Genomic DNA, 144,179 nt, shown 5'->3' with positions numbered 1-144,179 from the left:
TAGATAAGAAACAGAACTTGATACGACTTTAAAGGCCACGACTGATCCTCCTGTACCTCCACTTGACAGAACCTGAGTTAAAAAGGAGAGTGGTGATTACCGGTGTGGTCGGTGTTGTTGACAGGCACCCCAGCTCTGAGCAGCTCCAACACCACCCGATCGAGGCCACTCCTCACAGCACGGATCAGAACCACAGAACCGTCAGGTCCACACCACTGCACTGGGGCTGACTGTGGTGAAAAACAGCAAAATGATAAGATCAGCTATGGGTTACTGATTACTTCCTGCTGAGGTCAAGCCTCCAAAATGAATGCATTATGAACGGAATGGTAGAATTAAACAAGTCCTTGTAAATATTCTGATCAGTATGTCATGTAAATCCCATGTCATACACGTTCTAATAGCTTGGTTCATCATTTGGCTGGGATGCCCTGTCAGAAATGATGTATTTTACAGAGTACAAGGTTCAATGTAAATATTCCTGCAAGGTACCTGCAAAGCAGTTGTCTTTAAGGTCTAATTGTGTATTAATGAGGGTCTTTGACAATTACGTGAAGGTAACAAAAAACCCACGGACAGTCCTTAGTATTATAACGCTCCAGGTACATTTTATTTCACATAAAGGTTAATGGCCATAAGTCAATTCTTGTAAAGCCTCATCAGTTCAACAAACACAATGAAATGCTTGGACCATTTCACCATCTATTCCCAATCTTTAATGCTCAATTAGGTGCGGTTTGCTTATGTACAAAGGAGAGATGTTTCCAGAAACAATTGTATGCGTCGTTCTTGATCCCACTTACACATCTATTGCCCATTTAAATCCATCTACTTCTCAGTAAGCTTTTCCTTTTCTGTTCGCACGATGAGCACTCACATTGCTTGGTGTCCTCTGCTGTGTAGGAATGGAGTTCCTGTCCCACCTTCTTGGTGGACCTGATAATTATAGCAAATTATCAAAGGAAGAATGTTATCACAAGGAAAGCTGGACCCAAATGAGAAACAATCTCAAGGTATCCATCTTACTTATGGGCACATGCTTGTGATTGATGTTGAAATGTTTCTGATCTGGAGATCTGTGGTCACAGATTGTCTTGCTGATGTCCTCCATGGAGCTCTGGGTCACGTCCGTGTCACTGCCAATGTCCAAGGACTTCTTAAGAGGCCTGCAGTCATAATGTGTCCAGAAGACATTAGCATAGTTTCCTCACGCAGCTTGACTGATAGATCAAAGGGGTTTTGTTGGCTAAATATATTATAGTTACAGATAAGCAGAGTAAATAGCAGTGTGTAAGGATGGGAACAGGAAGGATGGTGGAGAGGCTATTTTTGTCTTCGGTACACAAGGAGATGTTCTCATGACCTTTAGTACAAGCTCTACGCTGCATTTTCACAATTTTTGTTTGTACATCAGGACAAGCAAAGGGCCCAAGAAAATAGTTTGCATACCGTACCAGTCAAAAATACTGATAAAGGTACAAAGTAGCCTCACCTTATCCGAATGGCATCCTCTCCGAGTGGTTCCCTGCGCTTCTTTCTCAGGTCCTTCCCTTTCTTCTTCTTCTTCATGCCATTTCTGTCCTTCTCCCTTGCTATCCTTCCATTCCTTTTGTTCTGCTCAGTGGAGCACTGTGTCCAGTCTTTATTCCCACCATTGCTGTCAGTTGCAGTAGATCTGTGATGCACTCGTCTGTGATGGTCTCCTTGTTCTCTCCTCTGTCGTCTTCTCCAGAACCATACCAGCACTGCCGTCGCCACTACGGCCAGTGCCACCCCAATGCCCACTGCAATGCCAACCACGGGCCACAGCCATGCAGGAGAACCTGTATTATTAAGCATGGAAGAGACAGAAAGAAAGAAGGAATGGCTATGATGGCCCTGATGTATTCACACCATTTATAACAGTCTTATGTGGCTGTGTTGTAATATATAACAGTGAAAAAGGAAAGCGAGAGCATTAATTATCTCGTATGGTCGAACATACCATCAGGCTCCTTGACGGGAGTTTCTCTTACTGTGATTTCCTTATTGATGCCCCGGATGCCGATGAGTACTTGGATCTCGGGCTTGATGTGGGCTGGGGCAAGGTTCAACTCCAGCATGGCGTTCAGGAAATCTGCTGCCTCCGATGCATAGGGAAAACAAGAGAATGGTAGCTGGGAGCATGGCCTGTTATCCACTTGTAGGAACAATAAAGACCTGTATTAAAGCAGGATGGAAAAATGGATTGAAGTTACCAATTGACTGAATTACTTTATCATTCACTTGTTAATGCCCATGTTAATATGTTACACTGAATTGATAGTATTCCTTTCTGATGTCTTGATTATGTTAGCAAATAGTAGCTTAGCAATTAAGGTTCAGGACATTCAGAGAGTTACTGTTTGGACCTTAACCAAGAGCCTTCGTTCCAAAGCCCGCTTGAAATGGAAGCATAAATCATAAATGCTCAGACTGGATTGGATTTAGGTATGTCAACACCACATTTTGCTGTCTTCGCTGATCTACTATATTTGATATAAGGAAACTGAATGTTTTGCTGAATTATTGAAACACCATTACCAGAATTAATGGACCAAGCTATTTTTTTGTTCAATCCATGTTACAAGGGTGAGAGGTCAAGGCTCTAGAACAGTTGGGGGCCCAAGAACCTAAAAATAAATCTGAAAAATCTGACAGTTGAGGGATTTCAACAAACACTATCATAATATCTTAACTACAGAGCTACCACTATCTAGCCATAGATCTACACTCATAACATCAAATGCAAGACAGTCATGGTGTTACCTGTTGCTTTTGTAATTAGGCGCTTGCTGGTGCAGATCTATCAGCTGCTGTGCATCCATAGCGAAGAAATCAGCACTGGGCTGAAGTGGCACCACCCCTCTCAGTTTGACGCTGGTTTGGAGCAGGATGCTGAGAGCCCAAAGTAACGAACTGTTCTGCAATGGCGCTTTCTGGAAAGGAATTGCCGTATGCAGAATCAGCACTCCTTTGGCCCAATTGGGATGCTGGTTTTTATAGGTTTTTATACAGTCTGAACCATCCCACCCACAGGGGGCAGTGTTGCAACCCTTCTCACAGTGTGCGTTGTCGAAGTGGTCACGGCAGTACAGAATGTAGCCGGAACTGTAAGAAAAGACACATCACAAATTGAAGTTTCGCTAATCCTTTGTATGTGTGCGGTCGAGTTCAAAAGTCCACATCCAAGACCTTTTTCTTTTTTTAATTCTATGCAATTTCATTTTTGGCTGATTTGTTCTTTTATTCATTTGTTTATTTGCCCTACACTTCTCCTGGTGGCAACAAGCCGAGAAGGTCCGTCCAGACTGTCCAGACAGTATCTCTCCTTAGGCCAAACCCATCCATCCATCGATCCATCTTCTATACCGCTTTATCCGTTTCAGGGTCACGGGGAAACCTGGAGCCTATCCCAGGGAGCATCGGGGGAGCACGAGACGGGGTACACCCTGGACAGGGTGCCAATCCATCGCAGGGCACATAATCACATACACATTCACACACCCATTCATACACTACGGACACTTTGGACACGCCAATCAGCCTATCATGCATGTCTTTGGACCGGGGGAGGAAACCGGAGCACCCGGAGGAAACCCCCGAAACACAGGGAGAACATGCAAACTCTGCACACACAGGGCCACGGTGGGAATCGAACCCCCGACCCTGGAGGTGTCAGGCGAACGTGCTAACCACTTAGGCCAAACCTTTGCGTCGTATAACAGATGAAATAACAGCTCTTGGTCTTGGATCCAGACTTTTGGATCTAGCACACCAGTAAGAATATTTTTGACGTATAGACACAATCAGATTATTACTTGCAGGATTCTTTGGGCTTAAGGCAGTCGAAGCCGTCTTTCAGGCACTGCGACCCAGAGCATTCCATATCACACGCGCCATTCGCAAACTTGACTTTGCATATCTTATCTGCTGGACAGCTGCTCCATGGATCACCTGGTGATGCTTTCAAGAGAGCAAACCCAAGGGAAATCAACCAACCAAAATATATATACTTTACCAATGAATACTCCTAATTACTACACCTACGACTACAGTTAACATTACCATAACTACTATTCCTGCTACTAATACTGCTAATATTACTATAATTACTACTCTGCAACTACTGCTCATACTATTACTACTACTACTACTACTACTGATATTGTGGTTATTAGTACTATTAATAGTACTACTCTGCTACTATTTTACTTATAGCTACTTCTGCTACTACTACATCTAATACTAACACTATAATCACTGCTCCTGCTACAGCTACTACTACGATAACTACTACTCCTGATCCTACCACAGCTAACATTACTATACAACTACTACTCCTACTGGTCATACTACCACTGCTACTGTGGTTACTAGTACTATTAATATTAATTACTATCCTAATACGTCTACTTTATCTACTGGTACTCCTGCTATTACAACAGCGAATACTACTGTAGCTACTACTCCTGACACTACTACAACTAATACTACTAACTACTAGCTACTATGTCTGCTACACCTATAGCTAATATTACTATAATTATTACTAACGATCGTGCTACTATGACTACTACTTAGTAGAAACAGTAGTGTTTACTAGAACTGCTAACCCATAGGATGCTAGGGTTAATCTATCAGAAGCATTCGAAGTAATTTGCACATCTGGTGAAGGACGTTTGTGTCCTATGCTCAGATTATTATAATAATATAATAAATTCTATAACATTATTATTAAATGTCAAAGTAAAAATGAAAAGGGTGGTGCACTAAATGCTGAGTATTGTGTGATGTACTGTATTATTAACAGCTGGATTTTCAGCAGCCCAAAAAGAGGGTCAAACTCCACAAAGGCCCTAGGCGGAGGGGAAACAGGAAACGGGCTCTGACACAAACAGGAAAGAGGCGTACAGCAAGAGGAAATGGAGTGGAGTAGGAGTAGGTCAGGGTTGAAATGCAACATGGTGGTGATTGATGAATGTGATGGAGAGGAACAATAGGCTAACAGTTGGGGAGGACAATGAAGGCACAAGTCTTACAGATCACAACAAACGAAAAAACAGGACTGTTCCACTGTAAATAACAAATAAATAAATTTAAAAAAAACTAATTATTCAAAACCATTCAATTAAAGACGTAACTTCAAATCAAATAAATACATAAACAAATGGTCATATTTAAGAATACAGACTATTTGTCAGGGTATAGGGCGCATTTACTTTTTTTTCAAACTGAAAATGTATAGTAAGCACCTTGGACAAACCTTAGCTTGGTTGCGAATAATTAAAGAGTAGAATTCAGAGCTGATAAAGAAGGAAGCCACCGCATCATCTATCCATCCATCGATCAAGCCATCATTCCATCTATCCCTTCCTTGTTCATTTCTTGCATCCATCTATTCATCAGTACATTCATCCAATCATTTAATCTGTCCATCCATCCATGTATCTGTTGATTCATCCTTCTTTCTGTTCATGTGTCCTCTATCTATCACCCATCTTGTCATTCATCCATCCATAGAAGGATCTATACATTCATCCATCTGTCTGTTCATGCATCAGTCCATTACATAGTCCTCTACATCTGTCCATTTAACTGTTATATACTGTACATATATGTCATCCATGCATCTGCACTTTGTCCCATTCTTCTGTTCATCCATTCATATATCCATCTGTCTCGTTTATCCATCTATCCACTTGTTTATTCAGCCGTCCCTATTTTGATTATCCATCCATCCATCCATCCATCCATCCATACGTATACTTGTTCATTCATCCATCATATTCATCTGTATATTTATCCATCTATCTGTATCACTTCTATTCATTTGTTCTTCCATCCATCCATCCAGCCATCCATCTATACATGCATACATATATTTATTCATTCATCCATTCATCCATCATATTCATCTGTCTATTTATCCATCTATATGTATCACTTCTATTCATTTGTTCTTCCATCCATCCATCCATCCATAAACACATACATACATCCACCCGTCCATCCATCCATCCATCCATACATACATACATACATACATAAATCCATCCATCCATCCATCCATCCATCCATTCATCCATAAACACATACATACAGCCACCCGTCCGTCCATCCATCCATCCATAAACACATACATACATCCACCCGTCCGTCCATCCATCCATCCATCCATCCATCCATACATACATCCATCCATCCACCCATCCATCCACCCATCCATCCATCCATACATACATACATACATACATCCACCCATCCGTCCATCCATCCATCCATCCATCCATCCATAAACACATACATACATCCACCCGTCTGTCTATCCATCCATCCATCCATCCATACATACATACATCCACCCATCCATCCACCCACCTGTCTATCCATCCATCCATCCATCCATACATACATACATACATACATACATCCACCCATCCATCCACCCACCTGTCCATCCATCCATCCATCCATACATACATACATCCACCCATCCATCCATCCATACATCCATACATACATACATCTGTCCATCCACCTGTTCTTCAAGTTGATTTGTACTCACCATGACATAAACTGCTGAGGGGCCATAACATGAAGATCAGACCCTCCACCAGGACCATAGTAAATGTTCAGTCTCGAATTGCTCTTCTCCTTTTTCTTTCTCACTATTTTACACACACAGGCTCACTGAAATGCCAATCACAAGCAATCCCTCTCTCCGTACAGACCTTTCCCTCCAGTGACAAGTCTGTGTATCTTTTTGAATCCTCGGGTCGTCCCTCTTGCAAAACCCGATGCAAAAATACCCCGAGCCGTGTGAACGGTTATGTCTACGCCTCCTTGATTTTCTCTCTCATTCTTTTTCTGCGGATATCCGGACTACTTCCTGCCACTGTGTGGAAAAGAATAGGAGTGTGAGTGTATATGTGTGTATTATGGCTAGGTCTCAAACCTGAATGTGTGGAATCTGACTTAGTATAAAAGTGTTGTATTTCAGAAAGTCTAAAAAAAAAAAGTGTGTTATCCACACATCCAGACCAAACCACGTCCATATACAAATCGGCCAACATTTCTCAGCCTTAAAATGGACAAAAGACTACAAAACAAAATATGTTTCCTCGCATATTTTTATATACACATAAAAAAAGTACCATTTAAAAATATAAATCCTTTTGTGCAGTTTACATTATATAGATTTCTAAAGATTATATAGATTTGTTTTTGTGTAAAATTTGTTACTACTGCACAATTTTCTCATTTAAAACTGATTTTCACTATACTTCTGGATAAAACACCTTTAGCAAGCATTACACACACTCACTGCCCACTTTAATAGGAACACCTGTACGCCTGCTCTTCTCTTTTATGCAGTTATCCAATCATTCTGCATTGCATAAATAGGATATGAGCTTTACAATTCTGTGCTAAAGTTAGCGGCATTAGGCTACACTATAGGTCAAAAGTTTGTGGACACCTGAATATCACACCCATATGCTTTTTGAACATCACATTCAAGATTTGGTCCTTTGCTGTTACAATAACCTCCACTAGATTTTGGAGTGTGTCTGTGGGAATATGCGATCATTCAGCCACAGGAGCATTAGTGAGGTCAGGCTCCAGTTCCAGTTCATCCCAGAGGTGTTCAGTGGGGTTGAGTTCAGGACTCTGTGTGAACTATGCATGCGTCTCAATCAGCTCCCTTGTTCAGTAGTTAGGGCGCTGATCAGGGAGTCGGCCATTTTAAGGGCTGTCCTGTGCACAAAATCCTTCCAGTGAACTGCAACCTAAAAACTCCCACAATGCACCGCAAAAACCAGGGAACATCGATGCTCACTATGTTCCTTTACTAGAAATGACATCATATTTTTTTGAAGCCTCTCAGTTTTAAAAAAACAATCCAATTTTGGACACCCGCCCAAACTGGCAACCACGTGCGGAACACGAGAGGGCGCCATTTCTTTCCTGCGCCTTCTCTGATTGGTCGAGGATTTGATGCATTTCTTGTGGGGAACAGTTTACAACGTTACAGCCCATTTTAGAGTCGCTTTTTAATGCTTTTTTGCTTAGTAGACGACCATTTTGGAACATGTAATCTTCACGTAAGTCTTGTTACGTGTCTTTTTAATGTTCGGAGACGTTTTATGGACTGTGGGTTTTCCCCATTCCGGGTACTTTCGGTTTCACCTACAAAGGTTGGTTAAGGCTCGGTCCCGAATGGCTCTTCTACAGAATATGTAGTGCACTAGCGCGAGCGCAGAGTCCTTTATTGTCTATCAGAATGAAGTGACGTTATCTAGGAAGCAGGTGGCCATTTAGGATTCGGCCCGATCTTTAGTTTATAGCTTTTCTATTGTTCAGTTGTTGTTTGGTGTGTGCGTAGATGAGACTCCTTTATCTTTCTTCACTCACTCATCGCTTCTAAAACTATTTTATCTCTTTATTTGTATTATTTATTTGGTTATTTTTTTATTCTTGGCGGTCGAAGGCAGTACAAGAAGTTAAGCAGCGGGATTGTTAGCCATTATTAACGCCGTGTAACGCGTCACACAATGTAAGTATGATTGAAACGTTATTCTTACTTTAAGTATAACTTAAAAAAAAAAGTCAGTTAGATTATAAAGGAAAGTTTAAAGGCGGATTACAGTCATATATATTTCCTACAGGTAGTGTTAGAAGTGTGGTATACAATAATAAGTGCATAACCAGAGAAAGTGAAAGCACCTGTGCGTAGTAATTTATGCATTAATTATATAAGAATAAACAATTTACAAAAAATATACAGGTATGTTGTTGTATCCAGATATACAAAATCATTCAGCTTACTTCAGAGGTATTTGATTAGAGAAGAGATGCCTGGGGTCCAGGTTTTAGTTTATACACACTGGTGCTTATAAATAATAATACCTTATGGGGACCAGTTAACATCATGCAAAATGATAACATACTCATCTCAATATACTGGCATATTTATATACTTATTTACTTGCGTTTGTTGAGGTAAGTATGTTTCTACGTATTTTGACGTAAATATGTTAGTATGTAAGTATGTTGAAGTAACTATGTTAGTAAGTATGTTGAGGTAACTGTTAGTATGTAAGTATGTTGAGGTAACTATGTTAGTACATAAGTATATTTAGGTAACTTTTTTAGAAAGCATTTTGAGGTAAATATGTTAGTATGTTGAGGTAACTATGTTAGTATGTAAGTCTGTTGAGGTAAACATGTTAGTATGTAAGTATGTTGAGGTAACTATTTTAGTAAGCATTTTGAGGTAAATGTTAGAAAGTATGTTGAGGTAAATATGTTAGTATGTAAGTATGTTGAGGTAAACATGTTAGTATGTAAGTATGTTGAGGTAAATATGTTAGCATGTAAGTATGTTGAGGTAAATATGTTAGTATGGAAGTATGTTGAGGTAACTATGTTAGTAAATATGTTGAGGTAACTATTTTAGTAAGCATTTTGAGGTAAATATGTTAGAAAGTATGTTGAGGTAAATATGTTAGTATGTAAGTATGTTGAGGTAAACATGTTAGTATGTAAGTATGTTGAGGTAACTATGTTAGTACATAAGTATATTTAGGTAACTTTTTTAGAAAGCATTTTGAGGTAAATATGTTAGAAAGTATGTTGAGGTAACTATGTTAGTATGTAAGTATGTTGAGGTAAAAATGTTAGTATGTAAGTATGTTGAGGTAACTATGTTAGTATGTTGAGGTAACTGTTAGTATGTAAGTATGTTGAGGTAACTGTTAGTACATAAGTATATTTAGGTAACGATTTTAGAAAGCATTTTGAGGTAAATATGTTAGAAAGTATGTTGAGGTAATTATGTTCGTATGTAAGTGTGTTGAGGTAATTATGTTAGTAAATATGTTGAGGTAACTATCTTAGTATGTAAGTATATTTAGGTAACTATTTTAGTTAGCATTTTGAGGTAAATATGTTAGTACATAAGTATATTTAGGTAACTATGTTAGTAAGTATGTTGAGATAAATATGTTTCGTATGTGTGTGTTGAACTTAATTACCTAAACATACTTACATCCTATATGTTTATTTCTTTTTTATTAGCGACCTGTTCTTATCAATTCCCCTTTTATTTCTGCAGCGTGTTTGGGAATGAAGGAAAAGATGGCACTGTATCTGTTCATGTTCCTGCTTCTGTGCGTGGACGTGTGTGTGGTGAAGACGTTTGGGGTGACCCGGCTCTCGCCTCTACTCATTCCTCATTCATTTACCTCTCTCTGGGTCGGAGGACTGCTGAGGTTCACCGTCCTTCTCCTCATCACCTGTCTCTACCCATTGAGCCCGGCATGGATGAGGAGCGCTAATGGAGTCCAGACCTTAGCTGTGCACAGTTTGGTCTATCCGGTGTATGTCTCACTGCTGTGGGCATGCGGTTGGTCGACGATGGAGCTCACCTGGGGCTGGCACACCTGGCAAGCAGTGAGTGAGGGCTAATAATGTTCAAAACACTGACATTAGAGACTCCTTCCATAAATGCTAAATGAACATCTCACAGACAGCTAAGACTTAAAAAAAAAGAATTTTTGTATGGCGTGTCTGCCATACGAGTCATTGTGTAACTTGTTACCATAGAAACAATAACATATTATAAAGAGTGCATTAATAAAAACCTGCAATCAGACCTATCAACACCTTCTGACCGATCAGAATGGAGAATTCAACAGCGCTGTGGTATAACATGGTATAATCTTAATACTGTGACAGATTAATTCACAATTCACCTTTTCTAAACTAACGTTCTTAGTGGTTAGTGCATTTTCTTGATGAAAGTGCACTTTCTACATGAAGTAACAAGTGTATTTGTGATTGACCAGTTAGCAAATGTAAATAGGGTGACAATATTGTGAAGTATTGTAATATTTAATGCATATATAAGTATAAATACTGATATGTATCACATGATACAGATACCAAACTGTTTCTATTTCCTTTTCAGATGTTTCATTGCTATGCCGTTTCGGCTCTCTCGCTGCTGCTGTGGGAACGCTACGTGCCCTCCGTCCTCACAAAGACGAAGGTAAAACCCAAGGAGAAAGGCCAGGCCTCCCTGCAGAGGCTGCTGGGATACGTGAAGCCGTACCGGCACCGGTTCACAGCGGTCTTTATGTTCGTGATCGCTTCGTCACTCGGTAATAAACCGCAACCTTGTGTTTTATGTTGCTCTGCGTTATTGAGTTACAAACTTTGGTCTGTAATGAAACGGAAAACGAGGCAGATTGTAACTGCTGTAGCTTTCGGTTTCAGTTATTCACAGCGGTGGCGGTGGGGGTGGTGGTGTGGTGGTGTGGTGGTGTGGTGTTGAATGAGCGTTGGGAATTCCCTGGGATTTTATTAGCTCTTTGTGTTTTTTTTTATTCTTTCACTTTTTGTTTCTTTCAGCAAACCTTGAGTTTTTTTAACACCTTGAGGAACATTATTCTGAAATTGTTTAGCTCGGTGAACCTCTGCCCATCTATACTTCTGAAAGACTCTGTCTCTCTAAGATACTCTTTTTATACACAGTTATGTTACTGACCTATTTCCAATTAACCTCCAGCTGTTTCTTGTTACTAACACGTACTTTTCCAGCCTTTTGTTAACCCCCCCGTCCCAACTTTTTTGAGAAGTGTCGCGGCCATCAAATTCAAAATGACCTTATTTTTTTTCTTAACACGCTACATTTACTCAGTTTAAACATTTGATATGTTTTCTACGTTCTATCGTGAATAACATACGGGTTTATGAGATTTGCAAGTCATCGCATTCTGTTTTTATTCACGTTTTACTCAGCGTCCCAACATTTTTGGAATTGGGGTTGTAAAAAAAAAAAAATCCACATGTTTAAAAAAAATCTAAGAATTACTCACACATACATCTAAGAATTGATAATTGGATAATTTACCTGTAATATGCTAACTAAAGATCAGGTCATTTCTACGATTCTCAGGTGAGATGGCTATTCCGCATTACACGGGTAAAATCACTGACTGGATCATGAAGGAGGACGAACCGGACGCTTTTGCTAACGCCATCAAAATCATGACGATCCTGACCATCATGAGGTAATACTATGTTTGTATTAACAAAGACTAGTTTAGCCCAATGTTAGCAGTTTTTTACTACCTTTGATGTTATTTTTTAATCATTTCAGAGGACAGTTTTTCAAGAGATTCAAAAGCTAAAGTCTCACATTTTTGCCTCATCTAGCTATCTCTTTCATTTATAACGTGTGCGATTTGTTATTACACACTGACTCATTACTCGTTGCCTTCCCCCCCCTCACAGTGCCGTGTTTGAGTTTGTGTGCGATCTCATCTACAACATCACCATGAGCCTCATACACACCGCCATCCAGAGTCAGGTGTTCGAGTGTGTGCTGAAACAGGAAATCGCCTTCTTCGATAAAGCTTCCTCGGGTAACTATGAAAAGAATAGTTTAGCACAAGAAAATAATAATAATTCGCGTCATTGTATTTCACGCATACTGTTGTATGCAAAATCTGGGCACCCCTGGCCAAATCACATATTTTGTTGATTTTTGAAGTGAACACAACCTCTGCAACAAGCTATTTAAAAAAAAAATTACGTGTGATAAAATAAAAAAAAATAAAAAAAAATTATAATCATGGCACATGCAAAAGTTTGGACACCGTTCCAGTTGAATCTAAGTTAAGCTAATTAAGGGTAAATCTCAGAACTTAATGAATTTGGTAGATGTTAAGTGAGTCGTTAGGACTCGTTACTCAGGTCAAGAATCGTCATTAGGACGTGAGGTTGTGTTTTACTTCTTTTCACTTCAGATATCAATAAAATGTGTCATTTGGTGAGGGGTGCCTAAACTTTTGCTTACAACCGTAGGGGTAGGTGATATGACAAAAATATCACATCACGATTACTAAAGGCATGTCTATGATTTTCATGTATTAATTATTCATTTTAATATATCATTTTTAATATAAATAGAGCATTTTATTAAAAAATTTGTAAAAATAAAAAAAATGTAAAAATTTTTTACAAGTACAAAATTTTTACATCACACCAACTGCATCGAGACAGTTTGTAATTATTGAAATAACATTTTTAAAAAATGGAATAAAAAGATATCAGAATATCCGCGATATCTCAGAAAAGCATATCGTGATATCATTTATCACAATATCGATGTTTTATCGTCATATCACCCAGCCCTATCCACACACTATAATGTGAACAGTATAACTATTTCAGATATTTCAGATGCTCACGTCAGGTGTGATAGAGGTGTTTTTGCGTTGCTCCTCAGGTGAACTCGTGTCCCGAATCACCAAAGACACCAACGACATGAGCGAGTCCCTGAGCGAAGAGCTCAGCCTGCTCATGTGGTACACCATGCGTTTAGTCTTCCTCTACGGCTCCATGCTGCTCCTCTCCGTGCGCCTGTCCATCTTCACCATCCTCGGCCTTCCTGTCATTTGGATCGTCCCGGAGTTCTCCGGAAAGTTCTACCAGGTCGGTCTGAAAAAACTGCTCTACCTGACTGACGTGATTTGTTTTTGATTAGCAAACAATGTAGAGAGTAAAGATTGTGTGTTTTTTCTTGAGATAATGTCTGTTTTGCAAAACAAAACTAGTTCCAGCAGAGGTATTACAAATATTCAAATTCTTCTCTTAAGTAGAAGTACTGCTTTAAATACGTACTCCGGTCAAAGTCGGGCTTCGTGAGAAAATGAAGATCACGTCTGCAAGAATTTCAAACGATGCACTGGTTTTAGTTCATGATTGTAAATGCGTGCGTCTAACAACAACTTTATTACTCATTCCTCGAATGGTAGCTCTGATGATGCAAACTACATTAGAACCCGTCACAGTGACTTTATGAGTCACTTCATTCATCGCTGTTGATGGTTTTCTCTCAGACTCACGCAGTCAAAGTGCAGGAGTCTCTCGCCAAATCGAACAGCGTCGCCACCGAGACGTTCTCCTCCATCAAGACGGTGAAAAGCTTCGCCAACGAGGACGGAGAGTCGGAGAGATACAAGAAGTGCTTGGAGCACACCTACTCGCTCAACAAAGTGGAAGCGGCCGGTTATGCGGCATCAACCTGGACCAACAGCGTAAGACTTGTAGACAAATCTACACGGTTAATTATGAATGTTTTAAAGTTTACCTTTGACTGAAACGTTTCTCGTGATCTTAAAAACCTTTTGATCGAAAATATAATCGTCCCGACGTATTCGTGTCTTCCGTTATACACTGTATAAAACTGTTGTGTAATACACATAATGTTTATAACGTGTGTCTGAAAATCCGTCTTATCGCTCAGATGTCCAGTCTGGCCTTGAAAGTGAGCATCCTGTACTATGGAGGCCAGCTGGTGGCAGGAAATGATGTCAGCAGTGGCGACCTGGTGTCTTTCGTGCTGTACGAGCTTCAGTTCAGTCAGGCTGTCGAGGTAAAGCCGGTGTCCCGTTACATTTCGGGAGCGTTTTCTGATTTCACTTTAGTCTGATTGCGCTTTCAGCTCGTTATATCACCCTCTAACCGTTTTCACAGGCTCTGATGTCCTATTACCCTCGAGTGAAGAAAGCCGTCGGCGCCTCAGAGAAGATCTTCGAGTACGTGGACCGGAAGCCCGATGTTCCTCCTGAAGGTTCCTTAGCTCCCAAGACACTCAGGGGTCACGTGCGTTTCGACAACGTCACTTTCGCGTATCCGACGAGGCCGGCCGAGAACGTTCTGAAAGTGAGTACTGAAAACCGGCTTTCTGAGGGCCTTCGTCTGCGTTTAAACGTCTCATGACGTCGTGGAGGTGAAGGGGTGTGAAACAGGCAGGTGCTAGACTGTGCTGAATGTGAAAAGTGATAAGGGATATATTAGTTCCTCGCTGTTCAGTTTCAGTTGCTCCTGCTTCGCATACCGCCTCCTTTAATCCTCAGTACAATTCTCGATTCTGATTGGTCAGATTGGTGTCGATTCATTTTCTATAAGCTCTGACAGTAGTGCAATTGCAGACCACAGGTTTATATTAATGCACTCGTGCTAATATGTTATGCTACGTTTCACATATATACAGATTTAAAAACGCATAATCCGCATACACTTTAAAGACTTTAAATACATTTTCACACAGTGGAAAGACTATAGAAAATGAATAAATAAACACCTTCTGACCAATCAAAATCGAGAATCCGTTTGAAAAAACGGACTCTGCGTCTGATGTACGACCAAGCCGAGCCGTGGCCTTGTATCGGACTAGTGTTTTTTCAACCCGTCTAGGGCGTTTCCCTGGAGCTGAAGCCGGGAGAGATCACCGCTCTGGTAGGTCCAGCAGATGGTGGAAAAAGCACCATAGTCAGGCTTCTCGAGAGGTTTTACCAGCCTCAGGAGGGAGAGATCTTACTGGACGAGCAGCCGCTGCAGAACTACAAGGATCAATATCTGCACGAGAAGGTAATAGCACACGTGTTTGTTTTTTTTGGCGGCACATGATCGTACGCGTAAAGCCAGACTATGATGTATCTTGACATTCAGCTGAGTTTCTCTTGTCTCACTAGTAGATCTTCTTACATGAAATACCTCCTTATTGAAAGGACATGAAATTCAGTAACAATGTGATTTGAGCACCGGAGCCCGATGTTCCAGTCATTTGAGACGATTTCGGATGTATAACGTAACTGTTCTTCGTTTTCCAGCCTCTCTTCTTACTCTAGTTGTTTTGTCTCCTGCTCTTCAGATCAGCGTGGTCGCTCAGGAGCCCGTACTGTTTGGCCGCTCCATCAGAGAGAACATCAAATACGGGAAAGCAGACGCCACCGATGAAGACATGTACGACGCTGCTAAACTGGCCAACGCTCACCGATTCATCACCAACGACTTTCCAAACGGATACGACACCGGTGAGTGGAAGAGGACGAGATGCTTATCGGTTCAATCTGCTTCCTGTTTCCTCTCCACTGATGAAAAATTTCAGCCCTTAATTGTATTTTGATGGACTCGGTGGATCGATATTCATTTTTTTTTTCGATTATATACGTCACTATTGGTTCTCAGTGTCTTGGCTCTGTATTCGCTAGATGCCGGAGAAAAGGGAGGCAAAGTGTCCGGAGGTCAGAAGCAGAGAATCGCCATAGCGAGAGCCCTGATCCGGAAGCCGCAGATACTCGTTCTAGATGATTCCACGAGTGACCTGGATGCTGAGAGCGAGCATGTGGTAACATACATATGTTCCATATTCTACTTAAGCTTGCTGTGGGTTCATTGCTGTTTTTTTGTACTCGGTTGAACTCAGAAAGACTTTAATACAATGCCCCAGATGTCTCGAAGTGGTAAATCAAGGTGTCGGCCGCTGAAACTACAGCGATAAGTGTCAAAATGTCTTCAAAATAACACGAACAATTATTTAAATAAATAAATAAATAAATAAATAAATAAATAAAAAGTCTAGACACCATGAGTTAACATGGACGATTGCAGACTAATAATAATAATAATAATAATAATAATTTAATATTCATTTAAATTATAGTATTAATAGCTTATTATATTATATTATATTATATCAACATTTCTGGACTTTAACTTTATATTACATAGGGTTAAAACACAAAACAACACCATAAAATAAAAAGTTAACCAAAATAACAAATAAAATTAATTTATTAACTAAATATATATATATATATATATTAGATTAAGATGGCATGTTTATAAAAAGAATTAACACTTGACATAATGCAGGGTGGTGATTTTTTTTTAATCTAATCATAAATAAAAAAAAATAAATAGTGATAATAAAAATGAAACAGACAAAACTTAAAAGAATTGAGGCTGCAGAGGTTCTTGCACAAGTTTGGAAAGTCTGGAAAAGTATGAAAAAGTCGTTTCCAGGCTTATAATATTTTGGAAATTAAATCAAATATAAATATATTCAAAGGAATTTAAACTACAAATTGATATTTCTTCCTGAACGTTATTATTAAGCAAACTAACGATAGAAATCCGTATATTAACCGATAGTAATAACGAACCACAAACCTTCCGCAATCTTTCATCCTTTTATCCATCTGACTAAAAAATAATAAAGTGAACCGTTTGAACCTGCAGGTGCACCAGGCGCTGCTGAAGAACTTGAACGGTCGCTCCGTGCTGCTCATTACCAACAAGATGAGCGGCGTGGAGACGGCCAACAACGTGGTGTTCCTGCGGAAGGGAGAGGTGCTGGAGCAGGGCAGCCACGACGATCTGCAGAAGAAGAACGGCCCGTACGCCGAGTTTGTACGGCTGCAGAACACCGGCTTCCATCGTAACGCTCATGAAGACGGCGAAACCTCCGACTCGACGAAGCAATGATGTGCATTTAACACGCTGTATAATCCACCTACACCTCAGAATGCACAATTCGTTGCAAGCCTGTAGGGAAAGAACTATAGAATAAACATGCCAGTATTCACAAGATGACATCAGATTGTTTATGAAAGGTGTCTACATACTGTAGCACCTTCATAACATCTCATTAGGGTATTCGTGATGTTTAGATCAACATTTACAAAACAAATTAGTATGCAGATGATTATGTTATTAAACCAAATACAAAAAAATCGATAAATTATGAATGTTGATCTAAACAGTTGTATATATCTTGTGCAGTGTTTCTGTGAGCGGTTATAGAGCGAATCGCCTTATACTGAGGATTCATTCGAGTTCCACCGGAAATTAAGCGTTATAACAGTGTTAGAAACGCCCGTCGCTTTAGAATAAAGGTAAAGGAGATGAACATGCAGGTAACCACACTGAGCCAATAGATTTTTAGGGTTTATGAACGTGGTGTAAAAATACATCAAATATATGAGGAATAAAAGACTCCGGAGCGTTCTGCCATAGGGAAAATAATCAGCGACAGGGTGGTGGGATACGACCTGACGCAAAGAAGTTATATTTTCCTATAACAGCACACCCTGAAGTCTTTTAGTCCTCTCATACCGCAGCAACGTGCTAACCATGACGTTGTACATCGTACTTTTGATCCATTTATATTTACATTTATCGTAGAGGAACGACCACGAAACTTGTTCCGACACTGGAGACTCCTTCCATAAATGTTAAATAAATAAACGCCACCATATTAAAATGTTTTTAATCCGTTTACGTGTCGTTATGTGTACGTGTTAGATACATAACAGCGGGCAGGGCTATCTTATCGGACATGACGGAATAAAATGAATGGAGGCTTAGGATTTAGCTATCTGGTACGTACAGTAGCCGTTAAGTCTTTCATATATACGTAGACAGTGTGAAGACATGGTGACGAAATGATCTGGGAAATTAGGAAAATGCTTCGTACAACTGAAGTAACACTGTTATAACACTTAACGGCGACCACTACTCAAACTTCCACGTAACCGTTAAGTCATTTATACAGCGTAAAGGCACAGCGACAGCGGAAACGGAACAAAACCAGCTGGGAATACCAGCATTTTCCTTGGAATGTTAGAAAGACTCATTTCTTTCTGGTAATCTTGGGAATACTGGCATAAGATGCTCATAAACAAGTCAATCAGTGCATTATGAGCATGTTATACTTTGCTTATGAATCTGTTATTACGTCTCTTTTCTCCAACAACAATATAAATACTTTGTGCTTCCTTTGGGGGTTTTATAGTGCAGGGAAATGACTCAAGTGACTATTAAAGTTAATTGTACTTCAGATAACGGATAACTTATAATGTATAGAACCCGCGCCTTGTCGTCGTCGTGTCCTGATATTTTCTCTCCGTCTGCTTGAATCCCCCCCTGTGTTTTTATGTGTTTGTACTATGTAAATGCTAGGATTTTTTAAATTAGGTGTAAATATCACAACCATTAAGAAAATAGTACAAAAGATCGTTTTTCCTCACGACTCCAGCACGTAAATGAATGAAAATAAAAATTAAGCCAGTGAGACTGTAAAAATGCTCGTTATTTTTCTTGTAAATTATCAACAACAAAAAAAAGTTTCCGCTTACAACTTTTCTTCATTTTTAAGCCACTGAAATATCACTGTACATTGGGATTTATTTTTTTTTTGTGCTTTGTAGTCTCTAGCAATTAAAATATCACAGAAAAATATGAAGACCAATACTGACTGTGGTGTGAATTTCAGTTTCTTTTGCTCTTTCCTGTGTATATTTTTGCCCAGCTGTCATGGTGTCACTAAACACAGTGCATACAATAGACATAATGACTTATATACCGCTTAGAGTAGCTGCAAAGGTACTAAACATACTAGAGAGGTATGTTTTTTGTAGTTTTTAAAATTTTTTTTACTTGAACCTGTCCTGAATCTTTTGTTAAAACCCTGATCTTTGTTTGATTACGCATCTTTTATGTCCATGAAACAACTGTAAAGTAGTTTAGCCATTTTAAAAAGGTTTAATTATTAACTTATGGGAACTGCATGGCAAAAACGCACATACCTAATTAATTATTGGCTCCCAGAATATTTTGTTTGTTTTTAGTTCCTGATATGTTCTGAAAACAGACCTGAGTAGTTCTTGTTTGGATTTTCCAGGAAGGTTTTCTTCACAAAACTAGAATTTTCACATAACAGTTCAGAGAACATTTCTTTAACGTTCTGATAACTTTAAATCATTTGAACCTCATGGGAACCTTGGATTAACCCGGGATGGTTTAGAGAACGTTCCACTAACGTTAGAGGGAACAATCTTTGAACCATTCCTGTACAAACCTGTTAATATTTTCCTACAAGCCTGGTTGTTTGTCATAAGGTTCCTGTTACATTCGTATCTAATAAAACAGGATAAGGATGTTTAGTAACAGAACATTATGTAAATGTTTGTACTTCCAAATACACCTATTTGGATCACTTCCTGTTGTGCAATCGCGACAGAACGTTATGGGTACGTTTACGAAATATTACTTATTTGGCGAAAAACAAATATTTATTTGGTGAACTTCCTGTCAATAGACCATAAAAGAACATTACAGGAACGTTTACGGAACGTTAATTAGTTTGCAGTTACAAAAATACCTATCGGGCGAACTTCCTGTCATGAGAACACGAACAAACGTCACAGGAACGTTTACGGCACGTTAGTTTGTAGTTACAAAATATATATTTTTGGTGAACTTGCTGTCATTAGACCATGACATACTGTTAATGGAATATTTCTGGAACATTATTTTTTACTTTAAAAAAAACCTATTTGGCGAATATCCGGTATGAGACCATGAAAGAACGTTACGGGGACGTTTCCAGAACGTTAGCTTGTAGTTACAAAACAATTAACAGTGCCTAAAAGCAACCATTTTGGCAAATGTTCCTAGTCAGTCAGATAAACATAAGAGAATGTTGTTCTAAATTTCCCACGAGAACGTTGTGTTTTAAATGTTTTACAAAAGTAACGAAACGGGAACCGAGTGCAAACGTTAGCGAAGCATTCTGTGTTTGCTGTGTAATCTCTAGGTGGCAACCCTGAGTTGAGTGACGACTACTGACGAACTTCCGCCATTGTGTAAGCAGGCGTGATCATTGTTTGATTGGCACTCATGTCAGCCAATGGGATGTGAAGCTGGTGGGCGGGACTGTGAAGTGATAGGCCCAAATGCGGTTGCTATTTAAAACCTCCGAGGGCGGAAACCGAAAGGCGCCATTTGCTTCTTGGACTCTATCGGTGAATGACAATAAAACTGAGCTCGCGCACAAAAAAAAAAAAAAAACCCGAAAGCTCTCAAATAAAAACAAAATAAAAATAAAACCGGTTCATCTTCATGGACGCGGCGGTCAACCCGTCTATTGACAGGTAAATATTTTCTGTTTTTAATCAAACACTTAGCTGTAGTAATATATATTTTTTTCCGAGCACAAAAGGACGAAGCGGCTCGGGGTTGTTTAGTGGCTGAGTCTCAAATGGCTCCATGTGATCGTAGTGCACTACATAGGGCTGTAAAATAACACCTTATGAAGTCTTTAGGAACAGTATGGAGCAGTTTAATATTAACGTTAGGGCGGGTGGGTTTTTTTTCTTCCTTTTTTTTCTTCGACGTAACTATGGTGATTAAATCGGTTTAATTCGTCTGAATCGTGTGTAAACAAATTTTGTTTTTTAGCTTCTTGTAAAACCACATCGAGGGTTAATAATTAAATTTAGTATATTTATGAACAAGTTTAAATTTTAACCACGTCGGTTTTAAGTCGTTTTCTGCATGTTGTTTGCTTTTAGCCGCGTTATTGGTCCAATCCCAATCGACCGCGTACTCCCTTGGTACGTGCCCTACAAAGGGTGCGGAATGATCGCATTTGCATTCGTAGTGCACTTCACAACGGAGGGAGAGGTTTGGGATGCGGCCTCGATCTGAACATGCAGTACTGACCCAGCTGTTATGACTAAGTTAGATGCTTACATAAATATCTCCGTGGACCTCGTGTTAATCTGTGAATAGTTTGATAAGTTAAGATGCTGACTAGCTGGTTATTTTTTTTTTGTTATGTTAATGTGAGTTGAATATATTGTAGGCCAATGGAAAGCTAATGTTCTAAGGGTCTAACTGGTAAGATGGTGTCACGTGACGTACTGGTTTGATTTGTTTACATACATGTTCACAAATGTCTGGCATGTTTACATATAAGTGGTAGGCGTGGTCATCGAAGGAAGTGAATTTATTTTCTATTTTAGTCAAAGACAAGGATAAAGACAAACATCCTTTTATTTTATTTATTTATTTTTTAAAATCTTAACTAAGGGTGTATCCTAAATCAGAGGTGCCAATATTTCCAGTTTAGCTTTGGCATTTATGATGTTTTGACTTCTTTCTGTGACGATATGGGAGAAACCTGAACACTATATGGTGTGTGTGTGTGTGTGTATGTAATTTTCTTGGATAAATCAGCAGTCGGACCAAAACGCAAACACAATTTCCGCAACTGAGAAGCAAATTCACAGAAGGAGAAAGAACGGGTGGGATCCTTATCTGGTTGAACTTTGACCCGTGTATTCACAAGATTCGGTCTGATTTGCTGAACAACGTGTTTCTGAAATAAAAACGCACCACAGTTAACCATGGCATCCCACAAAGCACGAATAACGTTTATATCTTAAATCGAAGGTGCCAAAACTTACGCACCAGCCATGCCGTTTATGATTTATTTATTTGTTTTTTGACTTCTTTCGATGGTGATGTCGAATGTAGTTTTAACCAAGCGCAAATAAAATTCATTCCCGCTCACCGAAGGGGAAAGGGCGTTGCACGTGAAAGACACATTTCTGGCGGAGTTTGACGGATTTTAGTCTTGTGAGCCAATAGGAAACAAGTGGGCGGGAACTGTCGTCTCTTTGGCTAGTTATCGCGCAGCGCCCATGATGAAATTTTACATCGCGTCGCTGTTTTTGACTCTTTCTCGGAGCACATCTGGAGGAACCCCCCCCCCCAGCTCTCTTGTTTACTAACATTCACAAATTCTCGCGCTCTCTATCTCTCTAATACTACTACTCTATAATAGATAGCACAGAGTCTTGGAGAATGCTCTTTTTTTTCTTATGTTTACTTGCATATGTTTAGAGCGACAACTTTCTTCTCTAATTCTCACAGCTGACTCTTCTGGGTTTTTTTTTCTTCTTCATGATTTTGTTACCAAGTTATGCAAAACGTAGATGTCACGAAGTCTACACAGGATTTGTGTCCTGTGTTCCCATGCAAATTTCTCTGGTGTTGGTCAACTTCACTTCTTCAAACTGTATCATACATCCATGCACTTGGGCGGGGGGGGGGGGGGGAGTAAAATCCGATCTGGGTACCGATTCAGTGTACGGCTGTATGAATGTAAACTAGATTGGACAGATTTCGAAACGAAATCGGACACGGATCCGGTGTTTCAGACGACGCGCTAAGTCTGATTTTATGCTTTTACTCTTCTGTGGCTGTGGATTTCTCTGGAGGAAAAAAAAAAGAAAGTGTTCAATCATTCATGTGCTGGATGTAATAAAGAAGAACGCAGTTGTTTGCGCTGCCTTTCAGTATAATTAGCTGGAAACTACGCTGAAGCGTGTGCCGTATTGCCTTCGGTTTATTCGTTCATTTATTCATGTTATTGTAATGTGCATACTGGTTCATTTTCAGATTGTGGTATTGTTTGGTTTAATCAGTCAATACCGATACCGTAAAAAATGACGAGTCCATATTAAAATGTTTTCTTTTTAGGCATTTGGCGTTCTTGCGTCTGTCTGTTTCACCCCAGCTTTGCTAACGTTAGTTAGCATTTTTCAGTCAGATATGTCTCCGCGCAAACAGCGAGTACCCGGTATCAACGGAAAGCTCGTTTCCTCTAGCGTCACGACAGCTGGTCTAAACGCAGACGGCCTTTTCCTTTCTAGAACTCACCGATGGTGAGAAACTACACGCTGGTCTGAACCAGGAGACGGAATTTCATTGGCTAAGGAAGTGTAAAGTTCAGTTCGGGCGATGCGATTTGCTCCGATGGCGTACAAGAGAGACGTCAAAACAGTAAAAAGAGATGCGCAGAAATTTCACGCAAGGAGCATTTAAAACGAACGTATGCAGCTATCCATAACACGAATAAGTACGTGCAAACAAGCGTTAATGCATTGCGGCGTAAAATACATGAATAATGACAGGAAGATCTCCTCTGTCCGCCCTCCTCTCATCACGTCTCTGTAATATATCATTCGCACAAAGAAGTCATATATATAATAAAAACAAGGTCATTTTGAATTCGATGGCCATAACACGTCTTGAAAAAGCTGGGACGGGGGCAAGAACAGGCTGGAAAAGTAAGTGTTGCTAAAAAGAAACAGCTGGTGGAACTAATTAGGTTAATTGGCAACAGGTTAGTAACATGATGATGCAGATCATTGCTTTCTGTTTCTATTTACGTTTCACACAGCGTCCCATCTTTTTTGGAATTAGGGTTGTACTTCTAGATTGCTAAAAGAGAAGTCGTGGATACTTGAAATTGTTTGAAATCTGAGGAATCCATCTGTCATTATCGTGATATTTTTTTTTGGTGTTTTGTTTTCTGTTTTTAAACGCAAGACGCCGTGTTTTAGATCCAGCTCAATCCTCTGTGACCAGAACATCGTGCTTTAAGACATTTTCCATCTCCACTTTCATTTGCTGTTTTCTGCCCGGAAACTTTACCGCTCATGTTAAGACGTTTAACTGCTTCTTTGCGTTCTTTCTTTTTTCACTTGATGTACTGTATGAGGTGGTGGCACTGCTCACACTCCAGGCCTTGAATACTTTGGCCCGTGCACCAGAAACATATCGTCTCTCTCTGCAGCAGGTCTGTCATGACGGGCGCCATGGAGTCGAGCGCGGCCAATCCGGGCAAACGAATCCGCAAACCCTCTCTACTGTACGAGGGCTTCGAGGGCCCCGGCTTGCCGCTCGCACCCACACCTGTAGCGGGCTCTCTGCCCTCGCAGCACCTCCCGGTGAAGGACCCAAGCCGCCAGGGCCGCGTTACCAACCAGCTGCAGTACCTCCAGAAGGTGATGGCGAAGGCGCTGTGGCGTCACCACTTCGCCTGGCCTTTTCATGAGCCTGTGGATGCCGTCCGCCTCAACCTCCCCGTGAGTGTCTGCTTTTTACGGTCATTAACCTTAAATGGCAGGCAAAAAAAAAATTCTGGATGGAAAAACAACTCGCAAGAAAAGGGCTTGCTTAAGAAATGTAAGTGAAATAAGAAATACTGCATAATTAACCAAGGCTTGAAATAAACCAGGAAGCGGAGGTGCCAAAAACCGATGGTTTAGTCGTAACGGTTGCGATTTTGACCCCTTGCTACGGCGGTACGATTCACAGAAGGGGAAAGGACGTGCTACGTCAAAGACGCATTCGGTACGATAAACGATGCACGCGATTCATTTTGAGAGTGGGGCTGGCTCGTTCGCGTACCAAAGCGCTGAGTAACATCAGGCTTTTTATTTTTTTTAAAAAATTAATTGATTTATTTTTTTTTTAAAACCTCCCGACCAATCACGTCGCAAGTTGGAGAACAAATAAAGAAAAACAAACACGGAAGACATAAGTGCTGGTGAAAATTTCGCCTTCAGCGATGCTCCGGCTACAGTGTTTATCATGTCGGCCGGATAGTGGATCTTACCGATAACTAAGTCGGGCGGTACCTGATAACCGATTAATCAACCGATCAATTTAAAACCGATATCGAATGAAAACAACACTAAAAAAATGTAAATGTTCCTCTGTCCTAGGACTACCACAAGATCATCAAGCAGCCCATGGACATGGGCACCATCAAGAAACGGCTGGAGAACAACTACTACCGCAGCGCCAGCGAGTGCATCCAGGACTTCAACACCATGTTTACTAACTGCTACATCTACAACAAGGTGAGAGCACACACAAACAAACACAAACAAATGAGAAACCCTCCATGGTACCGGTCTTTGGTGGTTACTCATTGAGGGCAGAACAGGTTAATTGCTCAGACTTGTGTGTTTCCATGCATCTTCATTCTCTCCAAGCATGACCCGAGCAGAACAGAATAGTTTTTTATTTTATTATATTTTTTTAAGTATAAGAGGAAGTAATAAAGTGTGCTTTGTGACGTAGCCCACTGATGACATCGTGCTGATGGCCCAGTCTCTGGAGAAGGTCTTTCTGCAGAAGGTGGCTCAGATGCCCCAGGAGGAGATCGAGTTGCCCCCTCCTGCACCCAGGGGCCGAGCGATCAAGACCGCCAAATCCCGGCGGGGAAGAGGTGAGGGCATGAGCGCGTGCGTGTTTCTCAGGATCTGTGTGACACGTCCGTGAAGGAAACGTGACAAACGTTTGTTTAGAGGTTACTGTTGACTCGTAGGAGTGACCTGACCGTCCATGTGAGAACGGATATTCCGGAAAGGTTTTTCTTCTTTGTGCATCACTGAAAATGAATATTTCGAGGTATAAAAATCTTACGAGGCTGTATTTTATGTTTGTTTTTTGATTTTGTTTTTGGTGGGAAAAATAGCCAAAGAAAACGCCTTTTTAACACAGCTTGTTGCTAATAAAATTCAAATTTATTTTAATAAGCGTCCCATGACTCCGTTTATCATGGCTGTGTGTGGGCGGGGCCTGAGGGCTGCTGTTAGATGCTGAACTGAAGGTGCCGCGTTCGTTAAAAATGAAAACGTTACAGCCAACGACGGTCGTTCATTTCAGAACACACAAAAGAACGAACGAGATTGAGCGCTGAATGATGTGACGTCCTTTGTTTGAACCTCAGCGGTGATGACGGATCTGTTATTACGGCATCATCAGTGTATTATTAGTGTGTTTATCAGGGTGTTATATTGACTGTCTATCACACTTTTGTGTTTCTGCTGTTTGTGTCTCTTACACTGGTTGTGGTTGGGGGGGGCGTGTTTATGCCAACGGGGAGCTTTTACACGTCTTGCACCCATAAATTAGTGTGTTACTTAGGTAGTTATGAACATAATCTCTCCTCTGTCTCTTTCACACACACAGGAGGTGGTCTGGGTGCAGCTCAGCAGGTCCCGGCTGTGTCCCAATCCGCCTACTCGCCCTCTTCTCCCGACACCCCGGACTCCATGTTTTCCGGCTCTCCTCACATGATGCTCAGTAAACCCGGCCCTCCTCCTTCTCCTCTTCCTCTTCCTCCTCCTCCTCCTCCCCTCATGACTCTGCCCCCAACACAGCCCACCGCTAAGGTACGGACATACACACGCATGCTACGATATAAAATACACATACGCACACACAAATAATTTATCATCAGCCATCTAGTTATTCATAAATAGAAACGAACCCTTTTCTATTGTCTATAAAGAGTTGCATTATGTTCCCACCCTGATGGGTAAAATGTTTTGAGAAAAACCAGGCTTGATGCTTTCAGTAGGGAAGTGGATGTGGTGCACTTCTTTTATTTTCAGTTCATGTTATTTATTAGGCAGATCCCGATTGCCTAATAAATAACATGAGAGTCGTCCCACGCCTGGAGTTTTAGTTCCTACCCGGGTTTGTTTAGTTCACAAGCGATCGGCTTGGATTGAAGGAAAAATGGAAGTGAAATAGACACACGTCCTAGATGGGTCAAAAAGACTTTATTTATGAGGATGTTTTATTTATTTAACAGGAAACCCTTCTCGACTCTATTTTAGTAAGGAAGATCGTCCTTGTTCTGAGACTTAATGTCTTTTCTTCGCTTGCAGAAGAAAGGCGTGAAGCGTAAAGCGGACACCACCACCCCGAGCACCACGGGTTTCCCCGTGCCCCCTGCAGGCCGCGCTATAGGTATGGGTAAGGGTCGTGGCGCGCTCTCGCTCTCGCCCGTACCCAGCCTGACGTGTGGCATGGGCGTGAGCGAGCCCGTGCACCTGCAGCCCGTCATGGGCCGATCCGTGCCACGGCGTCCCATCAAACCCCCGCGCAAAGACCTGCCCGAGCTGGCGAGGCCGAAAAGCGCACCGCGGCACCGCACCAAGCTGAGCGGCCAGCTGCGCTACTGCAGCTCCATCCTGAAAGAGCTGCTGAGTAAGAAGCACGCGGCCTACGCCTGGCCCTTCTACAAACCCGTCGACGCGTCGCTGCTCGGCCTGCACGACTACCACCTCATCATCAAACACCCCATGGACCTCAGCACCATCAAGGTCAGTTCCGTACACCCGAAGAGTGGATATAATAATAACCAAAAGTTTCACTTTTCATACATGTGGTTGCTCAAAGTGCTGTACAAAACTGAAATGCTAAAAAGTAATATCAAAAGATGAAGGAAATATAAGTTATGAAAATACAGCTGCAGTGGGTTCAGTAACCGATAGTTCTTAAAACTGTTCTTAAAACATAAACACTCAAAGAAAAATATCGCTGAACTTTATTATGAAAATAGACAGTACTGACTGTACCATGAAAATGTGCTGTTTTTTTTTTTTTAATGAAATAAATATTAAAATATATGAACTATTAATAAATATTCAAGTAAATTAAAGATGTACATCCAAACTGAGCCAAAAAGTAACACTACAAATAACACACAAAAATCAAGACATCCAAAATGAATCGAAAAAACACTTCAAATAACACAACACAATTTTTTCGGTTAGTTTTTATTTCACCTCTAGAGGCTGCTCTCGTACTGTATAAGCGGTACGGCGGACCCTTCTCAGCCGAACCGGGAAAAAACTATCGGTGTGGATAACGGATAGTTCCAGCGATCGGTTATCTGTTTATCTATCAAATGTTTTAAAAATGAGAGTTTTCATGACAGTGTGATCTCTCCATCTCTCTAATCACAGAGGAAGATGGACGAGCGGGAGTACAGGGACGCTCAGGAGTTTAGTGCTGATGTGAGGCTCATGTTCTCCAACTGCTATAAGTACAATCCACCTGAGCACGACGTGGTAGCCATGGCACGCAGACTGCAGGTACACACACACACACGCACTGTTTACATGCCACTCCAAGTCTTGACCGTAATAATAAATTTTCCCCCTTTATTATTTATTCCCTGCTAAATACGTTTCCTTGTTTTGCTGTAAACTGTTACGCCAGTGGTTATAACACGGTTATTACACATCTCTGATTGGTCAGTAACAGATTACTCGACCACTAGAGTAATTATTTACACATTTATGGCAGTTCTTTTCATTAAAGATAAACGTGTTCCAACTTCTATTCTTTCAGGACGTGTTCGAGTTCCGTTTCGCGAAGATGCCTGATGAGGTCCTGGAGGAAGAGGAGGAGGAAGAAGGCTTGACGCCGACCTCTCTGGGTCGTAACGTGGGCATTATGGGATTGCAGCACTCCTCCTCGTCCTCGTCATCCTCTTCGTCTTCGTCATCCTCGTCGTCTCCGTCGTCTTCGTCCGAAAGCGAGCCGAGCAGCGACAGCGAGCCGAGCAGCGAGAGCAGCCCAAGCTCGGACAGCGAGGAGGAGAGAGCACAGCGCCTGGCCCAGCTACAGGACCAAGTGTGCACTCAGGTATGAACGCTCTCTCTCTCTCACTCTCTCTCTCTCACACACACACACGCATACGTTTCTCCACTCTATTATAAATGACTAATTACCCGTATCACACAAACCCCATGCCGTCTGTCCGTTTTGTAGCTGCGGGCGGTGCACGAGCAGTTAGCCGCGCTCTCGTCCGGCCCCATCATCAAACCCAAGAAGAAGCGCGAGAAGAAGAAGGACAAGAAGAAGAAGAAGAAGCCGGAGAAGCGCAAAGGCGGCCGGAGCAACGAGAGGGAGAGGGAGAAAGTCACCAAAGTGACCAAGAGCAAATCCAGCAAAATGGCGTCCATGTCCACTCAGAACAAGAAAGCTCCTGCCAAGAAGAACAGCAAGAGCAACAAGTAAGACAGCTCCTGTTCTTCTGTTCGCGCTTTGCTAAACCGAATCATGTCTAACGCTAACCAGACTGCAGTATTAGCATTCCATTTAAATGCTGCGAGGTGTATATATATATATATTATTTTCTAACACTTTCATTCTTTTATTTCAGCATTTTATTGTTTTAAATAACTGAGCTTCACACGACTTTATGTAATATTGCTGCATTATATATATTATATGTAAACGTACGTGTCTTTTGTAACTCTGAACTCTTATCAGGACGACCAAGAAGACGTCTTTGGCGGCTGCGGCGCGCTTCACGGCTCCTCCCCCGCCGATACCGCAGTACGACTCGGAGGAGGAAGAGGACGGTCTGCCTATGAGCTACGACGCCAAGCGCCAGCTCAGCCTCGACATCAACAAGCTGCCGGGAGACAAGCTGGGCCGCGTCGTGCACATCATCCAGTCCCGCGAGCCCTCGCTGCGCGACACCAACCCCGAGGAGATCGAGATCGACTTCGAGACGCTCAAACCGTCTACGCTGCGCGAGCTCGAGAGCTACGTCACCAGCTGCCTGCGCAAAAAGCCACGGAAACCTTACGGTGAGGTTTTAAACGCAACCCCGCGTTCACCGTGCCCGTGTCTACACCGCGATACGAATGAAATTGTACCCACGTTCACATTCTAATAAGAGTAATCGAATCGTGGTAAAACCCTCTGTGCTTTTAGAGCTGACTCCGCCCCCAGAGAGCAGAGCTGTTCTAAGAGAACGCTTATGTGTGAAGTTGCAAACGTGACCAAATGGAGGTTTTACTGTGAGACATGAGCTGTGATTGTAAGTGTGAGTTAGGATCTAAAATACTTTGACACTATATATATATATGTGTGTGTGTGTGCGTGTGTGTGTGTGTGTGTGTGTGTGTAGTGATGAAGCCGGCCGGTGGGAAGTCTCGTGAGGAACTGGCTTTGGAGAAAAGAAGGGAGCTGGAGAGAAGGCTGCAGGATGTTAGTGGCCAACTCAACTCTGTCAAAAAGCCCCAGAAACCCAAAGGTAAGAATCTTTTCATTCTTTGGTTTGAACAAAGTGTATGTTTGTTTTGCACTGGGCAAAAATCTGATTATAGTAATTAAAGTTCTGTGGTATGAGCATGTTTTGTTTTTTCTCCGATGAAAGCGATATAAGATTTGCCTCACAAGATGCTTTATCACATTACAAGTAGGAGGAGAGAAAATCGAACATTAAAGAGAATGTAATAATTAGTAATATGAGGAGTGATGTGTGTGTGTGTGTGTGTGTGTGTATATATATACATATATATATATATATATATATATATATATATATATATATATATATATATATATATATATATATACACACAAATTTTTTTTTTTTTTTTTTTTAAATAAATAAAGTTTGCGTAAGTCAACTCGAAACTGGAAACATTTTCCACCAGAGTTTCAGAAGTCCCCGTCCCCCCGCTTTCTTTCTTCTTCATACTCGCGAAACTTCCCGAAAGGTCAAGTGAACAGACGTCCGCTAGCACGAAATGACCACTCTAGGCTGGAAATTTTGACTCGCTTCCATACCAATAAAACTATTTTAAAACTGTGTAATATTAACGACGACGACGGTAATAATTGAGAGCTAAATCTTCCGTCAGCCGAGGAGTTTGTCGACGGTTTTACGGCTCTGCGCGGACAGACCCTTTCTTTGTTCGTAATTGAATGATTTTGTTTAATTTGTCTTAATTTTATGCCTTTCTATTGGCTCGCTTTTTAAGAAAAAGAATGATGTTTCGTTATATTAATTAACGCCAATAAAACAAACCGACTGGTTTCCCCAAAAATATTCTCGACGGTCCTCTTAATCCCTAGTGACCTAGCATGAGAATGTGCTTTTGATATAGAAGTGCTTTAGAGTCTCTTTAGAGTCAGCCTGGATAAAGCACATCTGCTTTAAAAAAAATATATATATATATATTTATTCGTTTTATTTACAGTATTTTCTTACGCTCGTATGAACTTTTTACCAATAAACTTGTTCGTGTCCAGCTTGATGGACGAAGCTCAAATGATCTTTTTAAGTCTTACAAAGAAGCTCAGCGCTAACAACCTCCTCGTCACCTGTTAAACCGATGAATCTGTAATCTAGTTAGTTAGCTGAGAAGTAGCTAGGAGGTGACATTCGGCAGACTTTCGGCTGGTTCATGGGCAGCTTGTGACAGGAAGTGCGGTCGTCTTTTAGTGACGGTGGAAATCTTTGTCGTTCGTGCACCACCGTGACTCTATGTAGTGAGCATATATAACGAAAAGGTGATCAGTAAACCGACTGTGTTTGTCCTCCACAGCGGAGAAGGCCAGCGTGAGCGCAGAGCCACACTCCATGCCCGCTCGCCTCAGCGCCAGCAGCTCCAGCTCCGACTCCTCTTCGTCCTCATCCGACTCCTCTTCCTCAGACACCAGTGACTCTGACTCCAGGTGATCGCGCGGGTCACGAGCGCACCGCGACACCACAGCGGCGTGTCCTGAAATCCCCGCAGGATGAATTCTGGGAGGACTGGTTCCTGTGTGGGGGTGATCCAGAAATCCATAGATGGAAAGACAGAAGGAGGGAGGGGGGAGGAAGAAGAAAGGAAAAAAAAATTATATAATTAAAAAAGAAAGAGGAAAAAAAAAAAAAAAGATTCAAACTGTATCATCCCTAGGACACACTTTCATGTGCAACGACAGATTCCCAAAAGCGTGTTTCGAGACGTGTTTGTTAACGATGTACAGACTGTGTTGGATTAATTTTTCTTTCATAAAGAAGACTTTTATAAACGTGCCCATAGTGGGAGGTCATGCGGACATAGAAAACTGCGCTGGAGTCGAGGCGAGTCGAGTCGGGGGTCATACACGTGTTTCTTTCGTTCGTTTAGAGCTCGGTTTCCAATTTGACGCCTACCTTCAACTTAAATCTTACATCTTTCTTAATTTGAAGCAAGCAAAGCAGTCGAACTCCATGTTCCATATAGAATATTAGCGCGGACGTTCCTTCGTGCTTGACGATTCAAACAGGAAGCGAGATTCCGACAAAACGCCTGCGGACGAAAGACGATTCGTGTTGAGCGTGCTGCTCGAGTTCGTTTTTTTCGTTTGTTTGTTTTGCGTGTAACGATTAGCCAAAGGGAGGAATATCCATCGTAAACTTGTATAACTAGTACTCTTTTACTCAGTGCGATTATTCGAGTGACCAGTAATGTCTTTACAAAAAAAAAAAAAATGAACTAGTTAAAGGTGTAGTCGGTGATTTTTAGGTCGACGTCTGAGGTCTTAAAACTCCCGAGTTTAGCCGTGGCTTCGGAGGGAACGTCGGAGGCTTTGTTAGTGTGCGTTTCGAGAGCTTGCTTCGGATTCCTAGCGCAAAAATCTTGCTCCTCGCATCTTTCTCACGTTTTCAAAGACAAAGTGATGAGAAAGTGTTTTGGACTTGAATCGCTCACCGCACCTTTTAATTTCCATATATATATATATATATATATATATATATAAAATATATTTTTTCCTTCTGTTTTGTTCATTTTAATGTTTTTACATCATCAAATACAGGTTTAGGACGTCTCAAGCTGAAGTTTGTTATATTTGTCCCGCTCTCTTACCCGGACTTGTGTAGCGAGGACGATACCGAGTGCACGCTAATAATAATAATAAGAAGAAGAATCATCATCCCAGGTTAGCCTGACCTCGGTTCTACAGCGCTAACTGTTTTCCTTCTAGCGTTCAGTCATCGCTAGCATTTATTTGTGCTGCTTTAAGTCACAGATTCAAAACCCAAATCCGGTTTTGAAAACGTGACGCCCGAAGTTTGAGCTTTCTTTCATTTGTCAGGTTTGAAATGGTGATTTTGTGAGGGGGGGTCAGGAAAGATGAGGAAAAAAAAGCAGGTGCATGAAAACAATGGAGCGAATATTGTATATAACCTCGGATCGTTATTCTACGCTTTCTTTCTGTTTTTTTTTTTTGTTTTGTTTTTGTTTTTTTGTATCCGATTTCATCGTTTTAACCAGTTTTTTTTTTTTTTTTTTTTTTTTTTTTTTTTTTTTTTTTTTTTTTGAATGTACGGAATACCACCCGATTGTTGTGAACCACGTAGCTGCACAGACGCAACATTCCGTTCCTGCGATATTTATATTTAAAAAAAAAAAAAAAAAAAAAAAAACAAAACAAAAAAAAAAAAGGTATTTGAACTGTATATTTAGTTTGGTTTTATTTGGGTGTGAATACATGTATGCGAACTGACTTCAGAAATATTGTCTTTTTTTATTATTATTATTTCATCCTTTTTAAAACAAGTTTCGGGGTGTGACGCGCGCTGTCTTTTTCTTTAGTCTGATATGGTCTGATCCTGCTCCGATCACAGACGACACACAAATATTGTGATCGGATATTGTCAATACAATATGAGGTATGTATCATGAGATATGAAAAAAAAAAAATCAAATGTATTTATTTTTAGTATAACAATAATATAGCAGAGGTGTTTGGCAGTAACACTGATTGGATCAGGTAGGTAAGTACCAGCGCTACTCCAAACACCGACTGCTAGGTGTAAGTTCTGCCAAAACTTACATTTGCAGAATTTCCCTCTTACCCCAAATATAGACAGTCTTTAGCTTTACGCTAAAATGTATGCAGTCAGGGATTTAAAAAACCTCCCAGATAGGATTAGATTGGATTTCACTGCTGTTTGAATAAAAAAAGCCTGAGATTAGAGGAGGATGAGTGTTAAACACGTCCATACTCAGAGTGTAATGTGCTTGTATGGACACAGTGTGGCGCAGTTGGACCACAGATGCATGTTAATAGAACATGTACGTTTTACTGTCTTTCAAAGCTGAAATCTTTAGGCTGAGGCAGATTTACATGTATAGTGTAGTCTGATGATACGTCAGTGCCGTCCTTTAAACAAAACCCCTCCATTTGTGTACACTTAACAGTATTTCGAATAATTAGTTCTAGGATCATTAAGCGTAATGTTTTTTCTGGGGGATTTTTTTGGTAGCGAATGGGGGAGTTTGTGTGATCAAGGCGCATGGAGAAAATACTCAATGTTAACAAGCCTTTACATAAAAAAAAAGTGAACAAACGAACAAAAAAGCTGCCAGTCTAGATGTAATTAACATTTATAACTAAAGCACAATGGAGTGTAGCCTAGCCTTGGGGTTCATTTCACCTTGTGCTGTAAATGTAAGTATATTCGTTCCATGTAAACAAGGCACACGGACACGCGTTAAAAATACGTGCTCTATCTCACCGCAGACACCGATTCAAAAATTCGTAATAAAATTAATTATATAGATCATACAGTTTCGTAATCCATGTTCATTTCCATTCAGGATGCACCATTAGTCCATCACACTTCCATCTGGTGAGTACACGGAAACGACACAAACTACTCGTGTCGCGTGAAGATTAACGAGAAATGACCGCGAAATCCAGCAAACTCCGCAGTATTCGGATTTTTCAGGATTACCGCGGGTTTTCCACGGGTTTGGGTCGAGACGTGCCGTGTGATGTCATGTCCTGAAGTTGAATTTCTCTCATTCTGCAGCAATACATAACACATTGTACTCTTTATCCATTTATTGTTACATTTAATGGTATGGGACATCCACATAACAAGTGACTTCCTGTTATCACTGATGTTAAGCAACGGTACAAAGATAAAATCCTCTCTCCTGAAGACTTTCCAGTCGCGGAAAACTTCCTGACTCTTACTGTCTTCGCCGGCACTGGAGACTCCTTCCAAACGTGCTAAGAAAACGACACCATGTCGACGTTTACGCACTTCTGTTTAAATGGTGCATCCCTGTGTGAGTTGTATGTAGTAGCGTGAGAGAATTCAACAGCGCTGTGGTATAAATAGTGTACAATCATGATGTAGTAGGCCTAAATCATTCATTCGAGACACTGTCATTGTAACATCCTCATTTCATGCAGCAAAAGTTACTTTTATTTTTTGGAAAAAAAAAACAAACAAACAACCTTTCCTTTTAAAGTAGACTATTACGGCTTTCCGTCGCCTTTATCCATGATTTATTAAATACACTGCTCTCATTACTGTTCCGCCGTAAGCAGCGGAGCCTACAGCAAGAGTGATCACGATGCCACTTATGTTAATTAGCGACATTTTTCACAGTAAAACACAATTATTTTTTCCAGTCATCCGTATCGGCAGTTGTGTACCGGATAACTACGTTTGCGGCGGCCGAGTGTATAGAGCGCGATTGTGCACTAAGCCCTTTTCTGTCTTTCTGTCTACTTTAATCTATGCATGTCCGTTTACTGCCGTGGTTTAGCGACGTCTAATTTGGCACACTGGAATGTAGAAACGTGGCGCAGAAATCGCTCAAGTGCTGTGATCGCCTTTATATCTCTCAAAAGATCAAGTTGTCCAAGAAGAACACTTAAAACGGGGGGAAAAAAATAAACATTTATGAAAAGCCGACACGTATTAATAATTCCCAGTGCTCACGCCCCTCAGGTAAGGAATAAAACACGCTGGCGGGTGTGCTGTGATGATGTGGAAACACGTAAGTTCGTCATCGCTTACGTTACAGCAGCTATACGTATAACCCACGTTTCCTCTTTGAAGTTAATAAGACAAAAAAAAAACAGCTTATGTTATCAAGAAAGCGCTAAGACATTTCCGTGTCAACATTTATTTATTTATTTATATTTTTTTAAGTGTTCACACTGGAGACTCCTTCCGTAAACGTTAAATAAACGTTTTAGAAAACGTCACCATATCAACAATTACACACATTTCCTATCTGTTTTTTTTTTTTTTTTTTTTTACTAGACCATCCACCAAACAAGTCCCCCGTGTAAGCCGTTACTATAGAAACAGCTAGCATATATATCGTACGGTATTAACCCGAGAACAGCTACACGACTGTCAGAGATGCTCGAGTGTGTTGTATTAGACAGAAACGACCCAAATTCATAGGGGTTCATCAGTTCATCGCGATCACTCCACTTCACCGGACCGTCACTCGTCAAGGATACAGCCATGATTAGGAAATGCTGAGCTAGAGCATGACCAGGCGTCTGAGCAATATGTGCTGCCTCTTTTTTTCTTCTTCTTCTTCTTCTTCTATTTTTTCAATTCTGTGCCGAATAGGTCACTTGTGGCCACGGTAACGTGGGAAAACCACATCTTGCTCGCTATTTTAAAACACCCTTCCTGATACGAGTGTGTCGCAGTGGAATATTAATCAGTATATATTAGAAGATAACACTTATTATGCATGTGTACCATATTAAAATGCATTAGCTTGAGTTTAACTGGCTTACTCTTTGTATATGAGCCCCAAACAACCTCCATACCAGCTATTTCACATAACAGATGTTTACATATAGTCCACATGAGACAATGATTACTGAATGTACACAACTGAACCGGTCCAGAAGTTTACACACGCTCCATGATTAATGCGTCTTTATTGGTCACATGTACAGTAGAGCAGAGTGAAATTGTTTTCTTCGCATACCCGCCCTGCCTGTCAGGAAGTTGGGGTCAGAGTGCAGGGTCAGCCATGATACGGCGCCCCCTGGAGCAGAGAGGGTTAAGGGCCTTGCTCAAGGGCCCAACAGTGGCAGCCTGGCAGTGCTGGGGTTTGGACCCCCGCCCTTCTGATCAGCAACCCAGAGCCTTAACTGCTAAACCACCACCACTGCCCTGATTAACACCGCGTGTCGTTACCTGGACGATCAGCGACTGTGTTTGTTTTGTGAGCGTCTTTCATGAGTCCCTTGTTTGTCCCGAGCAGTTAAACTGCCCACTGTCCTTCAGAAAAATCCTCCAGATCCTACACATTCTTCACTTTTCCAGCGTCTTCTGCATATTTGACTCCTTTCCAACAGCGGCAATACGACGTCGATCCATCTTTTCACACCGAGGACGACTGAGGGACTCGTACACGACTGTTACAAAAGGTGCACACGCTCACCGATGCTCAAGAAGGCAACATGCTACGTTAGCATTCAGTCTACATTAGCATTCAACCCTTTTCATTTAGTACTGCCCGTCAGAAGCAACATAAGGTGTTTATATGCTTTCCAGATGACAAAATAATCATTTACACTGACCATCCTGTTCAGAATTTTTTACACCCGCATAAATTTACACGCCATTACATGCTCTACAGTCACTTCCTCCTATCCGTATAGCGCTTTCAATCATAGACCTGTTCCCAGAAAATCCCGATAACTTCCTGAGATCGCTTCCTGTCCCTACGAGATTTAGGATCAAAGTTACGTTCACGTTTGAGTAGATGTCTCGCGGGTGTGTGTATGTATGTCCTTGTCATTTTGGGATGTTTTAGAACAAAAAAAACCAAAACACAAATTTCTAGAATGTACCTTTATTATTTTGCGCTTAAGGTTTTCACGCTGCAGTAAAGTACCTGTTTTTGCAATTGATCTGGAATTAAGTGTTACGATAACTTACTTGAAATGAGGAATAATTTAACATACAGGACACCATCAGTCACTTGGCTGTTAACAGCTATAACTGCTCATAAATATTACAGTACGGTACTCGGCATTGCTTCGCACTACGACGCAATGATTAGTCATCGAGGATTTATTAATAGTACAATACTAAAGGTTTACGAGGCGATGTTTTGGTGTGTAAACATGATTACAAGGAATCATTAACAACATCCATGCTGATTTATGAATATGGGCTTCGTAGAAAGCGTTCGACGTTGTTTCGTCGACCAGAAGGGAGCGTGAGACTCGATTTCCGTCGACAGAAATCTGATCAGCGCCTGATCCGATCTCACTGCTGGTTTTCGGTGCAGCAGTGTTCGGTGACGGGTTCATAAACAAGTATCCTATAAATAATCTCAATTTATGTTAATTATGAGCCTCATATTTGAAGAGTTGGGCTCTGTTTGGAGACGGTCTGTGGAATTTATTTTACTCTCACACGATCCGTCGTGACCCAGATGAGGACGGGTTCCCTTCTGAGTCTGGTTCCTCTCAAGGTTTCTTCCTCATATCATCTCAGGGAGTTTTTCCTCGCCACCGTCACCACCGGCTCGCTCAACGGGGATAAATTCACACACTTAAAATCCATATCCTGTGTTTATACGTTTCTGTAAAACTGCTTTGAGACAACGCCCGTTGTTTAAAACGCTCTACGAATAAAAATCGAATTGAATTGGAGAAGGCTAAAACTTACTTACTTATCCGAAACATGCTTCTGTATTCTATATACACGAGCTATCGGATGCTTCTGATTGGTTATCGATATGGGACCGTCGTTCTCACCTGGAAAGAAGTTGCACCACTTAGGAGTCCTACTAAATTTCTGAAATTCTGAAAACTGGAAGACTCGAGTGCTATAGGAGGTCATTTTCACCAAGTCTTGTGTCACATGAGTATCAGTGAAGAAGTCTAGACCTAATGTGCGCTACTGTCCAGTGTAATCTTAATAATCTCAGGGGAGGCTACACCAATCCGTGCCCCGTCCACTCCTCACCCGCCATGATTACCAGGCCCGGTCTCTCTGGATAACTGAAGGATCATTGGAGATGTTCAGTAATGGATGCAGAATTGATTAGATGTAGTCTACATGATTAAAGTGAGACTGGTGTTGGGATTATAGGCTTGTGTAGCTCTGGGCTTCCCATAAAATCCAATTTGAACGGGAGACTACTTCTTCTTCCACAGACACAACGGCAGTAACTAACCATGAACAGTCTGTATAAGTGAACTCTGTTCAACTCTATTGGACTGAAAGTAAAGTTTGGTTTTTTGTTCTCTACACTATATGACTGATCGGTTAAGATCAGGGTTTAGATGTTAAGCATCTAGGATTATGCCTGCTAAACTTGATTAAGCTTGTCATTTGAATCTTGTCCCAAAAACCGGTTCTAGACCAACATTTATTCCCACGGACGTCTTTCAAAGACACAATGCAAATCTTTTTGGGTTATTTATAGTAACTCGAACTACAGTAGGCGAGGAAGCTTTGGTTTTTTTTTCGAGCGTTTAATTGGACCTCAAGCACTCACTGGTCTTAAGGTGGGGCGGATCGGTTGCTCCCTGGGATAGGCTCCAGGTTCCCCGTGACCCTGAAAAGGATAAAGCGGTATAGAAGATGGATGGATGGATGATAATAATAATAATAATAATAATAAACATTCCTCAATTTACTTCATAACTATTCCTTGGTTGATGAAGTCATTTAAATATAAATACTAAAATATAGGGTGTTCAAAAACTTCACTGCCAGTGTACATTCTTTCTTCTTTCTTTTTTTTTTTCTTTCTTTCTTCCCTTGACCGAGATAATAAGGCTATGTTCTATGCTCAGATGTGTACGCTGCCAGGGAAAAGTGTTTGAACACCTGCTGGTTTTTTTTTTTATGTTTTAGTCCAATCACTATTATTCTTGCAGATTAAAAAAATAAATAAAATGAAAAAGCACAGAACGGAGTGAAATAAGAAAAAATAAATAAATAAAAATCCCATTAAAAAGCATATGTTTGTATTTAAGACCGATCTCTCAGACTCGAACAGGGCTCTAAATTATGCGTAATTTAAAGTGCATTGGAAGGGCAGCCCAGTGAATCCAGTAGATAAAAAAGAAATAAAGTCACAAACATTATTTAATCATCATTTCTTGAAGTTGAACCAAAAATGCAAAGGTACTTTATGACATTGTGTCATATTTTCTTTTACCGTATGGAAGAAAAGAATAAAGCGGCAAAAACACAAAGCACCTGTAATTTACTTCGTACAACTCAAATACTGTCCTGCGGCAGCTGTGTCTTCCCAAGCGCGTGTGAAATAAATGATTAACCCGCGATAAGCCGACGTCGTGACGTGAGCGTCACTAATAAAGACCCATCGTTTCCTGAGAGGGGACGTGTTCTTGAAACCACGACCATGGCTCTCGTTTCCATTTCCATTTTCTGCTTGCTGACTCTGGTGTCATCTGGTGACGTCGATGTTGAGGATCAGCCTCACGCCATTCGCGCCGGGACGACTTTCGCGTTGCGAAATTACACCTCGATCCTTACCGTGCCCAATGGAGAGAAATTCGGGATCTGGATGTGGTCAGAGCTGTGTCCTGACAACTTCTACGCTGTGGGATTCAGCCTGAGGGTAACGATTTCATCAACCTCATCACTGTTGTCATCTGTAGTGCACATCTGTGTATGCTAATAGGATCTTCTCTACAGGTCGAGCCTAACCAGTACGCAAATGATGACACGGCTCTGAACGGAATCCGTCTCTTCTGCGTCCAAAATGAAGACCGTCGCTTCCTCTACAGTGTGGAGTCCCATACCGGACAGTGAGTTCCTCCATAACCTCAGTGTACATTGGTGATTGTCAGAAAGTAAATACTACTATGTTTAAAGTAGGGAAGTGATATTTTATTTATTGTTCACCTTGTTGATTTGACGTTGTGTTGAACTTGGGGTTGAGGAGACCTTCCAGATATTCTGAGTAGGAATTCCGGTGTTTTCTCTGGTTTTTCCTTGTCAGAATTTGGAAGTTCTGAGTTACAGGCTTTACTTGAATGCAGAATTATTCCTTAAATACTGTATACGAACCAATGACCATCATCCAGTGTGTAAATTCAGGCCATACATCGCCAGAGAAAGTCAGTGTCGGCTTGGGTTAGTTTCCAAATTGCACCTGTATTATTTTTTTGCTATTGTCTAATCCTTTTTTTTTTTCTTTGTGTCGAACCAAACCGACACACTATTTATTATTTAACCCGTTAAACTCCCAGGAGCCGAAACCCGAGTCCAGACTTCCATTCTCACGCACCTTTCCCATTACTTTCAGTGCCGTTACTGAATAATTGGCTTTAAGATTAATAACTGAATCATAACCCAAGACTTCACAGGGTTATTATTTACTTAAAAAAAAAAAAAAAAAAATGATGGTCTTCGAGGCAAGTTCCAGGTGATTTCAGGAGCCGAACTAATGATGCCGTATAATGGTGCTCCACATATCCAGAAGTGCTGTCATATTCCCAGCTCTTTCATGATAAAGTGACTTTTTCTATAAATTATTGAACCCTCAGGATCCTGGCCTACTTTTGAGCTTTCTCACTTCCTTTATTATTCCAACTTCTCACATTATAATTATGAAAAGCAGCCATATACTGTATATGTGCTGTATATTGTTTTTTTTTTCTTTTTTCTAGGCTAATCATAAGTCATAAATTATACAATCATAATTCGATCTATAAATGCTACCAGGAGCTTTTAAACAGCCAACAAGCCAAATATATATATATATATATATATATATATATATATATATATATATATATAATATTGATATATGTATGTAGAATGTGTTGTTTTTAAATTAAATGAAGCTGAATGGAGAATGATTTAGTGAGGTTTTCACACAACAGTGAGAAAACAGTCGCAGAAGCTGTCCTAGTTCTACAGTGTATAGGGTGTAGACAGGGTGTTTTTCATGATTGGCAAGCTTAAGTAGTTACTATTTTTGGTCTCGCAATGTTTGCCAATTCCCACCTGATACCATCCTGTGACGGGGAAAAGGCTAACACAGTCTTCGTTATTCTTCTAGCGAGGAATAAAATATCAAATATGGCAAGACGTGCGTTTAAAGAAAAGATACCACAGCAATTTGGCAATGATTGTAATTTTTTTTTACATTTCTTAAAGAACAGCGTGAGTTTTATCCGTTTATAGTTACTGTACGTTTAATGTTGTCGAACGTCCATGAAACAAATGCCTTTTTTTAAATTTTTTTTTTTATCATTTATACCATTATAGCAGTTATAAACGGTTGTTTCCTTTCCAGGTGCTATTTTTTTTTCTCACTCACTTGAAGTCAATAAAATAAACAAACAAACAAACAAACAAACAAACAAACACAGCTTGCTATCTTAGAGAGATGTCGGAATTTACATCGGATGCTTTCAAAGCGCTGGAGACTCCTTTCATATATGCTGAATAAACATCTCCTCACGGAAACGTTCACCATATCAGCGATTACACTGCGTCCTATGTTGTTGCTATAGAAACGTATTAGAACGAGTGCATTAATTATAACCCTGTGATTTGCATCTGGAAGGACTGTCAGAGCTGCTGTTATAGGAAATGAATCTACACCATCTGACCAATCAGAATCAAGATTTCAACAGCGCTTTGGTATAATGTCTAATACTGTGCTATAATGCCCCGCTCAACCCAGTGCAATAATTACAGACGTGGCCATAAACTGTGTTCATGATGTTTGAAGGGGTTAAGGCTCGGTCTCTCTGGGTAATTGAAGGATCATTAGAGATGTCCAGTAATGGACACGGGATTGATTAGATGTAGTCTGCGTGATTAAAGTGCCACTGGTGTTGGGATTATAGCCTCGTGTCTCTCTGGGCGTCCTCTAAAACAGACTGGAGACTAGTTCTTCTGCCACAACCACAACAGCAGTAACTAGCCATGAACAATGCGTACGAGTGAACTCTCCTGAACTCTTTTGGACTGAAAGAAATGTTGACTTTTTGCTCTCTCTGCTGTATGGGTTAAGACCAGGGTTAACAAGGATTATGACTGCTAATCTAGATGAAGCCTTTCATGTAAATCTTATCACAAAACTAGATCTGGGTTTCATATAAACATGTCACGAAACTGGTTGAGCATTCCTTCTGCAAAAGAAGACGAAATGCAAATTTTTTTGTTTTGTTATTTGTAGGCGCTGAAAGTGAAGTCCATGAGGCTTTGGCGTGTTCATGATGTTGATCTAACCCTCGAGCACTCTGATGTCAGAGCGGGAAAGTGCGGTATATCCTAGTTTTAGCTGGCAAATGTAAAATACTTTCAGATTTCTTAACGACAACTTAAAGGAAATAAATTCACACCATTTTAAACTTGAATGTATTTGTAGTAGCCAAGTGTCTGATGTTTGTGTCTTGGACTTCTCTTGGAAAATCGCCTGAAACATTTTTCATAAACATCCACGTCGAACCACATCCAGTCCTTAGTACACAGTGTGACTTACTGTCATCTATAAAACATGAACTAAACTTAAGATGCAGGCTTCACCATAGGCATATAGAGTAGTGATGGGAACTCTGGCTCTTTTCAGTGAGCACGTTTCATTCTAATTCACAAGTAAGAACCGACTCGTTCGGCTCGTTTCCATTTTTATTTTAAACGGGTAAAGTTTCCAATATTTCAAGGAGCTTTGACAAATACAGTAAACATCCCAGAATTAATCGAACTGTCCCTGCTGTGTCTGTGATTCATTAAGAAGATTCATTTGCCTCGATCCTGATAATTCATCATCCTTAATACACTCGAAACACTTAATACAGTGTACAAATCTTCAACTAGCAGTTAAACAGATGTTGAAAAGAAGCATTTCGATTAAATATATTTACAACATCTTAAAAAATAATAATAATAACAACTTTTATACCTGTATGTGAGTTAGCTTTCCACGTTCACCTAAGAGAGTCGGCTCAAAGAGTCGACTCGTTTACGAATGACACATCTCTAGAGTCTATGTTAAATGACTAGCATTTTGATTAAATTGCACTGTAAGAGTAACTCTACTGGCTACATGTACAAAATAAAAACCCCACCCCTGACTCATACTGTACAGTATGCTAGCCGGCTCTTCACGTTCAATGCGCAAAGAACCGACTCATTCACAGACATCTCACTAGCATGAAATCTGTATGTCGTTTGATGCAAGTCGGTGATTCTAGCAAACGCCAAATCGACTACATTTGGATTTTTTATCTGCTGAGTTTAACCTCTTCTTCCTGCTCAGTTTTGGTGAGTGGACGGAACCTCGGTGGTGCCCTTCTGGTACATTGAGCTCGTTCCAGCTGCGTGTGGAGCCTCACCAGGGCATCTTCGGCGATGACACGACCGCCAACAACATCCGCTTCCGCTGCAGCAGCAACCCGACGATGGAGGGCCAGGGCATGGCCTGGGGAGAGTACGGAGAATGGAGTAATAACTGTCACAATGGGGGCATCTGTGGCATCCAGACCAAGATGGAGCTGTACCAGGGCATTCTAGACGACTCGTCTCTCAACGACGTGCGCTTCCACTGCTGCACCAAGAGCCAGCAGTGAGATCAGAACAAGCCTTAATCAGATTTCTATTGAGGAAAATGTAATTTTTTCATTTTTAAAAATTACACATGCAGGTCAATTCAATCTCAGAGTACTGAAGGGTGATGGAATGATATATGATGGCATCAATGTTCGGATAAAGGTCAGGATACGCTTTTCTAAGAGTTGCCATGGATACATCTACAACAATCCGAAATTATTAAAGAGCATATTAAAGAGTATTAAAGAGTATTAAAGAGCATATATATATATATATATATATATATATATATATATATATATATATATATATATATATAATTCACCTTTACAGTTGTATTGCTGTAAAATAAAACACATATATTGTTAAGTACTAAACAGAACAAGAGCATTTGTACAGATTCCTAAATTAAATATATGCAAATTTTAATTAAAAAAAAAAAAGAATGAAAGATGTTTAATGAGTATTCACATTCACATTCTGGTCCTTGAGAGATAATACAAAGAGATCAAGCTGAGATAAAAACGTGCTGTTTGTTGTTGTGATTGCAAACGCACTTCAATATTGTTGTCCTTATCTTACACACTGCTTCTGTTGATTTACGGATCAGGCAGTCAACAGGCCCAAAACACGACGCACAAACAATGGCAAAAATAAATGCGAACAATATCACCTTCATCTTCCTGGTGCCACTGATTTTTAAGGTGTGCATTAACACTAATCAATTAACTCTCATCAAATACATTAACGCTCAACTGTACCACCATTGAAAGATGGCGACTTTGTTAGTATATGAGCGGAAACGTGAGAATGGTGCTTCAGATTGTAATTCAGATTGTAATTATGAAAAGTAATGAGAAAGTAATGATTGGTTTCTGAAGAATAGAATAATAACAGACCACTTACAGGCATAAAGCGCGTTTATTACTTACACAACATAGGGAATTTTTTTATTTTTTAAACTATCAAATGACTAATCGGTTATTTTTTCTGGTGCAAGACTTCCATGAACAGCTGGTGTAATAAGGTGTTGATTAATCCTCAGTAGCTCTAACAGTAGTTCCTGCTGTAATTCAAATCAAAATTTCTACCAATGAAAAAAATAAATGTATTGCAAACAGAGAATTGTTGTATCATTTTTGGAAGGAGTCTCCAGCGTCAGTGCGTTTGCTTTTGCAACTTTTGCTTTTCCGACTCGAGAACGTCTTCAGGAACGGGGAGTTTATACTTCGTGGGTTTCTCAGTAAGTTTTGTCTTATTAATTAATTTAAAGTGCTAAAAAAAAAAAAAAAAAAGAGGCTGGTGATGGAACGACTGTGATGTTTATAGCTGCTATAGCGTAAGAGATAACAGGAAGTAGCTTGCTTCATGGATGTTACATGGCATTAAATGTAACTATAAAAGGTTGAAAAGTTTGAAGTGTCATTCTTTAATAACTATAAAAAGTGTAATATTTGGCATATTGCTGAGGTCTAAAAGGAATAAAACACTCCGGGACATGTTGTTATTGGAAAATAATCAGCTTCCAGGTGTGAACGGTAATTCCGCTTCATCACATCGCCCCAAGCGTTGATTATTTTCATATAACAGCACGCCCTGTTTTTTTAAAAATTGTTTTCATTACTTATATATTCAATTAGCAGCAGGACCAGTTAGCTAAATTAGCTAGCTAGTGTAATCATAAGGAATAGCTAAAATGGCATTTAAGTAGCTATGTCTTTGGAAATCATTTATTTATTTATTTATGTCATACCGGTAAGAAAAAATGGAAAGAAAAGTAGCTTAGCTACAAATTAGAGAGAAATTGAACTCGGTACAGGTAGTCAGATAGAAACTCAGTGGCCAGCTAATAGCAAGATTAGTTAACCACATTAACTTAGCTATATTAAAGCAACACTGTAAACTAAACTATATAAGTAAAATAAATAATTTCTTATGGCAGTTAGAACAGTTATACAGTATAAATTACAAGGCTAAGCTTGTTAGCTTGTTAGCTACCTCGCTAAAATACACCCACATACTAATGATTTTCTCCTCAGAATCAATACATAGCAGGAATGTTTGATGTTTTCAAACATGTTTTTTTTTCTCTCTCTCTCTCTTAAAAGAGTGATTTTTCAGAAACCCTAAAGTTTTATTGTTGTTTTTAGGGCAGTCAAACCCACTAAAACCTGCTTGTAATTCACACCCTGGACATTTCGCCCCACATCCTTTTAGCGGTGACCCTTTTTCGATCACGGCTAAAAGACTGACGCTAATTCTTATCAACTGTTAAAAACCTGAGTCGAGATAAATACCGAATATCCTCTAATAAGACCTGTTTATAAATGTACCACAGTTTTATAACAGGTAGGAAACTGCATTTGCAAATACTCAAGGTATTGAAGTACAACGTAATAAAATTATATGATACACCGGCCTGAAGGATGTCTAAAAATAAACCGGCATTCATCTTCGAAATGGGCTTTGTTCTAAACGAATTACCCAATTCAATTATTTATAAAATGCAGTAGAGAAGAGACATCCAAGCCAAACCTGTTCCTGTAAGCATCTATTTAAAAATGGTATATATATATATATAAAAAAAAACAACAACAACAAAAAAACCCCACGAAAAACAAAAACAAAAAAAACATTTTACACACTGCTGTGTAGTGCAGTGAGGGTAACTGACCACTAGAGGGCACTGTGACCTTCTAGAGATGGAGGAATCAAACACACTTTTACCATTTTGATTCTTATCTGACCTGAGCGTAGAGACGTTTGCATTATAAATACAATAGTTGATAAATCTAGGAATAGAAGGGAATCTTAACATGTTTGCTGAGCAAATAGTGTCTCAGCTACAAGAGCTAAAGCAGTGATCACTGTTAGAACAGTTTGTTTCCATCCTAAACGTATTAAATTTGCTAGTTACTGGCTTCAAAAGCTAGCATTTAGGATATACCCAGTATTTAGGTAATTCAGGATTGTTTATTCATTTAAGTCATGCTCATTTAGAAAGCTGCCGGACAAAAAAAATAGTCTCTAGAAAAAAAGTAATAGCTTCACACTCAACAAAGGGGTAGTATCTCGTAGCTAATGCTAATTAGCGGCTAAAATGTGTAGCATGAATCAGTGCTTTTTTGTGATTGTTCCAGCCAAAAAGGCTAGATTTTTCTGTGGCTTTTTAAAAAAAATTGTGCTGTGACTTGCAGATGTTTTTGTGGGTTTTTTTTTTGTGTGGAAAACTACTTGAATTGGCGCAACTGTGCGGAATTGTTTTGCACGCAGTGATGTTTGTTGGTTAATGAGATCTTTTAGCTGTACTCATGGTCGGCGCACGCGAATCGAAGAGCAGCGTGAACGCGTGTTGTGATGACGTCACGTGACGCGTCTTAGCACAGAACTGCGTACAATCTGTGGTGTTTTTGAAAAATTGCTAGGTCTTCTCATTAGTGTGGAATTTGCTTGACTTTGCGCTAATTTCTGTGATCGCAAAACCCGGGAGGGACTGATTAATCACTGCTCTCAACTAAACCTCATAGCGCACATGTTTTATGAATGCTAGCGATGTTACAGATAATGTAGCAAATGTTACACTTTATGTAGTTCATAACACAGTCATTTGAAAGTTACATTTCTAGATGCTATTAAGAGCAATTAATGCTGCCGTGCTTACAGTGCATTATGGATAATACGCAGAAGTCAAACTGTAAAAAAAAACAAAAAACAACATGTTACCATTAAAGGTAACAATATAGGTTACAATTTTACTAATTTTGGACTTTCTTTGATCGGTTAACTGATTGATTTCCCTCTTTCCTCAGCTTCATAATGGCTTGCTTTTCTCCCATAGAGAGCTCTCTGGTCTTCATGTTGGTTTATCCTTTTTAACAACAAATCCAGTCTTCACAGGTGAAACTTAAGGCTCAAACCAAGAGTAGACATTCAGAGCTATTAATTCTTTAAACAGTCAATTTAACAGGACACACTTGAGCAAGAAACACCTGTCAGTCACGTGTTTCTATCATTTTTAATCGGTTGAAACGATGGTGGGTTCAAACAAAAGGTGCCATGTTCTAAGTTGTTTAAGACATCTAGATGTAAATATGAGGAAATGAAAGCTGAAATCGTCTCATATTCGTCGTTTGGTCTCAAACCCAAATGGCTTCAGTGCATAACAACAACAAAAGAAAATGGGCCTTGTCGTTCCAATACTTTTGGAAGGGATGGTCATTTCATTTGTAATTTTTTTTAAAAAAAAACCCAGCATGGGTAGCATTAAGATTTTTTGCTATTTGTGCCATTTCCTAAAATGGCTGACGTCTTGAGCGTCTTTAAAGCTCTTTACTACTGAAAACGGATCAGATTTGTATGTAAACTTCGCAGGACTGCGGCTAAACAAATCTCTGACAAACTAATGATGCCTGAAGGTTCCACACATCCAGGAACGCTGTCATGTTTCTCAGCTTGTTGGTGATGAACTGACCGTGTTGTATACATTATTTAGAGATCCTAGGTAACTGAAGAGTCATTAGTGTCATCCGGTAATGGATGCAGCATTGATTGGATGTTGTGGTTGTGGTTAGTGCCGGTGGCGTTGAGGTTATAGACTCGTGTCCCTCTGAGATTCCCACATCTGCTGGAACGTTTCACTCGGCTGCGGAGTCTTTACAAAGTGCTCGTGGTTAAAGCTCGCTGAGCTCTGAAGAGTACTTCAAGGCTTAAAAAACCGTCGATGAACTTGACGTGTGCAGGTGGAGAGTGCTACGTGAGGAGATTAGGACAAAACCTAGCCTTAAAATTTCTTTAAGACATGTCCTTTTAGACAGGTTTCTTTTGAATGCACCTTTTCTGACACCTTTTCCCCTGTCATGGTTAGTATGCTTAGTATAGAAGGCATCATACCATGGCTTGGTTTGTTCTTAAGAACGTCAATTAACTTTTGATATTTGCACACCCACGAAGTAGGCTAGGCTAACGTCAGCTCCAGTTCTTGACCATTAACATTACATTCACTTGCATATCCTCCTGCCGAGTTCGTTGGACCCCCCCCCAATGTCCATACCATGGTTACGCCCTTGATTCACTGACTCCACCAGTGAGTTGTTGAACTAAATGAAAGCAAATTGCGGTCATGACGGAGAAGATTCAGTAACTCAAACACTGATTCGTTGAACACAATGGAATTGAATCTCAGTCATGACGGAGAAGATTCAGTAACTCAAACACTGATTCTCTGAAAGAGACAGAAGCAAATCTCAGTGACGACAGAAAGGATTCACTGTCTCAAACACCTATTCAAATACTGAATGAGGGACAACTGAATCTTGGTCATGACTGTGAAGATTCACCGAATCAAACACTGATTTGTTGAATGCAGTAGGAGCGAATCTCTATAGTGACCAAAAAGAATCATTGACTGAACACTGATTCACTGAATCAGTTAAGTGAATCACGGTCATGATCAAAATGAATCACTAACTCAAACACTGATTCGTTGAATGCAATATGAAAGAATCTCAGTCATGAGAAAGAAGATTCACTGATTAGCGGAATATGATCGGAGCAAATCTCGGCTATGACCGAAAGGATTCGCTGACTCAACACCGATTCACTGCACAATACAGGACCAATTGTTGGTCATTACTGACTCAAAAATCGATTTGCTGAATCAGAGAGGTCATAATACAACTTAAGCAATGCATAGATGTGTAAAACAATAGATATAGATATAACAGAAACATAGGATACTTACCAGCATTGTTTGATAATGGAAGTTGTTTGGAAATGCAGTGCTTTAGTTTATCTTAGTTCAGTCACAACTCAAAGAGCGGAATGATTCAGTGAACGAAACTGATTCACTCACCTTAGCGACTCGTATAAAAAGATGAATCACTCCTGAACTAAATATTACTTTTACTTACCTAGCTAGCAAGCGCATTTCACTTACAGAAAGCCAATTTTAATCATAAATGATCACACAACAACCGGGTACAATAAGCATATTTAGAATATTTATGTCAGAATTACTCAAACACAAACCAAAATAAATCATATTTATATTATACAAATTGTACAGAGGACATTAACACACAACGCAGACTGTAAATACTTGGACGCTGACGCTGTTTTTGTTATTTAGGTCCACAGCGGATGCAAAAAGAAGCTGACTAATTACCGGTCTCACACCTAATGTAGATAAAATTCCATTATTTTAATTAAAGCCGACTGTCTACACTTTAATCTCATAGTCGTTATTATTTTACAAATCCAGTGTCAGAAACAAAAAAAAAACAACAACAACGTCATCATGTCCAATTATTTACAGGCTGCTCTTATGGAGATAATGCTATACAAATGGCTGGACAACAATTATCGGACAACAATAATATTAATTATATATATATTTTTTAAAAAAGCGAACAACCTCCAAAATGCAACTTTTATTTATTTATTTATTTATTTATTTATTTATTTATTTATTTTTTAAAGACTAACGTCTTTTTTTTTTTTCCCATAAAGAGGCCAGAAGAAGCAGACAAAACCTCCCATGACCTTTCTGCCTTGGTCCCCTTTTAACACACCAGGAAACAAAGCAAACAGGAAATGGACTGAAGGAACCATGGGTTATTATGCGTAATGACCTCTCTCTGCACCGCTGCAGTTTTTGACACATGAAAAGGTTGTGTAAAAACGAGCAAAGTGCATATTAGCTCTGTCCACGAGGGGCAAGAACATTCCAGACGGGGGTCGAGTAGTCCATTAGCTGCAGCGGGGGTAAATGTCACTATGCTTCGTCTCCTACGCTTGTTTTTTTCATTCTTTCTGTCTTCATGCAGGCGGACGAATCGACCGAGACGGTAATGCGCCTTTACGGAAAGCAGCCGGCGGCGTCACGGCTGTATTCATGTACGCATAACAAATGACAAAACACTGGAGGCGGTATGTATGTTAAACACAGAGCAGACACAAACCATTTATCGTCTAAACACGTTCGTCCCGTTTGACGTCCAGCATCTACGAAGCAACGGCGGATTTTGGTTAAGGCCCTTTCAGGTAGTCACGATTCACAGAGCTCTCTAAACCTGACGGCTAATCGACATTAACGAATCTTATCTCAGCACTACAGACAAAGTGTATGACAGACAACCTGAATTACACACGCGGCAGACGAGACAGCAGCGGAACACAGAGAACAATTAACCACCTGTCAGAAGAGCGTAACAATTATCACTTCAGTATTAAAAAAAAAAGCTGAGGATGAGCAGATAAAACGACTAAGATGACTACAGAATGTTTTTCTTTTCTGTCTGGGAATAATAAACATTGTGAGAGACAATAACGGCATCACATAACGATGAGAAAACGTAGCCCATAGAGCTACGCTGCTCCATCACAAGACACAAGAAAAAAGGTCACTTAGCATCGTTTAAACGAAACGCGTGTCTTTGCTTTATTTGGGTTGATACGGAATGTATCAAACTTTATGTTTATTTATGGGTCAAAGACGAAATAGGGTTTTTAAAACTGTAAAAAAAAAAAAAAATCGCTTTATATTAGACATTGGGATGTTTCTTCTACAAATGTATTCTTTTTGAAACGCAAAAAAAAAAAAATCATAAGCAGAGATGGAGAAATCCCATAAGCCCATAAGATAAACTCCAATGTTGTCGTTGCCCAGAAACCAAATTGACTCGGATAAATAGTGGCAGCTAGCATAATATAACAACGTTATTTTTGTAAGACTTAGCTGAGTTTAGTGTATTTTAATGAAAAGGTTAAATGTACGTGATTATCACCCTCTTCTAGCAAATTTTCTAATGTCACACGTTGTGTTTGCTCACGCAACAAAATGTCAGCAAGTCATTAGTGGTTTAAAGATCTTGGGAAGATCTTATTCGCGTTTTCTAGCGTCTTTACTTTCTCTCAGTATGTTTAACCCTCTACTGAATGAATTATTACAAATTACAGAAAAAATATACTTTTTTTGTGTGGATTTGTATTACTTGAATTAGCTCAAGGAATAAAACTATGTTTTAATTTTTTTTTTTTTTTTTTTTAAATGTTGCTGTTTGTAGTTGGTAAATTGTTGCCGTATGGCAACAATGTGTAATGGTGGAAAGGATCATCTAGTCAAAAATAACACAAAATGTATGATAACAATTCCAATTACAGCATTTTCCAGACGATAAGGTGGCAGTGTTTGTTTCGCCAACTAGTAAATATGTAAAAGTGATATCTTCCAGAAAGGAATTACAGGTGTAAAATGTATGTGGATGGATGGTGACTTATTATTTTGTTGTGATGTCAAAGTTTAAGCCCACGTTTTCCAGCTACATAAGAAAAATAGTAGTTTTGTATTGTTGCCTGTCAAAAAAATTGTACATAAATGAATTGTTGCCGTACGGCAACACCGTGCAGTAAAGGGTTAACGTGACCAGATCGTGCCTCGGATGATGTGTGTAGCGCAGCAGGTGGTGGGATTCGGAAGGAGTAGTGCGGACTATACTTACAGCAGCTATAGTGATTATATTTCAACTTAGCTAGATAGCAAATAGAGACGTTTGTTTTAAGAAAGGCGATAAGAAATAGGATTTGTTTTCTTTTCGACGTACTTGCCCACGGGGGCAGGATGAATACAAAATAACAAAACCTGGGCTAGCAATTTGTCCATCTCTGTACTGTATAAGGCACATTTTTAGCTATACTTTAATACGTCGATGATGTATGGAACTAATGTAAGAGTTATAAACAACCAAAAAAGCATGATCACTGCTGGTATAATTCAAATTTTTTTTTTTCTCTAAAAATTCTTCTAAGCATGTTTTTTTTTTTTTTTAATCTTTTCCTCCGATTAAAGTATATTGTTTATCTTCAGTATTGAACACTGATATGATACTATATGACAGCGCAATTCCTTTTCGTCTTTAACCCTTGCGTATACGCTATACCTCATATCACTCCTCAGCTTATTCGAAAAGTCAGTGTGGAAAGTATAAAAATGAAACGCATCACATCTCAAGAGAAACGAAGCAAACGTGGAAAGGAACGCTGAACCGCGAGGACACAAGGAGCCAGGATAAATTACTGCGGGTAAACAGCACCAGCCCACAATCCACACGCATTTATCTGTTATTCGGTTCCCCTCACCACACCGAATTACTGGCATTAAAAACACTCGCTTGGCCAGTTTCCCGAGCACAGATTAAGTCTTGTGCTAATCGGTAGCGTCACTGGTGATTCTCCGTGGAAAATCGTTTCGACTCCCGAGCTTAATCTTTGTCCGGGAAGTTACAGTCAGCATCATGTGATCACTCAAATATTTCTCCCTGTCGTTTTTCATCATAATCCCCTCAGCCGCGACTGGCAGGAGCGCCGCGTCGGCTTCAAACGCCCTTGACGAGAGCTCTTCTTTTGAAATCGTAACATCTTTAAAACACGGACAGAAATTCACGCGCCGAGTCGTGTGACAGCATACATCTGCTGTCGGAGCGTTAAAATGAATTATGGACCGAGAGTTGGACGAAACTCCCGTCGCTCGTTACAAATAAATGAGCGGTCATGACATTCAGCTAATAGGTGCGTCCTTATCCTGTGATGCTCCAAAGGTCACAGACAGTGTAGATTAGGTGCCTGGAAATGGATGTTTCGCTGCTCGCGTGGTAACAGTTGCTTTGTGGTAGAGAGGCTTAGGACCTCATTTGTCTGTCATGCTCTTGAGAGCTGTTCGTTTTGGTTTCTGGAGATTGTGCAGACTTCGGGGGATTTTGACATTCATTACCTTGGTGAGCCAGAAATACACCAAACGGAAAAAAAAAAAAAAAGCCCCTCTGTTGCAGAGTCAGCGTAGATTGTCTCTAAATATGAAACACTTCTTTCAGCTGGCATCAAAATGTTCCTCTAATGCTGACAGCTCAAAACATTGTTCTGCTCAGTGTGCATTGTGGGAGTGTAACCGTATATACTGAGGTGCCAGTTTATCAGGTACATCTGCAGTTTAGCTACAACGAACATCCATTTGATCAGGTACAGCTACCACAGACGTGCCTAATACACTCATGGCAGCTCATTTACATATGAACTCATATCTACTGCTGAAAATGGACTATTTTTAAGTAATATCTGGTCAGAGGTGGTCCTGTGGTGATGTCTTTCCATTGAAAAATGGAGGAGAGTAGGACTGGCTAAATTCTGTTGGTCTCTGGTGGTTTGTAATACCACAAAATACTAAATTTTCCACAATGTAAATGGTCCTAGTTTTGAACCAAGGGACCAGTAACTGGTAGTAGGTGCATTTGATGGTTTTATGGTTTTCTAATACATTGCCCTACCCCGTTTATCAATTCAGTGGGATCACCAAAGAGGGGAACCTAAGTAATATCTGGTCAAAGATGGTCTTTTGGTGATCTCTTTCCGTTGATTAATGGGATGGAGTGAGGCTGGTTGGGTTGCTGTAGGTTTCTGGTGATTTGTAATGCTTTGCAATGGTTTGTAATACCACAAACCACCAACAGGGTAGACTGGGAGTGGTCAGGTTTCTGCTGGTTTCTGGTGCACCGTAATGGTTCATAATACCACAAAATACTAAATATCACAATGTAAATGGTTCTAGTATTGAGTCGGAGGGGCAGTGACTGGATCTGTGTGCATTTGATTGTTTTATGGTTTCCTAATGGATTTCTATAGCCGGTTTATCAATTCAGTGGGATCACCAAAAGACCACCTCAGTAATACTGTATCTGGAACTTTTGGTGGTCCATTGATAAACAGGGTAGAGTGTGGCTGGTCAAGATTCGGTTGGTTCCTCATAGTTTGTAATGGGACATAATGGTTTGAAATGGTTTTTAATGGTTCATCATACCAGATATCACAATATAAACAGTCCTTGGGGACACTGACTGGTCCTAGGTGCATTCGATGGGTTTATAGTTCTCTAATGGATGTCCTACAAAGTCTAATGGTTTCTGAGGGTTCAATAGAATATGGTTTACTGGTGATTTAATGGATGTCGGTAATATTTGGTTCTCGATTGGTGTCCCATACAGGGTGTATTCCCATGTACATACATACAAAGTGTCCTATAAGGTAAAGACCTGATAAACTGGTCACTGGTTGTGGCTAGAAAGTTGCCGAACTTTGTAAACTGTCAACTCAGCGTTCATATTCAGACATGTAAACAAAAGGAGGTGACGATATCTTCTTCAGAACAGATTGCCTTTCGCAAAAATGGTCTCGGCCATTCCTCATGTTATTTAAATCCACTGGATGCATCTGGAGCTTAGTCGATTTTGAACAAGTTGAGAGCAAGGTGAAGAAAAAAGTGTCCAGTCTGGAGCTCCTTATATACATCATACATATCCTCATGTGGTCTTAAAATCCAGTGCTTATACTGATAAAAAAAAAACAACCTCAGATGCAGCGATAAACGTTTATTTTCACCCCGGTTTAAAAGCGTTCAGCGCAGATTAATGAGAACAGACGAGGTTTTTATGTGACATTCACAGCTGCAGAGGTGGGATTAACAAAATCCTTACTCCTGATTGGCTGAATCGATGTCCACCACAGGAATGCTGTTTTCTTCTTGCACCTCATTGGTTGATGTCTCTTGCTCGTCGAAGCCATTATGCAGATGGTAGGTTTCCTCTCCGCTTTTCTTCACCTCTTCACCTTCCATCTCTCCATTTTTCACATCAGAAAGTGTCTCTATCTCATCGTCTCCCTCGTCTCGCTTCCCGTTCGTCGATTTCTTTCCATCCATCTCTCCCCTCACTTCCGCCTCCACCTGCTCCGCATTCTCATCCCTTTCCTCCAGGTCGGCTCGCTCTTTCTGCATCGCCTCTCCATCCGTCCCGTCGTCGTCTCCTCCTTCGTTTTCGCTGTTATTCTCATTAGCCGTCTCTGTGTTCTCTTTGCCCTCCTTCCCCACTCCATCCTGGATCTTCTGATTGTCCAGGTCCTTCTCCGTTGCGTTCTTCTTCTTCTTGTTTTTCAGCGTGTCTTTCACCGAGTTCTTGCTGGAGTTCTTTCGGGTTCTGAAGATGATTTTCTGGAAGATAACATGTCGCAATTAGGTCCAATACATTTAACGTTCAATCAGAAAAGGTGGTGAGAAGCTCTCGACTAAGGCGTTGATTAAGTCATAACAGGAGCTAACTTGTTTCAGACGTTCTACAGCATTAAATGTAACTACGAATGGATGAAAAGTATGACATGCCGTTCTATAAAAGCCATTGTAACACTTCATGACATGCTGTTAACTCAATAATAACATCCTGAAGTGTTTTATTCCTTACATAAAGAGATGTGAGCAGTCTATAGGCATGGTCATAGGTTCTGGGGTGAGTGGTGGAAATTTATGAGGGTTAAATCTATTCAACTCGGATTGCTATCTAGTGGCACAGGATTTACCCCTGGTGCTGTTGTACATTCACATGGACACAAGTCCACTGCCAATAGGGTTATAATAATATTGTATGTACTCAACCAGAACTAATTAACACTGAAACAAATGCCATTAATTAATTACTTTTGCACCCTGGTGTACGTTAGCCAGCGCTCCGAATGTTTGGGCAGCATTCGGATTATTCTGTAGAGGAAAGTTATTGGAGCCGAGTAAAAACCGTGTGTGTGCAAAACGACATGAACCAAGAAGTTTGGCACCTTGGAGTGTCTCCTCTTGAGGGGCAGTGTTGGTCTCTGGAAGAACACAATTTGCTTGGTGGACACACTTCCGTCACTTGAGAAAAGAAAAGAAAAAAACACACACACACACACACACACACAAAAGAAAGAAAGAGGAAAATGAACAAAGAAAAAGACATTAGCCGAGGTTCTGTGATTCACACGCTTCTAGGCTGAACGCTCGTTAGGAATATTTACATATAACGGCGTTCTCTTTCAGAAGTCTCTACGCCATTCCGATCCGTTTTCGTCTGCTACACCTTCAATAAGCGAAGACGTTTAAAGGTTTAATATTCCGAGACAAGGGTTCGGACGGGTTTCAACCAGTTTTTGCTCATCTGGATGATATGCGGTGTTATAAAATCAGTAGCACTCCACCCCAATAGGTAGTGTGTATGCTATATTATAGGTTAGTGGCTGTTTTGTTATTCAGTATTGCAGTAAGAATTCAATATGATCAACTGTCTAATGTGTAAACGTGTTCAAATGGATTGTAAACCAACAATTTCCTTGTTATCATCCTGTCTGTTTGCTGATTGGCAAAATAACAACAACAACACACTAATGCTACAACTTGTGTATACAGTATGTTATACGTATAATGTATATATACATACGTATACACTATATACCAGTGGTCACCAACCCTGTTCCTGGAGATCTACCTTCCTGAAGACTTTAGCTCCAACCATAATGGTGCCCATCTGACCGTCTAATCATTGCCTTAAGAAATTCTTGTAGCGCACACACTACAGCTCAGTTGCTTTGATTTTTTTTTTTTTTTTTACCGTGACATATTTTCAGTATTATTATTAAACGCTCAACAGCTTGCCATATGTTCAGATGTTTAAGTGTTGCAAAACAAGCCAGAATACAACAGTAGAAGCATGTGGATTTTCCTTATGAACCTAATGCGAAAGAAAACAAGCTGGTAGACATGCACAAGGAAAAGAGAGACACTTTCCCTGTGAGCAAGATTCCCTTTTCTCTCTTTCCATCATTATGAGATATTTGTGGGGGGAAAAAGAAGTAAAGATGAGCTAAGTTTGAGCCCTGAGCAGCGGGGTGCTCCGAGTTTCTCAACTCATATAAAAGTCATATAAACTCATATAAATCCTCAAGAGAAGTACAGTCCAAGAGTACACACACACGCACACACACACACACACACACACACACACACACACACACACACACACATTCGATCTGTGTGTATCTACACACACACTTCAAATAAGGTTTGGAATCCTCCGAGGAGGCCGACTTGTTTTTCTAAACATTCTTCATCTCCCTCACACTCCCTTTTTCCCACCTCTCCCTCCCCCATTTCCCCCCTTTCTCCTTCATTCCCTCCCAACATGCACTCCCACACTCTCTCTCCCTTCATTTGAACCTCCTCTCATTCACCCCCTGCCTCCTTGCTCGAACCCTGTGCAGTAAAGCACTTAGAGGGTCCCTAATGTGGTCAAGCCTTGAACAAAAAAAAAAATCCTCCACCTCACCTTCGCACAGCGGCATGCACACCCCACGGTGCGACTCAGCCTGTGAGATTTTGCCGACATCAAATAGGCCTCAGATCTGTGGCACGAGCTGGCAATCAACACCGAATGCCTCGTTTACCCCCCGTCCCCGTCCCCAACCACCCCCCCCCGCCCCCCGCCCCCCACACCCGTTCTGTCGCTTTTCCTTTTTCCTTCATGCCTGATGTTTAATCTTCCTGCTTCGAAATCAAAGAGGGAAAATAGGACTCTGGGTAAGAAAGGGCTCACCCTATTAAAATGTAAACGACTTCATCCTTTCTGTCCATGCTGCAAACTCATAATTCATACAGACGCCAAAATTAAAGAGATGGGCTATGCATCTCTCTTCACGAGATGATACTATACATTATCACTGGGTTACATATGAAAGACACATTTAAAGCTGCAGACTTAATATCATATGATTTAGAGCTGTTTCGATTTGATACGATACGATAACATAATTTAATATTTAATGCATTGTAAACAATACTCTAGTCCATTTCTTCTTGATAATGGGCAATGTTTCCATCACTCCAGGCCACACGTCTTTCACTCTAGGCCACACCTCTTTCACACTATGCTATGCATCCTTACTAAGCCATGCCTTCTTCATTCTAGACTATACCTCATTCACTATAAGCCACACCCCCTTTACTCTAGGCCACACCTCCTTCATTCTAGACTACACCTCATTCATTTGAGGCCACACCTCATTCATTCTAGACTACAACTCATTCACTCTAAGCCTCACCTCATTCACTGTAGGCCACACCTCCTTTATTCTAGACTACACCTCATTAAATCTAAGCCACACCTCCTTTACACCAGGCCACACCTCATTCACTCTAGGCCACACCTCATTCATTATAGACTACACCTCATATACTCTAAGCCACACCCCCTTCATTCTAGCCCATGCCTACATTGCTCTAGGCCACGTCTCCAATGCAGACACTGACAGCCACATAAACCGTACCTCCCTCTTTGAGATGCAGAGGCCACACCTCCTTCACTGGGATTGACAGAGGCCACACCTCCTTTTTTCAGACTGACAGGCACAGAAGGTGCCTCGTTTGATATGCGGAGAGAGACCGTGCCTCATTTGTTAACATACCAGAGGCACGCCTGCTTTACTCCTTTTACATGCATATAGGCCACACCTCCTTTACTCAGCCTGCCAGGCACATAGGCCACACCTCCTCCACACACCTCATCATTACACACTTATTAAGCACCTAATTAAAATTCCTCTAAAGCAGTTTTGAATATAATGAACTGATGTGTACAATCTTTGACACAAGGCATAACAATGAGTTCTTTATTATTTAGAAACGTGGACTGACGACAGAACAACGCTAAGGCATTAAAATCTTACGATGAGTCAAAGCAGACAATTAAACTTCCCTAATTAGTAAACAAGCATTATAGAGTATGCAACTACAAAGCATGAAACATCTCATGAATCTAGGACAGCTTTGATTAATTAGCCATATTGGCCGGTGTTGTGTCGTGGCGTATGGTAAGGTTTAAAATAGGCCCATAATTAATCAGATGAGACAGTGGAATGGTAGGAAAGCTTGACAGAGGTTGGATGATGGGGGTGGCGGGTGGGGTGGGTTGAGTGCTCCGGGATCAGTTGAACACGGGTGGCTTTATGACAGATGGAGGATCGTGCAGTGCACGCATACACCCAGAAGCTTCCAAGGACGTTTACACTGATCATCAATTTGCACCACAGACAATCTATTGCGTCAAACACATGCTAAAAGAGTCGCTACGTACTGTCCTGAATTCGGAGGGTCTGTGAATCCTGGGAGTGACGTTAACATTTACAGTATGTTCACTGTTCATTCAAAATGAGAATGAAAAAAAAAAAAAATCAACTGAATACGATGACTCTTAAATTTAGCACCGCACAAGCACTTGGCAAAAACAGAGCCCTAAATTTCACAGCTGTCAAATGTACTCATAGAGCGTTCATTCGAGTTTAGATCGCACTGGAGAGAACTCTATCTTGACACAACTGTTGGAAAATCTGGGATCCGTGTCAAAAAGTGGTTCCACTATGGTTCTTAACGGACCCATGTCAACTTCCCTCTTTACTCTGAAGTGTCATCACCTACATCACTTTCCTACTGAAGGACACTTCACCTTGGCAGCACGCACGATGTAGTCAAAGCACTTTCCTTGGTTATTTGTACAGTTTTCCACCCTTTTAAGTATGTACAGCAACACATTAGCTTGCTAACCAGGCAGCATGGTAATTAGCTTGTAAGTTATGCCTGGTAACATTTTGTTGGTGCTTTAACAAGGGCATTTAAAAAAAAAAATTAAAACAACAGTTCCTTCTAAGGTCACTTCTAAGGTTGACTTGACCCCTCGTCTCTCCAAGGACGTAAGTCATAAACTTGTCTTGAGCTGATAAACTATTGGAACAGCCCTTGGGGAGACAGGCGGGTTCGTGCAACAGGAAACGAGAAGACATTTACGACACTCAAAATAGTATTCTGGTTCTCATTCACACGCTATTACATGAAAGATATGAAGCCTTAAATGTTCCCCCCAATGTGTAACACACAATATTGTATATAAATCCCCAATTAAGTCTATTAACTAGGCCTGAGCTCCACACTAGCTCTCTTGAGCTGTTCGGCAGGAAGAGACGCCACTGCGGCAAATCGTCCATCACCCTGCAGCTCCAGATCTGTCGACGTGTCAAAACAACATGACTTATGGTTTAATCTTGAACTTCATCTGAAGGGCTTCAGCAGTTTGACTCGTACAATATATGGCTATGACACTATATACTGAAAAGCTAGTCGAAAATATCTACATCAGTAATGCAAACATAGCAGACTACATTTTTAAAATGAAACACGCCAAGTAAAAACCTGAGAAAATGGTATTTCTGGGCAATTCTCATATCACCGACGTCGACGTGGTACATGTCTTATCGACTGCACGAGCTTAAAACCTCTTCGTGACCTTTAGGAAAAAATGAGACGTTTATTTAAACATTTCTATCATTTAAAAAAAAAAAAAAGATATTAATTTGTATATTTCAGGTACAGCGCTAATTAGCGATGTTTCGGATGTGACGTAAGAACGACTGAGGTGTTTTAGGAGAGGGTCATAATAAAGAGCTTTGCAGAATTGATACAGTATGAAGGGTATAAAACATGGTTTTCTTGCTTAATATATTAATTACTGAGGAAAATCCGGCGTTAAGGAGGAGACATGTGGCAGTCCTGTACAAACTGTAGAAATCAAGCCGTACGAAACAACTGAAATAGGAATAAAAAAACCAACCAAGAAACAACCAACGTTAAATATAGACAATTTAAAACTCAATTATTTTTCCTATGCGTACAACTTTATTCTTGATTTGTAAAGGGTGACATTTGTATGAAAATTGCCCTGAAAAAGCAAAAACAAAAAAAGGAACCCAACCCTGCTCATCATCCTGAGAACAGCAGTTCTAGAGTGAAGCATGGTGGTGGTAGCGTCTTGTTTAGAATTAGCCTTGCGTCTCTGGCTAATCCGCTCTTGGACAGTTGATGGACAGGCTCGTCTAGACAGAGTCGTGGTTGTGCCATATTCTTTCTATTTTTAAATAATGAATGAATGGTTTTGATAGCTCGCTGGTTTTCATGACGCTCTTTGTTTAAGTATGTTAAGTACAATCGCAAGTGTATTTATATTGATGTCACATGACACTTTAATTGCACACCAGTTGACTCCATTGAACTAATTATGTGACTTCTAATTTAGGGGGTTGACAGCAATGGATTGTCGTTTTTCCCTATAGCATATCAATGCCTTGATTTGATCTTATAAGCAGCCTTCAAATTTGTAAACAGGAACTCAAGACATGAGCGACGTCAACTTCTTAATAAATATTTCAACGATCGGGATAATGGAAAACCTTCAGATATTCAACGAGACGTTTCAGCGTCCTCTGTCGTGGCAGAGCGTCTACGTTTGAAGCCAACAGTCTGTGACCTTTCTTTAAAGCGAGGCAGATGAGTTACTAATCGATCCAACCTCACTATGGTCTTTCTTTTAAGCCACGACGAGAGATTTTGTAAATTGTTTTTCAGATTTGCTGGTGAAAATGTCAGCGAGATGCTCTGGAAAGGAGAGTGACGGGGAGAGGGCACGATGCTCACATTATCGTATTATATAAGAATTACACTGTTTTCTGCACTGGGTGTATTCGTTTTTTTTAAAGTGCAACAGTGGAATTTGAACTTTTGCTTTTTAAACTCACACACACACACACACACACAGAGAGAGAGAGAGAGAGAGAGAGAGAGAGAGAGAAAAACAGTATTATACTATACAATGGAATACCTATTGTCAGGCTACAAAGAAGACAAAAACACACTCTGGCAGAATGTGCTGTTGAAAATGATAGTTTTTTTCAATTCACACGGCGCCTCATTTTCATCTGACTATTTCATTTCCTGCCTCTGGAACTGAGAATTCATTTCCAGTGTAATGTGTGAGGATTGCAAGTCATGCATTTTTTTTTTTCCGGGGAAATTTTTGGAGGGTTTGTAAAGGATGTGCATGTTGTTTTCTGAAAAACAGACTAAAAGGTGTGTTTGAAAAGAGAGCTACCTGTTGGTCTTGACGATGGGTGTGGGCAACACACAGGTGAGCCTCCATCCGAATGAAGCCAGAGACTGCAGCAAAGGGATGTAGTCCGTCTTCACCTGAACCCCCTGTACAAAATAGAGAGTCCGAGTCAGAATTCAGAAACCGGTTCGAGTCTGAACTAAATCAGCTAGAGTCAGAATCAAAATCGGAAATGAAGAGAGACACCGAATCAGAGTCGGAATCAATTGTATGATTCAGAGTCAGACTGGGAGTCAAATTCAGGCTCAGAGTCAGCGTCGGACTTACAACAAACAGACTTACAGTCTGGATGGGGATCAAAGCTGGAGTCAGAATCCAAATCCGAGTCAGATTGAGGGTCAAATACAGAAAAATCAGAGTCAGGTTCGTCTTCAGTATCAAAGTCACAGTCAGACTAATAATCAGAATCAGAGTAAGATTCAGAATCAGTATCAAAGTCAGAGTAATAATCAGAATAAACACAATAGTCAGACATCAGAATAATAGTCGGAATCAGAGTCAGACTTGGAATAAGAGTAAAAGATTCAGAATCGGAGAAACAGTCAGAATTGGAGTCAAAATCAGAGTCAGAATGGAAATCAAAGGAATAGAATAATGGTCATAATCAGGGTCAGATTTATAAAAATCAGATTCAGAATTCGAATCAAATTCAGATTAGAATCAAGTCGAAATTAGATTCGGACTGTGAATCAGAATTGCAATTAGAGGCAGAATCAATCTAAGAAACAAAATCAGAATCCGATTTAGAGTCCAGTTCAAACATGTGACTCAGAATGAGTACTAGAGTCCGGCTTAGGATCAGGCTCAGAGCCAGGCTCAGGATCAGATTCCGATTCAGAGTCAAACAGAATCCAGATAGCACAAGTTTGCTTCCCATACAGAAATAATTAGGTCACAATTATTGAGAAAAGTAAAACAACACCAATGATTCCTCTGTTGTTGACGAACTGAACCTTTTTTGTAATTATCAATACATATATATGTACATATAATATAATATGATATATATACACACACACACACTTATATATGTGTATATGTGTATGTGTGTATATATATATATATATATATATATATATATATATATATATATATATATACATACACATATACACATATATAAGTGTGTATATATATATATATATATATGTATGTATATGTATATATGTATGTATATGTATATATGTATGTATATGTATATGTATGTATATATGAAGTGTTTGTGTGTGTGTGTATGTGTATATGTGTCGTAGATTGAACTGTGTAGTAAGGATTCTTACAGTATGTGCTCATTTCACAGAACACACACACACACACACACACACACACACACACACACACACACACTTGATTACTTCTCCATGGATAATCCATTTCCATTTCAGGCGGTCATATTTCATAGGAATAAATTGCAAAATCCAGATAATTAAAAGCATTTGTGATGGTAATGAAATTCACCTCAATCCTGGTCTATGATTAATGATTTTAAATAAAACTATCTGGGTTTTAAGCTCCTCTGAAGTTTATTATAAAAGACTTTGAATTCCAAATAAGCCTGAAATAAAAGGATTGATTATCCTCCGGGTTTATAAGGACAGATGTTAAAGTTAATGCTAATTAGAGAGGAAATACTAGATGTAAGTTTTTAAAATAAATTCGTGTCTCAGGATTCACCAAATAAGGGTTGTTTTTGTGAAAGTGTGTGGTTTTAGTGAGCTCGCTGCTGCACTCGTCTTGATAACAGACAAGTCAACAAGTCACTGTGGTTTAACTGCAGCTGTCCTCAAAGGAAACCATGTCGCGTGTCAATCCGGCATTCGTTCGCACGTAGACACACCACACACTCAGACCTAACGCAAAGCACACACACACACACACACACACACACACACACACACACACACAGAGCTAAAGTTACAGCTTCACCTCCATGTGTTAACACTGGAGACTCCTTAAATAAACTTCTCCTTTCACCGTATCAAATATTACGTCCACCGCACAATTCCCTGTCTAAGCTGTCACTATAGAACGAGTTCATATGCTGCCTATTTGCTCAGTTATTACAGTCCACTAAGTGGAATGTTTTATGGTTCCTACAATAAGAGCGTAAAGTTTTAGGTTATATTTCGTGTAGGATGAAACAATGATTCATGAGTTTTTCATAACTGATCAAATGGGGCCACTCTTTAGGGAGCCACAGTTACATCGGTAGATTTGCCCTTTTGCCCAGACAGGAGTGTATTGCTGTATTGGACAGTGTGTGAAAACGCTGAGGCAGACTTCACAAGCTTAAACGCGGGTGTGTTTATTTACATTGGCCTGAGCAGCAGCAGCGGCTCCTGGAGGGACGGGAGATAAGGTGAGGATGTGTTTGTGTTGGAATTGGGCCTGGTGGTGCGTTTTGGGTTACACATCGGCACACATAAGCAGAAACCTTTAAAAAATAAAAAAAAAGAAAGAAAGAAATGATTTCTGTTGACTCAGCAGTATCTTACTCTCTAACCATGGCAGACTGAAGCCAAACCCAAACAACATTTAATATTCTGGGTCTTTTGAGGTCTCATATCTAAAACGACACATATTTCATTTTCCAAAACAACATAAGCACGATATTTAATACGTGTGCCTTCAGAACTGTAATGTATTTTGTGCATGATACTTTCTCATTTAGCATACAAAGCATCCCAGAAGAATGTAAACATTACATCTAGAAATGTTTAAAGGTTCTATGTAAAAACCCTAGAACAGAAGACTTCCCATTAGGAAATGTTCTGAGTAGAACTCATTTAGAAAGTTCATAAAGTAAATCATTCAATGAACCTTTCCTTCCTGTCCTCTTTCCTTCCTTCCTTCCTTCCTTCCATCCCTTCTTTCACAACATCATCACTCTCTCCCTTCCTTTACACCTTTTCTCCTTAATTCCTTCCTTCAATCTGTTCCTTCCTCAACTCCTTCCTTCTTCTGTCTTCCTTTCCTTCCATTACTCCCTTCCCTTACCTCCTTCTCCTTTCCATCCTTCCTTCCTTCCTTGCCTGCTTTACTTTCTTCCTTCCTCATTTCCTGCTTCCTCAATCTGTGTGGGGGAATGCTTAAAGGTCCTGAGTAAAAGCCTTCAACAGAAGACTTTAGTAAATAATTCAAAGAACCTTTCCTTCCTTCCTTCCTTTACTCTCTTCCTTCCTTCCTTCCTTCCTTCCTTTACTCTCTTCCATCCTTCCTTCCTTTACTCTCTTCCTTCCTTCCTTCCTTTACTCTCTTCCTTCCTTCCTTCCTTTACTCTCTTCCTTCCTTCCTTCCTTCTTTCATTTACTCTCTTCCTTCCTTCCCTCCTTTACTCTCTTCCTTCCTTCCTTCCTTCTTTCATTTACTCTCTTCCTTCCTTCCTTCCTTTACTCTCTTCCTTCCTTAATTCGTTTACTCTCTTCCTTCCTTCCTTCCTTCCTTCCTTTACTCTCTTCCTTCCTTAATTCGTTTACTCTCTTCCTTCCTTCCTTCCTTCCTTCCTTTACTCTCTTCCTTCCTTCCTTCCTTCCTTCCTTTACTCTCTTCCTTCCTTTACTCTCTTCCTTCCTTCCTTTCTTCTTTCCTTTACTCTCTTCCTTCCTTCCTTCCTTCCTTCTTTCCTTTACTCTCTTCCTTCCTTCCTTCCTTCCTTCCTTCCTTCCTTTACTCTCTTCCTTCCTTCCTTCCTTCCTTCTTTCCTTTACTCTCTTCCTTCCTTCCTTCCTTCCTTCCTTCCTTCCTTCCTTTACTCTCTTCCTTCCTTCCTTCCTTCCTTCTTTCCTTTACTCTCTTCCTTCCTTCCTTCCTTCCTTCCTTCCTTCCTTCCTTTACTCTCTTCCTTCCTTCCTTCCTTCCTTCCTTCCTTGCTTTACAGTAAACTTCCCTTTAGGTAATGTTTTAATAAAAACTCATTTAGAAAGTTATAACTGTAAATCTTCCTTCCTTCTTTCACTCCCTCCCTTCCTTCCTCTCTTCCTTCCTTCCTTCTTTCCTTCACTCCCTTTCTCTTACCTTCATCCCTAATCTTTTCATTTCTCCATAAATTTTCATGCAATAATTGTAACCTTTTACAGAGTCTTTATCTTCTTCCTTCCAGAATTGCATATCTATGCTCTTATTTTAACCCCCCCCCCCCTTTTTTTTGTGCCTCTGGGGGAATGCTTAAATATCTTATGTAGAACCACACTGACTGTTTCCATACCAGAACGGGTTCTAAGTAGAGCCATTTCAGTAAGCAAATTTGTTTTATTATTTACTGTGATTTATTGCTTTTTTTTTTTTTTTTTGCTATTGTAACCTCAAAAATCTATTTGATGTTTGTTTGACGTTTACTTTGAATAGATTCAGCGAACTATTAGAAGAAGCGCCATTATTATTAATGCTGTCCAAGGTCAAGTTTATTTGCCCCTTGTGGTCAGGCATATTGGACTTTAATTCACACATAACAAAAACAGAAAGTAACGGTAGACAGTAAATATACACACCGTGTTTTCCTTCCTGAACTCAACCGAGCATATCTTTATTATAAAAGAATCTGGGTTCTGTTTCATGTCCAAATATTTTGTTCTGCACTTACATCTTTTCTGCGGAAACTGGGACACCGTGTACATACAAACATCGGTGCTTTTGATTCTCGTTACAACCACATCAGGAAGGAAAATACAGACTTCTCCAGTTTAACTCGGGTTTAACTCTACAGTATTCTCATTCGAAACTGAAGATGTTTAATACTGTCAGGTGAAGTAACCTCTGATTCCAGTTACGCCCGTTCGTTTCTTAATTTAGTTATATTTCCATCCTTCAAGTCCAGCTATATCCATATGGATTCATGCAAGTGAAAATTGTCCCTTTGAAAACACTGCTGCATGTTTTTCTCACCTCTGCAGGAGTTGTGCAGGAAAGCACTGCCAAAGGACACATTTTAATGATCTTTCTGCTTTTCTGATATCACACTGCTCCGACGCCTACGTCGACCTTCAGACTTTCTTGCTTATGCTGTAGGAAGTGGTGCAAATTAGACACTTCATACTGGACTATGTTTATGATCTGGCCTTTAATGACTCTTTATGAGAAGCCTTATTGGCATCCTGATGTCACAGCATTAGGCCCAATCTAACCGTATATCTAATCTGATTTCTGATATGACTGATATCACATCACCTGCTAAAAAACAACAACAAAAAAAAACACGTGCTTTCACTGGCTGACAAAATATTAATTTCCCTTTTCAAACAGTGCCACGTCTTGCCAAGATACATAGAACAATAAATAGAACATAGATGAAGATATTGCTGAATATATTCATGATTGTAGCTCAGCGCCAACTCTATCCAATGCCTGATGAAAGCTAATTGGTTGATAATGGCCTTGATTTTTAAGTAATCAGGTCGTCATCAAAAATCCACGTACAGATGAGCACAAAGATGCAATACACCAAATTTCAGCCCAATCGGCCTTATAATTCCTGAGAAACAGCTATCTGAACTGAACTCCACCCCCTAAACTTATGTACTGTAAATGACAACATCTCTGCATAGTGATGCATGGTGCTCGGTTTTGCTTTAAGAGTATAACAATGGCTCTGCGGCAGTTCTGGGTTTTTTTTATCTCACAACCTTCCACGTCCTCTACACTTAAACAATAAAGGTTAAACAATAAAGACAATTTGTCATAGCCTTCTTTGATCATATTTACCAAAGGTGCAAATATTAGTGGAAGGCACTGCATATGTAGTGACCCATAGACATAAATCTGTGCAATAAACGACTCGTTAAAACACCTACGATGAATGCCCAGCAAGTCATGCTGAAGAATCAAGAGAACCGCAGGAAACATTAACCAAGCATTAGATCTCGCCATAAAAATGCAAGTCATTTGAAAAGATATGAATTCAGCCCGTTTTTTCGGAGAGATTGAATTTTCAAAACGTAGCCCTGGGCAAACGGCGCATTTTTGAGTAGTCGGTGCATTTTATCCAAACATATCTCCAGGCTCTGTTCCTGCTGTGTTTATTAGTGGAACGTTCTGGATACAGGGTACATACATATTGTCATTTTGTGTGATAAACGCTGCAATATCTGCAAAAAAGAGGATCGGAGCTGTAAGTGGTAATTACACTCTAAAAACAGAACCATCCGTTCAACACCTCTTCAAGTTTCTGTAGCTGTAAAATGTCAGGCTGACACATGCAAGAATTCCCATCGCACTTTCAGCACAGAGCTCTACCAACGATCACTACTTTCAGTCGACTGTTTTTTTTTTTTTAAGGAAAGTAGTTTGGGTCTTCAGACAGATTTGAAAATCACCAAGTGCATTTTCAAAAACGCTGCTTCTGAGACAGTGGACATCTGGGGTCTAATGAAATGCTATGAAGATGGTTCCCTTTTCAGTGGCTTCAAACTAATAACTACGCTGCCAAGGAGTAAATCTTCAAGGATTAGTCCTTGCGGGAATTGTAAACGGGAAAAACGTTGGCCGTGCACTGATAAGACTGGGTCTTCATTGCATTATATGTCCAAGGTTGCCTTGCCTATTGATTTTCTTCAAGGAGCAAGAATAGAGTGTGCGCTCAATTTGAATTGTGTTGTACACGACACGGCTCACTTTTACACCGTGCGATGCCGAACACTCTTGTGTTTCCAGTGGTTCTCTCATTACTGAAAATTGCTTCATCAAGGGCATTGGGTGACATTTGAAATGGAAAAAAAGAAGACATCGAAACAGGAAATGTACTTATTTAAAGTGTGTCAGTATGTGTGCTCCTTCGTCCCATTACACGTCACCCGTTGGAACGATTCATGCTGCTAATCTGGGAACAATCAACATGAGAATCCTGGCATCCTGCAAAGGTCCTGGTCACGAAATCATATCAGGAAGGATAGAAATATCAACGTAATATCAATCGTGTTGTTTTTCTGCCGTTAGCTAGCGAGCGACACAGGTCACGGCACAATGCATAGCGGTTGAGAAGTGTGTGAAAGATCAAGACAGATCGAGTGAATAAGAAAGGCGGGGAGAGCCAGAGGCTGGAGAATCTCAAAACTCGATTACTGTGATAGCATCAGTATACACAACGATTCTGACAACACGCCCACACACACATATTAGTGCATCACAAACCGATCCGAGTGTGACCGCTTTGGAATGAGTCGATGGAGACCCGGCACAACAGCTCATGTGAACAAAACATATCTGGGGCTCAAATCCTAGCAACATTAATGCCACTCAAACAGGTGGAGTTGACCAGAAATCCCATTTACCTTCACCTCACTATTTATCCTTCATTTCTTTTCGAAGGGAAGCGGTTTAGGCCCTCGAGTACATTCGAGCCGATCATATTTCCGAACGAAAATATCTGCATGCTTGGAGCGAAGGCGCTGCAAGGCACAGGACGTCACGGTTGACATAGGCAGATCCAAGTCAAAACAGTCAGGCGGAGGTAAACTCCCCGCTTTGTACCACGTTCACGTTCGAGCCTCTAGCACCATCACTCAAGATGTAAGGAAGACATGCATCAAGACTTTTCTCTGTCCTGGACCCAGATGGTGGGAAAGAACTTCCCCTGGCTGTCTTTAAATGAAGACTAAATACACTACCACTTTAAAAAGCATTTAAATGAGCACTAAAAATAACCCCAAAAACCCCTCGAATTGTATTGCTTTTGTTGCTGTACCAAATCGTTGCATTTACATCATTCTACCAAGGTTTTAACTTGATACCATTCTTAGACTCTGACCTATTTGTACTAGCCTGAGGTTATGTTTTTGACTACAAAGACAAGGCCAAGACCAAGACGAGCAACAGCAGTATAAACATTAAAAAACAAAGCAACAAAGACACAATACATCCAAGCAGGTATATAAACCGAGACACAGGTGTGACAAACCAGACACAACAATATAACTCATAAGGGAATGCAGGTGCTAATTACAGTCAGGAGTCGAGATCAGCTCTTATATTTTTGCCAAGTGGGCGAGCCCAGAAGAGAAATTTTCACTCACTGACTCCAATCTAATCTCCAATGTGCAAACGTGCATGCGAGGGATTCATACAAACACTCAGCAATGAGGTACAACTAAAATGCTGGGCAAACCCACTGATAAGTAGAAACATTGAAATTCCTCCGATAATTCCTCCACCCATACTAGAACAAATTCCTTAAAGGTATACCAAATGTACAACCCTACGATAGAAGGTTTGCTCATCAGAAATGGCTCCAAATGGGAACCCAGAGAACTGTTGGAGAACCGGTGGTGCAGTAGGTAGTGTTAAATATTGAAGTATTAAATATTTTCATACGGAGCCACAAGACTGGAATACACACTTGCCGCACGGTCATTTTAATCAAAAATCACCTAAATTATTTCCAGCACCTTTTAGCAAATCTTCTATTTACAACCCCAAGTCCAAAAAAGTTGGGACGCTGTGTAAAATGTAAATAAAATCAGAATGCAATGATTTGAAAAATCTCATAAACCCATATGTGATTCACATTAGAACATAGAAAACATATCACAGAGAGTATCTTAGACAGGCAGAGTCTTTCAGAAGAAAAGATGGGAAGGTCACTGGAAGCCATCTTTACTCGTACCTCTCTAAGATACTCTTTTTATACCCAATCACGTTACTGACCAGTTGCCAATTAACCTCCAGCTGTTTCTTTTGAGTAGCACTTACTTTTCCAGCCGTTTCTTGCCCTCGTCCCAACTTTTTTGAGACGTGCTGCGGCCATGAAATTCAAAATTACCCTTTTTTTTTTTTTTTTTTTAACAATGATTTACTCACTATTAAACATTTGATATGTTTTCTACGTTCTATTGTGAATAACATACGGCTTTATGAGATTTTCAAATCATTGCATTCTGTTTTTATTGACATTCATTACACTTTACACAGCGTCCCAACTTTTTTTGGAATTGGGGTCGTATATGTAAAACAAGCTTTCCATGCGAACATATATATATATATATATAAATATTTTGCATGCTTTTGTATTTCAGCTTGCTTTTTTTTCCCCCTTCTTTCCTGTATTGCATGAAAAAACTCGTGGATCCAGTCCACAATATGTTTATGGTCTACGTCCAAATGGGCAGTGTGGGAGTGAATTCAACTCTGTGAAATGTTAACCATGCAGTTGAGTAAACTTACTGTCACCTCTTGGATAATTACTACCATAAAAAGGCATCTTGTTTTCCTGAACATGTTCCTCTGTACGTATATGGCAGTATGGAACACCCGAAAGTGCTGACTCACGTTAATGATGGTCCACTGTTCGACCACGATGGCGTCGTAGTTCGTACTTGCAACGGAGTCTCCCTCTTGGAAAATAAACACGCTGTCGATGACCTTAGGCAGCTGATCTGCAGGGGAAAAGAAGTGGAAGTTAAAGATGGGAATCTAACAGCACGGGTCCAACCGGAGGAGTTTAATCTAACAGGAAACAGAGAGTAGACAGTAATGATGTGCTGGACGGATAAAGAGAGATAAAAAAGAAGGCGAGAGGTAATAAAGATCTGCAGCGAGAAGAAAGACACCTCGGGGTACAATTTCAACTGTTCATCCATAGTGAAACTAGCTTTTAACTAATGAAAGGCAGCTCTAATTAATAGCTGGCCCTCTTGATATGAACCACGACTATTGGAACACGTTCAGGATAAAATAAAGAAGCCGCAAGAGGCTCGTTTTTGAATTTTGAAGTTTGGCATCTGAGATGGCCCCTGCTGTCCCTGCGCTTGGCCCTGATTGAGATACATTACCATGAGTGTACTGTTAATAAGCTCTGCAGGAGGCGATATACATGCACCGGAGAGTCTGGTGTTATTTTGGGTCGAGTGTTGTCTCCTGCTTTCTCATCTCAGTTCCTCCATCTTCGCTCTAATACTGTTTGTGTCTGCTTGCCAAGCCTCTTCAGATTTCATTAGTGAAGCTCAGGAAGGCGGGGTAGGGGGGGGTGGAAAAATGGCTAGACTCAGGAGAGATAGAGGAAGAAAGATATGGGGGGGACAATGGGAGGAAAAACCTATTTAAAGCTTGATTCACTCGACTGAAGACATCTCGGTGCCCTTTTCAAACAGCGGCTACCGTTCCGACCACCGTACGTCAGCTGTAATTGGAACAGTCCACTTGCAAGACCATTTTGATAGTCTCTAGACCATGAGCATCTGCATAATTATCATTTGACATGTCAAGAGATGCTGATAGAGATCGGCAAGGAAAGAGAAAAAGTCCATTTGACCAGTCCATTGCTATGCCAATTGGTCATGACTACCTGATTTGAGTTCTCCTTTACCCACAAACCCCTGATCGTTGCACATGGATCTTGTTCTATAAATACTGCATATGACTGATTTACATATAGATGGCATTGTGATGTATCGTGTAGCCGCCTCACAGCTCCAGCGTCCCTGGTTCGATCCTGAGCTTCACATGTTCTCCATTTGACTGTGTGGTTCTACAGTTCCCTCACACCTTCCAAAAACATGCCAGGAAGTGGACTGAACATGTTAAATCACCGGTAGTTGTGAAAGAGTCCCATTCAGACTGTATTCCTGCCCCACGCCCAGTTTCCCAAGATAGGCTTGGACTCTGACCAGGATAAAGTGGTCCTGCTCCCGGTCCTGTTATACTTGTTCTTTATTCAACTGTTTCTTATCTGCTTTCTAGTCGAGTCCGTTTTGGACGGGACTAGTTTTCCAGGGGGACATTAGAGAAATTCGTGTTTCACAGGCATACTTTGCGATTTTAGTTTTAAGTCTGTGCCCTTCTCAAAAAACCTCTGTGAAAAATTCCAGAGCGAATCACCTACTGTTTCTCGGCTAACTCATCGATCCTCGGAGAAATCTACTCCCGTCCGAATGCGAATGTCTGTGATTGACCATAATATTTTTTCACAACGCTCTTCCTTTTGTGTTTTGGCCAACGTGCACTACCGTAGAAGTTCTTACTAACACACATGTTTTCTGTTTGCTACGTGCAATCCAGCAGATGTTTTCGCTACACAACAAAGAAATAAGAATAATAAAATAATCAACAAGAAGAGCCAAATCACGTACTCTGGTAAGCCTGGCCACTGTAACATCAGTGTCATATGACCATACGCAATGTACGCATCCAGAGCACGTGATCCTCTGCAATGCCCAGATGTACAAAACATCTGGGCACTCCAACCTCTGTAATAAACATGGAGATGTTAGTCCCATCTGAATCCGTACATGGAATCACAGACGTCAGGTGATAAGAATTGTAACTCAAACTTCCCGTCCGAATAGGATTTAGTATTATTCGCCCGTCTGTGTTTCGACTCTTAGGGCTCTGTTTATTTTAATGAACCTAAGCGTTCATTAAGGTCGTCGGTCTAGGTTAATTAAGCCCTTATATGCGTTCTTTAAAAACGATTAAGCTGTTGGGCATGGATTTGCCATGGACTCAGTATGACTTTTGGAAATGCTTGAATAACATCTCTGACTCATGTATATTTTAAAAAGCACTCGCGTTAGTAATACACCAGGATTAAATATGACACGTTCATCTAGGAAGCTTGGGTTGCCGGGCAGATTTTTAAGAAGGTCAGCATTCACGTTTTATGCAGGATTAATGTCGATTACGAGTGTACTACGCACTCGCGCTTGAAGGGGTTGAATACCAGACGTTGCGGTGAGTGTAGGTGTGCACATGTTTGTGCATCTGCCTCTCATCTCTCAGGAAATTTAGCCTCATTCAGACGTGTTCCTTTGTGTGTCCCCCGAATAAAAGAAAGTCAGCTGAGGTGTCTTCGAAAATTCCTTTCAGAGCAGTATAACGCCTTATTGGAAATTCATACGCAAAATACCCCTGCCTCGCTCGGCGTCTGAATATAGAAGGTGCGGCATGAATAGTTATGCATATGAATGTGTCACAGCTGCGGATACTAATCCGTTTCTGACGAGGGTGAGGAGGGGAGGTTAGAAGGAACAGACGAAAGGAACCTTTTAGTCCACATTGTCCTTGTCTTTTTGAGTCACCATGGAGCAGGAGTCGTTCAGCAGGGGGGTTCACGTGGCTTTCCTGATGAGTCTGATGCCGGATGAAATTTTCACCTGGCACTGAATCGACAGATTCAACAAATGGCTGACCTCACCATGGTCTAAATCATGAACGCAGCTGCATATCTGCTTTGAAGTGTGTGGGTGTAGCAGTTTAACAAACATCTTTCTTATCATGCCATCGATTAGACCTTGTGATAAAATGCAGCGCTTAAGCCTAACAGCTTCGTTGTTGAGCGACTGATAGATATTAGATTTTAGCTCTCCATCTAATATCCTGTCAAAAAGGGAAGAGTAAATACGGCTTCCTGTAGTTTGAAATGGATGAACCTCAGCAGCAGAGCAAACCGACAGACCAACAATAACAACAACAACAACAACAACAACATCAATACCCACTATGCTCCAGAGAAATCCATCAGGAGTTCCTAATCCGTGGCCAAACTCATCCCAAAGCCGCCTGTGTAAACAGATTAGAAGAGATATACTATACTTCCTTAGTCTTCTTCTGTCGAAATTGGCTGTAGGTTGTGCCTACCCAGAATCCTCTGGGTTCCTGAGTTCCTGTCACATTCTCACATCATATCTGAAGAAGATCCAGGGTGGGAATTTAGAGGTGTGTGTGTGTGTGTGTGATAATTCAAAGCACTCAGGGTAGAGTTTCCCTTAATAGGAAATTACAGAGCCGATTAAAAAGATGAGCTCATTTCGCAAAGATCCGAGCCGTGTGGTTTGATAATGCGTACGCTTTTGCCTTCTGCAATTAGACGCTGATAAATAAAGTACACACTCTGCTAGCTCTGCGATAGCACACTGTTATACAGGTCGGCAGGACTCTTCGAACACCTCCTCCCTTGCCCGCTGCGCTTGACTCCGGCACAAACGTGTCCTTTATCACCAATTAGAGCGATTATCTTCAAGTATTTCAACCTCAAACATTTCAGCTTCTGCTAGGAGACATTTTATTCCATTTACGTTTGCACTTTTATCCAAAAGCCATTTATAAGGAAAGCGGAATTCCGTTTAATCTGTCTTCTGTCCTGACTTTCCTGTGTTGGAAAACTTAAAGTTTCAGCTTTACCTACCTCTGACTGTTGGGGACACCGGAGACCCCTTCCATAAATGTAAAAGAAACATCTCCTCACAGAAAACTCCACAGTATGAACAATTACCTGTTTATTATTTAAAAGGCGTCCTCCATAGAAGTGCACAGGGTGGCTTAGTGGTTAGCACGTTCGCCTCACACCTACAGGATTCCCACCGTGGCCCTGTGTGTGTGGAGTTTGCATATTCTCCCCGTGCTGCGGGGGTTTCCTCCGGGTACTCCGGTTTCCTCCCCCAGTCCAAAGACATGCATGGTAGGCTGATTGGCGTGTCCAAAGTATCCGTAGTGTATGAATGGGTGTGTGAGTGTGTGTGTGAGTGTGCCCTGCGATGGATTGGCACCCTGTCCAGGGTGTACCCCGCCTTGTACCCGATGCCCCCTGGGATAGGCTCCAGGTTTCCCCGTGACCCTGAAGGAAGGATAAGCGGTATAGAAGATGGATGGATGGAAGTATAGGCCTGTAAATCTGTCTCAGAGCTGCGGTTATAGAAAATGAATAAACACCTTCTGACCAATCAGAATAGAGAATTCAACAATGTTGCGGTATAATAAAATATAACAAGACTTGGTTCAGGAATACCGGATGAATGTCTTAAGGCAAAGAAACAAAAGGTTTTCCCAGTGTGAAAACAGGAAGTGAATTAATTTGGTGGTCAAGCTAATGATGCCCATTCTTCTCTCCAAATTAGCCGCTCTGCCAAGGGAACATGAATTTGAAGGTGGTTAACGTCGTTCTGTTACAACAAAAAGCCTCGTAATATTCCAAATGATGACAAACGTCTCCAACCACACGAAGTCGTTCTTCATCTCTATGACCTTAAGGAGTCTTAAATCTCTAGGGTGTTCCTTTAAAGTGAAAACGAGTCGAATAACACTCGTCGTTTCTGATTGCCTATTCAGAAGGCGTCGCGGGGGACGCACTTCCTGCACTCGGGTGTGCGAAGTCTCAATAGGCGCCACAACCAAATGCTTAATTATTTAGATGGAAAATAAAGCAGAGCTCGCTAATTCGATCTGGTTAATTGTAACGTTCAAAAACCACCGATCCATTCATCTGGAGGAGATGAATTAATGGATCTGGGGGTTTTTTTTTATTTATTTATTTATTTTTTAATCACTCTCAAAGTCAGAATAGAATTGAACACCTGAAAAGAGAAGATATTTAAAAATAAGGTTGAAGATGAAAGATTTGTTCGTTGAGTTGAGGCTGGATTTAGAAGGTAATGCTGTGTAATTTTTTTTTTTCACACACCATCTTCCTGGTGTATTTTCACACCCCTACTTGCTACTCGTGTACTTTTCTTCATCTGCGCAGTGTGCTTTGTGTGGCCATTTCCATTAACAGATCAATAGAGTACAGTAAGCAAGTGTATACGTGCGTACGTGTCTCCCTATGATGCAGTAATGATCGAGCGTCCTCACCGTCGTCTTTGCCCAGACTGAAGTAGCCGTCGACCAGCGAGGCTCCGTTGTTGAAGTGCTGCGTCATGTGGTCCAGCCATTGGGCCTCGATGGCGTGACTACCCTCATCACCAGGCTGCACCCGCAGAGGCACCTTCACTGTGTAGTACTTTAGCGGCTTCTGACGCCCACCCGGGTAGTTAAACAAGCCGAAAAGTTCGGCACCTGGCGATGGAACGGGAATGCAGTGAGTAGAGAGTGATGAAATGAATTAGGTAGAAAGAAGAGTTAAGTAAATGAAGTAAAGTACACATGCTTAAACAACAGACGTAATAGTACGTCGTTGCTTCCCAGCTTCGCTTCAATTCAAGTATTTTAGTTGTAGCTACATTAAAGCTAGTTGTGTATTCCATAACATAGAGCAAGAGCTTGATGCTTGCTAGCTTTAGCATCAACAAATGTCTCTGCAACTAGTAACCAGATCTACTGCAGTTCGTGGCTAATCAGTTATCTCCTAAGCAGCAGTTGCCTCCTGTGCTAAGGTCTGCTCTTGAGATGCAGTTCGGCAGTTAATTTATCAGATTAGAAAGAAAGCAAGGGAACGCAGGGTAACTAATTAGCTAAATCAGATAACCCGGTACACAGCTCAAATAAGGACACAAAGTCCCCAGCTGACCGTCTGCTTCTTCTCAATATGATTTGGCGTTTTCTGTGTGCTGAATTAGCTTTTACATCTGAAATATAGAAGCACAAAGTGCATCTAATGGATTAAAATAGGGTATGATGAATTTGTTTGTGTGCTTCGATCCAGCCGCGCTCGACCTCTCCCCCTCACATTTTTCAGATCTATATTGGAACTAATGGATATTTGACCGAAAGGATAAATAGAGATGCACTTTTGCTCTGGCGGCCGCCCCTCGGACCGCTAGCGACCGCGTCCGAGCCATTTACTGTCTCTCTGAGGACTGTGCAAAGCAAATGTGAGCACAGGATGTTTCCCACCCACGCACACACACACACACACACACACACACACACAGAAATCATCAGGCCTTACTCGCTGTGGTTCTCCGTCAAATTCAGTTTGAAGGATGAATCATCTCTTCAGCGCTGGATGAGCGTTATGACAGGAAGTCAGAGAATTCACAGCTCAGTCACAGTCCTCATCCCACGACCAGCTGTGCATATATCAGAACCCCGAATGCAACGACACTCGCAAATGACGGCATAAAAATGCTCCTGGAACTTTCCGATTAACTTTCGACATCAGTCAGATTCGTATTCATCTTACAGCTCAAAAGAAGCTACAAGCTACGTGTGACTTTACCTGCGTTGCTAATAATGCTGCCTTTGTGTCTAACCTCGTACGACTGTTCACATTTAACACATGAAGCAATTCACTCACTGATTTGTACAGTCTGGTTAACTATGTCGGAACCCCACATAGTTGCTCCATAGATAACTCACTACCTAACTATCTATCTTGCTTGCTAGCTTAAATACGCAGACGACAAGTAATTCAATTGTACAATGTACAGTTGGAGCTTTAAACCTTCTTTGTAGCTAAATACCACTCTAGCATTTTTTTTCTTGCTAGCTAACTATAACTTTCTGACACGCAGACTATTATAATATTAGCATGAGCCTATCCTGGAAATACTGGCTGTGAGGTGGGAATACACCCTGGGATGGGAGACTAGTTCATCACAGGGCACCATACACACGCATTCACACGTTCATTCACACACTCATTCACACCTAGGGGCAATTGAACATATCCGATCCACTTACTGGTAGGTTTTTGTGAGGTGAGCGGAAACCAGAGAACCCAGCGGAAACACACATGGCCACGGGAAGAACATGTGAAATTCCATAAAGACAGTAACCCGAGCTCAGGATTGAACCGTTCATATTCCCCCGAATTATTTCCAAATGAAATGAAATCGTGCTAAATCATAAGTTTGGCTCGTGAAGTCTACAGTCATGTTGAGAATGTAAGAGCTCCTCCAACAAGTCGCACTTATTTTACTCAGAATTCGTTGAAGATATTCAGAGAATGCCATGTATCCTGAGGGACCTGGTGAGGGGAAGTGAATGTGGGACTGTTTAAACAGTTTTGGACCACAGCGCCGGTCAAGTGCAAAGGTTTTGCTGTAAACAAGAAAACGAGCACATGAACGCAATTATAGTCCATCACGTTTGTCGGCATGTCTTCAGGACCATGCCTGGGTCACTACTCTCTTTGGCATTTCAACAACCCCTTTCCTAATCCTTTCTCTCTGAACTATTTCAGTCCACAGAAACACATTTCTACAATCCCTAAAATCTTGACCTCTGTCCTCCCAAAGGCTTAGATCCTTGGGAATGTTTGGATATGCATCTCCCCCCCGCCATATCAGAATATCAAATGAGCTTTGGATAAAACCTATCTGACTTGCGCTTTGTTTCTCATGTTCTCTTCACCTCCATTTCACATTAGTGACCTCATGAGCAAACATATGACTAAATACCAAACACGCACGCCATCACATTTCCTCCAGGCTCTGCAGCTAGTGGATTAGGCGGCCGGGGTCTGATGGTAGCCTTGGGATTTGTCTTCCTCCTCTTTATCCTCCTCTTCCTCCTCTTCCTCCAACTCGATCACTTCCTTGTCCAGATGGAGCACAAGCTCCGATCACCAGGCATCCCAGCATGCCTCGTTTCACACTACATGGCATACGGCATGAACAACGCCACGTTTTCTGATTCTCGCACAAACAGCAAGAGCGAGCGAAGCCATCTGGTTTTTCACAAAAACAGCCCAAACGAGGCTTGATCTAAAACCCCGTGCGTGTTTTTCAGAAATGCCGAGGCAAAGCTCTGCAAAGCTGTCGCACATCCGCCCGGCATGTTTAGGCGAGAGTGGAAAGTTTGAATGTTGGGAAAAGATCTAAATATTTGATGTTAGGTGGTAGAAACCTATCACTGTTCCCAAAACTGAACTTTAGTCAACTTTACACTTTAACTTTAAAAAAACAAATGACACAACTTTCTTTAGCTACTTAGATGTTGATCTACTTCCTGTTACACCCTCTTCTCTTGTTTATATCAGTAATCACTGGAGACACATACATCTACAGTGCCTTGCATAAGTATTCGAGCAACATGAAAGCCATTATTCAAAAATGGAAAGAATATGGCCCAACCATGACACTGCCTAGAGTCTTCTGAAAGTCATTGATTGGGTAAAGAGGGGATTAATCAGAGAAGCAACCAAAAGGGACTTCGGGGTAATGCTGGAAGTGATGCTGCCACCACCATGCTTCACCACGAGGAGTTCAAGGATTTAACACTACACTAAAAAGAGGGGTGGCACTGGGAGATTCTTATGCTGAAAAGAGTACTGACTTCTCACAAATCATGTCCTCACCACATTTGCCTAGAGATGGTCTGCTAGGTTTTTCATTCCCCTCCTTGTCTTTGGCCTTGTTGTTGGGCGACGGTATGTCGTCCTGCTCTCCGTCACAACACTCCGATTTGGAAACAGTGGACGTCACGTCCGACAGAGCGTCTCCACCTGTAACAACGATAATCGCTAATGATTATTGTAACGTCTATCCAGCACCACCAATGCTCCCAAAATCCTCGAGAACGAGAGTTGCCAGAGAGTTGCAAAATCAGCACCTGTATCTCGAGAAGTTCTCGGCTCTTCCGTCTCTCCATCTGCAGCCCAGTCCTCGGTGCCGCTCTCCCCGTGATGACTCGGGCTCGCCGTGAGCTCAGAGCAGCGTAGAGAACTCGGACTGGAGTGTAAAGACAGGGACGCCTCTCCAAGGCCTCCTCGTGACGTGACGCGAAGGTGGAGGCCGGCTGGTTCCTGGATGAAGCCGGAAAACACGATGCCCTGGTCGGCTGCATCCTGAATCTGCTGGAAATGAAAACGGATGGAAATAAGCATGCTACAAGTCTGCTACAAGTGCAGTCACGGTAAAATGGATTAAATACCTCTTTAGCAAAGGCCGCAGAGTAGTGACGATTTCCAAATTAGATTTCAGGAAATGACATGAGTGTAGTCGTCATTAAAATGAAATGAAATGAAGTTAATTAAAACTGACTGAAAGCAGTAGGGACGGTTATACGTAATGCATAGAAATCTCTACTAATTGAGTCAGTGTCAGGTCAATAACAATAGCAATGCCATAATTCATAATAAAAACGAAGGAACTGCTGTACGAACAGGCTTTTTACAACTTATTTGTTAAAAGGATAAAGAAAACATTTGTTGCTTACCCATTACATTAGTGGGACCATATTAATAATTTATTATTACTATATTAATCGACATATTAGAATGAATGCTATGAATGCTGAACTGTCAATAAATGCACCCTTCCACAGCATACTACTGTCGCGTTAATAAGTTACGTAACACTATTAATATGTCAATTATTACCCGTAATAATACACTAGTTAACTATCAATGAAGCATTAGTACCTAATAAAAGATGATTTCTGGTTATTACAGTGCCAATAAGCTTATAAATAAATTTTCTACCAGATCAGAACTTTCAATAGAAAAAAAAAATGTATTATCACATTAATTAAACTAATAATAGCTAATAATAATAATAATAGAGCTAATTATGAAGCTAATTATCTCTAAATACAGATTGAGTGCAAAGACAATGCTTTGAACTTATTAATTAAGATCATGAGAAAAGCTACTTAATTATAATATATCTTTTTTTTTTTTTTTTTTTAATTCTCGTATTATTCATAATATTGTCATGCAATGGATATCACTATATTTTTTTTCATTTGATGCTTCTGTTAATATTTTTCCAACCCAGTAATTAGTTCCTCAGCTATAAATAAATAAATTAATTAATAAATAAGAGTATTTAATGGCACTTATGTTTATAAGGCATTAATATTTGTGTTAATAATTTATTAACGATTATTTATTACCAGCCTACGTTCCATTTGTGTAAGATTTTTTAAGACACACGAAAATGATAAATATGACCTTTTCATGAGAATTTATTAGCTGCGCTTATGACCTGGTTGCAAATCAGGTCATAACAACTTGTTTCTCTCATAACAACGTCTGTAATTGAATGAATTCGGTTTGCATAATGTTTATTACAGGGTTAATAATGAGGATTTTTACAGGTCATGTACTTACCGTTTTATCATTACTATTAATAATTAAATGTTATAGAAATGTTAGTACATAAACTGAACGTTGGAATAGAGTCATTTCATCTTTCATGGACATTTTATTTGATTTTTTAAGTTATGAACACTTTCAAGAATAACTTTTTTTTTTTTCACCTAATGAAAGGTTATAAACTTGATATAAATTGGAGTGCAAAAGTTTGTATACCCTAGCACAAAATGAAGAAGATAAAGAAATGAAATGCTTAATAGATTGACTTCATTATTGTAAATCAGAAAAAAGAAAGAAAAAGAAAGAAAAAATCATATTTGTAGGTTAAGATAAAAACTATGAAATAAAATAACTCCAATAAAAGTGTACAATGGATTTGGAAACAGGTTTCATACACCGGTAAATACTTAATAAATACTCGAGTAATTATTTATGAACTTGAGGTTCATGATTAAAAAGTAATATTTAATGTCAGGTTTTTTTTTTTGTATATGAGTTAGTACTTTTTTGTTCATCCAATAGTATATAAACAGTTTATAAGCAGGTTTGTATAATTAATAAATGACTGCCATGTCATCTATTAACATGGTGAGGTTATTATAAAGCATTAGCAACTAAACAGGTATCAGGTAGCTGTATTCAGTTTCTTATGGAGGCTTCATATGCTACATAGTAGTAACTATTGTTTAATGAATAGTTGATTAATGAATTAATTCTGGGTCATAAATGAGTGTTACAGTGAATGATACATTAGACCAACTTAATAACAAAAGAGCAGCATGCTGTAGATGATGACCGTTCCTTTTATTCACAGACATGTTCACAGCGTGACGTTTTCAGACCCGGAACAAAAAGCGTTTTTTTTTTTCTTTCTGTATTTTTTTTTTTTGACCTGCCCTTGACTTTTTCAGAGGATGCTCACGGAATAAAACAGCGGGACATCAAAAAGTCTAAATATAAAGTTGTAGCAAAAAAAAAGGGGGGGGGAAAGCGTATTAGAGGTCAAAGGATCTCACACACACACACACACACACACACACACACACACACACACACACACACACACATGGCAGATACAGATTAATGCACTATTACTATTCAACCCAAAACCCAATGCAAAAGAGTGTTGGGGTTCAGAGATGCTATTTCATTATCACAGGCAAGAAAATGGTCAAATAAATTCTCATGGCGAATAAATACGACGCATTTGCACTGTTCTGCCAGAGACTCGACTCGGCTAGTTACCGACCTCCACGATGATGACGTTAACGGCATGAAAGTTGAAGCTTTACAAGCTAATCAGTTTGAGCAGACTATACAGATAGGGAAGTGGACAGACTAACTTTTTTAGTCAGATGGGATAAATAAAAAAAAAAGCAGATCTGATTGTCTTAGGGTTGGAAAAAAAAATCGTTTCAGTTCTCTTTATTGTCAAAAGTGTCAAGCTTGAATAATAATCCACATTATTCCCAGCAATCACACTGTATCCGAAGCAATTATTTACAAACCGGGCCACCCTCGCTTGCTGGAATTGGCTTATTCAGTATTAACTACCCTGATTAGTATGGCTGAAGTCCAAGGCCTCGCTGTGCTCACTGCGTCCTGAAATCAGTCGCGTTCCAGCACCCCCAAACCACTAACCCCCCCCAACACACACACTTTGCCTTTGTCAGTTTGCATTTGGAAGCCAATATGCGACTTCTCATCAAATGAAATTGAATTGTTAGCTGTCAAGAAATGCTAATGACGCCATTCTCCATTCTGCTGCTTTAATAAAACCCAGCCTGAGGTCTCATGCGCTGATGGCGACAAAGTCACTCTGCCGACACACACCAGTTTATTCTGTCGAACATTAAGACCCACAGAACCATCGCGTCCCTTTCCAACCGCGTTGTTTAATGCATTACCGCACGTTTACGCCCGGGGTCCGTCATTATATTTCCAACAATACGGCAAATGAAATTGCACAGATAAGAAACCGTCGCTCTGTCGCTCGTCGGCTCTCGTAGTAATTCATTTGTCGTTGGAGAAAGGGCAGCGGAATCATTTCCTTTTTTTTTTCTCTCTCTCTCTCTCTCTCGACGCAGTCATTGAAGATTGATGTCGTGATGGTTCTTTGAGGAGTAATAACTCTCACAGATATGCATATCTCACAACCAAGTTCACAGAAACGCTGAACCGTACTGGGCCCTCTCGCGTTTTAATATCAATCCAATCACAGGATGAATGATGCCTGTGTGGATTCAGATTTCCGTCTTACTATCTTTCATATGAAGAGCTTGTGTTCCTGCTCATCACGTATGGATCGGACGCAAGGACAGGATGTGTGTGTGGATGTGTGTGTATATGTGGTACAGTTTGGCCAAAAATCAATCAATCAAACAAACAAACAAACAAACAAAAACAAGAAGTTACTTTTTTCACATATCCTTGGATGTGCTCCAGGGTCGGAATATGATCAGCAGACAAACACTCCTCCAGCTTCAGATGGTAAGGCTCGAACTCTGATGGACTTTTCTCCGAACTAGAAAGAAGGAAAGAAAGAAAGAAAGAAAGAAAGAAAGAGACATACGTGTTATAGCACAATGAAGTTGAATTCTGGCTTCTGATTGGCCAGAAGTTGTTGATCTGGCAGCAGTTCTGGCTGTAAAGCAAATCACAGGTCATGCACTCGTTCTAATATGTTATCGTTTCTATAGTAACAACTCACATCATTTTTGACTAATAATCAGCAGATTTTTCAGTGTTGTGTTGTTATTTAACAAAGAAATAACATGTATAATCATTGATATGATGCGGCTTTCTGTAAGGAGACATTTATTTAACATTTATGGAAGGAGTCTCCAGTGTCAGTAAGCTTTCTGGTGAGTAAGTCTTTACAGAGAGCGTTCTGGTTTGTCAGGTAACATCACAACCCATCCATCCATCCATCCATCCATCCATCCATTTTCCATACCGCTTATCCTACACAGAGTCACGGGGAACCTGGAGCCTATCCAGGGCCTATCAGGGTACAAGACGGGGGACACCGTGGAAGGGCTGCCAACCTATTGCAGGGCTCAACTGCACACACATTACGGACAATCTGGAAATGCCAATCAGCCTAAGGTGCATGTCTTTGGACTGGCGAGGAAACCGGAGTGCCCGGAGGAAACCTCCGAAGCACCGTGCACACAGGGAAGAGGCGCGATTCAAACCCTTACGCTGGAGGTGCGAGGCAAGTGTGCTAACCACTAAACCACCGTGCCCGCTGATGAGAAATATTATAACATTAACATTACAGGCTATAGAGTATAGAGATTATGCTATTTGATAATATATAGACAATAACATTACACACAATGTTATTTTAGGTCTGTTACGAAACAGACTCGATGCGGAAGCAAGTGCAGATTCGAGTATTTATTCACAACCAAAGTCAATATACGTGAAACGGGAAAACAAGGTCTAAACATGAGACGAGAAACGAGGTCTAAACATTAAACTAGAACAGAGGCATGAAACATGAAACTAGAACAGGACATGGAAACACTACCGCTCAGCATCTAGGTAGCTAACACATACATGGGGTCTATACATTTATTTCTCGAACTAAGGTCAAACACAAAACGAGAACAGGACATGGAAACTTAACCATATCGACATCGATACACTCCGTTACTGCTTTACCCATTAGCACATTTAATACTGCGCGAAGTGCGCAGCAACACGAGGGGTTTAAATAACAAATGTAATTGACCTTGAACGCTGACAGCTGGTAACAATTAATACACACCCTCGAAAAACAACCAATGACTAAACAAGGACGAGACAAAACAGAAACAGACGCACGTGTCCATTGTAAACAAAGTCTCCATAGTTCATACGCAAACCACGAGCGTGTGCTCGCTCTGTTTTGTGCCCATGCGCGCCCTCCGGCTCTCCGTGCACGTCGCCGCCGCAGCGCCATCTGCAGGCGAGATCGTGACAAGGTCCTACATTGTGATTTTTTTTTTTTTTACATTAAGTAAAGCTGTGACAAAAATCATTGCCAACATCAAAAATTGCATGTAAGTCACTCGAGTGATTCATTTGAATAACTCGCTGCGATTCGCTGGCACGGCAGCCAATCAACACGCAGTACAACCGACACTCACAGGCTACGTCCCAAAACCATATGCTATCGTAACGTTCCACATACCATTCAGCACTCTGCTGTGCGATTTGTCACGACGCTCACATTTCAGCTCAAAATGATGAGTGGAAGAACAGTAAGTCTGGAGAAAATAAGCATTCTTGCTACAAAGCAGCAAATAAATCCATCATTCATTCCCCAGAAGGAAAACTCGCTATAATCTCTGGGTAAAATTTCTTTCTCTGCGCTTCTCCCTTCACTGAGAAAGCTATTAGCAAGCTAATGAATATTAATGAAATTAGTGGTCTGATTTATGAATATTAATGACCAGTGGGCGGTGTCTGTGAAAACAGACTGTGAGTTTACAAAGCAGAAAATAACACTCTGTTACAATTTATTACATACGTTCGGGTTTTTTTTTTAGCGTGTTTAATGATACAAAAATGCCTGAAAATAATAAGATATACGACCTAATATCTAATACGCGGTAAAGTTTTTGGAAGGGCAGCTGGCTTCATGAAGAATGGGGAAGAAATAACCAAATGAAAGTGTTTACGTATGTACAAATCACTGTCTATTAGCGTATATTTCTTGTCATATAAGACAGGGAGATGCATTTTATACTTATCATATTGTACATTTTGCATTCTGCTCCACCCCTTAAAGGAAATTTACACCATTTTGAACTCTTGTATTCGAACGTAGTCGATCAGCCGTGACTTGTTTTTTATTTAAAGTGTGTTGCTTTAGTCTTGCACTGGAGCTATGAGGCTAATGAAACTAACAGCATAGCTAAATTTAGAACAACAACAGCAACAAAAAAAAAAAAACACAACCACAATATTACAGCGCAAAAAGCAACACTAAAAAGTTTTCGTTCAGCTCCGCAATTTTACGTTCGTCATACGTAATCGATTTACGTTGCAAATCTCACGTGTGGGCGGGGCTTAACAGCGATTTACTCTCATTGGCTAGAGAGGTTAAACTTGCGTTGGCAGTTGAGTACAAAAAAACCGTGTAGTGTGAAATGACTTGCTGGCTACGTTAAATTCGTAGCTCTAGCGCAACACGTTCAGGGTGAATGTTTTTCAACAAACAAGCTTTTGTTTGAGGTATTGTTGAACATTGTATACATTTCTATCATTTTTCCCTTCAGAGCTATTGGTTTAAGATCGATCTAAACAATTGTGCGTTGATTTCAAGCTAACATGGAATAGCTGCGTGAGAATCCTGTTGGGTTCATGTTCTCACTGCAAAATCTTTGTTTGTGTATTCATTAGATCTGGAAAGAAAACCTTAGATGTGGAAAGGCAGCCTCGCCTCAGCACCGGCTCCAAATAAGCAGAAAGAAGCTTCGCCTGTCCAAAACAAACATATTGCAACACTTGTGCATGTATTTCTTCATTCCATGTAGTTCACGGTGAAATCATAATGCATGCAGGATTAGCCTCGAGAGCTCATGGCATCTGGAAATGACGAATCGACGTGGGTCGCGCATAAATCATGGCAAGCATTAACACACACACACACACACACACATACACACAAACATACAAACAACAGCGTGTGTAATTTTAGAACTTATATAACTTTTATTTCAGGTGTTTCTGAAATGTACAATTATGCCATATAGAGCTCACACCCACCCTCCATACTGTTGACACCAGAGACACTTCTGAGCTCCTCACTTCTTCCTTTTCCTATGTGTCAGTTTGTGTGTGTGTGTGTGTGTGTGTGTGTGTGTGTGTGTGTGTGTGTCTGTGTGTGGAGGCAGGAGCAGGTTTGAGCGTGTGTCAAGGGACTCACATGGCGACATGAGGGAAGCTGTATGTAGGCAGCAGATGGCTGTGTGTCGTCAGGAGGCGCAAATATGTGCCTGCAGTATGCGTCCGTGTGTGTGTGTGTGTGTGTGTGTGTGTGTGTGTGTGTGTCTGTATCAAGCCAAGCGCTGTGCCCGAGGTGAGTCTGGTTCCTGCTGGGCTGTGTAGAAGGAATAGCCATACTGGTGGGTTGAATTCTCTGTGGTGTCTATCTCTCCCTCACACACACACACACACACACACACACACTTTCAGATTCAAATATCTTGCCTCATAGAAATCGTGTCTGGAACCCTTATTTCCTCTAATTTTCTGAACATGGCTAATAATGAAATCTGATGGTGGATGAACTCATTTGCCCAGCGCTAGCCAGCACTTACTAGCTTTCATCTGTATTATCATTTCCCCTTCCCCTTTAAGCTGCTTTGGATCTAATATCAGCTTTATTTATGTCATGTGAAGTAGACCCCCCCCCCCCCCCCCCGAAATTCTTCAATTGTGGACTTTATGACTTTGCCTTATTTAGTGAGCTAAGATGAGGTAAATGCTAAGCTGTAAATGCTTAAGCTGTGTTGAATGTTGACACCACACAAGTTATGGTTTAGCCTACCTACATTGCTAGAGACACCATTTTTGCTAACCATTATTATCCAGTAGCAAGGGTAAGGGGGTAATTCCTATGTTCCCTAGATTTATTAATTAATATCCTGTGTTCATTATGTGCCATATAAATCTGGGGAATATAGGACCCTGGGGACGTAGAAACGCTATGTCCTCAGGTAAGTAACAAGTAACTAGCTTGTCATTAGCAACTGTTTTCTTGACTGAGTAACAGGGTAGAGCAGATAAATGCTGTCCCACACAATCTATATCCTCAGTATCCATCAGATTAGGATAATCTTGTCAGTTATCTAGGCTATTAATCCACAAAGTTCCAGAAAAAACAACAACAACAACAGAAGAGATAGAGAAAAAAAACAACAACAACAGCCCAGGCACTGGGTGTGCATGATTGGAGGTGTGGCTTTGGTAAAGGGGTGGGGCTTTTGCATTTGTTTGGAACTTTTTGGAGTATTGCTAGAAAATTTGCTGACTACACCTTTAATCCTAAATTGCGTGCAAACGTAGGCGGAGAATTTTACAAAGCATGATTTGTTCCCGCTAGAGGACACCATCGCCTTTAAGGGAGCTAGTTTGTAGGCAGCACATATGTTGACTTGTGTTTGATTCAGTTTTCACTGGTAATCACAGCTGGATCGCACCGTTGGCAAAAGTCAGCCTGTGGATGTGTGTGTGTGTGTGTTTTTGCCTATAGGACTCTTAGTGATAATATCAGATAGACACCAGAGGCGGTGTTTCCGTGTCTTGTGGCAGCATCCTGTTCATGTGTACGAGCGTGTGTCCCTCTGTGTGTGTGTGACCGCATTGCCATGACAACACTGTCACTTTGAATCCACTGAATGTGTGTTTCACAATCTTTCATCAGTGCATTAATTATGTAGCACAGCCTATTTGCCCAACCATGAATAATATTCTGCGAGCAGATCGCCCTTAATGGGATCCCCCGTCGCACCTCTCCCAGAGCGCAGCGCACTACAATTTCCCAATGATCTTGAATAAATTACCCTGCATTCCCCACTGAAGTGGAACAGCGTATAAAAAAAAAAGGAACCCGGAGACCTCAGATGGTTGACATTTGAAATTAGAAAAGGCACCAGCCACTCACTCGCGCTCTCTCTCTCTCTCTCGCTCTCTCTGAGTTATCCATTATGTCCTGACTAATGTTCAGCCTATGATATTTGAAACATTAATGTTCCGGTCAAGGCGGCCATGTTGTTTACCTGCCTGTAGGTTGTGAGACAGGTGGGCTGATGGATTGGAGCTGCGGTGTGTAGGCAGCAGGAGTGAACTGTAACGCACAGTGGTTTAGCGGTGAAGCTAATACACACAGGGGAGAACTGGACTGGAGCAACACACATGTTCTGAATGCTAAAAGCCTCATATCCAGCTAGCAGCGCTAACACGCTAACAGGTTGTCCTGCTACTTCTTGTTTCTGTCCATTTTTTTCACATCTTGTTGAAACTTTCTTTTCTTTTATCACCCTTTTTTCCACTTACACTTAATTCTCTTGGGGCGGATGTGGATCAGGTGGTAGAGCGGGTTGTGCACTAATCGTAGGGTTGGCGGTTCGATTCCCGGCCCACGTGACTCCACATGCTGAAGTGTCCTTGGGCAAGACGCTGAACCCCAAGTTGCTTTCGATGGCACGCTAGTGCCTTGGGAGCTCTACAGCCATTGGTGTGTGTGTGTGTGTGTGTGAATGGGTGAATAAGACACAGTGTAAAGTGCTTTGTAGAACCGCTAAGGTTAAAAAAGTGCTATATAAGTGCAGACCATTTATCTTTTTACTTTTCTTATAATTTCTTCCTCTTCTCGTATCTCGTTAAAAAAAAAATTCTATTTTTTTTTATTGTCTCTTTCTCTCTCTCTCTCTTTTTTTTATTTTATTTTTTCTCTTCTTTACTTCTCTTTTCATTACTTTTCTTTTCTGCTCTTTACTCTCTTTTCTTTTCGTTGCATTAGACCTCTAATGGTCTTCTCATCTCACACACTTCATTTCTCCTTCACTTTCCCCCCTCTCTTTCTTTCTATTTGTTTATCTCACTCTCTACTTTCTTTTTTATTTCCTTCTCTCTCACCCCCCCCCCCCCCCCGACCCGCCTTATTTTCTTACTAATAATTGATGAGAACCATTCATAATACAATTTTCATATTCTTTTCCTCTTATCTTACACTTTTTCCTGTTTACTCTTTGGTCTTTCTCTTCTCTTCTCTTTGTCAGTGGTATAAATAGAAAGATTTTGGGAGGTTTTGTCTTCTCTGTCTGTACTGTCCCTTCATCTCTCAATGTCGTTTAGAGAACTTGAGCAATGCCGTGCCGTGTTTCACGTCTCATCGTTTTTTTTCTCCTTCAGATTTTTCCCCTACGGCTGCTGTTGATGTGAGTGACTGTCTCCACGGTGACGGATGTTGGCGATAAACAGGACAGCTTGGCCACAAACAATCAAAAGATGAGAAACCTTCACCCTCCCGTTCTCCATTTTCCCCTCCTCTCTCTCTCTCTCTCTCTCTCTCTCTCTCTCTCTTTCTCTCTCACTCAGGCATGCACATTTAAACTCCAACCTCTCCAAACCCTCTCTCTCCCCATCTGCCTCTCGCTCTCCATCCCTCTTTCTCTGAACGCATCTCTCCTGTCACCCGTCTACTGCACATTTTTCATGCATGAAGGAGCGAATGTGTTTCAGGTGTCAAGGCCTGAGAGGTGTGAACATGTGTGCACTTCTGCATGGAAGTTAAATGAGCGTGATGGTCACCAGAATATCGATGGACAAGTGCAAGCCATAAAGCATATACACTGCTCCTCCTGAAGGGAAAAATACACCCTCAGGGGAAATAGAAGCATGAAGAGTATCATCACATATATTAAAGTATCAGACGGATTCTTTCATGTAGACACGCCTGATTCATCCCAGTCAACTCAGGACTGAGTGTCAGATGCTTGTGTGTGAGGAATGTGCAGCTCGGACCCCTGCTGTGCCTGTAAAGTCAGAGGGATTTCTGGAATTTAGTGAGTTTAACTGCCCCCGAGGTCCAGCAGAGAGACAAGAAATGTTTTAGAGCTTTAGGTATGAGAAAGGGTGGATAAAGGACAATGTGGTATCTGTAAAGCAGTGTTGTGAGATAGAGGTGAATTATATCTGTAACCATGACAGCAAACCAAATACTACAGCAAACCAAAATGAACAAATAAACTTGCCTTAGTTGATGTAGAATATTCTGAAAGATGCTCACTCTAGAGTCACACCTCTTTTCAGTGACTGACAGGCATAAATGCCACACTTCCTTCAGTGTGACTGACAGCCACAAAGGCCACACCTACGTCATTGTGACTGACAGCCACAAAGGCCACACCTACCTCATTGTGACTGACAGCCACAAAGGCCACACCTACCTCATTGTGACTGACAGCCACAAAGGCCACACCTACGTCATTGTGACTGACAGCCACAAAGGCCACACCTACCTCATTGTGACTGACAGCCACAAAGGCCACACCTACGTCATTGTGACTGACAGCCACAAAGGCCACACCTACCTCATTGTGACTGACAGCCACAAAGGCCACACCTACGTCATTGTGACTGACAGCCATAAAGGCCACACCTACGTCATTGTGACTGACTGCCACAAAGGCCACACCTACTTCATTGTGACTGACAGCCATAAAGGCCACACCTCCTTCAGTGTAACTGAATCTGACAGGCATAAAAGCCACACCTTCTTCAGTGTGACTGACAGCCACAAAGGCCACACCTACGTCATTGTGACTGACAGCCACAAAGGCCACACCTACGTCATTGTGACTGACAGCCACAAAGGCCACACCTACGTCATTGTGACTGACAGCCACAAAGGCCACACTTACGTCATTGTGACTGAAAGCCATAAAGGCCACACCTCCTTCAGTGTAACTGAATCTGACAGGCATAAAAGCCACACCTCCTTCAGTGTGCCTGATAGGCATAAAAGCCACACCTCCTTCAGTGTGACTGATAGGCATAAAAGCCACACCTCCTTCAGTGTGACTGAATCTGACAGATACAGAGGCTGTTACTCCTTTTGACCAATATGTACACAAGCTAACACATCCTTCACCAGGACTAACATAAAGGCCTCATCTCCTTCAGTGTGACTCCCAGGCACAGAGGCCACACCTCCTTCATAAGCACCGACAGGCACAGAAGCCACACTTTCATGTTGGACGTTTTCTAGTCCTTCTGAATCTTACTTTCTTAAGTGGGACACGCAGGGCCACTCCTCCTTTGCTGGGACTGCCAGGCACAGAGGCCACCAATATTGATATAATAGTGAACAAGTGTAAGCGACATTGTATATTTAGTGGTCTTGTTAGTAATACTAGTGTTATTGGCATTCTTTTGTTTACGTGTTTTATAGCTGTTACCGCCTTAGAATTGCTTCAGCAGAACTGTAAATAAAAACAATGAAAGCAATAAAGCAGACTTTAATGGGAGAGACAGAGAGAGCGAGAGAGAGAGAGAGACATTGAAGCTGTAAAACATAGACTGAAGCTTAGGCATAGGCGCCTCTCCACCTCTCCTCAGGGGAATCGCTGTCTATTCTCAGAGATCAAGACAAGCTCCTGAGCTCCTGAAGCCTGATGTATTGCTCTCTCTCTCTCTCCCTCTCTCTCTTACACTCACACTCACACACACAAATGACAAATGGACTTGAGATTGATAGGAACAATGTAGAAACATTAACTCTCTGCCCTTTGGGCAGTTCAATGAAGGCTTTTTATTTTTGGTGGTTTGGCTACACAGCCTACAGCTTAGGTCTTCTGTCATTTGTGCCCTACCATGAAGACTTCTGCCTTTATTTTTATTTATTTTTTTCTATTTCTGTGAAGTCTATCTACCTTTCTGGTAGTTTCGTGAGGAGCTGATGTATGTTGCTTGCCTGTTAGGCACTTTTGTGAGGACTGCTTGACTTTTGGAACCTTATACGGGGACTGCTTGACTTTCGGGGCACTTTTTGTGAGTACTGCTTGTCTTTTAGGAACTTCTGTGGAACATTTTTGCCTTCTGGGCATCTCTATGAAGCTGGCCTACCATCTGGGCACTAATGATGATCACGCTGCATGCTGCATGGAAATGGACTGTATAGCTACAGCAAGCAGTGGAACGAGGATCAGGAAACATTAGCTGATGTTGTACGTTGACTCTGTAGCTGGTCATGGATGTGCAACACAGATGACAGCGACTGATGCTCCATTACTGAAGCAAAAAACCCGATGTAAATAGAAACATAATAATACCCTCGCGTACAAACACACACAAATGTACACAGTCACACAGTGTAAATGCTGGCTTTGCTTAGTTACTGACAGCTGTGTGGGAGTTCTGGCCAGTGACTTGACTTTCACTGTGCCTGTCTAGTTGGATACACTCCACTTCTGGACACACACACCACACACACACACACACACACGGGACTCCAGGCTGCAGCCAGCAGAGCTGAGAGCAGGGGGTGGATGTGACTTTGAGTGGTGACTGCTGCTTGCCAGTGGATTAGAGCCCAGCTCTTCAGCGGGCACACACTCGCTCCCTCTCTTTCTCGCAACTCATCAATGATACTGCCATGTACAATGAACTGGAGGCACTAATTCTAATAGAAAGTGTTCAAATTTAAAATAACTTTCTTCTGGTTTGTTGCAGAATTATGATGACACTACTAGGAGAACAGTCTGGGTTTTGTCCTGGCTTTCCCACCATCACTCCCTCACACACACATATACACATATTGTAAATTGAAGCAACTTCTTTCCACTCACCCATGACATTTTGTGAGGAACGCCAACCTTTTCAGAAGTTTGGTTAGAAGCGCTCTCTTTTTCGAAGTTAAGTAAGAGCTGGATATCTCTCGGTCAGACAAGTTTGTCGGACAGATCTTGTGTAGCTTTCGTGGAGTCCTACCGTTCGGTTTGCCTACCTTTCGGGCACTTTGCTGAGCACCGCTCGATATAGCTGTCGCTGGACGCTGGCGAGATCCGGGCCGCACGGGTGGACGAAGGGATGGACTGCTATGAGGACAAAGCCCTGCTGGTATAGATCTTGTAGCTGGGATGGCAGCTCCCGTACCGAGGACAAGCACAGGGTCGAGGTCACATCTGCCAGAGGACACAGAGAGCAAGAAAGAGGTGAGATGACTTTATTCGGAGTGGTCGGACGGCTAGAATTGCCGGCGTAACCCACACAGGGATGAACACTGAAGGTTAATTGGCTGCATTCCAGTTCGGAAACAACTTACTGTCCTTAGTCTCATTAAAGTCAGAAAATCGCTGATGCTTGGATAAATAAACGGCGTACTGGATTTTCACAAATAAATTCATTCGTATCCAGCTTGATAAATTAGGCCTTTAGTCTTCGGTCCTGCTCTACAAGCTATGACTCAACAACATATTAAAAACCGCTAACAATAAAACCTGTGGTTTGTACTACACAAGGTTTCCACCTTGTCATTTCAAGCAATCCTTTAAGTAGAACCAATTCGTTTATGTGAATGACACTTGAGTAATTAAGGACGGTGTCTAAATATATGCGTTCCTCATACTTGTAGGTGTAGCTCTTGAATTATTTATGAATTATTGATGCACCTTCAATAGTATGAAGTAACACACTGTTTATTTATTTATTTTTTCTCTCCAAATTGTAATCAGAAAGACTCAGGAGAGTCTAACACAGCTATTTTTATTCGTACTGTGAAGCTTGCACTGCGTTGTTCATGCACGATGCAACAGGGAAAAAAAAAATAGCAATTGTTTTAGCTATTAGAAGCATGCTGGTGGCTTTCTACCCATTCCTATGATTTAATGGGTCTGGATGAAAATCCAATTAAACATGATTGTTTAGCTCGACGTGAGGTGGGAGCCTTTTAAACCGGGGCACTGAAAGCTTCTCGGCAGGGCAGACGAGGCCAATCACGCACCCTCTTCTGGCATTAATGAGGTAGGTTTGATAGACTGACCTGATATTGTGAAAGGGATGGTGGGGAGGTGAGAGACTTGCTCGCTCTCCTGTGCTTTTGTTTTTTTTTTTTGTTTTTTTTTTAACCAAAGCCTCGTCTCAATCTAAAGCGAAAGAGACAAGGCATGAGAAAACATCAGACAGAAAGTGTCAGAGCCACCCAGCTGTGCAACAACACGTACACGAAGCCCGTCAAAGAGCATAATCGTAGACAGGCGTATGCTAATGAGAAAGACAAACATAGATAGAGGTGGAGACAGAAAGAATGAAAGATTCAGCGGGTCAAGGCTTTGGCAAGCCGACTACTTTCAGGGCATCATTCCAAAAAACGGTGGCATTTTAAAGTCCAAACAGCTGGCCGAGATGAGGTTTTTCCAAGAGCAATACACAAAGAGACAAGTTAGCCGATATTAAATGGGGAGCTAAAATCTAATAGACAGCCCGACCAAACGTTTGTGGTCACCTGATCATCACAGCCATGTGTGGTTCTATCAAAGTTGAAAGCACACAATTGTATAGAATGTCTTGTACAGCATGCACACTCTAGTATTATAATTTCCCTTCACTGAAACTAAGAGGCCCAAACCTGTTCCAGCATGAGCTCCATGAAGACACGGTTTGCCTAAGCTGGAGTGGAAGATCTCGAGCGTCCTGTGCAGAACCCTGACCTCAACCCCACTGAACACCTTTGGGATGAACTGGAACTGGAGTCTCCTCACCCAGCATCAGTAGTAACGGATCTCACTAATGATCGTTTTGGTGATTGAACACAAATCCCCACAGCCACACTCCAAAATCTAGTGGAAAGCCTTCCCAGAAGAATGGAGGTAATTATAACAGTACAGCGGGAAGGAATCTGGAACGTCATGTTCAAAATGCACACATGGGTGTCATGGTTATGTGTCCACAAACTTTTGCCCGTATAGTGTCATTCTATGGATACCAATGACAACGAGTCAACTGTAAAGTTTGAGCAATGCATCATACCGTTAGGTCTGATCAACACACATACATAAAGGCAGATTAGCGGATGCATCTGTGGTTTGTGATCTTTTTTAGGTATCTCAAATCTCAGATAGTGCTCTAATAATAGCGTTCATGCCATGTTTCCTGTGAACACCAAAACGGTTCAACAGAAAAGCTGCCATTTCAAATCATTTTGTTCAAACAAACAAACAAACACTAAGCGTACAGTTCTGTCCTCTGTCTTTTGTTGTGTAATCTTTACTTTGATTGGACATTGTGTACTTTCGTATATCTACTTTTGGTTTCTCGTCCAGTGGCATTTTGGGAAAAAAGGATGATAGAGTAAATGATAAATCTCCTTCTTCATCATTATACCCATGACTGAATTCCACATGTACCTTCTCAATCGCTCGCGATGACATGTTATGGATTTGTCTGTGATAGGAGGCGTGTCACTCTGTATAATTACATGACATGACTGTCACTGTATGAATCTACAGTCTGGGCTAGAAAGAAATCAGTCCCAGGCTTGCTAGCTGCTTAGTCTTAGGACTGTTGGTGATGCTGTTGCTGTGGTTTCTACAAAAGTCCAAAATAATCTGCTTTAAAATGATCGTTAACAGCAAATAATGTGATGCCAAAAGAGAACGATAATAGTCTTATTATTTTTGAAAGAGAAGGCAGATTTATCCCTGCTCGCCTCTTTAGAACTGTTGGTCCCTGCATCCTTGCATATTTCCTTTGTTACAGTTATTATGCAGATTATTATGGAAATTCTTTACTACTACTCCATTCAAGTTCAATTCTGTATCATTAGAAAAGCTTTAACCTTGTTAGCCTTTCAATCTTGTTAGCCTAGCCCCTCACAGAGGACCTAACCTTTTTTTTTTTTTTTTTTTTTTAAAGCTGATTACCGCTAATTGCTTCGACTGCCACTGTGAGACTTCATGGCTAATGACCATTAAGTTCAAACCAGCTGGTCAACAAAAATAGGAAGTCAAAAGTTCTCTGGTCATATCTTTCCAAATGGAGGCCATAAGGTCAAGGGTAAACCTTCCATCCTTTCTCCAGCCTTCCCATATTGTGTTTGTCTGAATGCTCTTTATGTGATGAGACCAAGATGGCAGGTAATCATATCACAGAAATGCCCCCTTTGCTTAGAACATCAATTTCACATCCATTCTCTCTTCCAATGATCGTCCATGCAATATAGGATGAAGTGAGGCATATAAAAGAGTGTAATGGTAGAAAGAATGGAAGAGGAAGGGAAAAAAAGAGCTCATCCCAGCAGGATCTCAGTCCTCGGTGTCCATTTTCAGGCTCCATTGTGTAAGCGAATTGGAAGTGAGAGCGTTCCCTTCAGGCAAATTGCTGGCGATCTCAAAATCATGCTGGATTTCTCAGTCGACTCTGTGCTCTCTATGAAAAAATATGATGTCCACCAGATAGAGATAAAAATGGAAGGAATGGGGCTCAATCACACACGCGGTGAAAAATCTTTCTCCCTTTAGTATAATTAATTCCACTCTGTTTGATTTGATTTGACTTTTTGGCTTGCCAAAACTGAGAGTCCCCAGAGGTAGTGTGCTGTGTTTGCCCTTCCCGGAGTCGGAGGATATTAACTCGCTCTACAGTTACTGCTCTAGCACCTCGTCCACCCCAACACACACACACACATTGGGAGGAATAAATAAGGAATGGTTTTCATTACATGCCACTGGGAAAACAGCCATGGGGTACTCGCTTTAGTTAGCCTTAATCGCAGTGAGAACTCCCACAAAAGCACTACGGCCCATTCTCTAGTCTGGTTTTTTTTTTTTTTTAAACTAAATATATCATGCTAATCACCACTGGGAAGGGTAAATTGGGCTATTAGCAAACAGGATAAAGACAGTTTTGCAAGTCAACACACTCCTCCATGACATTTCAGATGAGTCAATAAATGGCAATAAGGTCAGGCCTGTCGTAATACTTTGTTTGGGGAGAAAAAAACATTTGGCTTAGATTTAATAATTAAGACCGGGTCTTAGTAAAATTTTATTACCTTACAAATTGCCTGCCACGGAATAATAATGCTGACCGGTGTAACCTTTGCCCAGAGACACAATACTGAAAAAAAGTAAATTACCACGGCAGTTTCTAGTCATACCCTGGAGACTATTAATAAGAAATGTAATTATTTCTTCATTTACTTTTACATGCTATGCATTGAAGTGGAGCGGGAAAATTGCTTGAGGCAAAAAGGACAAAACTAGTTTGGATTTTTTTTTTCCCTTCAGTTTTAATTTTCTGAATATTGGCTTTCCTCATTCTGCAAGTCCCATAACCTCTCTGGGGTTTAACTTACAAGTTTACGTTAACAAATAAACATCACTCACTTTTTTTCAGCCAGACTTTCACTATCCATCTGATTGCTAGCCTGTGTGCTCGGGTCGGATCCGTGTGTGCACGCTATTAACCCTGATCCAAACCAAACTCCCCAGAGTCCTTATATCCATGGCTTGAATGAGTAATTACGGTATGATTGAGTCTGATATAAAGGGGGAGTTTGGGAGTGACAGAATAACACAAGAAGATGAGATGCTAACATGCTTAACTGGTTTATTCTCAACTAGACTATTAATTCATTTTTATAGCATAAATCCATTTTATTACCAGTGAGTATCTGCCACCTGTGGAAGGTAAATGTGGCTAGATGGTCTTTATGATTAATTTTACGGCTGGCAATAACAGATTACGGCTGGCGATAACAGATTCAACACAGGCGAACGAGTCGCGATGGAATTATGTTACAGTGTATAAAAATATGATAAGACCAAAAATCCAGTGGCACATCTGGTCTTCAATCAATCTAAACTAGCGCTTCCCAAATCAGTCCTTAGGGACAAACCAGATGGTCTATGTTTTTGCTCTTTTTCAGGATCCAAGACACTTGTACCAGGTATTCTTCTTGCTTCTTGATTGCTTGGTTTAGGGGTTGTGAGATGGGAAAGAGTAAAACAGGGCTTCTGAGGACTGGTTTGGGAAGCACTGGTTTCCTGTAACAGCTTGCATCGAGCTCAAATCCCTGGTGTTTGTGCTGTCAGAGTAAGCCCTTTCACTTAGCTACTTAAAGTCATTCATTAGGGCCTATATTCCCATCGTGATCACTATGATCTGTGAGTGAACGGAGCCTGGTGATGCCACCACCAGATTACCTTTAGATGACCAGATTCTTCTCATTTCTCACTGGTTCTGCAGTGGTGCGATAAATTGCCCAGATTTGACAGAGTTATTTTGAGAACACTTGACATTGATGCAGAAACCCCAAAACCTCCAATACATAGTAATCTTAAAATGACAACTTTGGTCAATTGAGGGATCAGTTGGTCAATTAGGGAATCATTTGCTTAAGTTGCTGGTCAGTTTGAAGATCAGTTGCTCAAGTCTCTGGTCAGTTTGCGGGTCAGTTGGTCAAGACTCTGGTCAGTTTGGGTATCAGTAGCTTAAGTCTCTGGCCAGATTGGGGATAAGTTTCTTAAATCTCTGGCCTCTGCCTCTGGGGAGAAGTTGGTGGAAACGTCCGACCGGTAAAATATAGCCTTGTAGTATTTGCATCACTGCTTCTTTAATAACTAAATGCTTGGATTACATTCTTAACCCATAAGATGCTTTGAATATGAATCTCAGATCGTGAGGACAACAGAATTTAATATGATATATGGGAGCTGGTTGTGAAATAGGCCTCGGTCATACAGTAATGGTGTAGTACTATGTGTGTACAGTGAGTTCTTATCATTAGTAGTCATTGCTCATTGTGGGCATATGAGCCTGGGAGCACTGCTGCACACGTTAATTACCTCACTAATAACCCTCCGTGAGAGCAGCCTGCTGGGGCCATGGTGCCTTGTGTTAGGTTTCTGCTCTGTTTCTTCGGCGCTTAGTTCACCCTTGTGTATAGATTTTGGTCCAAAAGAACTAATAGCAGTCCATCTAAGTGCCTGATTTTCAGAGCTATTTCCCGACCACGGTCAGGGATCAGAGGAGCTTTATTTTCTCCCAGGTTTCTAGCTGCTCAGGGGTAATTCCTACTTTAATTCAGCCTGCATCGCAGGGAGTCTTGCTGCAAGCACAATGGCATTTATTGGCTCTTCCAATGCTGAGTCTGAATGGAAAAATAAAGGAAGGACCTCTGGAGTGGTGGCTGAGGCCCAAGCGTACAGAATACGAGACCGCACTACCTTGTATCCGGCTCAATCTTGCACAGAATTTGTAAGCGAGTAAGATGTGAATTCTGACATTCATCGATCTTATTTTGCGAGTGCGAGGTTTGATTTAGTATTCTTAACCCCTGTTTCCCAACAGGAAGAACACTCAAAATGTGGCCAAGGACAGGTTTTATATATGGGTTATTGCAGTCAGTTGATAGGACTTTGAGAATGTCCAACAGCCGGGTTCGATGCGCTAACACCAGTTGGTTTTTATACTTTGAATCAAAATGTTGCTCTCTTTGAGGGTTTAAAATGACCAGGACAGGGCGATAAAGTAAATCAGAATAAGTCCTATCCATTTTTAAAGCTCTGGTCAGAACCGAGTATTTTTGTCCTCTTTGGTGTTTAACGCACTCAGTGATATGATGATCTTATGAGTGCAGCTTTAGGCAATGGGTGGAGAAACATGTCCTCGTTCTAATGGAATGTCACTTCACTGAAATGCATTATGCTCATTAAGTCGGCCATTTCAGCCTCGGCCCTTTTTCCCTACGTTGAAAGCACAGAGGGACGAAGAATAAAAATAACACAGAAATGTATTTAATCACAACCACTTATACAGCAAGAATTCCATTAAAACGCTTTACGCCAACTAGAACAAGGACCGCTCCATCCTACCCAAAAGCCTCTTTTCAGATGATTCAGATGCACAAATGAATTCCCTGACCAATTCGGCTGGCTTTCAACCGTTCTACAATTATTTACATTGTCTATGTTCTTTTCTTTGTGTCTGCTTTCCATGATCAAGTCTGTCCTAAATGTAGTGCTATGTGGACACGTTTTTTTTTTCTTTCGCTTTAATTGTACAATTCCACCGACCTGCTGCATAAGTGTGTGGCCGACATTGAAAGATGATTTCCTTTCTGATTGGGTGCATTCAAAGAAATGACAACCCACTTTACCGGCACTCTCACGCAGGCAGTGTGTACACCTGGTGATTGGAGAAAACAGGGCCTCTTTTGTCTCATCACCAGTTAACACACAAAAACATGACACTTTCCGGAGTAATTACACCATGTCAAGTGTTTATTCGCCGGGCATGGCGTGCACTATTGGCACTATCAGACTCGTTCCAGTTCTGCGGGGAATTAGTGCTGGATCCAGATGTCATTGCAGAACTAATGGCGTAATCAGTACTGCAATCAGGCTGATACTGTTCAAGCTGAAAAAGATGATTAGTTTAATGCTGGACCGTCTTCTCCTGGACAATCTTCAGCTGGGTGTTGGGTTTATTTATTCACATTATTTATTTATTTAATCACATTAGCTGTCGCCGGCCTGTGTATCTCTATAGTTCACGTGTAACATTAGACGTTTGATTCGAATTTAGGTTAGGATGCTCTTGTGTAGGTAACTACCACCTGCATTCTATATATCTATATATTTCCATATATCTATATTCTATATATCTCCTGTCAACTCTCCGCAGCCTGGGCATCACCGGAACGGTTCTATCTAAATAATCAACAACAGGGTTGTATGATAAAGCAGAGTTACTGTCACCACACTGGTATTTGATTAGTTTCCAATAACTGAATGTCCAGATGTGCTTTATTCCTCTTATACGGCGGCAATTTCTCAACGCTGTTGTACTTTTTATCCATTCATAGTTCAATTGAATGGTGTTGAACATCCGTGAAAAGAGTTGTCCGGTACATTAGAGCAGCCATGAACGGTCGTGTCCTCACCAGATAAGACAAAAATGAATGAACAAATCAACAAATAAATAAATAATAACGCAGCACTTTGTGCTGAAGACTTTCTTGTGTCGGAAAACTTAAAGAAACGGCTTTATGCCTGGCTGATATAAAGAGCTGACACTGGAGACTCCTTCCAACAATTCAACACTTGTTTTTTTAAAAAAAATCTGTTTACGTCTTAACTGTAGAAACGATACTATGTTAGAACGATTGTATTAATATACGTAAACCTGTGATTTGAAGCTGCAATATTGCCAGGACTGTTGTTATTGAAAATGACTCAACAGCTTCTGACCAGTCTGAATAGAGAGCACAACAGCACCAAAAACAATTTGCACCATCTTGCTCCATACAATTAGCATCACAGACCACTCTATCTTTTTTACTGTATGGCACGTCTTACTTGTCGTTTGTAGCGTGCTCATTGATCTCTTGATCTCTTGTAAAGCTTAATGCTAATTCCATGGCTAGCGTTCTTATTAGGAGCTTTATCTCAGAGTCTTCATGAGTCTTCACAGAGCTTATAGTATTCTTCAACCACTCACTTTCTTTCTTCTGAATGCTTCTCGCATTAACCGTCTGTCACAGAAATGTAACACTCCACAGTCTTTTTCTTGATGAGGTCTGACAGCGATGTCGAATTTAATATCCAACCAGTACAGGCAGTGGGAAGAATTTTAAAATTACTTAACAGTCTACATCTATCATGGGGAAAATAAGGTTCCGCTACGGTTCCTCAATATTTATCTAGGTAGGCAAGCTTCCTAAAGGTGGTTCTACTGGTTGGAATCCAAACCTAACCTTTTGTTTTTTCTTTCTTTCTTTTTTTAAAATTTTTAATTTTTTTTACATAGAACGTTAAAGAGGTCCCTCAAAGGAACAGTGGTGCCAGACTGAACGTTTTTTGATGGATTTTAGGATTTGGAAAGAAAGAGTGGTTCCGTGGTCCTCGGGTTTGAACGCTCAAACTTCCAGAAACTAGTGTTAAACCTTAACCACTGTTCAACGCCAGCTCATTTTAATAATCACTCTTAAGCCATGGTTTTATTAATGCAAAACCTCTTATCTGCTATCTGCCTTTTGAAAACCTTTTGAGCGAGGTCGCAGATATTTTGAAATGTGCTGTCAAACGAAGCGAATGGCTAATGGGTGCTTATAAGGACGCCTTTATTTTCCTTTCTCAGAGCCTTCTTTCTAGTGACCTTTTGATAAAATGGGATAGGTGGGATTCTAATGAATATAATGCATCTGGCATAATGTACTTTCACCTAGAATGGCACAAGTAGGACAAGATCGCTCTCCTGCTGCATAATGCTGACAGCCAATGAATAGTTCTAAAAAAAACCCCAAAAAAAACAAATGTAGCCTTAAAAATAGAAAATGTTAAATGTGTATGTCAAAGCATTTGCAATAAAAAAACCAAAACAAAAACGGCAGCCATCTTTGTTCTCATATCCACTTTCACTCACAGTAATCTATTATAAATAGTGATGCATTGATACTGATACTGGTGTCCATTTGCTATTGTGATCATTTACGCCTGCTCCTAAAAAAAGCTAGCTAATGCACTTTGCTGACAATCAACTTGCTAATGTTATAAAGAAAGCATTTCTGGTAGCCCAAGTGCAATGAATAGGTACATGTGCACTTTTCATTACCACACTGAACATAGCTAAATAACATGTTCTGTGATGCCTCTGATTTATACTAAGTAAGTTACTCGTATTGGTATCGTTATTAGGATTGATTATTATCAGTGCATCCGGAGTTATCCGTGAATTGCACGACTCTTTCACTGGCATGAATTCAATCTCATTAGTAGCTTTCTTGGATAAAAAGTTTCAGCTGAATCGATAAATATAAATTGGTGGTATCGGTAAGCCTCTGAAGCCCATTTTTTGGGCCGTACCCAGCTTTGTGTGACATGCCTTTAGTGGAAAATGGGAAAATTTTAAGCTCAAGCCCCCCAGCTATAGCACACCTCACTAACCTCTCCACAATCCTCCACTTCTCCGAGTGTGTGTCACCTCCCTGATCTCCTTCACTTCTCTGCTGTTTGAGTTTCCTCTTTCCTCTCACTTGTGGCCTCTCTGGCCTACACACCAACTTTCCCATGAAGATGGATAGAGCAGGAAGTATTTACTGTGCCCCGGAGGCCCAATCAGACTTTGTGTTAGTAGAACGTCAAGGCTTTACTTAACGCTTCTCGCATACGTTTTCATGCTGCTGCAGATCTTATTGGATCCACCAGCTAGCATCCGCTCTCAAATTTCCAAACACTCTCAGCGTGAGCCTTGGGTATTTGTAAACTCTCACAAATTCTGCGAATTCTCACGAGCTGATCTGTGTGAAAGGTTAGTACAAGTAAATTTCAGAATAGCAACATAGTAATCATAGATTTTCTTACAACCGCTGTTAAAAATTATGGAATCACCACACTTAGAGGACGCTCACCCGGCTTTTTTTTTTTTTTTACCTCGTAGCAAATAAACAATTAAATTAAATTGCTGTAATTAATGGTATATTTTTTTTCCCAGATCAATTAGAGGAAAAATTATGGAATCACTCAATGTTGAGGAAAAAATTGTGGAATCGTCAACAAAAAAACTTTGTTGCTCGTCCTCGGGCTTATATGTGACGGCCTGAATTCTCTGAGGCACGGACTTCACTATTAAAAAACAATATTCTCCATCAAACTGGTTCCAACTAGAGCCTTGTCATGGACTAATTTTAAAAAAAAAAAAATCGGATTGAGATCTGGACTGTTTGCTGGCCGTGCCATTGAGTTGAGATGCCTTTCCTGAAGAAAAACTTTAACACACTTTGCTCTGTGGCAAGATGCATTATCATCCTGAAAAATGGGTGTGCATGGGTTGGCACCCTGTCCAGGGTGTCCCCTGCCTTGTGCCCTGAGTTCCCTGGGATAGGCTCCAGGCTTCCCCGTGACCCTGTGTGAGATAAGCAGTACTTGAAAATGGATGGTTTTATGGATGGAGAATCTGGATTATTATTTTTTTTTAAAAAAATAAAATCATTTTGCAATATAGAAAAAAAAACCCTGTAACTAGTCTGATATACTGTAAATACATGCTTTGATTAAAGATGAAGAAGTTCATTATTTGGCCACTAAGCCAAACCTTTAACTTAAAAGAAAAAAAAAAGAAAAAAAAAAGTTTGTGGTTTGAACATTCATTGTGAAGCACTGCACGGAGAGAGTTAATCCTAAAAGTGCCAGTATTTCCCAGAACCGAATCCTCTGGTGACAAGAAAGCCTCAGAGCCTAATGGAGAGCAGCACGAGTGATTTGTTTTGCAGGTAAAAAAAAGTCTATTAATAGCCACTCTGTGGAATTCAAAAGCGTATTTGCTCGACAGGATATGGCGGACGCCGGGTTTTAGCCCTGTTGCTTGGAGACGCCTCCTGAAAGACAAGCTCGTTTAAATAGGCAGCCTTGTTCATCAGCATCGTTTCTTCCTCTGTAGATGAAAATGGCTGGCTGTCGCTGTGCTTTTGTCGTGCAGCTTATATTACGCCTCTGGAGTTCACAGGCATCACTTTGACGCGTCCTGATTACAGACTTTTTGACATGTGAATTGTTCTTCTTGTTCATAACAGTGCACATTTGTTTCACTTGAGAGTAAAATATGTGCTGTCACTGGTCATAATTGTTGCATCAACATAATGAGGAGCTGTAGCGAAGAGGGCACTGGAAGCTCTGACGCCTAGGTTCTGGACTACTGAGCTGAAGCAGGGCTGGACAAATGATAAATTCATTACTTAGGCAAGTAAAAGATCCGGCGGCCCATGTTTATGGTCACCTGGGAAGATAATAGCGATAGCTAACATGATGTAATAATAAACGGTAAAATAGATAAGTCTGTCCTACTTACAACAAATAAACAAGTAAATAAATAAATCTGCTTGAAAACACACCCACTTCTTGAGTGATGTTGCAAGGACTTGCCAGTGTGGTTGATTTACTGTAATCTATACAAATGGACTTAAAGAATCACTTTGTTTTGCTCAGTAACTCCACCCCTAGCTCCACCCCAGTCATGTGAGATTATCCAATGAAGCAAGGTGAGACTTGAGGTATACATTGAAATCTTTACGGTATCCACGTGGGACATTCAACAGCAGGAGAAACTCACACTTCAGCGCAAAACAAAAGAACCAGACATCAGAGACCATATAGTTCTTGGCTGATTGCGGGGAAAGGGAAATGTTTAAGTTGCTGGGTTTTTATTTACTTATTTATTTTCGCCAATTCCCTACTTTAACAATATATATTAGCATGCCTGATTTATTTCCCTTTCCATTTCACAAACTCCAATCTGTATCATTGAATTAATTTATCATTCCATGTTAACTGACATGGTATTTCCTTTTCTTCCAATCCAGAATCCATGTTATTTAAGAATTTGCGGTCAATAAAGGGAAGCTCTCTGTGGTCATGCCCCCCATCTAACCCTAGCATTCCTTTGTAGTTTAAACAATCCAAGAAAGGTTCACAGAGTCAGTGTAATTACAACCAGAGAGCATGGGAAAGGATTTGTGCTTATGCTTCTTTTTTATTAGGAGATGCTTTGATGCAAAGTGACCAATCCACATACAATCCGACGATCGATTAATAACACATCAGCTATGTGTCAGTGGACGAAAGAACGGGTTGACAGGAAATGCCAAATACTAGACTTCTCTGACCTTTTTATTCGAATAGTTGAGGCAAAATTCTTTACTAATTCGTCACCCCATCGTCGATGCCTTAGTGGCTTTTGCTTTATTCGTTGACGTTACATTTCCTCATTAGGAAGATGTTTGTATGTACAGTGATTTATGAGGCAGAATCTAATCCAAACAGTCGAGCGGTTAGAGTCAGACTTACAGGAATGCTTTGTAGTCTCCATTATAAACTTCTTCACGCTAGTACAAATAGGTCAGGGTATAAGAATGTTAGAGAGGAGTGAGTGCAAGATGTTAGTACAGTGAGAAAAACAATACATGTGGAGTTTTCAGGCTTTCTGTCTGTGGATTTTTCATCCATTTTGCTCCAGAATTTAGTCATCTGCCAATGCCTACCCACTAGCAAGTTCTCCCCTATCATACAATAGCTAGCAACCGTGGAGGGCAATCACATGAAGCCAGCTACTATCTTTTCAAACGAGCACACTTGGAAGAAAAGAACTATTCACCCTCTTCCGAATACATAAGCTATCAGTGATTGACAGAGGAGAGAGGATCACCATCTCTCCCCCCCAACGAGGACAGCCAATTTTGTTCTCCCAGCCACAGAAGACTGGAGCGTCGCCGGGATTCAAGCTAACGATCTTCTGATAATAAGGCAAAGGCTTTTCTGTTGTGCCACTTGAGAGCCCTATGTTCTTGCTTTGAAGAGTGACTCAGCTGTTTGGACAGCCAGGGGACGTTTGCACCACCTTGGCGCAGGAAAGAGAAAAGTCTTGATGCATGTCTTAAGTTTGGTGGGTCAAATCAAACCTTGCAAGCAGCTTGAAGGGAGCATAATGCAGAGTGGTATGGTCTGAAGTTTGCAGGAAATAGCTGAACGGCACAAATAGTCAATTCATGTTCAAAAGATCTTTGTCTGGGGGTGATGAGTCATCAGTATCAGTCAAGAACTTGGTTTCATGAGAACTGGCCTGTTGGACTATGCCTGCAGGTAAAAAAGGTGCCGGCTTCAACAGCAGTGCAAGACCTTGTTTCATCCAGTAGTGGGCAGTGGTGGCTTGGCAGTTAAGGCTCTGGGTTACTGATTGGAAGGTTGGGGGTTCAAGCCCCAGCACTGCCAAGCTGCCGCTGTTGGGCCCTTGAGCAAGGCCCTTAACCCTGTCTGCTGTATCATGGCTGACTTTGCGTTCCTGACATGTTGGGGTATGTGAAGAAAATTATTTCACTGTACGTATGTATATCAGTAAAGACTCATTAACCTGGAGGTACCTTATGGTTCTCTGCTAGGGACTGCAAAGTTATTTCAAAGTGAGTTTAAATCCTACCAAATGGTCCTTGAGCAAGACTTGTGCCAAAATCCTGCCTGGCAAATGAATAAATGTAATGGAAATGAATGATGGAAAAGCTAATAGAGTTAATGCGTTCGTGATGAATTAAGGTCTACGTATAATGGGGTGATGAGTCTTTCAGAATTTTGTCTCAAATGTGAATAAAAGGTCAAGTGGCACCATGGCATTTTGTGCAATGATAGATTAGATGTTCGAAAAAGTTAACCTTTGGGAGCATTTTTTTTTGACAATGTTTTTTTTTTGACAAATGTCAGATATCTGCCTAATTACGCATGTACAGTATGATTAATGTATATAACTATAAGTGCATGAACTTGCACATACACAACAATCAGATAAGGCTCATCCATACGTGCCGTCGAATTTGTAACCGCATAGAACTTAGTCACCGTGGATCAAACAAAGAAAAGGACTGATGTAACATGAGATTCCCAATCGCCACTAGTCTCCTGACAGACGTGCGAAAGCCCCAGAACAACAGGTGGCCGATCGTCATGGAAACAGCTCCACGATCCCGGCGCGGAGACGGATTCCATGGAAACCCTTGCGAGTCCGAAACTCGAGCAAGTTAGGTGTGGAGACATTATGCATTTGTTTGAGAGCTGTAATGCCAGCTTTCATTCATCATGTGAAAAACAAATAGCATTTTAACCAGGTTTTAATGGATTTCGCTTCCCACTCAGCTTCGCTGTCTCTCATTTCCACGTTTCAGGATCCCCGACTGAGAGAGTTGGCTTCGATCCGAGTGGGTAATTTGTCAGTATTTCATGTTGTAACATGAAATCAGTGTTGAATGCACAATAACTGATCAAATGGGGTTGGGTTCGCAGCGAGCAGCCCATCTTTTTTATTGTCAGGCAGGCTTTAAAGACAGAAGATGATCGACTCGAAATGGGGGTGGTGTAAGTGATACTTGTCATTAGAGACCCTACATTTCACGTTTTGAAAAGATTTTTTAATAAAACATGTTGAAGTTGTAAATAAACAGTAAAAGTGGGCCTCTAGGGTGCACTGTATTGGAGTCTGTACTGTACAGTACATTTGTGTATATGTGTGTGTGTGTGTGTGTGTGTGTGTGGGATGGGCTTCCCAGCTGGAACCACACCAGGGCCTCTCATTTCCATTCGTATTCGCATTTATTCACTTGGCAGACACTTTTATCCAAAATGATTTACAAGTGAGGCAGAATTGAGTCCAAATACAAAGCTGTTAAAGGAGCTGACGGTGATGCAGTGCTGCGAAACTGAGTCTCACAAACTGACCAGAAACAACAGAAGAACACTTCGTCAATCTACAAATAATAAATTTGACGAGTCCTTTGCGTTTACACCGTGGCACTGTTGAATTCTCTGAAATCTGACCGGTCAGACGGTGTGAGTATTAATGCACACCGTCTGATATATCATCGCTTCTTCGGGAACGACGAGAACGTTTATGGTGGACGCACCGTACGATCTAAGAGTAAAAGTGTCTAAACGTGACGTTTTCTGTAAGAATACCTTTGTTTAGCCTTTACGGAAGGTGTCAGTAAGGTTGCAGGATCTTGCGCTTACAGGTCTCTCTTGACAAGCTAAACATGTCTTACTAACTTCAAGAGAAAGAAGACAGAAAGGCTGGTGAAGGAATGACTGGTTAGAGCTGCTATTTTGAGCAGATTTGTGATTGTAGCTAGCTAGCACAGCTAGCTTAAATACATTTTAAACAAACTTCAATACATTTTAAACAAAGATGCTGTGTATATGAGTATAGTGGACTGCAGGCGGTACATTTTTATGACCGGTACTACTGTTTTTCATTGAAACAAACAAAACAAAACACTGGACAATCCACCATCATAAGAGACAACAGTAGCAGTTGCTACAGGAGACAAACTACTACCGAGTTGCTGCTTTGTTACTAAACATTAACTAAATAGAATGCTAAATTCCGAGCAGAATATGACGGGTTAGTCACGATGAACTCTTAGTCGACTATTTCTTATTTACTGTACTTTGTACTTTTTCAGGGGGGCATGATGACCTAACGGTTAGCGTGTCTGCCTTGCATCTACAGGGTTAGGGGTTCGAATCCCTGCTATACCCTGTGTGCAGAGTTCTCTTTCCCTCGGGTACTCTGGTTTCCTCCACTGTAAGGTGATTGGCATTTCTAAATTTGTGAGTGTTTGTGTGATTGTGCTTTGCGATGGGTTCAGACTCCATCTAGGGTGTCCCCCAACTTGTACCCAAAGTTCCCTGGGATAGGCTCCAGAATCTCCTGTGACCCTGTATCGGATAAGCAGGAAGGAAAATGGATTTTCCAGTATTTTTCCAAGAAAAATACTTTCTCCACCCTCGATATAATTCATTTGCTCTCGAAACGCTTGCTAAAAATATTGCAAGCTCAAAAAGTGATGGAGAAGGGAAGAATGAAAAGAAAAAAAAAAATAGAAAGAAAGAAAAAAAAAAGCAGCTGTCATGCTGATTAGCTTAGTTTCACAATACAAGTGACTATGAGGCTAGGACCACAAATAGCATTTCCTTTTTTCTTCTTTCCTACGGGCAGTTGGAGAGAACGCGTAGGCCACTTTATGTGTGAAAATAACATTTACGTCTCATATGGACAATTGGAGAGAGACACAGAGGGAGAGACAGAGAGGGATACAATAAGACTTTTGTTAAATTTCACCCACAGATTTGAGAGATTGCATTTCCACACAATCGAAAAAACGTCACGTCGGATAAAAGAGGAAAAGGACAATGAGAGACATCAGGGATGTATCACCGATCAGCGGTTTCTGGATCTCTTTCTCTCTCAGAGACAAGAACAGATGCTCAGATGTTAAACACAAGCCCGGTAATGACAGCCAGCGCTGAAGGCAAACACCCCTGAGCAGCGACATGAACCAAACCAGACTCATCGAGTCCCTGCCAGGAAAATCTAATCAGACGACGAACCATTCAAACTCCCACTGAAAAAAAACAGGGGGGGGAAACGTTTAGACATGTAAGCGCGCCACATCGAGCGCAGGGCCGAACTGAGGTACCGCGAAAGAAAAAATAAATAATAAAAAGTACCCCAGACACAGGAAGGAGGCAGAGAATTTCCTCCTGAGCTAAAGCGCAGTTCAGTGAGCTGAGCTTTGACACCGTGGGAGGAAGGAACTTTGCACAGATCTGCGTTTCCTGTTGACAGGAGCTGTCATAGTGCGCACGCTCAGCTTTTCTGACATGTATAAGAGAAATCTGGCGCTAGTTTCATATCTCATATCGAACCTCTCAAGAAGCTGACAGTCGTCTCGTGGCGCTATCACTCAAGCTGACCTGAACTCACGGCACACGTCAGTAAACAAATCTATTTACAAGCTGGAGCTAGAACTCTGGGAAAGGGATGCCGTGTCGTGCCGTGTACAGTGATATAACGTCGTTAGCGTGATTGAATGCAACGATTGTCGCTGTTTAAGTCATGAGGCCGCTGGGTCGAATCACATGTCAGACCAGACGCAGTTCTAATGCTTAAACCGATCTAGATTTTCGACGTAGATATGGAAAAGATAAGCAGGCCGTCGAGTTGCATCGTGGGTGATGTCGGAAAGCGTTAACCCGTGTCAGAATACCACAAGTAGGTTGATAAAAGAGGTCAAAAATTCATTACAAAATAAATGTTGGACGCCGTTGAAGAATTATAAAGATGATGTAAGTCTTTCAGGATGGATTTTCTCCTTCGCATGACGCTAAGAGAGGATCTAAGTCTAATCTTAGTTTTGCCGTTAGCCTTGGAGCTCCAGGACAAAACTAAAATGAAATATCTGACACCCTACATGTCTTGGCTGATCGATTATAATTGGGATAGATGGAAAATTGCAAAGTTCTACCAGACTATTCCTTTACAGACAGCTGCAGGATTCAGGTATTCGCTTAGATCTAGTCGACATGATTTAGTCTTCTTTTTTTTTTTTTGTCACATGAGTCTAAAAATTAAGGATAATATACAGTAAGTGGTAAAGTGTGAGAGAATTGGACAATATATTGTAGCTTTAGGCCAAACTACACACCCATAATATACAGTAAGTAGTAAAGTGTGAGAGAATTGGGCACAATATTGTAGCTTTAGGCCAAACTACACACCTCTACTGCAGGTAATGTGATGTATAGACAATCTTTTCTAAAAAGATGCTGAGGGCAGAGAACGCTAGGCTGCCTCTATTTAGAGGAATGGGAGTGATCTGCGGTCTGTGTCTGTGGACTCATCAGAACAATGGCAGTCATCCACACAGCTCGGGTGAAATGGGGAAAAGCAATGCGGCGAACCAAATGGCCGTCGAATCCTCGCCTGAATGCGTCTCTCTCGCCGAGTCCTTTTCCATCTGAGTTTGGGTGGTGAAATGATGAAGGGGAGGCATGTGTGTGTGTGTGTGTGTGTGTGTGTGTGTGTGTGTGTGTGTGTGTGTGAGCGCGCAGGGGGATTTCCTGCATCCGTTCACTCTAATCCAGTGCATAAGAAAACAACCTTGCATCCTTTTTTTCATCCCCCAATCTGCACTGATCTGTTAATCAGTATTTCAAATTTGCATTCTTCCAAAAATGCTAATCAATGAAAGCTCCTAAGTGGCCCGGTTAGCATTGCAAAATAAGACCGTTCCCCTGTAGCTTTAGTCGCGCCATCAGTCATGTTGCCATTTTCAGAAGTCACAAAGTGTTACTTTCTCGCATTATTAGGCATCTTTGCATATAAATACGCCGTCACACTCTCCGATCACGTGAAGATGACTTACGCAGGAGGGCGAGGGTAAGAACAGCGGTGGATTCTATCAAATAAATGCCGAATGCTGGGTTTTTATATATGACCAGGAGCAAGATGGTGGTTATGATTAACCATCTGAACGGCAGTTGTGCTCTTTCGATAAAGCAAAGAATCTATTTTATTATATTCACATTCGTAGTATATCAGTGTTTGTGTAACGTTCATGGAAGGAGTCTCCAGTCTCCAGCTTACTGAGAGTTTTTCAGAGCAGTTTTCGCTCTTCGTCATTTTTAATAATCTTAAATGATTAAGAAAATAAGAGGAAATCTGAAAGGTTTAAAAAAAAAATAATAATCTTGAAGCATGGATTAATACCAGCTATAAAAACAACTGTTCTCTTCTAACTTTACTATTTCTAAAGGTGTGGGTTTTTTATTGTATTTTATTTTTTTTTTAAAACGATGAACTAGACGTGTTTCGTCCTGAGTGTAATTCATGACGCAAAACAGATATCGATGGTATGTCAAAGGGCTAATAGTGTATGAATTGTAAATACGAATAGAATTCAATATCAAGAAGCACAATGCGAGACAGTGCTCTATCCATCCATCCATCTATTTTCCATACCGCTTTTCTTACACAGGGTCACGGGGGAGCCTGGAGTCTATCCCAGGGAACTCAGGGTACGAGGCGGGGGACATCCTGGACGGGGTGCCGACACATTGCAGGGAACAATTGCAAGCACGTTCTCACACTATGAACAATTTGGAAACGCCAATCAGGCAACAATGCATGTCTTTGGACTGGGGGAGGAAACCCCAGAGGAGAGGGGGGAACATGCAAGCTGAGATGGGATTGCCTCCGTTCCCCCGGTCCTCAATCTAGTAAGCAAAATAAGTACAATAATAGTGCAACTTTTTTTTTTTAGGGAAAGTACTTTTAGAGGGAATCTTGCTTACGTCCTCCAAAACACTTTAATTGCCCTGCAGGGACGAAGGCAACCCCTTGTTTTCCCCGTTAAATTGAGCCATACATAATAGGCTCCTACTGCTGAAAAGTGGGAAGAAGCCACTTTAAGAAATGAAGGTCACAGAAGAAACTCGGTTCCCTGTAGATCCCTGACTCACTGCCCCTGCTGATGTGTGTGAGTTTTATTTTCGTTCATTCAGGTCGAAGGTGGACTCATACTAAAAATGATTTCTCCCGGTAGTAAACAAAACCTGAGGGTGTGTGGTACTGACTCGGCCCTGCAGCCGCTGCGTTTTTTTTTTCTTCTTCTTCTTCTTTCTGTCCCTTATCTACCTGACATTTTAAACAGTCGAAAAAATCACCTTCGTGGAAAATCAGGAACGTGACAAACATCATAAGCAGGATGCACGGTCGATCCGTCTGGTTTCTTGGGCCGAGCGCTTCTTTTTTTCCGCCCCCCGAGGGGAATTCCTGCCGTTAATTTAGACCGATGTTCAAGTGGGTGTCATGTCTGAGCATCCTATTAAATTGATAACTTTGCTCTCTTGACGATACACTTCGACATAATTATGCCATCTGGCATGCTTCACTGTCTATGAGATCTATGAACGATTTGCCTGCTCCTCATAATCATACTCGATTGTAATGTTCAGCGTAAACACGACACGCTGTACTTTCATACACGTCTGCTGGGAGATGAACGCATGGATTTGACCACGGCACCATAAACTTGATTAATATGACTAAGCAATAAGCATCGCAGTCTCTCTAGCAGAGCAGTGTTAGGGATCATTACACTCGCTGAGGCAATCTCGCATACTGGAGTTTATTGTCCTCATACTGGTATCATACACTCGCTGATCTTTTTCTGTTTTCTTTGACTATTTGGTTTTATCATCAATAGCTAGAAAGAAAATTTCAAGCTATCGAGCATGAACGCTTTCTTTGAAAAAATAAATGAGCTACACAGCGCGAACGGAAACAACACCACTGTGAAACGGTGAAAAATTCGACGAAAGCTATTTATTTATTTATTTACTTATTTACTCATTTAATATGCAGTACATTTATATACATTTGATACTTTTATATTATTTTAACCCTTAACCCTCAAATGCTCAGTTGTGTAAATGAGATAAGTGTAAGTCGCTCTGGATAAGGGCGTCTGCCAAATTCCATAAATGCAAATGTAATAATAATAATAATAATAATAATAATAATAAGAAGAAGAAGAAGAAGAAGAAGAAGAAAAGGTAAAATAACAATAGGGTGCCTACAAACCTTCTGTGCTTGGCCCCCTAATAATAATAATAATAAGAAGAAGAAGAAGAAGAAGAAAAAGAAAAAGAAGAAGAAGAAGAAGAAGAAGAAGAGGAGGAAAAGGTAAAATAACAATAGGGTGCCTATAAACCTTCTGTGCTTGGCCCCCTAATAATAATAATAATAAGAAGAAGAAGAAGAAGAAGAAGAAGAAGAAGAAGAAGAAAAAGAAGAAGAAGAAGAAGAAGAAGAAGAAGAAGAGGAGGAAAAGGTAAAATAACAATAGGGTGCCTATAAACCTTCTGTGCTTGGCCCCCTAATAATAATAATAATAATAAGAAGAAGAAGAAGAAGAAGAAGAGGAGGAGGAAAAGGTAAAATAACAATAGGGTGCCTATAAACCTTCTGTGCTTGGCCCCCTAATAATAATAATAATAATAATAATAAGAAGAAGAAGAAGAAGAAGAAGAAGAGGAGGAAAAGGTAAAATAACAATAGGGTGCCTATAAACCTTCTGTGCTTGGCCCCCTAATAATAATAATAATAATAATAAGAAGAAGAAGAAGAAGAAGAAGAAGAAGAAGAGGAGGAAAAGGTAAAATAACAATAGGGTGCCTATAAACCTTCTGTGCTTGGCCCCCTAATAATAATAATAAGAAGAAGAAGAAGAAGAAGAAGAAGAAGAGGAGGAAAAGGTAAAATAACAATAGGGTGCCTATAAACCTTCTGTGCTTGGCCCCCTAATAATAATAATAATAATAATAATAATAATAATAACAACAACATTAACAACAACAACAATAATAATAATACAATAATAACCCCACAATATTGTGAAGCTTTCTGTCAGGTGAAGTTTATTTAACACGGAAGGAGTCTCTAGTGTCAGTGTTTTCACTACTCTTTAAGTTTTTGGGTGAGGGGTTGACTGTTTATAGCTGTTATAGCTATAAACTTCGTGGAAGTTCACATCACACACAAAAAAAGAAACAATAAACAAATAAAAAAATAATGATGTATCATTCTTTAATAAAAATTTTTTAAAAACGAACTCTTATAAGATTTGGTTTACATTCCCGAGCGTACTCGTCTACAGGAATGAGGCGTGCACTAAAATAATCTTTTTGTTTCATTTCACAAAGATGAGCTGCACATCATCTATAAGAAATCGTTTTCTTTACTCTTGCATATTAGCTATTCTGACACATAATGGAACATCCAGACAACCATCAGAAGGATATTGTATTCTAGAGAGAGAGAGAGAGAGAGAGAGAGAGAGAGAGAGATCACGAGAGAGCCTCTAAGCCCCAGATAGAGTTCAGTGTTCATCTGAAAGCTCTATACAGGATTAATGTGATCTCTGGGCCGAACTGTTAACACGCGCGCCGTCTCACACCACTCGCTAAGACGTTTCATCACACCCTGCTTTTGTGAACAATAACACTCTGACGGTTATATTTAGCCTCCGGAGCTTTCCGTCACCATTCTCCTCACGTTCAGCGGGGTTCGGGATTTCACACAGAACCTCCACACACCTTCATAAACACCCCTTCCAGCACCTTGCGTCAACTTAACAGTAACAAATATACCTTATGAGAGAAAGATCCAGATATAGAACGAACTCTAATCAGGCACCCGGCTTGGATCGGCGTAGAACGTCTGACAGGTTTTAAAGGAAGTTTCAACTCTTTTGTCTACAAAAACAGAAGGAAACCTGGCAGGAATTTTGGTTCATGCCAATTGTTTGAAGGTTATTAAAAATATTCCGAACCGAGTACTTGCTCCTGTTTGTGTGGCCATGTCCGCATTTTTATACACAACTCCTTATCTGATGCTGCAAATGAAAGTCTGAATGATTGCGGAGGTTTTTTTTAAATGATTTTATCCACCACCGGTTTTACGCTTCACTCACTTATTATGTTATATTATGACCTTATATTATGCTCTTCCAGTTAGCATAACATAAGGAAATATTCTGAAAAAATGACTTTTAGGTTCCACCAGAAATTTTAAATGGCACGACCGCATGACTGTGTTCAGATAATCTCCATATATTTTAAAGTTTACCATTGTTCCTCATTCGTATAAAGTACAATCAACTCCAGAATTAATGGTACCCATCAATAGAAATGGTATAAAATCAGCAATACCCCCTGAAAACGGCCCTCGTTTATCAATGTTTTAGTAAAGTTGTGTGCGAATATCGTCGTAGACCGAACCGAACATACATTTCTGGGCAGATTTACTTTTGATTTTCTTCATATTTATGCGTGTAAATGCTGAGTAGTCAAACGTTACCAAGCGCGTTCATGGTACAGCTGATTTGTATTTAGCCACACCTACAAAACTCCATAAAAGGCCAAGCTCACAGAGCTTAAAAAGAACAAATGATCAACTAAACAGTGAAAGAGCACCTCCTAAACACCATGAGACAAATCTTCCAGTAATGTCGCTCAGCCACCGTAGCGTGTCGGCTACCGTAAACACACAGTATCTTTTATAGGATGTCACTACTCTTGTCCTAATTGAATGTTTCATGTTGTCTTCATTTATTGATTGATTTTTGATTGCTTGCTTTCAAGTCATTGACACTTGAGCTTTAGAAAATATTCATTACATTTGTGCATGTCATTCAAATAAATAAGTTCAATTCAATTCAATTTTATTTGTAGAGCGCTTTTAACAATGGACGTTGTCTCAAAGCAGCTGTACAGAAACGTATAAACACAGGATAGAGATTTTAAGTGTGTGGATTTATTCGTATTGAGCGAGCCGGTCGAGACGGTGGTGAGGAAAAAGTCCCTGAGACGATATGAGGAAGAAACCTTGAGAGGAACCGGACTCGGAAGGGAACCCGTCCTCATCTGGGTAACGACGGATCGTGTGAAAGTAAAAGAAAGTTCATTAGGGTTTTTATATGAAGTCTGTTTGTTGAACTAGTCCACTGTTCACTAAAGGAGACCCGAGTGCAAAATTGTATGTAGTAATTGGTCGAGTAGGAATTTCAACTTTTCAAGGCTTTTCCTGGTCGGAGGTTGGGAATTAGAATTTGCGACCCAGAGTCCAATGCAGCAGAAGAATATAAAACAGTTGGAAATGTTCCGCAAGGAGGAGTGCTCAATACCCTGTATAAGTGACTACAACCTTAGATGTTACAGGAAGAGGCTCAGTATTGTCATTTTGGGTGTGTTCCTGGGATAGTCTCTTGAGCCACCATGACCCTGACCAGGATAAAGCATTTCTTACAATGAATGAATGCTGATTTTACCATGAAGGGTGCCAATAATTTTGGGGTTGACGACTATACAGTATATGGATGAGATAGAGGAAACCAGGCAAATTGTGCATATCACTATATATATATATATATATATATACAAAAAAAACCTTTCTTAGGTCATTACCTTCTCTTCTACTTATCAGAGAATATCCCATTGAGCCCAATAGTCATCTTCTTCTCGTTCACTATCAATTTCCAACCATCTGAACAATATTTATGAAACATGGAGCCCTAAAAACCCTTGACACTTCGAGGATCCTTCTGATGGCAGGTGTACACACAGGTGGGAGTGTAAATAATGGCACTGGAGGTGAAGTGCAATAACGAGACGGAGGGAATGTGACAGATCACGGCATGACTGCAGTGTTAATCCAATCTTAACAGTTATTCAAAGTGATATGTGCTTCATTGTCTTGATGAGTGGCAGCCCTTTATGGGAAAATGGAGTCTGAAAGAGCTAATCAAGCAGAGTAAACGGGCGCTCTATAATTAAGTTCACTCGTATTTTATTGTATTGTTCTGTTTAACCAGATCAGGCATTTTGACCAGAGCTTTTTTCCACTGGACACTCTCAAGAGTTGGCATGACCTCGGGTTTTCATTCCAACCAAGCAGGAGTCACACGTGAGACCACCTGTTTAACAAGTCGGTCTCGGACTCGGTTGACTATTAGGTGTGGCGAAGAATTAAGGACCCTCTACATTATCAGTTCCAAATTCTGGTCCTGGAGTCCTGTACATCATTGGTCACCAACCCTGGTCCTGGACATCTACCTCCCTGAAGACTTTAGCTCCAACCATAATCATGCCCGCCTGACCATCTAATCATTGCCTTAAGAAGTTCTTGATCAACTAAAACAGGTGTGTTAGATTTTGTTTGGAGATGAAACCTGCAGGAAGGTAGATCTCCAGAAAGAGGGTTGGTGTTTTAATGTTTTCTCTGCTTGAACACACCTGATTTAACCAATCGGCTAATTACCAGCCTTTCTTGAGTTGGAGTGGGTGCAATATACTGTGTGCGGTCGTGGCTCAATGGTTTAGGCTCTGATCAGGAGGTTGGGGGTTCAAGCTTCAGCTCAACCCAGCTCCCACTGTTGGACCCTTGAGCAAAGCCCTTAACCCTATCTGCTCCAGGGGTGCCGTATCATGGCTGACTCTCCACTCTGACCCCAGCTTTCCAACAAGCTGTGGTATGCGAAGAAAATTATTTCACCGTGCTGTAATGTATATGTGACAAATGAAGGCTATTTCTTCTTCTTCTTAATTGCCAAGTGGGAACTGGGAAGTTTATCCACCTCCCAGTAGGAAAGATCCAAGTGAACGGCTCTCCAACTCCTAATTCCTACTTGTAAAGTTTTGCGATTCTATGACGTTACTTCAACATGGCGGTACTTCTAGCGGAAAGTAAGCAAAACCGAAAAATAAACAAAAAAGAATCGCTAAATACCGAGTGGTACTTTGATCCTTGAAATGTTTAATCACTTTCTGCAAAGATTTTTGCTCAAACTGCTCATTTTCTATTAACAATAATCCTCACTCTAATCAACTCTAATAAAAAATTAAAAATGAAGTGCTAACCAAAGACCTCTTTAATTCCAGGTTTTTATTTGGTGAACAATGACGGAAGATTGTTGAGTTCGCATGAGCGGTCTAATGTGGGAAGTAAGAAGGTTCCGAGTTGGAAAATTTCAAGTTCCCACTTGTTGTGAAAGCAGCATTAGAGCAAGGAAAACACTTGCTGGACAAGGGGTTCTACAGGAACCTGTACTTTACAGGAACACACTGTTATCATAGAACCACTTCAGTTATCCTATAAATATCAACATTAGCTCATACTCAAGGTTTCGGTATGACTATCTGGGGGGAAAAATGTGGTATCGTGTGGTGGCTTGGGAAATCCCTTCACAAGGTGACAGTTTGTTTTTCTACTTCCAAATAAAACTACAGACTTTCTGGAACTGAAATATATTTCACATTTGCATGTATCTCAACCAAAAGGAAAGTTCTACCCTTTTTAAAGGACTTTTTTTTTTTTTTAAAGCATTTAAAGAGTTCAGTGTGGGGCAGGAGCATCGCAGATGTTTTAACAGCCAGTGTCTGATTACAAACTGAATTGATTAGACTTATGTCCATTTTCCAACTTGATCAAAGCGTGACATTCACTATATAAGGAAATCACACTTAGTTAGCAAGGTTTTAGGCATTTTTAGACAGACTGACTGTTTTTTTTTTTCCCCCAATAGTGTTGGTTAAACTGTTAAACTGTTAAACACAGCATAATATTTGCAAAAAGATAGCCTCAGTAGGATAAAAGCTTTTGGTCCAACTTAATTCAGTTCTGGTCTTAAATCCCTTTTTGACGTCTTGCATATTACCACACAGCTGTCTTCCAAAGACGGTCAGAGTCCTTCACTCTGGATATAATGTAGACATCCCATAAACATGTCTTTGCTCACCAGCTTGTTCCTTGTGATCATATCTGTCCATAGTGACATGCTAGAAGATGGATCTACTGACTTACCTTCTTTTCCAACCAGGAAGTCAACGTGGCAGTAAGTGTAGGCCACTCCGATCTTGGTCTCCACTTGCGGTCTCTTGAGGGTTGAGTAGATCTTCCCAGGACTGCTGTCGTCTGTCTGACGGATCTTCCTCAGCCCACAACCCATCTCTGCTGTCAGAGTGCCCGTTGCTCCTGAAATGAGACAGGGGAAAAAAGCTGGTGAAGCTTTGTGGAGCATGTTCACAGGAGTTGAACCGTGTTAACCGCGTTTTTATGGGTTTTTTGTTTTTTTGTTGTTTTTCTATTCTCAGACCTGTTTCTTATAGGAAGCGAAACCTGAACTAACCATTCTTTAGAAATCTATAATTACCAGCAGATGTGGAAATAACATCCCTCGCATTAATTCTTCTGCAGGTTTAGTCTTCTCACAGATGTTCATTTATTGCAGTTTTCTCAACAAATACTCAACAAACCTCAAAAACGACTCCCCCTACCATTATGCAAGAACAAAGGCTAAATCTATTTTTACACTTTACTGGACAATAACTCAAACCCAAACTCAATGCTTTGTACTTGACTTATACTGACTTACATTGTCCTCTTGGCATAGTATTTGCACTTTAATCCTGCATTCAAACCCTAGATATAGTCTTGGATGTTGTACTTAAGTCCTGGAGGCTTGAAACTTCCCCCCATTGTACATCTGTATACAGATGATGCGATATAATTTGCGTGACTTGACGTGGAAAAAAAAAAAAATATATATATATATATATATATATATATATATATATATATATATATATATATATATATATATATTCTCCACCCTTGGAATCTCTCCAACTTACAGTGTGGAAGTCCATTGATCCAGAAATCCATTGAAACTGTATATCTCTGTGTAATATTAGCTTACAGTATTTTATAGCTTAAACACAGCTGGGTATTTAGACATCTGTGTCTAGTTACTCCATTGACTTGACAGCATGTCAGTTTAACAGTAGTTATATAGCTAGCTATATTTATGGAATAGTTTGCTAGCCAGCCAACAGCTCAAACACAGCCATGTATTTTTGAAATCTATATCTAGTGACTCTTAGTGCGATGCTAGTCGGCTTGCCTTCTATTAAAAGTGTTTAGCCAGCCAGCTACGGTAACTGTAACAGGGTTAAACATAGCTTAAGCCTTGAGCGTCAATTCAAAAAAAGTTACACATAGGTCCATAGAGGAGAAAAATATCCACGTCATAAAAATATTATACATTCATATATATATTTTTTTTTTTTCTTACACTTTCACTGACATCCTAGACTATTATGGTATGTTCTCACACTTTGTATTTGTGCTCAGGAATAGCACAAATCCCATAAAAGTCCACCTAATGACTTCTGACGGTTGTTAAATAAATAATGAAATGAAGTAAATAAGCTATTGGTTCCTCTAACAGGTGAGAAAGCTGGACCTTCGCGTCTACCCCGTCACACAAATCTGATCCGACAGCAGCGCGACGGCTGATTAAACGGTGGGGGAGCGACCGATGCGAGGTGCACTTTATTATGTTCGCTTCTAATTACGTCGTGTGGTTTTTTTTACGGTGGCCGGCTAATCTGGGAGGCCGGCGAGGGAGGAAAAATGGCACATAACGAGGTGAACGGTGCGAACGCAAAGGTGTGAATCAATCACGGTAAATCAGGAGGCTGTATTGTTCTTCAGGGCGTCGAGGGAACGCGAGACGAGGCCAGGCGCTGAGTTTAATTAGGGCCTCGGCGACGATCTCGGCTCATTCACGAGCTCCGGCGTGAGAAATGATGCTTTCGGCAAAGCGCGGACGAATAGATGCGTTTCATTAGCCGTCGGGATAATGATGTTTTGCGTTCAGCGATCATGTCTGAACTATGGGCCGCCACCCGAACAAACGAAATGAGGCGCGAATCTGCACTAGTAGGACGTTAAGGAAATTTCCAGTCGCGCGTCTCTCGCGTGAATAATCAACCATGTTTCATCCTGAAGTATAATTTCTTCCTTTCTGTGTTTTTTTTATTATTCTATTTGCTCTGTCACATCCCTCCAAGCAAGATTTCAGTTTTCCTTCTTCATGAAGCAAGAAGCAGAGACAGTCATAGAGAAAGAGAGAGAGAGAGAGAGAGAGAGAGAGACAGAGAGAGAGAGAGAGAGAGAGAGTGGAAATGAAAATCTAAATTCTCTCTCAACAGTAATATCTCTTAAAGTGGCGCTGAGGACTTGCAGCACTCAAACGCTCCTCTGAAAAAGAAAACAGATCAAGGCATCGAAGACGGATTACGAAGAACAAAAAAGCCTCGTAAAAACACAGGGTTCTGATATGTAGAGCGGTCCGGCACGGCTCTCTCGGAGGACCTTCAGATTCAGATGGACCTGAACGAAAGTGACGGGAGGGAAAGACTATGTATTTTTCGGATCGCTCAGGATTGGAATCGGAGATGTTTTCAGATGATTTCATCCGAGAGTCACGATCGCATCGCTGAAATTCTCAGCAGCTCTTTATCCTCCAGAGTCGAACTCCCCATGCACGGCGGAGACTGACAGCGGAACAGAAGAGTGTGCACTCGGTAAGCAGTCCGCTCCCTTGACAGTGGGAGAAAAAGAAGAAGAAGAAGAAGAAGAAGAAGAAAGAAAGAACGAAAACGCCCTTTGGGGATTTCAAAACTTTACCGTATGCCCACTTCCGTCGACGGTACGACACACTGCTTCGCTCTGATGTAACTGAGCGTTTGAGGTTTCTTCTCAAAAATAAAGCATCTTCCGGAACGCATTTGTACTCTAGCATCACTACTTTGCACTTTTCAAAAGAAAAGATTCAAAAAAAGAAAGAAATTCGTCAGTAAGTTCGTCTGGTGCTACGTCCTAAGCAGCAGCGTTAACAGACTTTCGAAGAAAGGGAAGAAAATCATGACAGATCTCAGGAAGACTGAAATATTAAGGGTTAATATCGAACTGAAGTGACACCCCAGCGGGGCTGAGTTTCGGGGAATACATGTCGGATTTGACAGGATTCATACTTTGCACATGACATACCAAGTCAAGGAGGAAACTAAATCAGACGTGCTCTCTAAGAACGAATATCATCCAGTGGTGTTTGTGTACGCAGCTGCATATGGCGAATCGTCTAAACAATTTGAATTGATGCACGTTTCGTCCGTATTCTTTCTTCCAGAGCACGTCCGATTTGGTTTACTCCTACATGTTAATTAATACGTTAACTAACAAACATGTACTTAAGGTGGTCGTTATTCACGCATGAATTCATAACACTCGTGTCGTCGTTAAGGTTAGCTCTTCATCAGTTCCCGATCGATACGTGCCTTAACAAGTCATTAATTCATATTTAAGTAATTAAGTATTAATCCAGGTAATTAGCGCATGTTCTGTAATTCGATTTGACGACGCAGAGCTCATTTTGTTTTGTTTTTATTTCATTTTTGGGGGGTTATACTTATTGCAGTATCCATGATTACTATGGTATTATGATAATAATATATGGCAACCAGTCTATGACTTATTCTGTGATTGAAAAAGAAAAAAAAAAAAAATAGAAGGATAACGTCTTTAGGAGCTCTCTGCATCGACTGCAATTCATCCTTATCCGTATACGAGCAGGGAAATTGGTGTGCGCCACGTTTCACTGCTCTTAACAGTCCGAGACGCCTCGGAAGAGCAAGGCGCTTTATGTTTCTAACAGGTGTTACAATTGTACCACAAGACACTCTCATGGGTCCTCACAATCCTGTAAACAGAATTAGCATGCATGAAGAAAAAAAAAAAAAAACGGTTGGTGGAGAGATAAGTGTAGGGAAATGTACAGATTTGAAGTTTTTGAACGTGTAAGGACACGTAGACACGGCTCACTGGGATATGGATGTAATGAAGTGTGCCCGAGTCAAGATGTCTGCTCTGGGTATCACAATTAATATGGATGGGAAAAGTATCAATCATTAGGCAGCAGATCAGAGCCTACGTTACGATTAGTGTACCGATAACATGTGTTTATAAGCCGATTGAAGTGGTGCTGGACTTCCGTGGACGTCCCTAGTCAGTCGGTTCTCACTATCCGTATTGTTTTCGCTAAACTGGTGCAGAATAGCTAATTCCATGTGTCTGGAAAGGACAGTGTTTAATTACACAGAGCAGTGATTAGACATGATACACACTGAAGACTCTAAAAAAACAAACAACGAAAAAAAAAACGACAAGCGTGAGTGACCTTTATTCTTGTTAAGTGACAAAGAACGCCAAGGTGCAGCTTCCTGCCCTGTATTTTTGTCCGATCAGCAGGGAAGCCTCTCTCTGTGATGCCCTGTTTGGACTTCTTGCTTCCTTCCTGCGCTTCCTGCATGACCCTCCTCACCTGGGCGGGAGCATTGTGTGTGTGTGTGATGAGAAAAACAGGACTCAAAACCTCTAACAGAAACTTAGGCGAAAAAAATCTGTGCCCTCAGGAAAAAAAAAAAAAACTTTTATATTTCCCATGCAGGCCTGTATTTAACTCTCAGTTCCTATTTGCTTTATTTCAAAGCCATGTGATCTCTACAGTGAAGGACTTTTTGATGCTGAGCTTTTCTAGGCGACGAGACACTTCGCAAGTCAATACGAGGTCAAATGTCGCATCCGTGATCCGGAAATTGGCAGAAAGAACAGATAAGGAGATGAGAGAGTAATGGGAAAGACGTAGCTGCAGTGGAATATCGTTGGCTAGTGGTTATCAAGGTGCCGGAGGGGAGGGGTTTGGGGGATGGGTGGGTGGGTGGGCGGGGGACTGGGGGTTCTGAAATTTGACTGTTGCATGAATTAAATGGATTGAAAAACAAGTTGGCCTAAAAATAATTTCAACTTGGACCAATTCAGGAGTAGAAAGCTCTGTGGCGCTTATAAATAAGCAAATATTGTTGTACACATTCAAATAATGTTTATGAGAGAAATCTATACTGATGGGTTTTTTTTTTTTTTGATTGGCACTATGGTCTCTGAACAAATGTACGTTTTAAAATTCAACACGGCAAAACGCATAAACACGCATACGTCTCTCTCCTGCGGCCTTTAAACGTTCTGTTTCTGTCGTCGACTTTTTGCTACGACAAAACAACATGCCGATAGTTTGCTAATCTGACCAGAGAGAGTAACGGATGGGGTGCCATCCCATCGCAAGGCACAATATTTGGAAATGCCAGTCAGCCTGGAGACCGGAGTACATGGAGGAAACCCTGGAAGCACGGGGAGAACATGCGAACTCCATGCTCACAGGGTCGGAGGCGGGGTTCAAGCCCCAAATCGCGGAGGTGAGGGGGAAATGTGTTAACCACTAAGCCAGGGTTTTTGGTTCTGCTACAGTAAGTATATGGTTTGGAAATGCCTGAAGCCAGTGTTGTTAAATACTATACAGATCGCAGACTATCATTTCATGACACCTGATTTATTCATTTTTTTCTAACCATACTGTGTTTGCATGCATTTCAATCCAATCAGTATTGGCGTATGGGTACTATAAAGAGTAAAGCAAACAGATTTTTCTCTGTCAGTGTGGGTTCGATGCTGCTCCTTCGCCCGGAAACAATATCGCCATTTTCTTTGGGAAAAAAATCAGACATTTCTATGTCTTTAACCAACATTCAAAGGAACAAGAGACAAAAATCCATCTGCTCAGCGTCTCCAGACCTGGCCATGACCACGCTGGGAGCCCGGCCCCGGCCGATGGGATTGCCATGGGAACCGGCCCCTTGACAACCATTTCATACAAGGCAGAATAAAAGACGACAATATATCTCTCTCTTGCTCACCCCCTCTCTGTTTTATCCCCCCCCCCCCCCGCCCCTTCTCCCTATCTCTCTTCTCTCCTTTTCTAATTTAGATTTAGCCAGACAAATCATTTCCTTAATACAGCTTGCGCCTTTGCTGGCATATTCTGGGGGCAGAAACAGGTGTTATGGGCATGGAACAAAGTCTATAAAAGTGAGTAAATAACTCAATAAATAATGAAGACCACACAGAGTTTTTTTTTTTTTTTTTTTTTTTTTCCGAAGCAGCATGTGAACATTCCAGTGGAATAATCATGGCACGATCTAAATTTGCTCCTAGTCGGGTTCTTTATTAGGGCACGTGGAGGCCAAGTTCGTTTTCCTCCCTCGAACAGGATATTGACATCTCCTTCTTGAACATTACCGGATCGATACGGCCGCAATTACCTTCACCACCCATTAACAAAACGAATCGATTCATCTTGAAGAAATATCTGAGGTGCTTCTTTCTTTTTCCTGCTTAACCGTCAGTGGCCTGCTAAACGACTGCAGGCCCACGGCTTCCTGACACCTTTTGCTCAGATTGCCTTTTAATATTCTGTCTCATGACAAAGTGGCAAGGTTTGTGCCCAGGGCCCCAGTCAGAACATCGGGAAAGAGAGGAAGCTAATCTTCGCTTGAACTACGAGAGCGTAATCCATTCAAAGTGGCAGGGTGTAGCGGCAAGGAGCAGAAATTGCCATTCATCTTCCGTCAAAGCACCCAGCTAAGCCGACTTTCTTTCTTTCGTTCTTTTTTTTTCTTTGCAAGGCATTCTGATTTGCAGTCCTCCTCGTAAGAAGAGAGTCAACTTCATTTTCTGCTGGAGCGCGTGCCTCGGGTGAGGAGGAAACGCCGCGGGAGAACCGCTGCCCTAATTACATGGGCCGCGAGAGCTCTCGCCAAGACAAGGGTGGCGAAAGAGAAAAAAAAACACAACCCAAAACCCTACAGTATACACTTGAAGAAAAGGAAAAGGTGTCAGTCATTTCAAAGTCACTTCTCCACACAGTATGGCGTAATTGCATTTCAGATGCGCCAAGCCGTCCTAATTAGCTCAATTAAACTTAATTGGTTGCAAGAGGATTCTCGGTTCTTATCGGGTTATCAAAATATTGAAGCGTTCATGGGATCCATTAATCACGCACCTTCAAAAGCAGCGACATCTGCCAGCTCGTAGGTACCGACGCCTGGATTTAATGAGCAAACTCGTCAGACTTTTAATGAACGTACACACTCATGACTCATCAGTATGAACCCCAAACAGTGCTGTTAGCTAGAGACAGACAGACAGACAGACAGAACAGACAGCTAATGGGTTTTTATTGCCTTCAGGACTGTCAGAAGAGTTTGTCTTGCCCATTATGGCAAACAGTCAAACCGGTACACGAGCTGATTCATCGAATCAGATCTCGTAAGAACGTTAATTGTGGGAAAATCGATAAACAGCGCGCACGCGAGGCAGTACAGGGAATCCGAGCTGCCGTCGTGAGCACGTCAGATGAGATGACAGATGAGAAATCTCCGATCTGATCTGGCCATAGATTATGTATAAATCGATTCTCTTTAAGCAGCAGCTCTGACGGGTTTATATCATCACCTACGTACGTGCGCTAAAGCCAAAATCTAAATCAAAGGCCATTTTTGCTTTTTGAAAAGAACTTTTGGTCTCTTTTTAATATACTGTACAAAGTACACGACGACTACGTTTACATGCACGTCGATATTCCGATCAAGCCAATATTCTGATTAGTGCTGAGGCATGTAAACGCCACGGTCTGATTGCCCGATTCAGATTAAGACAATATTCTGATTCCCATAACTGGAATATGCCTGCATACTGCAGCTTATTCAGAAAATCCACTGAAAGGAGATATATACGAATGCTCAGCCTGCAAGGAATTGTGGGTAGCAACACATGCTTAGCTGGTGGCTAAGTATTTAGGAACGGCAACTCAGGCATACTTACAACAACCATGTATACAGGAATATTCCAATGCCTGTACACATATAAACATGGTATTCGGAATATGGCTGCAACCCGAATATAAACCTTAAACGGAATCAACCTTGATTTAAACCTGTATATTAGGTACGGGTACAACCGTGGAAAAGCACGTTTTCCTTGTGAGTTTGTACAGATATGTCAAAAAAGCCAACAATTTCCATGGGGAAAGTATATCTAGTATACTAGAAGTACTAAAGATGTACACGTAAGCAAAAAAGAATGGTAGTACCGTTCTCCTAAAGAATGCAGATAACTTCAATAACGCTTCTTCGAGGAACCTGAGACGGTTGCGGACGCGGACATGCTAGCATCGTTTTCTGGTATCATTTAAAGCATGAATCAAACGGGTACGGTGTTGCTGCGTCAGAGCCGATCAGGATGAAGCGGTTATGATGAAGACGAACGCGTGAATGAAAGTATTGCTATATCGACATAACTTAGGGTTGTTGCAGGAAATGCTTGTCATCAGCATTTTTTTTCAGGTTTACGACTGTATTTTATATGGCTGGTAGAATGACAGCTACGTAGGATGATGTGTCTGTGGAGAAGATTGGAGCTGGGGACGATTGACAAGACTTTATGGAGTTTGGAAGAGCAACACTCAGACACACCATGCTTCCTGAAGGATCATCATTTCAGAGTTTAAAGATCTGACAGCAGGCGCTCATGATGTTCCAGTGAGAACAAGCTCGACTGTGCTGCGTTTCTGAGACGCAGCACGACCGAACACAGCCTGCCTCACAGGCAGCTGCTGGAACTGATTAATGACAGTTTGCCCTCTTCTGCCCTTTCCTCTCTTTCCTTCCACATGCCCACATTCTCTCTCTCTCTCTCTCTCTCTCTCTCTCTCTCTCTCCCTCTCTGTTTCCATCTTACCCTTATTCGCCCTCTCGTCTTTTCCGGAATACCCTTGACCTCCATTCTCTCAGTAGTAACAAGGGCAGATTCGACATGAACGGCTTGTTTCAGAAGTGCTAAAAGAAGAGCAGTCGAGTCTCAGAGCTGCCGTCCAGATCACACTTTGCTCATGTGACTCGCGGAGAACTGAGTCGCTGGTCTGTGAGAGGGTTATGGAGGGGTGAGTGTGTGTGTGTGTGTGTGTGTGTGTGTGGTAAGTTATGAGGCTTGTGGCTTGCCATGACTGATCATCAACACTGATATGCCCTTTATGAAGCACTTTATCAAGCGTCTTCATAATCGTCTCAACCCTAAACATATCGTTAATTCAATCGGAATTAAACTGGATTAAAAATGATTGGCAGTCTTGAAATGACTGGAAGTGTGTGGGTTGGATTGGATCGAATATTCATTTTTGAGAACGATATTAAAGAGCTCCTCTGGGTCATTTCCGCCTGAGTGTAATAAAATGTTTGTAAATGAATCATTGAAAAAAAAACAACAACATTTTTTGAATCATCGCCCCATTCGATTCTCTTATAGACACACTTGCACGTGTGCACACACCTACCTGGATTAAGCCTGGGAAGAACTTTAGAGATTAATGATCACTTCTATTGATATTGTTTAGACGGAGACCTGGTACACAGGATTAGTCATTTAAACCGAATCACAATGCTGTATTAAATCTGTAGGACGTTCACTGTTAAGCAGTGAGAAGGCATAATGACTTCAGAAGGAAAAAATATATATATGTGAACCATCTGAACTTTAATGGAGTCTCTGAGAAGTCTGAGAAACATCCGGTATAGACTGTAGGCTGAGATCTTACCCGCTTGGCCGTTGTGCATCCACAGGTGCGTGAAGTCTCAATGATCAGAGAAGGTCTTCTCTGCCAAGTTCATAAACGTTATGAAGCAAGAGAAGGATGCGAACTAGCGTGTGCACAAAATTCCCAAATTCCCGCGTGAAGTCCTGGAGCTCCAGAGATGCGACGGGTCCGTGATCCGTTCTTCCGAGAGCACTTTTTCGTGCGGCTCTGTTTTCTCCGAATCCCGCTGGTTACAGTCCTGCGGAGGGCTAAGCGGAGCGCGAAGAGCTCACTTTGCGTGCCTGCGTTGAGGTCATGCTCAAACTATGCCTGCGCTGTGTTCTGCAAGCTCAGGAAAACCACATCCTCTGACATCTCTACCTCCTGCTTGTGCTGCGCTCCCTCTCTCTCTCTCTCTCTCGCTCTCTCTCTCACACACACACACACACACGCACGCACGCACGCACACACATACACACACTCGCTCTCGTTTGCTTGCTCGCTATTAGATTGTCTAAGATGACAGACCACGCTGACCCAGGCTCTGCTCAGCCCCTCCACCCGCTCTCTTTCCACTCTCTCTATCTCTCTCTCTTAGTCTGGCCTCCTCCAGCAGCCGCTGCAGTTCCAGCCCACTGACTGAAGAATACATCTGAGGAGGAGGCACTGGGTGAGAGAGCGAGAGAGAGAGAGAGAGAAGGAGGGAGGAGATGGAGAAGAGGGGAGACAGGAGGGAAATGCCTGAGAGAGGAGCGGAGAGAAGAGAGGTGGGGATTTTAATGAGGAATTTTGGGAATCGTTTGAAACAAGAGGACCCGGAATAGACAAACCCGGGGCAAGAAAACATCATCGGTAGATGGGTCCAACGTTCTGAGACCACGCACCACGCTACAGGAAGTTCTCGACGTGAATGACATACACGCAAGCATGCATAGTCTTCCAGTAGAAGTCTGCACACATCACAAAGACACAGAATGACCGGGGCTCTCGGATGGCGGTGGGTGGGCGTGGGATTGTTTACAGTAGCACTTCTTTGCTAAAATGCATTTTTTATAAGCCCCACACGAGACCCCTGTATCTATTATTCAGATCAATCACTGAGAGGAGGTTGTTACGAATGGCTAAATGGTGTATTTGACTCAGACGTTGCACTGTTGGTAGTTTAGGCTTGAAATAAGACCTACCATTTCAACCATTTCTCCTCAGATCAGATCACTGAAAGGATTGTTCTTCTTTTGGGTTATTAAAGGTCTGAAAAATAGACAGAATTTATTTTTTTTCATTTTAAAAAAAAATCATCGTTGGTACACGTGGAGTATTGCGGCATGGCTCCAGTGTTCCCAGTTCAATCCAGATCTCAAATTACTGTCTGTACGTACGGCGTTTCGTATTTTCTCTCTGTGTGTCTGGGGTTTCTCTGGGTTCTCCAGTTTCCTCCTACTGTCCAAAAACCTAGGTGGTTTGGTGACTCGAATTACTCCTAGGTATGTATGAGTGTGTGAATGTGTGTGCATGGTGAACTGTAAGGAATCCAGGGTGTATTCTCACCTCACTCCCCGTGTCGATCACCCAGGATGTTCCATCCATCCATCTTCTAAACCGCTTATCCTTCCTTCAGGGTCACGGGGAAACCTGGAGCCTATCCCAGGGAGAATCGGGCACGAGGCGGGGTACACCCTGGACAGGGTGCCAATCCATCGCAGGGCACAATCACATACACACTCACACACCCATTCATACACTACGGACACTTTGGACTCGCCAATCAGCCTACCATGCATGTCTTTGGACTAGGGGAGGAAACCGGAGTACCCGGAGGAAACCCCCGCAGCACGGGGAGAACATGCAAACTCCGCACACACAGGGCCACGGTGGGAATCGAACGCCCGACCCTGGAGGTGTGAGGCGAACGTGCTAACCACTAAGCGCCCGTGGCGAACGATTGAATATAGTTTCAGTGAGAGAGCGTTGGGAAGAGAAGACTAAGTGGTTTGCATTGTACATGCAGTAGAAGATGCATGGTGCGATCTCTTGTCCGTACGGGATTTCGCTGTGGCTTATTTTCAAAATATGTGCTGTAACTTGGAGAGATTTTTTTTTTTTCTGTGCTTCATTTGAGGAAAACGACTCAAATTGCTGCAACTGCAATTTGTTCAACTCATAATTACTGCAACTGGAATTCGTGCAACTCGTTCGCAGTGATGTTTGCTACCGAATGAGACCTTCTAGCTAGCTGTACTCATGTTCGACGCACGGGAACCGAAGAGGGCGTTGACTGAACGCGCGTTGACGCGTCTCGTCCCAATTCTGCTGGAAAAACTGCACGTGCTTCTGAAAATTGCAGAGTTTGCTTGCGTTCATTTCTGCGATCGCGGAAATCACGGAATCCTGGAAGGACTGGATTTCAAATTCTTTTGTCAATGCTGAAAATGATCCTTGTACAGTAAAAGCGAAAAGGAAAACAAATCCCATAATTGTTCCACTTTCTTAGAAAGTCATTGTTGAGGAACGATTCATATACTCCTCTTATACTGTCAGTATTTATCCTGCTGTTGTTATTATAGATAGAGTGGCTGTATGGAAAGGTAAAAGTAGCTTAGGCAAAAATAGCTAGTTGTTTGGTTTACTTAGCAAAACATGCTAAGATCGGCAGCAAAGCTAGCAGTGTAATTCTCACAACAGTCGTGCCTCACGCAGACAATGGGGTTTCAGTGCAGTCCATGTCCTTTTCACCAAGAAACTGAAGTTGCTTTAGTATGATTTCAACCGATTCCGGTGTGAGGGGGATGTGAAATTTTTGCGTAGTCGCGGCTGGACACAAAAGGGATGACAATCACTAGAGAAAGGAACTTGTTAAAGTACAAAACAAATAGAAATTCTAAACTGAAAAAGAAAATAAGTCAATGTCCAATGTTGCACAGTAACTATCAATGACACGGTATCAACCCTAATTTGCAGAATATCTGATTGAGGTGAATAAATGGCGACACAGTGGTGTTAGCGTGCTGGACTGTATTTGTGTCCCTAATAGCCAAACAATTTGATTGAAACACCTAGAAATGCTACCGTTAGTAAATTAAACAGAAAGCCACGATGATTATCTGGCACTAGCACTCGTCCTTTACTGAAGCCTGAGGATAACGAGAGGGTGATGATCTCCAAGAGAGTAATTACAGCTAATCATTCCACAATCCATCGAGGAGCGAAAAACATAGCTTGTTTTGCTAATTAAGAGTGAAATGCTTGCTAGCATGTTATGATAGCGTGCATGAGTTACCATGTTATCTGGGCAAAAAGAGGTGGAAGCGGTAACGCTCTGTGAGGCCATTTTGCTAAAGACAATGCTAATAGAGATGGGAGAACATGTATAACCAAAGGGAGCGTGCCGACTTACAGGAATATAAAAAACAAACAAACCAAGCCAGTTCAAGTAAAACTCGTTTATATCAGTGCGTTGTTGAATTCTCGAATCTGATTGGTCAGAAGGTGGATACATTTTCTATAACAGCAGCTCTGAGAGTAGTTCCAGCTGAAATTCAAATCAAGTGTTCTTATCTATAGTAACTCATTCACAGGGACTTGCTCCACTTAATCTAAGATCGATCCGGCGAAGCTTGGAGACATTTATTGAACATTTTTGGAAGGAGTCTCCAGTGTCAGTGCTTTGTTACAATTTCTCAATCAGTAAGCTATGCACTAAGGCATTACTACTGTACTTTAGTATGTATTCCTGCAGGTTGGGTTTGGTTGGAGGTGTTTGGCATGGTGATTAATGAGGTGACATGAATAAATGCCAACCCTGGATGAGAAGATGAAATACATTGGTGAACTCCAGATTAGAACAATGAAGATTACTGGATTCCATTTTTAATAAATGAATTACAAATGGAGTCGGCTGCAAATTGGAGTGGATTTGGAATGGTTCATGAAAATAATGGGATTTTCCCCATATGTACTGGATTCTAGGATGTACATGCAAGAAAGCCTGATGCCACACTGCCCCCTAGTGTTTAACAGTGTTTAAGGTCTTTAAGGAGTCTGATTCTGCCATCATAATAGTGATTCGAGGCTGCAAAGTGATGAACTTCTTGAATAGATATAAAACATCAAGACCAATTCCAAAGACAAGCTGACATGTATGAGACATTGGAGTATTTGTTCGGGAGCTTTTACACGGAAAATGTCACTAAAAGAATCTTTCTTTTGCTTTTTTTTTTTTTCTTCAATAGTAGGCTGCATTCTTTTATTTATACGTCTGCAGTAAGCGCTTTATACTGGTCAGGTTTACAGTGGATCTGGAGCTTATCCCAAAAGAAACAAAAACCCTGCACGGGACACCACCATGCACACATTCACACCTAAGAACAATTTATGGTCACCAATCAACCTTCTGACATGTTTCTGGGAGGTAGAAGGAAACAGGAGAACCTAGAAGAAACCCACATGGGCATGGGGAGAACATGCAAAGCTCCACCCAAGCTCAGGATTGAACTGGTGACCCTCGAGCTGTGAAGAGGCAGCGCTACCAGCTGTACCCCCTGAAAAGTATTTTGGATAAATCTGACATCGATCAAGAGCTTCAGTTAACTGGTTGGAGTATTTTTACAGTTCACGATTTGAAAAAGTCCAGAGTCCTTTTTGTCCGGTCTTTAATTGTCCAGTCCCAGTGCCTACTGTAGCTTTGTATTCCTGTTCTTGGCTAACAGGCGTGGAACCTCATGTCTCCTTCTGCTCATGTAGCAGTGTTTGTAATCAGGATCCTAAGAGTGTTGGAGAGTCTTCCTAACCAGTTTGTGAGTCATCCTCGCCTTTTGCTGATAATCTCAGTTTTGAGAGGGAGTTTAGGGCAAATGTTAGATAAGTTGTGTGAAAAGAAAAAGGCGAAGTTATGTAAAGAGCTCGGTATTTCAGAGCAAACGGAGTGGAGTAGAGAGCAATGTTTTTCTGCTTTGGATAAATGCATCAAGAGTAAAGACCTTGAGTGGAGGTGTAGGTGGTCAGGCATTGATATTGGCATGCTTTCCTAATACAAGAGAGGGATAAGAAAAAGTGTGCGAGCGATGAGATGAAGCTGGTGCAGGAATGCGCTAACCGTAAACGCGCTGCTATCTCTGCACAAAAAAAAACAAAACACTTGAGCAGTCTCAACACTTCATGAACTCTCTCCAAGCCAAGATTGAGGTTTTGGAAAAACAGACATTGCCTTTGCGTAAGGCAAAGAAGATGTATCCATCTCTTAACTGCCTTAAAGACCAATAAAAATGAAATGGTCTCGCGATTCGTCATCTTCTGATGGTGATTCAGATGACCCTGGCTTAGATCCTGGAGCCACTGGGGTAGCGCCGATGTTAATTAAAGAGGCAAAGTTTAAAAAGAACGAGGAGGCTAAAGTAACAATAAAAGATCGGCCGCTGAGAGCTGAGCGAGTAGATCAAAAGCATGGGAAAAGATTTTAAACATCCCAGGGAAATGGGCATGGATCCATTCTTGACTCAGATGACGCATAAAATTCAGTTGTACAACTCGCATCCTTTGGATATCATTGCTATATGCTCTCAGATATTTCTGCCTACCGAAGTGGAGAAGTTGAACGCTCGTTATGATAACTGTGAAGATAAGCATTCGTTCACGTCAGCTAGAGCGGCAAAGAAATGCATCGATGGCCTTCTTGAAATCCATCCATTTTCCATACCTTATCCTACACAGGCTTGCAGGAGAGCCTGGAGCCTATCCCAGGGAACTTGGGGTACATGGCGGGGGACACCCTGGAAGGGGTGCCAACCCATCGCAGGGCACAATCACACACACTCACACGCTACGGACAATTTGGAAATGCCAATCAGCCTACACCGCATGTTTTAGGACCAGGGAAGGAATGGCCAATGCGGGAATTTCGCCAGGACACCGGGGTTATACCCCTACTCTTTTACGATAAGTGTCCTGGGATTTTTAATGACCACAGAGAGTCAGGACCTCGGTTTAACATCTCATCGGCAAGACGATGCTGTTGTTACAGTATAATGAGTCTTTATTTATCACATATACATTACTGCACAGCGAAATTCTTTTCTTCGCATACCCCTGCATGTTAGGAAGCTGGGGTCAGAGTGCAGGGACAGCCATGATACAGCGTCCCTGGAGCAGAGAGGGTTAAGGGCCTTGCTCAAGGGCCCAACAGTGGCAGCTTAGCAGTTCTAGGGCCTGATCCCCCGACCTTCCGATCAGTAACCCAGAGCCTTAACCGCCAAACCACCACTGCCCCCGTGTCCGTCACTATACTGGGGCATTACGCCCCACACAGACCACAGAGTGAGCGCCCTCTGCTGGCTTTACTAATACCACTTCCATCAACAACCTTCGTTTTCCCCAGGAGGTCTCCCATCCAGATACTGGTCAGGCTCAACCCTGCTTAGCTTGAGTGGGAAACCAGGCGAGAACTGCATGGAGATATGGTTCTGGCAAGACGGACCACTTACTGGATTTTTTTTTGTGTCTTATGTAATGAGATTGTTACATGTACAAATCCCAAGAGCACTTGATCCACAGCATTTGATATCCAGACTGGAACATTTGCTCAACATTCTTCCAATGGTTCCTGACTTTTTTTTTTTTTTTTAGACATCCTGAAGATTTGAATCAGTAGAAAGAGCTGTGATGTCCATCAGTCAGCCATGGCTATGAAACAAATGTGTATCTTGGCCTGTCGAATCAAAATCCAGTAAAAAGGAAAAGCACTGCGTGTCATCCTTCAATATCCAGGAGTTAAATTTAAAGGAATATGGATCAGGTGTGTAATCTATTGATCATTTTTGTGCAAACAATCTATTGTGATCATGTCATGAAGTCAAAGCTTTTAGCTTTACAGTGTTAAGCGAGGTTAGGCATGCTGCTGGCCTGTAAGTACGCGCTGTACGGCTCAAGGATGAAGATTTTTTTTTTTCTATAAGAACACGTCATTTCTGCAGGGGATTTGAAGTAAGGATTAACTGTCGACCTTGAAAAGACAGAACGTCCGTTTATATGACAATCGAAGAAAAGCTGGGATTAGTTGCCGTCTGTAATATTAGCATATCTGCGTCCAAGTGAATGCTCTTTGTTCGCATTGTGACGAGTTTGATTCTTGAATTGATTTCTCTTTTGACACCAAAACTCAGTGACGGAACATGTAATCAACTGTAACATTGCCACCGTGGCTTTTGTCAGATGATGCATCGATTTAACACAGACACAGACAGGATTTGGAAAGTCGAAAATGAATAGAGTGTTGTTAAAAGATAAATCATTCAATAGACCAGCGCATTTGAAATCCTTTCTTATAATAAATATTGGCCCTATGAGTAGAATGTTGACTTTGGGATGTGTCCAATGTCTTTATGAAAGGAGTTTCTGAAATACTCAAACCAGCCCATCTGGCACCAACAACCATGCCACGGTTAAAGTCATAGAGATCACACTTTTTCTTCAATCTGATGTTTGGTGTGAACATAAACTGAAGCTCTTCACCCGTCTTTGCATAATTTAATGCATCGCGCTACTGCCACGTGACTGGTTGAGTAGTTAGCTGCATGAGTGTGCAGGTGTTCCTAATAAAGTGGATGATGTGTGTATTTATAGATTTTTTGGTGTTGTTGTTGTTGTTGACATAGATATTAATCACGTCCTAGCCACATCAGCTTTGTAGCTAGACTAAATAAGAATACTATATATATATATATATATATATATATATATATATATATATATATATTGAACTATTTCTTTTGTGTGGTTTTAGAGATGTAGTTATGTAATAGATGTAGTACTTCTTATTTAGTTATTATTTCTGATATTGAAATATGATTCTCATTTTTCTTCTTTGTCCTTAGTCCATGGTGCACACAAGCGTTTCTGACCCATTATCTGCTATATGCCTTTTTTTCTTTTTCTTTTATCATTGCCTGGAACATTATGTACACCATAATCTCCCTCACTCAAGCTATCTTAAATAATATATACACTCTCTGCACTTTATTTCGCCTTTGTTTGCGAAAGTTGATTAGATGTAATTCTGATTATTTGCTTTAAAACAAGGTCTTGGCGGTCGCTGACTGGTTTTAAACTAACCCCCCCTACCACCCACGGACTTGCTTTGTCCACCTGAGACCAAATCGAGCCCGATCTGGAGTAAAATAACAAGGAAACCCGGTGAGTAGTGGACAACACCGAAGCAGGTTTTAAAAGGCAGTCAAAACACATGAAAGTGGTGCAACGAACAGCGATATCGGCAGACTGTCAAGACAAACTTGATACAGGTGTAAACAGAGATTGGATCAGGGAGCGTGACCAAGGTGGAGATGGGGCAGGAGCCGTAGCAAGACAAAGAAAGACAAAGAAAGACAAAGAAAGAGCGTGACATCACCATGATCTTGTGTAATTAAAAGATCAAGTGTCCATATCTGAAAAAAATGAAAAAATTTCTAAACATATTTTCATTGGATTAGTTTGTGATCTCGGTCATGCTTAATTACTTCTGCAAACATCTGCTGTCTCTAATAATCCTACAGCAGTGCCAGTGACAGCTAAGACCGAGAACATACATTGCAAAAAAAAAAAAATACACAAGAAACGTCAGCACTGAGCGTCGTGTTCTTCTTAAATATCTCCGATTGTGCTCACGTCAGATAAAATGGCAAACGCGTTGAGGCACCGATTAATTAATTTATAATCAATAATGAATTTATGCGCAAACACGCAATTATGTTGCAATAAACGAAAATGTTTCAGTTAAAAGAAAAGATGCGTTCAGTGTCTGAAATTTGTTTCTATAGTTTTACACTAAAAATATCCTTTTAAAGTTTTTCTCGGGTTCTTTGGGTAGCTTAGGGATCTTAGCTTCCTGAAAGATTTCTACTTGGACCCCTTTCTGATAAAAACTAAAAAATAGAACCAACGAAATGTTTTTTTGTTGTTGTTTTTTTTTTTAAGAAAATGATGGGGGCAGGTACAAAAATGCATGCGTGACATCCAAAAAACGTGCAAGCTTATTCACTAACAGGACCTACGGCGGTTCTACGTTCACATAGAGTTTATCGGAAGTCTCGTCGAGATCTGAACTTGCTACAGCTATCGAGAAGAACTAGCGCATGCGAAAACCTAATCCGTGTATTGTTTTGAGATGTACGTCCCACAATTATTCTTAAATCATCTCTGGAACTTCCGATTTTTTGCACACACGGTTTATTCCATTGATCCTGATCACGTTATTTGGTAACTGATTGATTTGATAACATCGATCTAGTAAACCAGAGCCTTAGTAGACCCTTTAAGGGTCCTATATGTAACACGTTTTGTTTTTTTGTTGTTGTTTTTTTTTTTTTTTTTGTAACACTGTGGTGCTACAATGTTAATGTAGCTAACAACGCAAGCCTCTCCCAACCACAATACCCGGTACTTGCTTCACACAACATCATTTATTCACTCATTCATTCGTTTATTCATTTTCCGTAACGCCTTTATCCCGTTCATGGACGCATTGAATCCGGAAGCCATCCCGGGACCAATGGTCTACAATTGATCAAACATAAAACGTGATTCTGGTTGTCCAAGATGGCCGCCTGAAAACATTCCAGAATTCAGCGTAATGGAGAAGTTTTGTTAATGTTTTTAGATTACAGTAAGTCTCACTCTGTCCTAAATGACACATTAAAAAAAAAAAAAAGAAAAAAACACCCTAAAGAAGTAAATGTCAGACACCAGGCTTCTTTTCGACTCTTCGTTCAAACGTCGCTTGAACACTCGCTTAAAGACATACACAACCATAGCAATGTCACTTTAACATAACATCTGATAAGTCGGTTATTACTTAATACTATGTATTAAGTACCGTATATCTCATAATCTAAATGTGTAACTGAGATACAGCTGAGTCGCAGGTGTTTGCTTAATACATTAAACAGATAAGAAAACACTCACATTTTTCACACAGTTTTCATGCAGGCGGAATTAACACCGTAGGATAAACACGCATTATGTGAGAGTTGATGATTCATGTAGAAAAAAATGTACACATTGTAAATGACGCAAAGCATGCCATGAATGCAAAGTCCACCAGAGGGTCACTTGTTCGTGAAAGAAGAATTAAGCCGAAAAGGTAAACTCTCGTTATGGCAGGTTTACTGACCCATGCAGAAATATGTACAGTTTATGCACGGCATGAATGCAAAGTAAATCATTAATCATCTTGAGCGTTTGGGTGTAACCTGCTGCCATATAGTCTAGTGCATTTGTTAGTTCTTTATCAACATAATCCACTCACTTTAACTGGGTTAATACATAGGGTTGGTTTCACGCCCATAAAGTATTTGCTAGAATTCTTGGCCGTTGTTTGCCAACTTGGGACAGATCTTTTTGTGTTGTTCAGGGGTGGGTCATCTGAATGTCATTTATGTAAAGCGACTGTGTCTCGTGTGTGACAATGAGCTTATATAAAGCAGCACAGGGTACACAGAGAGCAACCCTGGTTCATCTGACATCAGCAGGTATTTAGATGACTTATAACTGCGTTATTAATAATAAAGTAAGTGATAGGTTTAATATGATCAGTAATTGCAGTCGTGTTTATTGTTATTGATGATAAATATGTCAAAATTTAAACCTGGAGTTAATGGTAAGCGCTATTTTAGCGTACAATACCTAGTAGGATTCACGTTACGTCTACGATTATATGAGTGATTTCTGGTACAGACGGTACATACGGTAGTATATCGAATTTTAACGCAACCTCGAGTGAAAAGTAACACGTTTATTTGTCACTATGATATTTTTCATCTGAAGTTACGCATTTTTACGTTTTTTTTTTTTTTACCTATTCGACTGTGAGTCTTGACAGTAGAACTTAAAAATGTACAATTTTCCGTTTTTTAAAAAAAATCTAAACCCATTACTTGACATTTTAAAATCTACGCTTCTACTTTACATTTTGAACTCTACATTTCAAGTTCGACATTTTACCTGTTAAATTGTCGTTTTAGGTTTATAGAACTTCAAATGTAGAATTTTAAAATGTTAAAATATCGTAATAAATAAACATGCTCATTTCCACACATTCTTCTGTATATTTTAATATTCAATATTAAAATTTAATATTTGTATATTTTAATATATGCGTGTACACTACAAATCGCTTATATTTACCCTTAATATTACCTGTATTTCCTTATATTTAATTTCCTTATACAAAAAAAAGTGTATATTGAACAGAAAAATAAATTTGCAGAGTAGTATATTTCATATCCAGTTAATGTTAATATATAAAAAAGATTTATATTAGCCCTATATATGAGCAGTTCAGCGATGAAGTAGAAATGCTTGTGTTTGTGGTGAGTGAATGTGAGACTAATGGGAGGTTTTTTTTTTTTTTTTAGAATCCAGTCAATGTTAATATGAATTAATAACATTCAATAAATTAAGAAATCTTACTTTAATCTTCAGAATGGAGTTCACGTGTTCATGTTAATTACAGTAATGTGTGTTATGTTGATGAGACCAGTTACTGTGGAACAACTAGTTGAAATGGAGAGAATAAAGTTTTCATTTGCATTCTTTCAGAATTGCGGAATTAATTATTATTCAATTAAAAGAAGGCATTAAAAGGCAGAACTATCGGTATCGGGCCGATATGGTTCCGAATAACCGGTTATCGGTATCGGCTGAGAAATTTAGTATCGGTGCATGTCTAATTTTTTACCTTTTTAACTCTGAGTCAGAGTACCATATATATGTACAGCTAAAAATGTTGAATTTAAAATGTAAGAATTGAGTAATAAATAAACTTATGATTGAAGTTCCATAAGTTGCATAAATGTGATGAAACTTGTGAAAATTAATAATCCTAAATGAAACATTAATTAGCAAGCTGTAGCGCTTACAAGTGATACTTGGAAGAATTTGCATGTTCACTGTGTTAGTAAGTAACATCTAAGGTGACAAATTCCAGGTTTACCTCAGCAATTAATGCAAAGCAGTAATATAAGATTGCTAAGTCCTAAATTACACACGTTACAAGCAATTATGAACCTAAGCTTCGCCTGTAAGTAAATAATTATCCTTTTTTTTTTTTTTTCAATTCAATTTTATTTGTATAGCGCTTTTTACAATAGGCATTGTTTCAAAGCGGCTACTCTATGTTTAAATAAGGATCTTAGCATGAAGTCCGTATTTGCACAAAGTCTGGTATTTGTTCATAATAGTTACTTTGTGTAGTACTGTGCAATAGCCTTGGGCACATACAAAGAAATGCTGTAGAGTAAAGATGCCTTCAAAAATAATGAAATTAAATGTTTCGACATTTACAAAAATTCACACTATTTTACACTATAAAGTGCAGTAAACAAATAATAAATGAAACAAAGCCAATATTTGGTGTGACGACCATTTGCTTAATATATATATATATATATATATATATATATATATATATATATATATATATATATAATAGTAGTCTCAGGTACAATTTGCGCAGTT

The 144,179-nt window shown here is 40.9% G+C and overlaps 5 protein-coding genes and 1 long non-coding RNA gene across 20 annotated transcripts in view; 3 read left to right on the top strand and 3 right to left on the bottom strand.

The window, feature by feature from the left end:
* The window catches only part of notchl (notch receptor, like), a 13,784-nt gene extending 3,387 nt beyond the window's left edge, over nucleotides 1–10,397 (bottom strand). For 2 of the 7 annotated variants that reach the window (XM_053612175.1, XM_053612177.1), the window contains exons 1-9: nucleotides 10,070–10,173; nucleotides 6,587–6,916; nucleotides 3,840–3,984; nucleotides 2,788–3,129; nucleotides 1,985–2,199; nucleotides 1,493–1,823; nucleotides 1,027–1,166; nucleotides 878–936; nucleotides 101–230 (exon numbers count right to left, since the gene is read on the bottom strand). In XM_053612175.1, coding sequence (XP_053468150.1) covers nucleotides 101–230; nucleotides 878–936; nucleotides 1,027–1,166; nucleotides 1,493–1,823; nucleotides 1,985–2,199; nucleotides 2,788–3,129; nucleotides 3,840–3,984; nucleotides 6,587–6,644 — 1,420 coding nt within the window. In that variant the 5' untranslated portion in view covers nucleotides 6,645–6,916; nucleotides 10,070–10,173. Of the gene's footprint in view, nucleotides 1–100; nucleotides 231–877; nucleotides 937–1,026; nucleotides 1,167–1,492; nucleotides 1,824–1,984; nucleotides 2,200–2,787; nucleotides 3,130–3,839; nucleotides 3,985–4,817; nucleotides 5,023–5,284; nucleotides 6,917–10,069; nucleotides 10,174–10,265 lie in introns of those variants that run through there. The other 5 variants (XM_053612179.1, XM_053612180.1, XM_053612178.1 and 2 more) reach the window with 5 other exon arrangements.
* On the top strand, nucleotides 8,034–19,126 carry tap1 (transporter 1, ATP-binding cassette, sub-family B (MDR/TAP)). 5 transcript variants are annotated; one of them, XM_053612183.1, is made up of 14 exons: nucleotides 8,036–8,123; nucleotides 8,510–8,575; nucleotides 10,136–10,473; nucleotides 10,991–11,183; nucleotides 11,981–12,095; nucleotides 12,319–12,449; nucleotides 13,316–13,521; nucleotides 13,929–14,126; nucleotides 14,336–14,464; nucleotides 14,566–14,754; nucleotides 15,289–15,462; nucleotides 15,746–15,908; nucleotides 16,086–16,222; nucleotides 17,116–19,126. In XM_053612183.1, exons 3-14 carry the CDS (start codon nucleotides 10,147–10,149, stop codon nucleotides 17,359–17,361), a joined length of 2,208 nt encoding a protein of 735 aa, XP_053468158.1. In that variant the 5' UTR covers nucleotides 8,036–8,123; nucleotides 8,510–8,575; nucleotides 10,136–10,146; the 3' UTR covers nucleotides 17,362–19,126. The 5 variants fall into 5 exon arrangements, with proteins under 5 accessions (XP_053468161.1, XP_053468158.1, XP_053468157.1 ...); XM_053612186.1 differs by lacking the exon at nucleotides 8,510–8,575 and having other exon boundaries at nucleotides 8,034–8,123; XM_053612182.1 differs by lacking the exon at nucleotides 8,036–8,123 and having other exon boundaries at nucleotides 8,311–8,575.
* Nucleotides 12,137–17,247, bottom strand: LOC128600050 (uncharacterized). The gene is made up of 5 exons (XR_008384506.1): nucleotides 17,110–17,247; nucleotides 13,935–16,363; nucleotides 13,711–13,751; nucleotides 13,278–13,549; nucleotides 12,137–12,453 (listed from the first exon to the last, which is right to left on the bottom strand). It is a non-coding gene; the product is annotated as an uncharacterized LOC128600050 (long non-coding RNA).
* A 1,523-nt stretch (nucleotides 19,127–20,649) lies between the features above and the next one.
* brd2b (bromodomain containing 2b) lies at nucleotides 20,650–33,597 on the top strand. Of its 3 annotated transcripts, none has more exons than XM_053612172.1 (12): nucleotides 20,650–20,810; nucleotides 24,305–24,596; nucleotides 25,239–25,376; nucleotides 25,600–25,747; nucleotides 26,494–26,696; nucleotides 27,198–27,635; nucleotides 28,281–28,409; nucleotides 28,669–28,965; nucleotides 29,092–29,336; nucleotides 29,596–29,918; nucleotides 30,242–30,367; nucleotides 31,668–33,597. In XM_053612172.1, exons 1-12 carry the CDS (start codon nucleotides 20,779–20,781, stop codon nucleotides 31,799–31,801), a joined length of 2,505 nt encoding a protein of 834 aa, XP_053468147.1. In that variant the 5' UTR covers nucleotides 20,650–20,778; the 3' UTR covers nucleotides 31,802–33,597. The 3 variants fall into 3 exon arrangements, with proteins under 3 accessions (XP_053468147.1, XP_053468148.1, XP_053468149.1); XM_053612173.1 differs by having other exon boundaries at nucleotides 20,654–20,810; nucleotides 24,308–24,596; XM_053612174.1 differs by lacking the exon at nucleotides 24,305–24,596 and having other exon boundaries at nucleotides 20,669–20,810.
* A 4,840-nt stretch (nucleotides 33,598–38,437) lies between these two features.
* On the top strand, nucleotides 38,438–45,890 carry LOC128600049 (vitelline membrane outer layer protein 1). The gene is made up of 3 exons (XM_053612198.1): nucleotides 38,438–40,478; nucleotides 40,556–40,668; nucleotides 44,139–45,890. Exons 1-3 carry the CDS (start codon nucleotides 40,260–40,262, stop codon nucleotides 44,446–44,448), a joined length of 642 nt encoding a protein of 213 aa, XP_053468173.1. The 5' UTR covers nucleotides 38,438–40,259; the 3' UTR covers nucleotides 44,449–45,890.
* Nucleotides 45,891–55,277: 9,387 nt separating this feature from the next.
* Nucleotides 55,278–132,656, bottom strand: LOC128600047 (raftlin). 3 transcript variants are annotated; one of them, XM_053612189.1, is made up of 11 exons: nucleotides 131,697–132,656; nucleotides 122,174–122,344; nucleotides 95,442–95,619; nucleotides 85,352–85,460; nucleotides 81,451–81,694; nucleotides 81,197–81,343; nucleotides 77,809–78,012; nucleotides 72,514–72,620; nucleotides 63,241–63,344; nucleotides 57,074–57,149; nucleotides 55,278–56,459 (listed from the first exon to the last, which is right to left on the bottom strand). In XM_053612189.1, the coding sequence occupies exons 1-11, from the start codon at nucleotides 131,713–131,715 to the stop codon at nucleotides 55,944–55,946; spliced, it is 1,875 nt and encodes a 624-aa protein (XP_053468164.1). In that variant the 5' UTR covers nucleotides 131,716–132,656; the 3' UTR covers nucleotides 55,278–55,943. The 3 variants fall into 3 exon arrangements, with proteins under 3 accessions (XP_053468164.1, XP_053468165.1, XP_053468166.1); XM_053612190.1 differs by having other exon boundaries at nucleotides 81,451–81,691; XM_053612191.1 differs by lacking the exon at nucleotides 77,809–78,012.
* Nucleotides 132,657–144,179: the final 11,523 nt, after the last annotated feature.

This window comes from Ictalurus furcatus, chromosome 23 (genome assembly GCF_023375685.1).
Source record: "Ictalurus furcatus strain D&B chromosome 23, Billie_1.0, whole genome shotgun sequence".
NCBI classification, from domain to species: domain Eukaryota; kingdom Metazoa; phylum Chordata; class Actinopteri; order Siluriformes; family Ictaluridae; genus Ictalurus; species Ictalurus furcatus.
The sequence above is the reverse complement of the archived record's forward strand: the minus strand, read 5'-3'. Positions and strand labels throughout refer to the sequence as shown.

Coding starts and splice junctions, on each gene's coding strand:
- brd2b (XM_053612172.1), top strand. CDS start 20,779: ATGGACGCGGCGGTCAACCCGTCTATTGACAG. Junction 26,697..27,197: donor CAACACAGCCCACCGCTAAG/GTACGGACATAC, acceptor CTTCGCTTGCAG/AAGAAAGGCGTGAAGCGTAA. Junction 27,636..28,280: donor TGGACCTCAGCACCATCAAG/GTCAGTTCCGTA, acceptor CTCTAATCACAG/AGGAAGATGGACGAGCGGGA.
- tap1 (XM_053612186.1), top strand. CDS start 10,147: ATGAAGGAAAAGATGGCACTGTATCTGTTCATGTTCCTGCTTCTGTGC. Junction 12,450..13,315: donor CTTCGATAAAGCTTCCTCGG/GTAACTATGAAA, acceptor GTTGCTCCTCAG/GTGAACTCGTGTCCCGAATC. Junction 14,465..14,565: donor AGTTCAGTCAGGCTGTCGAG/GTAAAGCCGGTG, acceptor CCGTTTTCACAG/GCTCTGATGTCCTATTACCC.
- LOC128600047 (XM_053612189.1), bottom strand. Junction 72,621..77,808: donor CAGTCTGGGCAAAGACGACG/GTGAGGACGCTC, acceptor TTTCCCCTGCAG/ATCAGCTGCCTAAGGTCATC. Junction 63,345..72,513: donor AACAGTGGACCATCATTAAC/GTGAGTCAGCAC, acceptor TATTTTGTACAG/GGGGTTCAGGTGAAGACGGA.
- LOC128600049 (XM_053612198.1), top strand. CDS start 40,260: ATGGCTCTCGTTTCCATTTCCATTTTCTGCTTGCTGACTCTGGTGTCA. Junction 40,479..40,555: donor CTGTGGGATTCAGCCTGAGG/GTAACGATTTCA, acceptor TCTTCTCTACAG/GTCGAGCCTAACCAGTACGC. Junction 40,669..44,138: donor GTGGAGTCCCATACCGGACA/GTGAGTTCCTCC, acceptor CTTCCTGCTCAG/TTTTGGTGAGTGGACGGAAC.